Source organism: Malus domestica, chromosome 15 (genome assembly GCF_042453785.1).
Source record: "Malus domestica chromosome 15, GDT2T_hap1".
NCBI classification, from domain to species: domain Eukaryota; kingdom Viridiplantae; phylum Streptophyta; class Magnoliopsida; order Rosales; family Rosaceae; genus Malus; species Malus domestica.
The window spans coordinates 12,647,312-12,776,918 of NC_091675.1; the positions used below are offsets into that span (position 1 = coordinate 12,647,312).

At 39.1% G+C, this 129,607-nt stretch overlaps 5 protein-coding genes, 3 long non-coding RNA genes and 1 pseudogene across 8 annotated transcripts; 6 read left to right on the forward strand and 3 right to left on the reverse strand.

Annotated features, from left to right (window-relative positions):
• Positions 1-2,213: 2,213 nt before the first annotated feature.
• Positions 2,214-4,406, forward strand: LOC139192459 (uncharacterized). The gene is made up of 4 exons (XR_011576630.1): positions 2,214-2,351; positions 2,487-2,608; positions 3,370-3,428; positions 4,291-4,406. It is a non-coding gene; the product is annotated as an uncharacterized lncRNA (long non-coding RNA).
• Positions 4,407-8,692: 4,286 nt separating this feature from the next.
• LOC139192460 (uncharacterized) lies at positions 8,693-10,885 on the forward strand. Its single transcript, XR_011576631.1, has 4 exons — positions 8,693-8,830; positions 8,966-9,087; positions 9,849-9,907; positions 10,770-10,885. It is a non-coding gene; the product is annotated as an uncharacterized lncRNA (long non-coding RNA).
• A 2,144-nt stretch (positions 10,886-13,029) lies between these two features.
• LOC103400383 (uncharacterized) lies at positions 13,030-15,713 on the forward strand. The gene is made up of 5 exons (XM_070812683.1): positions 13,030-13,057; positions 13,293-13,624; positions 13,758-14,041; positions 14,813-14,999; positions 15,423-15,713. The coding sequence occupies exons 1-5, from the start codon at positions 13,030-13,032 to the stop codon at positions 15,711-15,713; spliced, it is 1,122 nt and encodes a 373-aa protein (XP_070668784.1).
• Positions 15,714-16,254: 541 nt separating this feature from the next.
• LOC114821581 (zinc finger BED domain-containing protein DAYSLEEPER-like) lies at positions 16,255-28,385 on the reverse strand (annotated as a pseudogene).
• An 8,668-nt stretch (positions 28,386-37,053) lies between these two features.
• LOC139192378 (uncharacterized) lies at positions 37,054-38,296 on the reverse strand. The gene is made up of 2 exons (XR_011576518.1): positions 37,878-38,296; positions 37,054-37,711 (listed from the first exon to the last, which is right to left on the reverse strand). It is a non-coding gene; the product is annotated as an uncharacterized lncRNA (long non-coding RNA).
• Positions 38,297-43,929: 5,633 nt separating this feature from the next.
• LOC103431452 (cyclic phosphodiesterase-like) lies at positions 43,930-46,239 on the forward strand. Its single transcript, XM_070812622.1, has 3 exons — positions 43,930-45,606; positions 45,747-45,795; positions 45,884-46,239. The coding sequence occupies exons 1-3, from the start codon at positions 45,121-45,123 to the stop codon at positions 46,078-46,080; spliced, it is 732 nt and encodes a 243-aa protein (XP_070668723.1). The 5' UTR covers positions 43,930-45,120; the 3' UTR covers positions 46,081-46,239.
• A 10,532-nt stretch (positions 46,240-56,771) lies between these two features.
• LOC139191688 (uncharacterized mitochondrial protein AtMg00810-like) lies at positions 56,772-58,019 on the forward strand. The gene has a single exon (XM_070812684.1). The coding sequence runs from the start codon at positions 56,772-56,774 to the stop codon at positions 58,017-58,019; it is 1,248 nt and encodes a 415-aa protein (XP_070668785.1).
• Positions 58,020-62,204: 4,185 nt separating this feature from the next.
• Positions 62,205-62,986, forward strand: LOC139191689 (secreted RxLR effector protein 161-like). The gene is made up of 3 exons (XM_070812685.1): positions 62,205-62,568; positions 62,713-62,730; positions 62,898-62,986. Exons 1-3 carry the CDS (start codon positions 62,205-62,207, stop codon positions 62,984-62,986), a joined length of 471 nt encoding a protein of 156 aa, XP_070668786.1.
• Positions 62,987-79,749: 16,763 nt separating this feature from the next.
• LOC114821679 (ribonuclease S-7-like) lies at positions 79,750-80,843 on the reverse strand. The gene is made up of 2 exons (XM_029094742.2): positions 80,471-80,843; positions 79,750-80,310 (listed from the first exon to the last, which is right to left on the reverse strand). Exons 1-2 carry the CDS (start codon positions 80,720-80,722, stop codon positions 79,810-79,812), a joined length of 753 nt encoding a protein of 250 aa, XP_028950575.2. The 5' UTR covers positions 80,723-80,843; the 3' UTR covers positions 79,750-79,809.
• Between the last annotated feature and the right edge of the window lie 48,764 nt (positions 80,844-129,607).

Here is a 129,607-nt window from a genome sequence, read left to right on the forward strand (position 1 = left end):
GCAAGAAACATAACTTGTAGGTGTATAATTATAATTGAATTAATTATTTGGACTTTGGGCCAAATTAAAAATGTGGGTGAAAAAATATAAAAACCCAAATTATTTAAAGATATTAAATAATAAAATCTCGGGGGCCTAAAGTATGGGCAAAGCCCACGGGTGGCTCATGGGTGAGCTGCAGGCTCGCGGGGAGACATGGCAAGAGAAATGGGCTGCTGTAGGCAGCAAAAAAATTTCTTTGTGTTTTTTTTTCACACACGGGATGCTTCAGGCAGGTCCAAGAAAAATCAAAACAAAAAAAAATTCCTTTTTTTTTTCGGGCTGGGCCGCTACAGGCAAGCCCAGAAAAAACAAAAAAAAATTGTTTTTTTTTTCTTTTTTTTTTCTTGCACGCACGGGCTGAGGAACAGGAGCCCACTAGGGCTAGGGTTGTAGGGAACCAGGACACCCCAATGGCACTGGGTGTCAAAATTGAACCGGGAGGATGCCAGCGTCGCTTCAGGCGACTGTCCTCGGGGCTCTAGAGTTCGGCAAAACTCGTGGGTTCAACGGGTGACCCAAATGAGAATAGAGATTGACGAAATCTCGTCGTGCTATAAAAAACCCTATGAAACAAATCGGGATTTCAAAGAAATTCTGACGAGATTCGAGAAAATCTTCGGCCATAGGACACCGTGGATGATCTGCAGGTCGTTTGAGGAGGCTAGGCACGGCTGCAGGCCGTGCAACACGGTGATGGATTGGTGGCGACACCTGCTGGGTGTCGGGGTTAAGGGTTTGGGCGAGGAGCAGAAGCTCCAGCCGTGGTCTATGGCTCGGAGGATCGATGCAGGTTGTAGGCCTGGTGAGGAAAACGAGCTGAGCCATCGCAGGCTGCGGGCCTGGTGGCATGGGTTCGAATTAACCCTAGAATTCCCGATATGTTTTTTTTTCAATTCAAATATAATTATATGCATATATATTTCAATGAATCACATATTTACTTTGATGCATATGCAAATAATAGTTTCAATGCATGTACATATGTAAGATTCTATTCATGAAAAATATCAAATTCACATAATTGCAGCAATTTTGGTTATGAGGCATACACAATTTATGTAGAATCTAAAATACGTTAAACGTAAAGTTGGGTCATGCATCATGGTGAATGTTCATGCTATCAGGGCTTGCAAAATATCGAGTTAAAAGCCGTTGTTTTGAAAGAACCTGATTGCGTGATGATATGGATGAACTGGTTTGATGCAGAAAAAAAATTCTCCAACGTCAGATTCCTAAGCGTAGCGGTAGGAGCGTGCTGATAACGTGTTGTGATCTATTTTTATCTGACAAAGGGAGAGGGGCCGACAACACAGGAGAGAGGTAAGAGAGATGTGTCTTTGTAGAATTGTAGGGGAATGTGTATTGTTATCCCTCCTACATTGTGCCTTTATTTATAGTAGTAAAGGGAGAGAAGATATTCTTTCTTCTCCAAGTAATACAAGTTGTAATAGGAAAGGATAACTAGAATCAAATCTAATCTAGGATTTACACAATCATACTTAAACTAGGAATGTTCACAACAAAAATAACCGTTAAATTGTGATTTTCCGTTTTATAACCATCGAAAAGTTTTGTCCCGTTACTTGATCTCTGAATGTTTGTTTTTTGCGATTTTTTGCTAATGCGATCTCGAAGCATATACAAACAAATTTGACGGTTGAATCATTGAAATTAGTTTCATAGAATTCGTATCCCATCAAATTCAATGGTATATATATATATATATACATATATATATATATATATATATTTAGTAAGTAGATTTAAATTTATTTATTTTGTACGTATAACACTTAACAAATTGAATTGTATGTATATTTAAGCCGATCCAATGGTCACCAATTTTTAAAATTTAATTTAATATATATATATATAATTATTATAGTTTTTAGGGGTTAAAATTGTTAAATTAATATATATAATTATTATAGTATTTTTAGGGTTATAAAATTATAAAATTAATGTCACAACCCGTCCCGAAGGTACATTTGACGGGAATGTGAATTGACGGGTTTGCCCTTAGTGGGTGCTAAGGTATGTGTGTGACACATTATGGATTATGCATATTTTCCTAAAGTTTGGAAAGTTGTATATGGATTAAAAAATTTGGGTTTTTCATTTTTGTATGGTTAGGATGAAATGGATGGTGGAGATTGAGTGGACCACCCACACCTAAAACTCCCTATTCTCTCTCTTCCTCTTCCCGTATCACTCTCTCTCTCCTCCCTCACGATTCTTCCCCTCTCTCACCCACATCGTACGGACGGCAACCAAAACCACCCAAAACTTCGTGGATCGAAGCAAATAAGGTAAGAATCTTCACCCTCTTGAAGTTCTGAGTTGATTGGTGTTAGTTTTAGGACGTAGAACCTTCGAAAAACCCCTGAACCCGAACCTCCATTTTTGAGTTACTGTTCATGCGCACGTAAAATGTCGTGTTTCAGGGAATTCTAAGCTTGTAGTGAGCTTAGGGAAGTCCTAAGGAGGCTCGGAGTACTTCGTTTGAAGGATTTGGACGTCGGGATCACGTGGTTCCATTTTGGCCGAATTTCTTGGGAATTTTCCGGTGAGATTTCTTGATTTTTAGAGCCTTAAAGTAGTGTATTGTGATTCTACATGTTTGGGGCTTCAATTTGATATATTATACGAAGAAAATGGGTGAAAAACGAAGGAGAATAGGGCATTTGAAGTTTGGCCGGAAACCGGCCACCGGGAAAAAACCAGTCCGGCGACTGGCTGAGGAAGATGATGCGCGTGGGGGCGCGTGTCCCCGTGCTTGCCCTGGCGCGTGGGGGCGCGTGCCACATCAAAAAATTATTTTAAAAATATGTCAACGTCCGTGACGTCGAGTAGATCACTGTGGCATATTCATATACCCAAATTGAGCACCGTATGAGAAAGTTATTAAGGATTGTTGGTTAGGTGTTCGATTAACGTTTTATAGTTTTCGCATTAGGTGAAAATGTGAATTGATGATCCGACCGTTGGATCGTTACCAAACTTTGATACGTTGTAATACGTAATATTTGAGGATTATTGGAACTTACGGATTGGGAATCCGAGTTACGGATCTTCCGGAATTGGAGTTGTAAGTTCATGAAATAAAATGTTAACCGTCACTTAGTTTTGGAAATTGACGGAGATTCGACCGTTGGATGGTAATGAAATTTCAGGATGTTGTCCTAGAGATATATTGTGGGCCTCTGGAAGTTATGGATTTAAAATCTGAGTTGCAGATCTTTCGGATCGAACTGCGTAGTGATGTGTTTTATATAAGTTATATTCTATCGAGATGATTTCTGAGGTTGGATTTGATTATTGTTCTAGGCGGCGATCGTCATGACGCCTTGATGTGTTGTGCTAGGGAGTTGTAGGGCGAACTCCAGGTGAGTGGGCAGTTTTGTTTTCGTATTACCTATATACTATTGAGTTTTCCCAGAAATTGAATTTAAATGAAAGCATGATTTAAAATGCCATGGATAGAATTATATGAAAAGTATGATTTGGAATGCCATGCATAGAAGTATATGAAAAACATGAATTGATATATGATGCATATATATATGTGAATTGGTGCTGTGGACGCACAGGTAAGTATCAGGTGAGTTTTATATTATTCATGTGCATTGTTGATGTGTATATTGTGGATAGCTCATAACCTGCAATCATGGTGTTAGTGCTTATATTATTCACCACACCGCACGCTCGTCTTGGATCCAAGTAGGTGGATGTCGTACAGACCAAGTGAGGGTTCCGACATGCTAGTCGTATAGATTACTAGATGTGATTCCGACTAGTGGGTGACCTTAGATTATGTGCACAGATGATTGATGAGAGAAGCACTAGAGCGTATTATTACACCATCCATGTCGTACAGACTACTTCAGGTAGTTCCGACTTATCTGCAGTGTAGTGCCGTACAGGTCATCGAGGTGACTCCGGTTGGATTGGATGTTGAGCTATGGAATTAACCGTACAGGACCAACTGCAGGGTCTCCGGTTAATTCAACTTTTCACCTGTTACATTGATGCATCATTTATTTTGTTTTCGAAATTAAAACATGGCATACTTTCGAGTTTTAAAGAAAAATTGATGATTCGAGATTTATGAAAAGTATTATGTTATTATATTATTTTCTGGGAAAAGTATACAGGTTTTACAGTGAGGGGTTAGAATTATTTTTGGCGAAATGTTTTTGAAAAGATTTGTTTTACTGACCCACTCAATTTTGTTTTTCGCCCCTCCAGGTTCTTGATAGCAGAGTTTTGGTGGCCACGAGGAATCCAACGGTATTCTGACAGAATTCACAAAAGTAGGACTCACCCTCGAGGGTTTCCATTTTAATAATTGTATTTTAAAAGCTTCCGAACTGTGTAAATGGTTACGTCACTCTCATGTGACGGCCAGCATGCCCTCCTTCGAGATGGGGTGTGTCAGTTGGTATCAGAGCCTAGGTTGCAATCCTGGACATCTTGAGAATTTCCTATTGAATTCTGTCAGAACTATACCGCCTCGTAGCAAGCCACGTAGTTCAGATGAACCTAGTCTCCCTGATATAGCAGTGTAGGGGAAACTATTACTATGGTGATTCAGTCTATTACCTAAATTAACCATTAGAGACTTATTATAAGTTGAATTTGAATCACTTAATGGAAATGATGAACCTGAGGGAGCGCAGTGACGGTTTAACCAATTGGAAAAGATGTTTTAGATTATGCAAGTCAAAGGAATCTTCCTTCTGACAGGTGGGTCGAGACGACTACCTGGTTTTGAGTTATGAACTTGTATCCTGGTGGAAACAGGAGTATTATTTGTTGTCACCGGAGGAAACAACTGATTGAGAATTGTTTAAGGACTTGTTAAAGAAAAGAATTATTCCTCCGGCATATTATGATGGTAGTAAGCAAGAGTTTGCAAATGTGAATCAAGGTGATTTGAATAAAGGAAAGGTACCTTTGTGCAGTAGGTACAATATTTGACACTTTGGAAAGTGTGGGAATCAGTGAATGTGTTCATGTGGACAGATGGGACATAGAGTTATGAATTGTCCCTAGAATCAGTTGTACCCAACAGTTTTCCATGACACCATAGTATCGATTCAGCAGGTTTACAGACTTAGTAGTTTGGTCGGATTGACCGTGGGTACAGAGATATTTGATGAGTTAAATGTTCAGCTGTGCAGGTCAGCTGATATAATCCTTATTATTGAAGATGTACCAAAGAAAGTAGTGGATGAACACGATCGAGGCATGTATATGTATTTTCTAAGAGAGGCAAGATGGTAATATTGTATCCTTGGGAATTGTTGCTTACTTATCGAGACAACAGTGAGTTATCTGTATTGCGGGCTGCAGACCGTAATATTTATAACTTATTTGTTGGATTCGTTAAGCAAGTAAACAGGTAAGTTGCCCTACCTTGGTTTGGTGTTCAGTGATGGTGGAAGAAGTAGTTATGCCAGTGAATCTTATCGTATTAGGCATTGTGGATTTCGATGTGATTTTAAGCACAGATTGGTTAGGTTATAATCTTGCCAATATGGATTATCAGAGGTTACTTTTATGGGTATGCAAAGTGGATTGAGTTAGGCCATTATTGTGCTTTGAGAACAAGATATAAATATCGAAAGACTGCCCAGGGATATTTAGCTCAAGTGGTGCTAAATGATGTTGCTTCTAGTATTTTGGGAAATGTAAAGGTGGTTAGACATTTTCTTGATGTTTTCTCTGAGGAATTACCTGGATTGCCGTCGGGCGGAGATGTAGAGTTCAATGTTGAATTGTCTCCAGGTACAAATTTTATGTTAGAGATTGATTCATGAGGAGTTAAGGGAATTGGAAATTCGGTTACATGAATTAGTTGATAAAGGTTTCATTCAAAGTACATCACGTAGAGGGAGCACCAGCTTATTGTCGAGGAAGGAAATGGACATTAAGGCTATACATTGAATATAGGCAATTGAATCGGGTAATGATCAAGAACCGTTATCCATTGTTGCGTATTGATGATTTATTGATCAACTTAGAGGTCTGCGTATTTCCTAAGATTGACATAAGGTCTGGTTGTTACTGATTGAAGAGTTAATGATAACGTTCCTAAGATTGTGTTCAGGACTCGTTACGGTCATTATGAGTTTTAGTGATGTTATTCGGATTGACGGATTCTCCTGCTGTTTTATGAGTTTGATGGATGAAGTATTCCAGGAATGCCTTAACAAGTTGTTATTATTTTCATTGACGATATTCTGGTATACTCTGAGCCTAGAGCAGAGCAGGTTAGGCATGTTAAATTGGTGTTGCAAGATTGAGAGAACGTCGATGGTATGCTAAGTTTAGCAAATGTCAAGGTTGAATGGATTAAGTAACATTTCTGAGATAAGTATATTGCTAAAGGTATTCAAGTGAATTCTTAAAAGGTAGCAGAAATTGAGAATTTAGAATAACCAGGAACCGTGATTGAGATTGGAAGTTTCGTAGTTCGGCAGACTATTACGGACGGTTTGTGAAAGATTTTCTAGTCCTTACTTTGCCATTGTCGAGATTGACGAGAACATAAGTTAAGTTTGAATGGGATGATAATTGCGAGCAAGGGTTTCAACAGTTGAAGTATTTCCTCACTCGTACGCGTATTCTAGCGCTCACTGGAGATAGCGGTAATTACGAGATCCTTAGTGATGCTTCTTTGATTGGTTTTGGATGAGTGTTAATGTAGTAAGGTAGAGAGATTGCCTATGCTTCTCGGCAATCGAAGCTTCATGAAATGAATTACTCTACTCGTAATTTGGACTTTGCAACTATTATCCTTACTTTGAAATTTTGGAGATATTATCGTTGTGGTGAGAAATACAAAATTGTTATGGATTTTAAGAGTCTCTAATATCTGTTTACTCGAAGGATCTTAATCTTAGGCAACGAAGGTGGTTAGATCTGCTTAGTGATTATGATTGCACGACAAGATGATCATACAAATGTGGTGGCCAATGTTTTTAGTAGGAAGACCCTAGTGAGAATTAATGTTTGGTACAGTTGTCATGTTCATCTTCTTGTGGATTTGAGATCTATTGGAGTAAAGTTGGGAATGGAAGATCGAAAAAGAACTTGCTAATTTTCAAGTTGACCTAATTGGTAGATCGTACTCGAGACTCAAGCATTTGATGAAGAAATTCAAGTATTTATTTAAAGCAAGGAATAGCGAGGAAAAGAAAGACCTCAGAGTCAGAGAATCAGATGGCAAGCTGATGCAAGAGAACAAGGTATTTGTACCTAATGTTATGGAGTTAAGGAAGTAATTTTGGAATTAGCGTACGGTTCAGTTTATGCAATGCATCCTGGGGGTACTGATATGTATTATACCATTCGATCATATTACTATTGATCAAGTATGAAAAGAGAAACTTTGGTATATATTAATAGTGTATCATCGGATAGCAGGTTAAATCAGAAAGAAATAAGTCTTTTGGATTGATGTAGTCACTTCCCATTCCACTGTGGAAATGAGAAAATATTAATATAGATTGTGTGTGCAAGTTCCTCGTTCACGAAACGGTTATAATGAAATTTGAGGTGATAATTGATTTGTTTACTAAAGCAGAGCAGTATTCTTCAATGAAAGAGCAATCACCTTTCCAGAAGTGCAACAGTTATTTATTTGTCTTATGGAAAAGAGATTTGGTCTTACGGATCTGTTGAACTTCTTGGGTATGTTGGTCCTGTCAGCTTGTTCCCGAGAGCAACGCCATAAGGCCGTGGAAAGCTGTGTCTTGTGTTTCAAAACTGTTAGAATTGTGAACGGATGGTATTTTGGGGAGCAAAAAGGTTTAACCACAAAAAGTCAATTTTAAGGCCCTGAGTTAGTAGAGGAGACTACTCAAAATATTCAAGTGATTAAGTTTAACCTGAAAGCAGCCCAGGATCGACAGAAGAGTTTAGCTGATCGACATGCCACTGATCGAGTGTATGATGTGGGTAATTTGGTGTTCTTGAAATTGTCACCTTGGAGAGGTGTGGTATGATTTGGGAAAAGAGGAAAGCTAAGTCCGAGATACATTGGACCCTATGAGATCACTGAAAGAATTGGTGAAGTTGCCTACCGGTTGGAGTTGCCTCCGGAGTTATCTAAGGTCCATAATGTATTTCACGTCTCTATGCTTCGACATTATATTTATGATCATTCGCATGTGATTCCTCCTCAACCGTTGGAGATCAATTCGGATTTGACGTATGATGAGGAACCAGTGACTATCTTGGATTGGAAGGATAAGGTTCTAAGGAACAAAACGGTGAGTTGGGTGAAGGTGTTGTGGATGAACCATTCTGTAAAAGAAGCTATCTGGGAGACAGAAGATCGAATGAGAGAGATGTACCAAGGTTGTTCTATGGGTATTGAGTGGTTTACTTGGTTATGGGAATTTCGGGGACGAAATTCTATAAGGAGGGAAGATTGTCACAACCCGTCCCGAAGGTACATTTGACGGGAATGTGAATTGACGGGTTTGCCCTTAGTGGGTGCTAAGGTATGTGTGTGACACATTATGGATTATGCATATTTTCCTAAAGTTTGGAAAGTTGTATATGGATTAAAAAATTTGGGTTTTTCATTTTTGTATGGTTAGGATGAAATGGATGGTGGAGATTGAGTGGACCACCCACACCTAAAACTCCCTATTCTCTCTCTTCCTCTTCCCGTATCACTCTCTCTCTCCTCCCTCACGATTCTTCCCCTCTCTCACCCACATCGTACGGACGGCAACCAAAACCACCCAAAACTTCGTGGATCGAAGCAAATAAGGTAAGAATCTTCACCCTCTTGAAGTTCTGAGTTGATTGGTGTTAGTTTTAGGACGTAGAACCTTCGAAAAACCCCTGAACCCGAACCTCCATTTTTGAGTTACTGTTCATGCGCACGTAAAATGTCGTGTTTCAGGGAATTCTAAGCTTGTAGTGAGCTTAGGGAAGTCCTAAGGAGGCTCGGAGTACTTCGTTTGAAGGATTTGGACGTCGGGATCACGTGGTTCCATTTTGGCCGAATTTCTTGGGAATTTTCCGGTGAGATTTCTTGATTTTTAGAGCCTTAAAGTAGTGTATTGTGATTCTACATGTTTGGGGCTTCAATTTGATATATTATACGAAGAAAATGGGTGAAAAACGAAGGAGAATAGGGCATTTGAAGTTTGGCCGGAAACCGGCCACCGGGAAAAAACCAGTCCGGCGACTGGCTGAGGAAGATGATGCGCGTGGGGGCGCGTGTCCCCGTGCTTGCCCTGGCGCGTGGGGGCGCGTGCCACATCAAAAAATTATTTTAAAAATATGTCAACGTCCGTGACGTCGAGTAGATCACTGTGGCATATTCATATACCCAAATTGAGCACCGTATGAGAAAGTTATTAAGGATTGTTGGTTAGGTGTTCGATTAACGTTTTATAGTTTTCGCATTAGGTGAAAATGTGAATTGATGATCCGACCGTTGGATCGTTACCAAACTTTGATACGTTGTAATACGTAATATTTGAGGATTATTGGAACTTACGGATTGGGAATCCGAGTTACGGATCTTCCGGAATTGGAGTTGTAAGTTCATGAAATAAAATGTTAACCGTCACTTAGTTTTGGAAATTGACGGAGATTCGACCGTTGGATGGTAATGAAATTTCAGGATGTTGTCCTAGAGATATATTGTGGGCCTCTGGAAGTTATGGATTTAAAATCTGAGTTGCAGATCTTTCGGATCGAACTGCGTAGTGATGTGTTTTATATAAGTTATATTCTATCGAGATGATTTCTGAGGTTGGATTTGATTATTGTTCTAGGCGGCGATCGTCATGACGCCTTGATGTGTTGTGCTAGGGAGTTGTAGGGCGAACTCCAGGTGAGTGGGCAGTTTTGTTTTCGTATTACCTATATACTATTGAGTTTTCCCAGAAATTGAATTTAAATGAAAGCATGATTTAAAATGCCATGGATAGAATTATATGAAAAGTATGATTTGGAATGCCATGCATAGAAGTATATGAAAAACATGAATTGATATATGATGCATATATATATGTGAATTGGTGCTGTGGACGCACAGGTAAGTATCAGGTGAGTTTTATATTATTCATGTGCATTGTTGATGTGTATATTGTGGATAGCTCATAACCTGCAATCATGGTGTTAGTGCTTATATTATTCACCACACCGCACGCTCGTCTTGGATCCAAGTAGGTGGATGTCGTACAGACCAAGTGAGGGTTCCGACATGCTAGTCGTATAGATTACTAGATGTGATTCCGACTAGTGGGTGACCTTAGATTATGTGCACAGATGATTGATGAGAGAAGCACTAGAGCGTATTATTACACCATCCATGTCGTACAGACTACTTCAGGTAGTTCCGACTTATCTGCAGTGTAGTGCCGTACAGGTCATCGAGGTGACTCCGGTTGGATTGGATGTTGAGCTATGGAATTAACCGTACAGGACCAACTGCAGGGTCTCCGGTTAATTCAACTTTTCACCTGTTACATTGATGCATCATTTATTTTGTTTTCGAAATTAAAACATGGCATACTTTCGAGTTTTAAAGAAAAATTGATGATTCGAGATTTATGAAAAGTATTATGTTATTATATTATTTTCTGGGAAAAGTATACAGGTTTTACAGTGAGGGGTTAGAATTATTTTTGGCGAAATGTTTTTGAAAAGATTTGTTTTACTGACCCACTCAATTTTGTTTTTCGCCCCTCCAGGTTCTTGATAGCAGAGTTTTGGTGGCCACGAGGAATCCAACGGTATTCTGACAGAATTCACAAAAGTAGGACTCACCCTCGAGGGTTTCCATTTTAATAATTGTATTTTAAAAGCTTCCGAACTGTGTAAATGGTTACGTCACTCTCATGTGACGGCCAGCATGCCCTCCTTCGAGATGGGGTGTGTCAATTAATATTTTGGATGATCGAATTCTTGATAATGAAAATTTCCATACAATGGTTGGTGTGGAAGAGACTCCTTTTCATGAATCATTACCACTGCCTACTGAGTTCGTTAATTATGCCAATACTGACGACGACCTAACAAATGATGACTTGGAATAAATATATTAATTATTTTATGTATTTTAAGTATTAATTAGACTATGTTTCAATTAGTATGTGATGATATTTTATAATAAAAATATATTTATGTTTTCTATTACATTTTATTCAAGTTAAATTTTATTTATTAAAATCTTAAAATGTTATATGAGATAACACAAAAACAAAGAGCTGGTTATTTTTTTTCTTTGGGTTAAAACATTTTCTTTAAACTAGTCTGCTGTCGGTTTTAGCCGACGACATTGGTCGGATAATTTGAAATATTAGGTGGGAAATTTCCCGCTGGTTTTGCACAAGGAAATGGATGGAGAGACTTAGTGTCGGTTTTAACCGACGCTAGTTTCATTAAAGTGACGCTATGTGAATTTCAAAAAGTGTGTCAGAAGTTGGTGTTGGTTTTAACAGACGCTAGTTTCACTAAAGCGACGCGAGTTTCATTAAAGCGACGTTATGTGAATTTCAAAAAGTCTGTCAGAAGTTGGTGTCGGTTATGACCGACACCAACATAAATTTAAACCGACACCGTATTTTCAATAAAGAGTGTCAGAAAGTGTGTCAGGTTGGCGTCGGTTTTAACCGATGCTATGCACATTTAATTCAACGCCATGTACTTTTAATTTGACGTAAGTTAATCATTGTCAATTTAAACCGACGCAAACTAAGTACCCATATTTAAACCCCTCTCTTTCCCATTTCATCCATGCTTTCATTTCTCCCCCAATTTCAAACTTTCTTCTTCTTCTTCCCCATTTCATATGTGCGTCCCTTTCTTCCTCCTTTTCAATTTTTCCTCTTCTCCTTCCCCATTTGCTATGGATCACCATTTTGAAGATCAACATTTTGAGGAACCCCAATTCCAAGAGGAAGAGCTTGAAGGTGGTTCATTTTTAAATTATTATGATTATTAATTTTAGTTTATGTTTTGTATTCTAACTAGTTTTATGCTTAAATTTAAAATTTATTTTTGTTTCTTGGTTTTTAATTGTTTTTCAGTATTTATAAGGATCAACTCAACGGAGACGCGAACCCTCAATTCCGAATTGGAAAGAACAACCTTGTTCATTTGATTCGTCTGGAAAATGCATTAGTGATAATTCTAGTGAGTTTTCGAAACATGTAGCGGCATAGGTTAGAGATTACAGAAATATTCCAATGGTGGCATACTGAAATAAAGAAAAAACAAAGGTAAACGTTTCATGATTTATTTTATTATACCTTGAAATTTGTCTAATAAATTCTTTTATTTTTCAGGAGATTGCCGAAAAAAAAAAAGCATAATCGGCAGTTGAAACTATGTACCACACAACCGGTTCAAAATGTTTTGCAAGAGTTTGGGAAGAATTTGTATGGGTTGTACATTTTTAAGAATTGTAGTTAATTTTAAATTTAATATATAGTTGGTAGAAATTTTATTTCTAATATGAAGTTTGCTTAAAATTGTTTGTTTTTTCATTGACATATGGTGGGATTTATTTTTATATAATTTTTTTAAATTATTATTAATTAAAAATGGAAAAATATTTTTTTTATTATTAATATATTTGGTGTCGCTTATGGACGACAACAGCTTAATTTTTTTATTTATAGAGATGGTAGGTAATGTCGATTACAACCGATAGTAGCTGGACTATTTTATTTATTTAACTTAGGTGATGTCTATTTGGACCGATAGTAAGTGTGATATTTTAATTGTTTATTTGTTACTTAATGTCGGTTTGGACCGCCATCATATCAGATTTTCATGTCTCTTTTAAGCGACGTAAGCACCGATGTCGCTTTTAAGCGACGCTGTTGTTCTTTTTTATTTTATATTATTTTCCTTCTTAGTGGCGGATTAAGGGGGATAAGCGATGTCAATACCCTTTTGTGACGGTAGTATTGGCGTCGCTTCCACTATCCGAAATTGCACGATTTAATGTCGGATTTTTACCAAAAATCCGACAGTAAGTGGTGTTTTTTGTCGGTTTTATAGCGCCAGTGATATCCCTTTTTGTAGTAGTGGTGTCAAGGCACCTCTCCAACTCCGCGAACAACAATCTCACTACTTTCCACGTCCCTTTTGGAGCGATTAGTAGTGCAGCGGCAGCATGAGGGGGAGGAGGAGGAGGACCCCAAGTGTAACAACTCCACTAAGAAGGAGGAGACTGAAGTAGTATTATCATTTCTTAAGTTTTGCAGAGGATGATAATATTGATGACGAGCATAGCAGTATCTGCTCTCTTGTTGGCGCCCAGGACATCATTATTCCTCAATCTTTGATTCAAAAGATCGGAGTCCCGGAACAACAATTTAGTATCAAGGGCCACTGCAAGGGCATCGTTTTACTAAATAGTGAGAATAGCCTAGTTTTATGCAATCCCGGAATTGAGGAATTCAATCGTATTCCCGATGTGCCATTCCTTCCAATGTGGCCCTTGGACCAGCAGGATGATTACGATGGGCAAGAACATATTGAAACTGGTTTTCATACTGGATTTGGCTATGATCCCAAATCTAATGAGTACAAAGTTGTGAACTTTACTACTTATTTTCAAGAGACAGATGAAAACTGCTGGAGATTTCTTAGTCGGTGATTTTTGGAAAGAGATCAACACCGATTCTTTAGAAACTGAAACTAGTTTGTTTTGGCCTGAGTATTTCCAGATGTTCTCCAAGGGAATGTGTTATTGGCTGGCAATTGAGCAAGATAAGGAATTATTTCCATTCGACCTAATTGGGAGTCGATTCCAAGCGAATGGGACATTGATCATTTCTTTCGATACAAGTCGTGAGGTATCTCACGGTATACCCTTACCATCTGAGCTCCAACAGTTTGTCCGGTCGGATCACCTTTGTTTGAAGCTTACTGTGTGGAATGAATCAGTTGCTTTTCTTGCCCGTGTTGTGAACAGTCCTCATGACAACAGATATCCTGAACCTTATGAAATGTGGGTGATGGATGATGACTTTAAGGGTGCCTATTGAGCGTACAGATCAGATACTAGGGTCTAACCCTGTGGCATTGTGGGGCGATGAGTTTCTTATGGTTGACACTGACGGACACGTTGTTAATTAGTTGAATATCAGAGTGCGGAACAAACAAGGTTACAAAATAATAGGAATTTTATTGAACAAACTGAGAATGCCGAGACGGCTACAAAAACCCTAGAGACTACATTGTGACTAACTTGATTATTCTATAGAGTTACAAAGTACTATATATATAGAAAACTAACCTAACCCTAATAGGCAAGGAAACGAAACCCTAATACTAACGGGTTAAACCCAAAATACCAAACATTAAAATAAATCTAAATAATAATATTTTCCAACACCTCCCGTCAAACTCATGGCGGTACACGACATGGGTTTGCCAAAGTAGATGTGGATGCAAGACTCCAGATTCCAGTGCCAATGCCAATGCCGATGCCGATTGATGTCGATACCGATACTGATGCCGATGCTAATGCCGATACCGATGTCAATACCGATTTCCGAACAAACAAACAAACCAAAAAAAAAAACCAAAATTTTTTTCCCTTTTGCCCGCATGGGCCTCAAACAAAACAAACCAAATATAACTGCTCCAATTTTTTTCTCCTTGTACAAAGCCAAAACCTCAAAAACAAACCAATTTTTTCTATTTTCCTTGTCTTTTTCCTCTTCCTTTTTCTGTTTCGTTTTTTCCTTCCTTTTTTTTTTCTTTGTGGCGGATACAGAAGTGCAGGTTGCTCTCACAGGTTGCAACAGCAGCCTTCAAGGGTGCAGAAGCAGCGTCAGTGGCTGAGGAGGTGCATACCAAAGTTGGGGCAGATGCAGATTGGAGGGATAGAGCAGATACGATGCGGTGTGATGGGTTCAGGTGTGGGTGCAGATCGAGCAGATTGTGGGTGTGGTCAGATGGTGGTGCGATGCAGACCAGGTTGCGTGGGTGCAGGTCAGAGAACGGAGTACGGGACAAAAAACGAACGGACAACAAACAAACTGATATGAATCAATGGCAGATTAAATCCCGAAGGATCAAACCTGCTCTGATACCAAGTTGAATATCAGAGTGCGGAACAAACAAGATTACAAAATAATAGGAATTTTATTGAACAAACTGAGAATGCCGAGACGGCTACAAAAACCCTAGAGACTACATTGTGACTAACTTGATTATTCTATAGAGTTACAAAGTACCATATATATAGAAAACTAACCTAACCCTAATAGGCAAGGAAACGAAACCCTAATACTAACGGGCTAAGCCCAAAATACCAAACATTAAAATAAATCTAAATAATAATATTTTCCAACATAATTTTCTTTTATCTTTGTACCAAAAAGCTGAAGCACATTCCCATTGAAGCAGAAGATAATGATTATGTTGTTGTTTATGTGAATAGCATAGTTTCGGTCATGGGATGCAGCCACAAGCTTGAGAGCATAGAGAATACTTGCTCAGATAAAGATGAAGATGCGATGGTGGTGTTAGACGGGAAGAGGGAAAGCTGCAGGAGGTTGTCCTCATATTCGGTTTGGGCCATTCCACCGGCTGATGTTTGCCATAGAATCAACAAGGTGATGGAGGGCGGGAGATCGAACCTCACATCCCCATCTTGGGATCCATCCAGTTGATGAGTCGTGAAGAAGCCCTTAGAAAAGTTCTCTGAATGCAGGCATGTAGGGAATGTAGTGCTGAGCTTGCAAATTATAATTAATTGTAAATATGCACTCTTCGTGTCAGTGCCTCGATTCTCATTTAATTTGTTCGATTAAAAGTCTAAAAGGAAAAAAGGAAAGAGAGTATTAAATACACTTCATAAATCATTTCCCTATATCAAACTGGCTCGACGACGACAAATAATGATGCGGTGACGACGACAAATAATGATGTGGTGACGCTGACAACCACAATTTGGCGATGAGCAAAAAATGCACAGCTTAGTTTTTTTTATATGTAAGGGTCCTTCTTCCTTAATTTCCAATGACTACGAGAGACGTACCAATCCCATTAATCTATAAATTAAAAAGTTTTTGCACATGCGTCGAAATCCAATTTGTGTGCGCGGAAGAACAGGACATGTAAGGAACCAAGTATTTTCCGAGCAAAATTGAACTCTCTGCAATCGAAACCGAAAGAGGCTAGTCTCCTGTTTGTAAATTTTAAGACCCAAACTTCATTTAAATCATCATAAATTTTAAGACTACCATAAATTAAGGCTAAATATTCACGTCCAAGCACTCAACCTCTTAAAAATAGTACAAAAGATAAACTCATACTGGTTGAAATAAACTAGGTTAAATGATACAAACACCTACCATCATACATCTTCCCGGCGGCCAACTTCCCATTCATCCGCGTGTCGGTGGAAGAGACCTACCATCTAATATTCCATTCTGACAAGTGCTGTGGACGCATCTACTGATCCACACTGCATCCAGTCCTTGGCACATATGAGGGCTTCAACCGTCTCTGGTCGTAGGGAACTCCTGTACTAATCCATCTCCTTGACCGTGGTATCAAAGACAGAGTTGGTAGGAACTGTAGATACCGGAATTGACAAAATGTCTCGAGTCATCTTTGAGAGCGTCAGGTACTTCATCTTGTTCAGTTTCCACCAGCCTAACACATCAAAATCATTAACTCGGGGCAGCAGAGACTCATCCAAATACTGATCCAGCTGACTTCATCTGTTGGCTGGTAGTCTCCATGATGTACATGTCAAAGTCTGTGAGTCCGTTGTCTGTTAGGATAGCTCCACCTTGGGAATCCTCTATCTTAATGTTGTTATTCCCCTTGTCTGCATAAGTTGGTGTGAGAAGCAAAGGCAGTGTCAAATATTCATGAAAGAGCTCATGAATTCCGTCATCGACAACCTTGATATGCATTGGAACTTCTTCGCCAGAAATTTTGTTGAAACTGAACTCAACAAGCTTCATCTTGAACCTGGGATCTATAACTACTGCTGTTGCCAAAGCCAGGCTACAATTCTTCCAGTATTTTTCAATTCTTTCTTGCATTGTCTTAGTTAGGCAGCTAATGAAGGGATCCTCACTTGCGACCGTCTTAGTCAGATCAGTCTGAATCCTCCACACTTCAAGGAAGAAAGTAACTGCAGTTGGGTTAGTGTAGTGGTAAGGATATTGGCCGCATCGAAGATAAGTTTCAAATATGTGCAGATAGTCTCAACTTGCTTCCAGTCTTCCATTGACGGGGTTTGTTTGTAATTAGGATCAGATGTATCCAAGCAAGTAAAAACTTCCTTTTACTCAGAACAGGCCACCAGCATTTGATATGTTGTATTCCATTTAGTTTGGTCGTCAATTGATGGGCTCCTTTCACTTGGGACTTGGAGCTGACTCTAAAGCTCCAGAAACTTTTCTTCATGGGACTCTGATGTCTTCACATACTTTACACACTATCCTGGACTTTTTTTACTACACCGCTTCCTGCTGCCAACACTTCTTTGGCAATGCTGTTCAAAGTACGGGCCATGCAATGCCCAACCAATAGTTGACCATTGAGGATAAGTGGGTTCTTGTTTGAAAGGAGAGGCCTTAAATTTTCAAGAGCAGTCTCACTTAGTGGCTGATCATAAGTGACTGAAAATAACTTGTTTTCCAAACTCCAATCATTAAGGCAAACAGCAACAGCATGACTAAGCGTAGAATCAGAGTCCGGATATGGTTCCATCACTACATTGAGCAGCCGCCTATGCAACTTCCAGTCAGCATCAATGAAGTGCCCAGTAATAAACACATAACCCACGCTTTGAGAGGAACTCCACATGTCCAAAGTAAGGCAGACACGTCCAGGTATGCCCTCAATAAACTTGGTGACACTTTGCTTTTCCGTTAGGTAAGTTGCAACACAATCTCCTTGAACAGTATTGAAGCTCACCATGTTGAACTGTGAGTTAATATTCTGTGCAAAAGCTACAAACCCAGGATGCTCAACCATATGCAGGGGGTAGTCATGCATGATGATCATCCTTGCAATCTCATGGCGACAACGGTCTGGATCAAATATAATTTGGGGTGTGTTAGCAGTCCAGTAACGCCTTTTTGGTGGATTGGAAGAGCTGCCACCCCTTGAAGCTGGGGTATATGGGGAAGACTGATTGTTGTTCTGGTTACGAAGAAGTGCTGGGCAGGTCCCCTTCGCAATGTGGTGTTTGAGGTGGCTGGTACCTGCTACTTTTGAACCCGTACTGTAAGCAAAACTTTGCTTACACTGCTTGCAGCATGCCCTCCTACATCCAGGACCCACGTTTTTTATGGTGAAATGCTCCCAGACAATTGACTTCTTTTTCTTGCGCTTGTTAGGCTGTGTTTCTGTATTTTCCACCTCATTGTTTTCATAGGGAGTTGCAGTCTTATCTTCAAATGGGGTCAGCAGTAGCATCTTTTCTTCATCAGGTGTTTCCATCATGTCTTCATCAGGGGTGGCCCTCTTGTGATTAATAAGAGTGGTCAATGGCTCTTCAAAGTGGGCGGTCATCGGATCTTCAAATTGGGCAGCCATCGCCTCTTCATAATGGGTAGACATGGGCTCTTCAACAGGGGCGGCCATCGACTCTTCAACGGGGGAGGCCATCAGCTCTTCAACGGGGGCAGCCATCGGCTCTTCAATGGGGGCAGCCATCGGCTCTTCAGCGTGTACAGCCATCGGCTCTTCAGCGGGGGCGGCCATCGGCTCTTCAGCGGGCGCGGATATCGGCTCTTCGGCTGGGGCGGATATTGGCTCTTCAACGGGGGCAGACCACGGCTCTTCAACGCGGGCGGACTACGACTCTTCAACGCGGGCGCCCATCGGCTCTTCAATGGGGGAGGCCATTTTGTCTTGAATAGGAGCAGCAATTGTCTCTTCAGTAGGGGTTGCCATGTTGTCTTTGGGAAATAAAATCCTGCATTCAGCAAACAGCCACCACCTTTAAGAAAACGGAAAGTAAATGCTGTAACTAAGAGCATAGTGATAATGGAACACATCGTTAAAGACTTCGCCACAGAATCTGAGCAGCAACAACAACAACAACAACAACATAGCCTTTTCCCACTAAGTGGGGTCGCCTATATGAATCCTAGAACGCCATTGTGCTTGGTTTTGTGTCATGTCCTCCGTTAGATCCAAGTACTCTAAGTCTTTTCTTAGGGTCTCTTCCAAAGTTTTCCTAGGTCTTCCTCTACCCCTTCGGCCCTGAACCTCTGTCCCGTAGTCATATCTTCGAACCGGAGCATCAGTAGGCCTTCTTTGCACATGTCCAAACCACCGTAACCGATTTTCTCTCATCTTTCCTTCAATTTCGGCTACTCCTACTTTACCTCGGATATCCTCATTCCTAATCTTATCCTTTCTCGTGTGCCCACACATCCAACGAAGCATCCTCATCTCCATTACACCCATTTTGTGTACGTGTTGATGCTTCACCGCCCAACATTCTGTGCCATACAGCATCGTCGGCCTTATTGCCGTCCTATAAAATTTTACCTTGAGCTTCAGTGGCCTACGACGGTCACACAACACACCTGATGCACTCTTCCACTTCATCCATCCAACTTGTATTCTATGGTTGAGATCTCCATCTAATTCTCCGTTCTTTTGCAAGATAAATCCTAGGTAGCGAAAACGGTCGCTCTTTGGTATTTCCTGATCTCCGATCCTCACCCCTAACTCATTTTGGCCTCCATTTGCACTGAACTTGCACTCCATATATTCTGTCTTTGATCGGCTTAGGTGAAGACCTTTAGATTCCAACACTTCTCTCTAAAGGTTAAGCTTCGCATTTACCCCCTCCTGAGTTTCATCTATCAACACTATATCGTTTGCGAAAAGCATACACCAAGGAATATCATCTTAAATATGTCCTGTTAATTCATCCATTACCAACGCAAAAAGGTAAGGACTTAAGGATTGTTGATGCACAAAATCAGTGAGGACTTTGGTACAACAGAAAGTATTAAGTTTGTGATCTTCGCTAGATTGCTCCGGTCATTAGTGTGGATAAGTATATAAATGGATTGAGACATGAAAGCAAACACAAGATGTACATGGTTCACCCAGATTGGCTACGTCCACAGAGTAGAGGAGTTCTCATTAATTGTGAAGGGTTTACACAAGTACATAGGTTCAAGCTCTCCTTTAGTGAGTACAAGTGAATGATTTAGTACAAATGACATTAGGAAATATTATGGGAGAATGATCTCGTAATCACGAAACTTCTAAGTACCGAAGTGTGGTATCGTCTTCACTTGCCTTATCTGTCTCATAGGTAGATGTGGCATCTTCTCTGGAAGTACTCTTCCTCCATCCAGGGGTGATATCTTTAATTGGTGGAGATGCACAAGGTAATGTATCAATTTCACTTGAAGCTTACTTATAGTTTCAGGCTTGGTTAAGCACGATACAAACCATATAGTAGGAGCCCCCCAAGTCGCCGAGCTAGGAGATCTGCTGAAAGAGGTGACAGACAAGGTAAGCAATCAGAGCTCCAAGCAATCAGTCCCAGATCAGAAGTTTGATTTCGAGTTTCGGCTGATTGTTCTCATTCTCCCTATCTTGCAGGCAACATGAAGGATAAAGAGAGAAAAAAGAGAAGAGATGATATGAGATACTTTTACTTTTGAAGAAGTAACTTTCCACAGACTTATTCTTGAACTGGGCTGGAGGGTTTTCTGGTTTCCTCCAGAGTATAAGGCCGACTGAAGAATTTGAGGGTCAAAACAAGTCCATCAAATCTAGAGTACGTTCAACCCTGCTGATATGGGATACTTTTGCTGTTGACAAAGTAGTGGATGTATCGGCACGTGTTCTGTTACGCTTGTCTCCACATACTTCCTTGTATTCTTCTCACTTGCCCTATCTGTTCTTCAGACAGATGTGGTATCTTCTCTGGAAACATAAGATGTTGAAGATGAGTACTCGAGAGCAATGCCAGGTAAGTAATCAGGTAAGGGGTCCAGGTAGTCAGTTCCTGACTGGAAGCTTAATTCCAAGTGCTGACTGATTGCTCTCTTTCTCCTTGTCTTGCAGGTAAGAACAAGGCCAAAGGAAAAGACAGGGAAAAAGCATGATATGGGATACTCTTGCTTTTAACCCTGATGATATGAGATATTCTTGCTCTGGTGTAGCTTGTTTGCAGAGGTATTATCAGGGGGAAAGGAAGCTAAGTATTTCGAGAGGCTTCGTTAGGAGTGCCCTCTCAGATATGAGGAAAGGTTGAGCATTTTTGCAGGTCTGCCTGTCCGTTGAGGATGGAGGTCGACATATATAGGAGTCTCCTTAACAACAAGTAGTAATGTTATTCCTTTACCCTGCTTGGTCATAGCACGGTAGTGGGAGCTGCCAGCTTCACGTGTTTTAACTCTGTCAGAGCACTTTGAAAAAGTGGTATGTGGTATCTGGAAAGCTGATGTTGCGTGTGAAGATTACAGACAAGCTTTATCCAAGGAGATTTGGCTCTCGAAGTTGAGAAAGCGGTGCCTCTTCGATTTTCGAACAAGCAATCCTGTCGGGGATTTGGCTCTCGAGATTCAGAGAACAGTACCTTTTCGATTTTTGAGAAAGCAATCCTGCTAGGAGTCTGGCTCTCGAGATTCGGAGAGCGGTGTCTCTTCGATTTTTGAGAAAGTAATCATGTTGGGAGTCTGGCTCTCGAGATTCGAATGGTGGTGCCTCTTCGATTTTGGAGCAAGCAATCTTGTTGGGAGTGTTCTCGAATGTGAGTAAAGGTTGGGCATGTTTGCTAGTCTACCTTGCCACGAAGCACAGAGGTTGACACACAGGGACTTTCCAATTATCCAGCAGTGGTGTTGTTCCTTTACCCTTGTTGGTAATAATATGGTAGCTAAACCTTCAAAATTTATGTGTCTAAACTTTGTTAGTGCTATTTCTTTGCTATTCTTTTACCCTTCTTGGTCATAGCGATGTAGTGAGAGCTGCAAGCTTCACGTGTCTAAACTTTGTCAGAGATCTTTGGCAAAGTTATATGTGGTACCCATGAGCTGATGTTGCGTGTGGAAAGTGGATGATTGAACAGTAAGATTCACGTGCTTTCTACTTCACCAGAAATCTTTAGCAGAATGCCCGTAATTTCTGCAAAGCTGAGTGCATGTGACAGGTGCTGACAAGGTTGAAAAAGCAGGTGCCTCTTCGATTTCTGAGATCGGCCCTCGTAGTCTCTGAGCAGGCCAGCTTTTGAGAAAGCAAGCACCTCTTCGATTATTGAGATCGACCTTCGTGGTCTTTGAGCAGCCAGCTTTTGAGAAAGCAAACACCTCTTCGATTTCTAAGATCGGCCCTCGTGGTCTCTGAGCAGCCCAGCTTTTGAGAAAGCAAACGCCTCTTCGATTTTTGAGCAGACGCCTCTTTGATTTCTGAAGCTCCGTCGAGTGCAGATTTTTATAGAGGCTAGCATTAAGTTCCAAAGCACACTTGAATCTCCACCCGTAGAAGCTCCCTTCTTGCACTTCTAAGATCTTGATTTGTCCGACCTCTTCTCTCTTCAACACCTTTGAAAATGTCTGGCCCCTCCGACCGTCGTTTTGACTTGAACCTTGTTGAAGAGGTAGCCACGCCTTCTCCAGACAACATATGGCGCCTATCCTTTTTATCCCATACTGGTCCTCTTACCGTTGGAGATTCCGGGATGAAGAATGATATGACCGCTGCGGTGGTGACCAGGAACCTTCTCACTCCCAAAGATAACAGACTGCTTTCCAAACGGTCTGATGAGTTGGCTGTTAAGGATTCTCTGGCTCCCAGTATTCAGTGTGCAGGTTCTGTGTCTAATATGGCCCAACGCCTATTTGCTCAAACTTGCCAAGTTGAATCATTGGCGGCTGAAGTGATGAGTCTCAAACAGGAGATTAGAGGGCTCAAGCATGAGAATAAACAGTTGCACCGGCTCGCACATGACTATGCTACAAATATGAAGAGGAAGCTTGACCAGATGAAGGAATCTGATTGTCAGATTTTACTTGATCATCAGAGGTTTGTGGATTTGTTCCAAAGGCATTTATTGCCTTCGTCTTCTGGGGCTGTCCGCGTAATGAAGCTCCAAATGATCAACCTCCGATGCCTCCTCCTTCTAGGGTTCTGTCCAGTACTGAGTCTCCAAATGATCCCCTTCCGGCGCCTTCTCTTTCTAGGGCTCTACCGACTGCTGAGACTTCTCCTAAGCAACCTTTGTGAATGCTCCATCTTGTTTGTTTATTTTGACTCATGTATATGTACATATTTGTAACTTATCGGAGATATCAATAAATAAGTTTTGCTTCATTTCAACGTATTGTGTTAAATACACCAAAGCCTTCTTCACTAAGTTCTTTGAATTTTTCTTTTGTTGAAGCTTGTATGTTGAAGCTTTGTGGGTGAAGCATGTAGGTTGAGGTAGTGTTCCCTTAATTTCCCGAGTGAGGAAAACTTCTCTTTTAGAGACTTGAAAAATCCAAGTCACTGAGTGGGGTCAGCTATATGAATCTTAGAACACCATTGTGCTCGGTCGTGTGTCATGTCCTCCGTTAGATCCAAGTATTCTAAGTCTTTTCTTAAAGTCTCTTCCAAAGTTTTCCTAGGTCTTCCTCTACCCCTTCGGCCCTGAACCTCTGTCCCGTAGTCGCATCTTCTAACCGGAGCGTCAGTAGGCCTTCTTTGCACATGTCCAAACCACCGTAATCGATTTTCTCTCAGTTTTCCTACAATTTCGGCTACTTCTACTTTACCTCGGATATCCTCATTTCTAATCTTATTCTCGTGTGCCCACACATCCAACGAAGCATCCTCATCTCCGCTACACCCATTTTCTGTACGTGTTAATGCTTCACCGCCCAACATTCTGTGCCATACAGCATCGCCGGCCTTATTGCCGTCTTATAAAATTTTCCCTTGAGCTTCAGTAGCATACGACGGTCACACAACACGCCGGATGCACTCTTTCACTTCATCCATCCAGCTTGCATTCTATGGTTGAGATCTCTATCTAATTCTCCGTTCTTTTGCAAGATAGATCCTAGGTAGCGAAAACGGTCGCTCTTTGGTATTTCCTGATCTCCGATCCTCACCCCTAACTCATTTTGGCCTCCATTTACACTGAACTTGCACTCCATATATTCTGTCTTTGATCAGCTTAGGCGAAGACCTTTAGATTCCAACTCTCCAAAGGTTAAGCTTCGCATTTACCCCTTCCCGAGTTTCATCTATCAACACTATATCGTCTGCGAAAAGCATACACCAAGGAATATCATCTTGAATATGTCCTGTTAACTCATCCATTACCAACGCAAAAAGGTAAGGACTTAAGGATGAGCCTTGATGTAATCCTACAGTTATGGGGAAGCTTTCGGTTTGTCCTTCAGGAGTTCTTACAACAGTCTTTGCTGCTTCGTATATATCCTTTATAGCTTGGATATATGCTACTCGTACTCCTTTCTTCTCTAAAATCCTCCAAAGAATGTCTCTTGGGACCCTATCATACGTTTTTTCCAAATCTATAAAGACCATGTGTAAATCCTTTTTCCCATCTCTATATCTTTCCATCAATCTTCGTAAGAGATAGATTGCCTTCATGGTTGAGCGCCCTGGCATGAACCCGAATTGGTTGTCCGAAACCCGTGTCTTTTGCCTCAATCTATGCTCAATGACTCTCTCCCAGAGCTTCATTGTATGACTCATTAGTTTAATACCCCTATAGTTCATGCAATTTTGTACGTCGCCCTTATTCTTGTAAATAGACACCAAAGTGCTCTTTCGCCACTCATTTGGCATCTTCTTCGTTTTCAAAATCCTATTGAAAAAGTCATTGAGCCATGCTATACCTGTCTCTCCCAAGACTTTCCACACTTCGATCGGTATATCGTCTGGACCCACTGCTTTTCTATGCTTCATCTTCTTCAAAGCTACAACCACTTCTTCCTTCCTGATTCGACGATAAAAGAAGTAGTTTCTACATTCTTCTGAGTTACTCAACTCCCCTAAAGAAGTACTCCTTTCATGTCCTTCATTGAAAAGATTATGAAAATAACCTCTCCATCTGTCTTTAACCGCGTTCTCTGTAGCAAGAACCTCTCCATCTGTCTTTAACCGCGTTCTCTGTAGCAAGAACCTTTCCATCCTCATCCTTGATGCACCTCACTTGGTTTAGGTCCCTTGCCTTCTTTTCCCTTACTCTAGCTAGTTTATAGATATCCAACTCTCCTTCTTTGGTATCTAGTCGCTTATACATATCGTCATAAGCCGCTAACTTAGCTTCTCTCACAGCTTTCTTCGCCTCTTGCTTCGCTCTTCTATACCTTTCATCATTTTCATCGGTCTTATCCTTGTATAAGGCTTTACAACATTCTTTCTTAGCCTTCACCTTTGTTTGTACCTCCTCATTCCACCACCAAGATTCCTTTTGGTGTGGAACAAAGCCCTTGGACTCTCCTAATACCTCTTTTGCTACTTTTCGATACAACTAGCCATGGAATCCCACATTTGGCTAGCTTCCCCCTCTCTATCCCACACACATTGGGTGATTACTTTCTCTTTGAAAATGGCTTGTTTTTCTCCTTTTAGATTCCACCATCTAGTCCTTGGGCACTTTGAAGTCTTGTTCTTTTTTCTCACTCTTTTGATATGTACATCCATCACCAACAAGCGATGTTGATTAGCCAAGCTCTCTCCTGGTATAACTTTGCAATCCTTACAAGTTCTACGATCCCCTTTCCTCATTAGAAGAAAATCTATTTGTGTTTTTGACGACCCACTCTTGTAGGTGATCACATGTTCTTCTCTCTTCTTAAAGAAAGTGTTGGCTAAGAAGAGATCATATGCCATTGCAAAATCCAAGATAGCTCCCCCATCCTCGTTTCTCTCCCCAAAACCATGGCCACCATGAAAACCTCTATAGTTGCATGTCTCCCTGCCCACGCGTCCATTTAAATCTCTACATAACTTCTCCATCTGAGCAATTCCTTGCACCAAGTCTCCAAGGTCTTCCCAAAATTTCTCCTTCGAACTCATATCCAACCCTACTTGAGATGCGTACGCAATAATCACATTGATGAGTTCTTGTCCTATTACAATCTTGATTGCCATGATTCTATCTCCTACCCTCTTGACATCTACAACATCTTGTGTCAAGGTCTTGTCCACGATGATGCCAACACCGTATCTCGTTCTATTTGTGCCCGAATACCAAAGTTTAAACCCTGAGTTTTCTAGATCATTTGCCTTAAGACCAAACCACTTAGTTTCTTGTAGGCACATAATATTTATCTTTCTCCTCACCATAACTTCCACTACTTCCATAGATTTTCCCGTTAAGGTTCCTATATTGCACGTTCCTAATCGCATTCTACTCTCTTGAACTCTACCCTTCTGTCCTAACTTCTTCACCTTCCCCCGTCTAATAGGATCAAAGTACTCTTTTGTGTGTCCTGTGTAAAGTTGATAGGAGCATATGCTCCCAAACAACTTTGAGTGGAGTCGTTCGAAAAGAAGTTTCTATGGCCCCCTTGCTCATTTAACACTACATCCGGGTGCCGATGAAGATACAACGACCCTTACTCACTTATCACTGTGCTCGAGCCACACAGCGCGCCACTTACGGGTGACGCCCTAGCTTTAGTGCAATTTCGTTCTGGATTCATTTTCATAAGGATTCGACGTAACCAAGGAGTGCCGGCTGTCGACTACCTGACGCCATCTCCCTCCTCCTTTATCCGGGCTTGGGACCGGCAATGTAAGATAAACTTACACAGGCGGAGTTGCCACAGAATCTGAGCATGAACCAAAAATCATATAAATAAACAGAAGCAACATAACAACAGCTTCTTGCATTCAGAGAAACATGGAATGAATAAACGGAGGAACAAACCCGTATTTCAATGTTACGAGACTACTTCAGAACAGTAAACATACAATATAGCAAACTGTCAAGTACCACGAAAGAGACAAAAAATAGGATCTCATTCTTTCAATTGTATTTAATTACGGAAAGGTCTAATTATGTCGTTGATGCATCCCTTCACCACTGTAATGGTAACGACCGCAATCTTTCATAATACGCATCCCATCATACAGAACCAGCTAAATATTAAGTCAAGAAGTTTCTACGTTTTGTGCATGGCAGGAACAAATTTCATGGTCCAAACACCCTACTATCCCAACAATGAGAAACACAAACTAGCGAAATGCACCAATTATAAATATATTTTTGGACCGGAAGGAGAATTCGATTCTCATTAGGCAAAACTAAACTAACTAAGAAACTGAAATATGAAAACTTGTAAACCAAAAACACGAAAAGAGAAAAAATAATGAGCAATAATCCAAGAATTAATATCTAAGCATGCATGTTATGTAGATTTAATATCTACATAAAGCACCCCATCTCGCAAGGCCAAGCTTATTCAATCACAACTGTTTGTTGGGATTTTTTTTTACTTTTTTCTATTTTTATTTCTTGTGGGAATCGCATCAAACATTTTAAATAAATATATTAGCCTTGATAGAAAAACAGAGAGTGCTCCAAGGCACCAAAATTTCTACCACTGCTCCACCCATAAGCACTTAAGTATACACAAAGAAAGAACCCACCACATCTCCTCAAATCTCCCTCTCAGAAACTTTTTCCAGCATCACCCTAATACATTTAGAGCCCTCAAATGAAAAGTTAAACAATTTTAGAATTAAAACAAAAAATCTCATGACCTTTCCTTTGACAACTCTGATAGTTTGAGTGTATAATGACGTAAAGACGTTGCAAGAATGCCATGTGCAATTCTGTGTATATGTGAGCAGTGTAATACTATTTATATGTGTGTGTGTGTGTGATAATGGCACTGATCGAACTTGCCCGACTGGAATTGCAGCAACGCATCCTGCGCAAAAGCTCGGGTCACGGACATGACAGCTTCGTCCTCGGCAGCTGAAGCAGAACCGTCCCGATTCGCAGCCGTTGATGACGGAGACGAAGACGAAGACGAAGCCATCGGCGAATCGATCAATCAGAGCTAGGAACCAATAAGCCTTATCTGAATACACAAATCCCCAAGAAGAAATGATCCAAAACAACGAACCCTAGAGGGTAAAAGGTGCGTTTTGGGGATTGATATGAAGTCGGAGTTGGGGGGTTTGGGGGTTTTCAAACAATAAGAGGTTTGCAAGAGAGGACACCTGTTCGAGCGTCTTTTGCTCGAATGTGCTGATTGGCAGAGATAGTGGGGAGAGAGAGAGAGAGTAGAAAAGGATACGACCGAGGGGGAGAGAGAGAGAGTAGAAAAGGATACGACTGAGAGAGAGAGGGAGAGGGAGCGAGCCAGCGAGCCAGCGAGAGCAGTTGTTTTGGGGCTTTCTTAGGTTGCTGGGTATGGGAGTTTCGACGGGGGGTGTTTGCTGGGTGCACGCAACAATTGGGCTTATCTTCTGTGCTAATTGGGCCATGGACTGACATTCCTTGTAGGGTGTGATTAGAATTTTGTGATGATCTTGTTTTTAGCTGTGTTTCATGTTTTGTTTGATTTAGTAAAGGGGTGTGTTATTTTATGTCATTTGGCATTCTTTAATTCATTCGATTCGACAACCACAAATTAAGAAGTTGTGTATCAAGAAAAATGGGGTGTGCCTTTGTTAATGGTGGGAGTTACGTTTTCAGATTGTATGAACATTTGGAAAGCTGTTCTTGGACGCACCAGTGTGTGCTTTACATAATGAAATAATGATATTAACATGCTATTTTTAGAATTATAATTACACTTGTCAAGTGGGTACCATGTTCAATTTGGAACTGGATCCTCTCCTGAGCTGAGGATGGGGATCCTCATGAGCAGCCCATCTGGGCCGTTCAAACTTGATCCAACGACTATAATTATTATAACTTTTAGAGGGATCCCCTGTTTAGAGTTGTTGGATCAAATTTCATAGGCTCAGATAGGCTGCTCAGGAGGATCCCCATCCTCAGCTCAGGAAAGATCCAGTTCCGTTCAATTTCACCCATAAGGAAACCAAAATTTAATATTAGTGTGGACTCTAGTCTACAAAGTAATCTTGTACCATAATTAATATAATACAGAAAACATAAGTAATTCAGTTATGTACATAACATATGGCCAGCTCAAACATTTGGGGCTCTACATTCTTTACACAGGAAACTGTCAAAGTAGAAGCTGAGAGTACTGAGACAGCCAAACTATCCCTTTCTCAACAGCTCCAAGATGCACTCTGCATTCCAGATATCTTGGTTGTCTTGCGTATCCTCGTTCCCCTGCGAAAAATCCATACTTGTGAAAGTCTGGATGCCCGGGCCGTGACCGCTACAATCCCTCTCCCTTCCTTGCTGTGCTCGCCTTACTTCCTTCTGATGCTCAGTTACTTCCAACCTTTTCCTTTTCAAACTCGAACATGGAGGCATTGCTTTGAGCTCACCGCCTATCATGTCCTCTTGCAGTTCTACTCTTTTTGAGCATCTGTTATGGGTTGCATTGACCCTGTATCTTGGTGGAGCGGTAGCGGATCCTGGTCTAGATTGACATCTTTGACGTGGTGGGCTTCTCTTATGGGGGCTTATTCTTCCATTTCTCCAGAGCTTCTCTAAGACATGACGTAAGGTCTGGGGGGTAATCCAACTCAGTTTGTTCACCATATGTGGAATTCCAGAAGGTGATGGTTGGATTTGAAATGGACAGGTTTGGGTGATCAAGAGTTTTTGCAAGGATGGGTGCTTGGAGTTTGAGAAATGCAGAGTCAAAGATTATTGGAGGCTGACTCCTCCTTAAACAATTAAGCGTTTCTGCCCACAGGAGTTGAAATTGATCGCTGGTGTTCTCATCTTGTGTTTCCATGAGTACCAGCCACTGAAGCAGTGGATCAAATACTATCTGCAAGTACATGAACGCTTTAAACCAACATTAACAATATTTTAGCTATGCATTTACACAGTGAACAATCAGGAAAGTTGAAATAACAGATGAAACGGCAAGAAATTTCAGTATCTCGATCACCAACTCTGACAGATAAGGACAACGCTCTCGCTTTCCTATGATGGTGTTGAGAGTGTGTATGACAGTATGAGTATATTGTGAAAATGATTAATGTTACTGGAAAACTAAAAACACTAGAGGTACCCATATCTGAAACTTTCCTTGTGCATGTTATTATGAATTCACTCCCTGATACATATACTCAACTCAAAGTGTCTTACAATGCTTTACGTGAGAAATGGGATGTCAATGAGTTAATCTCCATCTGTGTAAGTGAGAAGGTTAGGATGAAAAAGGAGAAAATGGACAAAGAAAAGGGTGAAATGCTTAATTTTGTTCAAAGCAGCAATAAGGATGTCAAGGCATCAAACTCGAATGCCATCAGGAAAGATCATAGTAGAAATGTTCGCTCGTCTTCCAAGGGGGTTTTTAAACCTAACAGACCTTTGGTTTTCAAATGTTACTTTTGTAAAAAGGCCAGCCATATGAAGAGGAGTTGTCCTAAATATAAAGCAAGGCTTGCTAAACAAAAAGCTAAAAAGGTTTTTGCTTGTTTTGAAAGTAATTTGATTGATATACCTAGTAGTGCTTGGTGGCTTGACTCTAGCTCTTCCGTTCATGTTACGAACTTATTACAGGACTTCATAACAAGGAGAATTCCAAATAAAGAAGGTATTCGTTGGCAATGGGAGAAGGGTTGAAGTCAAGGCTCCAGGCACAGTTAGGCTTAATTTGGATTTTGGTTTTCAATTAGATTTGGAAAATGTCGTTTATTTACCTTTGATGAGAATGAAACTTGTTTCAATTTCAAGATTAGTTTTGTTAGGGTTTTATTTTACTATGAATAAGTTTGGCTTCAATATTTTTTATAAATTCTTCCCATATTGGTACTGGATTTTTGGTTGATGGCATGTTTCAGTTTTCACTTAAGAATAATCAAGTTATATTTAATATTGAGAGCAAAGAAACAAAATCACTTTAGTCGTCGAACTTATGGCAGAAAAGGCTTTGTCATATTTCAAAACCAAGGATGGAACTCTTAGTGAAGTGAAATCTTGCCTCCATTAAATTTTAATGATCTTGATATTTGTGTGGAGTGCATCAAAGGAAAATTCACTAAGTCTAGGAAGGAAGGTTCCACACTAAGCAAACAACTTTTGGAACTCATTCATAGGGACAATGGGTGGTAGAAAGAAGAAATAGTACACTTCTTGACATGGTTCGAAGCATGATAAGCAAGGTAAAACTCCTAGATACTGAAGATAACGAGTTACATTCTTAATAGGGTTCATAGCAAAATTGTGGAAGAGACTTCTTTCGAGTTATGAGCTGGGAGAAAGCCTAGTTTAAGACACATTCATGTCTGGGGTTGCCAAGCAGAGGCAAAAATCTACAATCCTAATGGTAAGAAATTAGATTCCAAGACCATCAGTTGTTACTTCGTGGGTTATGCAGACAGATCCAAGAGTTAAAGATTTTATTACCCTAATTACAGCATGAAATTCGTTGAGACTGCAAGGGCAATCTTCTTGGAACACACTAAAGGTAATGATGACTTTACTTCCAATCCAAACAAGTTCGTGTTCGAGGAAAGAGAAGATGCGGTTATCGAGAATGGGGCAGAGATTGAAGATTATAATAAAATGACTATCGTGGTTGATATTCCTAGGCAAATGACTGATATTAATGTTGATGACAACCATGAAGATCAACTACACAATAATTATGAATAAGGTCAAAATGTAGAGGTTCAAAATGAGATTGAAGTGCATGCAGATGTCACCAATGAAGCACAACCAATCATGCAGCATGCACAACTAATCATACAACAAGCATAAACATTAATGCAACAACCTACTATTCCATTGAGAAAATCAACTAGGGTAAGAAAGTCTAACACTCTAGAAGATTTTGTTTATTTTGCTGAAAGTGAATCACACTTGTCAGAATTCGAAGACCCTAATTCATTTAAGGAAGCCATGACTAGTGGCAACTCCGACAAGTGGATTGATGCAATGAAAAATGAATTGAGTTAGATGGAAAACAACAATGTTTGGGAATTAGTAGAACCATTTCAGGGCATCAAACCGATAGGGTGTAAGTGGGTGTTTAAGACAAAAAGAGATTCGAAATGAAGCATCGAAAGGCATAAGGCGAGGCTAGTTACAAAGTGATTTACTCAAAGAGAAGGGGTTGATTATAAAGAAACGTTCAGTCTGATATCGATGAAGGATGCATTCAGAGTTATTATGAAAATGGTGGTGCATTTTGACTTGCTTTTACATCAAATGGATGTAAAAACAGACTTCTTAAATGGTGTTTAGAAGAAGACATATACATGGCTCAACCAGAGGGTTTTATGGAGGAAGGGAAAGAACACTTAGTTTGTAAATTGAAGAAATCCATGTATGGATTAAAGCAAACGTTTATTGAAGAAATCCATTTATGGCTCAACCAGTGGTACTTAAAATTGTAAGAATAAGGTTGAGAATTAGACAGAAAAATGACTTTGAGGCACGTTAATACGTTTTCCTTAAAGTGATATTTGCCCCCACTCTAATATGAGTTTGCTAACGGGTCTAAAGCAAATCACTTCCAGGATACAACAAAGTTTGGAATTTTAGTTTAGCAAGAACTGAAATTCCCTTAAAATCTTCTAAAAGGAAACTGTATGATTTTGATGGAGAGAAAGAGGATAAGAAACTATTGTTTGAAGAATTGTATATGGGAATATGCAGCCAACATGGGCTATATATAGATTATATGGTGCCCGTTGAACTTAGTTCAAAGTGTGCATAGAAAAGTCACTTCCTTTAACTAAAGTGTGTGAAGATCAAATAGATCTTTCCAGCATCCTTTCATTCTTACCGAATGAATGAAAGCCTGCTGCCTTTTCATATAAGTGTCTTTCACCAAAAAAGGCGTAACATTCTGATTGAATGATCCAAGGGACATATCCCTTGTTGTGCTACGGAACTGCAGCCGTGCTTCTTCAATCCAAGGGACACGACATGGCACTGCAGCCATGCTTCTTTAATTTCAGAGACACGCCAATTCAAAGGCACGACCTGCAGCCAAAAGGCATATCACTGCCAGCCTTTCGCCCTTTATCCCACTGTCAACACCATATATATATATATATATATATATTCAATTCCAAGAGACATGGCATTGCAGCCAGTCTCTCACGCAACATCATATATATATATATATATATATTAATGAAATACACCAACAAAAATTTCATCGAGTAATAAGGGAGCATGGTTTTTTTTAGAATCCCTCTTATGCATGCATTTACTTGAAAATTCGTAGGATCAACTTTATTATTTTGGTGTTCTACGTAGATGTCATTTTATTGGCCACGAGCAGCATGAGTCTCTTAGATGACACCAAGTCTTTCATGCAAAACCATTTTGAAATGAAGGATTTGGGTGAGGCTGCATATGTTTTGGGTATCGAGATTAAAAGGGACAGGAAGTGAGGGTTACTAGGGTTGTCGCATGAGGGATTAAAAGAAAAAATGTTGAAGATATTCAATATGTCAATGTGTGGAACTACAGAAATGCCGATATCCAAGGGAGACAAATTGAGTAAAGAACAATGTCCAACAAATAACTTAGAGAAAGAAGCCATGCAAGACAAGTCATATGCATCACTAATTGGGAGCCTAATGTATGCTCAAGTTTGTACAAAGCCTGATCTTGCTTTTACAATTAGTGTTTTGGGGAGGTTTCAGTCCAACGTTGATGAGGCACATTGGAATGCAGATAAGAGAGCATTGAGGTACCTTCAGAGGACTAAATCACACATGTTAGTCTATAAAAGAATTGATGATCAACTGGTTCTAGAAGGATATAGTGATGCAGATTTTGCAGGTTGTCCTGATGATTTGAAGTTAACTTCTGGTTATGTATTCATGATTGGTGGTTGAGCTATCTCTTGGAGGAGTGTTAAACAAGATATAGTGGCATCGTCAACAATAATGGCTGAGTACTTGTCCTGTTGTGAAGCAATTAATCAAGGAGCCTGGTTGAAGAATTTTACCAAAGGTCTCAGAATAGTCGACTTGATCTCAAGGCCAATACAACTTATTGTGACAACAATGTAGCCATATTCTTTACGAAGAATAACAAAAGGTCCAATGCTACCATAATTTGGATATTAAGTTCCTTGTTGTTCGTGAGAAGGTGGTAGAGGGCTTGGTTAAAATAGATTACATGGAAACATCTTCCATGATTGCTGATCCATTAACCAAGCCATTTCTAGTGGTGGTCTTTAAGAAACACATGCAGAAGATGGGGGTTTTAGAGAGCCTTGATATCGTGGACTAATGGGAGCCTATGGTTTGATTACATTATGTTCTTGTTTTCAACCTTAGTTATTTGATACATGCATTAAAGTTTACAGTTTATCTTACCTAATAAAGTAATAAACTGCTGGTTGCAGAAGTTTCCCATGTTTGCAGTTTATAGTTATGATACAATACTTTTTTTTAATGTGTTATTTCGAAAACAATTTATATTTAATTATTATTACAGAAGACAACTTAAAGGTCTCAATGTGAGACAATGAAGAAGACGAGTTTACTAGTTTTATTAAAGGTGGATTATAATACGAGGTGCATTACATAAACATTCAAGCATGCATGTTGTATTAATTTTTCATGTATTGTTGGAGTTTCATGTGTATGATAGTTTCATGATAGTGATTCAGGGAATAGTGTTTATGTTTTAAGGACATGACTCCCTTTAGTTCTTCATGAATGCTGGCATATGACAGAAACTGTTACTGGGATTTTGTTGTTCCTATTCTCATGGCCACTAAAGTATGATTTCTTATATGGTGGCATGTGTGAAAACAAGCGTTGGCTCTAGTGGGAGAATGTAATCTAATTAAAGCTACACACTTGGTTTATCATGTGCTTAAAGGATTGAAGTCATAAGAGATTGGGATAGACTAGACTTGTAAAGCTATTAGGGAATGTTTTTTTATCTAATATAAAGCTGAAAGTAATCCTGGTATCAATAGGTTTAACTATTATGATATGATAACTTTGGTTTGTGGTGATAAGGATATTAGTTTATACAAATTTATTAGGATTACATGATGGGAAGTAACCAAATCAAATACCACCACTAAGGATATATAATATAGGTCCTTGCATTCACACTGATTACGCAAAACAGATAGAACAAGCCTCATTGTTTGTTAATTGCATACAATAGTGTTGAGTGTAAAAGAGCTCTAGTTTTTCTGCTGCAATGGCTACACAAGGTTAGTGGTTAATTATATTTGTGATTTGCTTATTTTCGCTATTAACTATATTACATGGATTGCTGGGGTTATCTTAAAAGGGTTACATCGACAAGGTTTTAAAAAGATTCAACATGGTTTATTGTGGCATTACTGAAATGCCAATTTCAAAGGGTGACAAATTAAGCAAAGAGCAGTGTCCCAAGAGTGAGTTGGAAAGAAGAAACATGGAAGGCAAACCATATGTCTCTCTTGTTGGAAGCTTGATGTATGCACAAGTGTGCACAAAACCTGATCTTGCTTTCAGTATCAGTGTTCTTGGAAGGTTTCAATCTGACGCAGGGGTGCCTCACATGAATGTAGCCAAGAGGGTATTGAGGTACCTTCAAAGAACCAAGGAACATATGCTTATTTACAGGAAAACTGATGAGCTTGTGTTAAAAGGGTATAGTGGTTCAGATTTTGCTAGATGTCCAGATGACCTTGAGTCTACTTCTGGTTATATTTTCACTATGGCATGTGGTGCAGTTTCGTGAAGAAGTGTGAAGCAGGCAACAGTGGCAGCCTCTACCATGGTGGCTGAATATCTCTCATGTTGTGAAACTGTCAATCAAGCTATATGGTTGAAAATTTTCATTGTAGGACTTAGTGCAGTGGATTCTATTTTGAGACTAATTCAAATTTATTGCAATAATAATGCAGCTATTTTCTTCAGCAAGAACAACAAAAGATTATCTGCAACATGGAATTTAGATATCAAATATTTGATTGCTCGAGAGAAGGTTTGGTGTAGATTGATTAGTAGGGGACTAGTTTTATGGTTGTAGATCCTTTAAACAAAGCAGTTCATGTACTGGTTTTCAAGAAGCATGTTGCAAAGATGGGTCTGTTAGCTAGTTTTGATGATGTTAATTAGGGGGAACAAGTAAATCCTCTAACATGTTTTGTTATCAGTCACTAGTTCACATGACTGGTATTTATGAATAAGTATTAATAAAGTTTTCTTCATTGATAAGGTTTCCCCACTAATGAAGTCTTAAAAGCTGTGTGGTTGTTTTGAAGTTTTCCCTCTAGATGCACAACTTTAGTTATGACAGTATGCGTATATTTTATTATGCATAATGGTTTTGACAATATTATGATTGTCAGTAGGACAAACAACCAAGAGTTTCATTATGAAACATTAAGATGAATTGATGTATCGATTCTTAAGGGGACCAAGTGCAGGATGTGAGAAACTATACATCTACAGACACATTTTACACAAATTTTTTGCATCTTGTATGTGTTAGTTTTGTGAATGGAATTATGGGGATATTGTTCGACGAATTGAACATGTTACCCTTTAGTTCTTCATGAATACTAATTAATGACCTAAACTTGTATTTGTGATTCAAGTTGGTGCTGATCTCCTGGCCATTTAAGAATAACTTCACATAAGGCCAGCTACTGTTGAATCAAGCGTTAACTCTTGTGGGAGAATGTAAGTTCTAATGAGAGCTGAACACTTGATCATCTTTAGTTTGGAGACGTGAGGATATAAGAAATTGGAATTAACTTAAGGTTGTAAGCTAATAAGGAATTTGTATAATAGGGGTTTCAGCTAAAACAGTCACGATAGTGTTGAAACACTTATAATGGATGTGAATGATAGGTTTTCTCAGTGACAAGGTTAGATTGATTAGGATTGTATAATGGGAAGAGCCCTTATCAATCATCATCGTATGCAGTATAAAAAAGGGGTCCATGCGCTCTCTCAATCACGCAAACTAAAGAATACTCAGATCCCATTCATTGAGTGTGAGGAGAGCTGCAGAAGATCCCTAGTTTCTAAGAGATGTCTTCTTCAGGTTAGTGGTTACTTTTGGTACTGTGATTATTCTATTCCGCTGACTTTATTTATATTGATCATACAGTTGTTACCAGAGCTTTATGTGGGATATACGCGGTACAGTTTTCGGTTCTGATTTATTAAAGTTGCAGCTGGTTGTTTCGCCTGGATCACAGTTAGTTCTGTTATTGCCAGATCTATTATAGCAGAGGGCGACTTGGACCAAATATATTAATGGTTTACTTTCATTCTTGCTCTTCTTCTGGTATTGTTGATAGCATCTGATATTGACGGAATGTCCGCCGGTTTCGGACTCAATTGCCTTTGTTATCTGATCGATGGAGTACAATTTGTACAACGACATCTTGGGCTGAAGTGGTTGGGGTACAATATTATCCTTCTGCAGGATTTGAGCTATATCAAAATCATGGTACATCGCTAGGGTCTTCCGGAAGTACTCGGTCTTCAGGAACACATTGTCGGAGCACTTTCCGTGCTTATCCTACTCTCGTTGCCAGAATTCGACAGGCTTCCCTTTTCTCCAATCCCACCACGAACTGAGTAGCTCCTTTTTCAGTGCATCATCCATCTACATATATTATTTAATTAAAACATAAGAAGAAAACTAGTTAAGAATACACGTACATACACGGTACACATGCAGGGAGATATATAATGATACATATATACATACACACACACACGTAGGGACACACATGCATATTAACTATGAGAGTTAATTTGTGAATAATTACCCCATTCACATTAAAGGCATCCCCTTTGCAGTCAAGGGATGAAGAGGATGATTTATTCGAAGCCCAGAGACCATGAATAGTGAACTGAAGATGAGATGGTTGCATGATGTGGCATTTATTCACCCCCCCTGTAGCTTGGCATTCAGCAGCTGGCCAGAACTGAACATGCATAAAGTATTGGAATGGTGTGTAAGCGGATGAAACTGTGACAAACAAGAAGAAAAATATGACTTGCACTAACTTTGACTCCATTTCTAATTCTACCTGATGTTTTGAAGACAAAGTTGCATGTATTTATAGTACCTATGGGGTGGAGGTGGAGGTGGTGGAGGGGTTAAAATGAAACCATCGAAACAAATGCGAAATTGTTAAAAACTTAATTAACATTCCTACTCCCACTACAAATGAAAATCAATACAAGTCTGAAATTCAGTATATAACTTGTTACATATCACTATCAAGTTTTCAATTTATAGGCAACAGAAACTGCATGCATGTGTAGACATGCTGTGAGAAATTTGAAACCAACACATGATGTGAGAATTTTGAAACTAACACAGATTATTGTTTTGTTTCCATTTCAAGAAGTCACCAACAAATCACATATATACATTTTTCAAGTACTCCATCACGACCATTACACATGCCACCTTCCCCCGTCTAAATAATAAATTAATTTCCAATCAAGCCAAGGCTGCTCACGTGAGGAACCTTCATTCGACCTGAATGTCATGAATATAAATCAATAACAAACCCACTTAGTATTATGACTATTTTTCCCTTTATGGTAAATATGGAATTAAATTGAAGAATTCCTAATTATATACAAATTATTTACCTATGATATTGATGTTTAAAACACTTCTTTTTTTGTTGAATTGTATAGTCTATATCTATGAAAAATATTTACTTAACATATTCATCTAATTACCTATAAGATAGATAGCTATGGATAAAGATACCAAGACAATTATATACCTAAAGCAAAGATATATAAACACGATTATGAGTTATCACCATAACAAGTTCTAAGACATGTAGAAGCAAAAAGAAAATATACTACATGTAGTTGTTGGCATTTTTGATTGGGTATTTCAATATACAACCCCTCATTGATCATGTTAATACCATTCTTAATGATTTCTTCTAATCTCAATTTCAATTTTGTTTGCAAACCAGAAACTAATGCATTAAAGCGGTTATAATATTGGGGCTTTAAATTAGACTTTCTCTTTAAATATGCCATCTTGATTAACCCGTTAATTGGGCAATTATATAGGCTAACGCTTTTAGATCATGCTTAATCATGTTTACTTTTCTCATATTCTATGTAAAACCAACTCTTCAAGCCGTGAGGATTATGGTTGATCTTTTTACCTAGAATACTCCTAAATTTGGTGGCCCGGAGATCGAACCTCACATCCCCATCTTGGGATCTATCCAGATGATGAGTCGTGAGGATGTCCTTAACAAGTTTAGATTTGCTTCTATGGATGACATCGTTGCTAAAGTTGATCGGGTGATTACTAAGAATTACTATCACTAGTGTGTTTCACTATTGATAGATCGAAAGGTATATATTTTGTCGATCCCTTGTTAATACATATTCATTTTCTTGATGTTTTGTTTCCTTTTCATCTTTCTCGTTTTGGTTTGAGCTTGAATAGACTCATTTATCATTACACCTTATTTTCTTAGTTATTTGAAAATGCCCAACATTGGAGCTACCATTTCGGTTTCTACAACAGTAAGTTGTTGTTTACAGTAATTTAATTTCTTAAAGTGTTGACGGGAATGTACGTATGTAATTGGTCAGATTCAGACTAGGTTCACTAGTTTGTGCCGATTTCCTCTTTCGAGAATGTGAATCCTTTAAACCAAGAGGCCTGCCACGCTATAGGGTAGGAGCAGGTGATTGGCTAGCCGCCAGTGTACCTTGCCATGTGGGAGGTGAGGCCACCCCACCCTCAGGGACGGATTGGCCTTCCACAATAGTGTTACGGCATACGATCGATACGTCCATCCTTGCAAGTACGTTTGCAGCGGGTATATGTGATCTCATCACCTTCGCTAGATCAGTAAAAGCATCCAACATGGTTTGAGCAATGCTCTGAAGATCTAGAATGCATCTCACTTCAGTTTCAGACTGAGGCGTGCGGGGATCTAAATGAGACATAGTGGGAGTAAACCACGATAATTCACAGTGTTCTACAGGAACGTTAGTGATCTTATCTCCCCCTAACGATGGGAAGACTGTCTCATCGAAGTGACAATCACTAAAGCATGTGGTAAAGAGATCTTCTGTCAAGGGCTATAAGTAACGTATAATGGATGGCAAATCATAACCGACATAGATTCTCATTTTTCTCTGAAGACCCATTTTAGTACATAAATTGCGCACCCAAACACACGTAAATGTGAGACGTCAGGCTCGTATCTAGTAACCAATCGTAACGGTGAATGAGGTTGGGTAGCGGTGGGCCTCAGGTGGACCAACATAGATGCGTGCAATATTGCGTAGCCCAGGCAGATATCGGCAAATTGGTTCTCATAACCAAAGTCCGAGCTATCATTTGAAGACGCTTTATGAAAGCTTCTGCCAAGCTGTTTTAGGTATGAATATGGGGTACAAGATGTTCAACTTCAATCCCAACAGACATGCAATAATCGTCAAAGGTCTGTGATGTAAACTCTCCAGCATTATCCAGTCGGATCGACTTGATTGGATAATCAGGGTGGTGAGCCCTTAGCTTAATAATTTATGCTAGGAGTTTCGCAAATGCAGCGTTACGTGTGGACAATAAGCAGACATGTGACCATCATGTCGATGCACCAACCAACACCATAAAGTATCTTAATGGTCTGCACGTTGGTTGGACAGGTCCACAAGTATCCCCTTGAATCCTTTGAAGAAATTTAGGGGGGTCGTAAATAATCTTTGTAAATGTGGGTTGAATGTTCAACTTCCTCATAGAACATGCTTTGAAAAACGGATGGTCGAGATAAGGTTTCAAGTGATGCCCATGAGATGTTTTGAGGATACGGCGCATCATATCTCATATGGGGTATCCCATTCGTTCATGCCAAAGCAAGAGAGAGTCCTAGAACCCAGGACTAGGGTCGGCCACATGGTGTGTCTCTACAGCTCGAATGGTTGTTATGTACAACCCACTCGGGGAGACGTTCCAGCTTCTCATGAATATGCTTTCGGCCATATTCGTAAGAAGTGATACAAAGAAATTCAGAACCATTCTCTTCGGTGGTTTCAACATGATATTGGTTATCTCGAATATCTCTAAAACTCAGCAGCATTCTTCTGGAACGTGGAGAATAAAGTGCCTCTTTAATGATTAATTCAGTACCATTAGACAACATTATACGGGCCTTTCTGTATCCTTTTATCAAGTTGGATGGGTCTGAGAGGGTTGTCAGAGGTGCATTCTTAGGTACGAAGTTAGTGAAATAGTGTTTCTCACGCAATATGGTGTGCGCGGTTGCACTATCAGCCAGACAACTAACTTCCCTACTAGTTTTACCTAGAAATAAATTAATTGAATCGGTCACATGAATAAATATAATTCCATTCATTCAATTAATCAATTTGAGAAATAATATCCATAAAATAATATCCAAAGTTCAAAACAAACCAAAACCAAACAAATAATTCCAAATACTTAGAAACAAAATTTCGAAAATTAAACCATAAACCTTAAAAAAAAAATAGGGAGGGAGGTTCGGCCACTCCTAATGGGTTCGACCACTAGGGGTTAAAATACCCTAAAATATGTCTAAAATTTATTCTTCCATAGGAGCGGATGCTTCCTGAAAATCTGAAACCTCTAGAGTTATAGTAGCAGCTTTCGGGATTGCTCCATGCACAAAGTTGGACTCACGACGTGAATCATACTTGGCAATGGCCTCAGGGGTAGCTCAGCATACACATGACCAATGATCCCTTGATCCACAGGGATAGCACATGTCCAATTCAGTGGAATCCGATTGAACGGTAGCTTTTCCCGTGTTCTTGAAATTTGGGGCCTTCAGGGAAAGGGTTGGCGCTTTTGGATCAAGTTTCCTTCCTTGGATGGGCCTCTGGTCAGTGGACCTTGGGCTCGTGGTGGAGCTTGTCGCCACTTGCCACGGCCACGACGGGATCTTCGTCTGTTTTGGTTGTTCAAAGTTGTTGTGTGCGCTTCAGGCGCGACGTTCAAGCCGGTAAGTCTAGCTTGATGATTTTTCATTAAGAACTGGTTCTTCTTTTTAGCAAGAAGTAGAACATATATCAAATCTGAAATTTTAGTGAACTTTTATGCCCTATATTGTTGCTGCAGGACAATATTGGTGGTATTGAAGGTTAAATAGGTATTCTCCAAGAGATCATGTTTGGCTAAGTCCTCGTTACATAACTTAAGTAGTGATCGGATTCTACAAACTTCAGAGTTGTACTCATTCACAGACTTAAAGTCTTGGAAACATAAATGCTGCCAGCTGTGTCTTGCTTTAGGCAAAAAGATGTCTTTCTAGTGATTGAAACAATTTGCCAGAGCGAGCCAGAGGGTACATGGATGAAATCAAGCTTGTTCAAGTTCGACATGTCCCTAAACAGAGGGTACACCAAAACGTTGTTAGTCATATAGACATATATCTCTTAATAGGTGATCAACTCCTAATGGTAACTACAAGATACTCCTAGATATACTAGGATTTACATAATCATATTCCTAATCTGATACGACTGCAACAAATATGAAGAAAAAAAATGGTATTAATATTGTGTGATTTCCATGCGTTCCTCACAAATGGGAAAAATAGATGAAAAAAAAAATACTCTAACCTAAAAGTTAGCTTACTCATCAATCTAATATGGAATGTAAATTGGGGGTAGCAATGTACTCAATAGGTTTAAAATTGAAGAAATAAAATATTAAACAAATGCTTATGGTTTTGGATCTTTTATCTAACTTTCTATTGAGGGGAAACAACACATGTGAATAAAGCAAATGTTAGTCAATAGTGTTGGGTCTTTTTTTCTAACTTTCTATTGAGGGAAACAACATATGTGATTAAAGCAAGTGATTTAATGATTTATATCTTAGGGACTAGGCTAGTCTTACCATAGTATACTTTAAATAATATCGTTAATAATACTAGTATAGTATGAGTGTAATCGTGTAATAAGACAATCTTAAATTCTTAATAGAAAGCATAGCTGACAGATAAGATGCATATATACCTTCCACCAAATGCAGAAAAAGAAATAGAGATACAATGTATTCATATCTCTATACACTAAAATGGACATGATTCATATCTATTCCATAAAGAATGCAAATATTCCACATTTTTCGAATAACGTATATTCACAATATGACTTGGGCTAAAATGAAGTCCTGTCTAATTCACATTCGCCATGTGGACATGACGTGACAAAATAAAATGAACCTGGGCTAAAATCAAAAAACATGACGCCCACAAATAATGAATGATATCGAGCCAGCCCAACTGTAAGGTTATGGGGTTGAATAACACAAGTCTCACACTTGGTCATATCCATCCAACCTAAAACAATGTTCCATCACAGTTGGAGGTTGTGGGTTTGAATAATGCAACTCTCACACTTGGTCTATAATTTTACAAAATTAAGGCGTTTTTTAAGATGCAAACTTTGTGTGCGACCTTGCACTGTACCATTCACAGTCATAAAGCAGAACAGAAGGCTGGCCGGCACGGCCTCCATCGAATCCTTCTCCTGCGGGAGTCTCTTTCATCTCTGGTAATTTCTACAACAATTAATTAAATCTTTAATTAATAATCTAAATCAGTTTCAATGATGATTATATATATATATATATATATATATATATATATATATATATATATATATATATACACGCATAACCCCATGTATAATTGAACCTTGCTTCCAAAAATTAATCAGAGTTTTGATCTAAAATCTTAATCGGTGTCCTGTATATGATTTTTTTTCTTCTTAGAAATCTTAATTAAAAAGTTTTATAATTTGTTGTGTAAGGGAGAGCGCTAGTAGTGTTGCAGCAACAAAATGAAAATGGGACAAGATATGTTGGTGAAAATCCTGCTAACTCTGCCCCTCAACTCTGATGCGATTCAAATGTGTCTCTAAATGATGGTTTGCTCTCATCAACAATCCGGGTTTCGTGTCAAAGCACCTCTCCAACTCTGCAAACAACAATCTCACCACTCTCCATGTCTTTTTGGCGCGATTAGTAGTGCAGCGGCAACATGAGGAGGAGGAGGAGGAGGAGGAGAACCCCAAGTGTAACAGCACCACTAAGAAGGATGAGACTCTAGAAGTATTATCAATTCTTGGGTTTTGCAAAGACGACGATAATACTGATGACGAGCATAGCAATAGCTGCTCTCTTGTTGGTGTCCAGGACATCATTATTCCTCAATCTTTTATTCAAAAGATCGGAGTCCCGGAACAACCATTTGGTATCCTAGGCCACTGCAATGGCATTGTTTTACTATCTAGTGACAGTAGCCTAGTTTTATGCAATCCCGGAATTGGGGAATTCAATCGTATTCCCAATGAGCCATGCCTTCCAATGTGGCCCTTGGACCAGCCGGATGATCACGATGGGCAAGAACATATGGAAACTGGTTTTCATAATTGATTTGGCTATGATCACGTGTCTAATGAGTGTAAAGTTGTGACCTTTACTACTTATTTTCAAGAGGTAGATGAAGACTGCTGGAGATTTCTTAGTCGGCACAAAGCAGTAGTATACACCACGGGTTGTGATTTTTGGGAAGTGCTCAACACAGATTCTTTAGAAACCGAAACTACTTTGTTTTGGCCTGAGTATTTCCAGATGCCCTTCAAGGGAATGTGTTATTGGCTGGGATAAGAGCAAGATAAGGAATTATTTCCATTTGACGCAGTTGAGCATCGATTCCGTGCGAATGGGGGATTGATAATTTCTTTCGATACAAGTCGTGAGGTATTTCACGGTATACCCTTTCCATCTGAGCTCTAACCGTTAAACCGGTCTGATCACCTTTATATGAAGCTTACTGTTTGGAATGAATCAGTTGCTTTTTTTGCCCTTGGTGTGAACGATCGTCGATATCCTGAACCTTATGAAATGTGGGTGATGGATGATGACTTTAAGGGTGCTTGGACAAAACACTTTACTATTGAGGGCACAGATGATAGATACGTAGGACTAGTCCTGTGGCGTTGTGGGGCGATGAGTGTCTTATGGTTGACAGTGATGGGCACGTAGTTTTCTTTAATCTTTGTACCAAAAAGCTTAAGCATACTCCCATTGAAATAGTAGATAATAATATTGTTGTTTATATGAATAGCATAGTTTCGGTCGTGGGACGCAGCCACAAGCTTAAGAGCATAGAGAATACTTGCTCAGATAAAGATGAAGATGCGATGGTGGTGGTAGACGGGAAGAGGGAAAGCTGCCGGAGGTTGTACTCATATTCGGTTTGGGCCATTCCACCAGCTGATGTTTCCCGTAGAACCAAGAAGCTGATGGAGGGCCTCCAGGCAGAGTTTGGTGGGTCAGAGATCGAACCTCACATCCCCATCTTGGGATCTATCGAGATGATGAGTCGTGATGATGCCCTTAACAAGTTTAGATTTGCTCCTATGGATGACATCGTTGCTAAAGTTGATCGGGTGATTACTAAGAATTACTATCACCAGTGTGTTTCACTATTGATGGATCGAAAGGTATATATTTTGTCGATCCCTTGTTAATACGTATTCATTTTCTTGATGTTTTGTTTTGTTCGGTTTTGTTTCCTTTTCATATTTCTCGTTTTGGTTTGAGCTTGAATAGACTCACTTATCATTACACCTTCTTTTCTTAGTTATTTGAAAATGCCCAACGTTGGAGCTACCATTTCAGTTTCTACAACAGTAAGTTGTTGTTTACAGTAACTTAATTTCTTGAAGTGTTGACGGGAATGTACGTATGTAATCTGCGTGTCTGAAATATTTGATGCAGGTTCTATGCCATATTTGAGTCTCCTCTACGGGAAGTTGATGGAAGAAGAAAGGAAAAAAGCTGGAGAAATTGTTAATATTCTCGACGAGAGCATTACTAGCTTGACCTTCCCCATAACTCACTTTGCATTGTATGAAATTGACAACGATGACAGATCTCTGAAATCTTGGACCAAGATTGCTGAAATTGGTCGTTAGACAAGTTCTCCGGTTGCATATATATGCATAGCACATTAGCACTAGGCACTACAAAAAATATGGGCACTAGGGACTAAATTATTTGTGCCCTTTGAGGCCGAAGAGCACTAACATATGTGCTCATAGAAAAACAGCAACAGTGCAACAACAATAATTCTATGTGTGCCTTTTACGAGTGTGTCCTTTAGTCGAAGGGCACAATATAGTTGTTTGTATTATTAAGGCAAAGCACAATAGAGCCTTATTTATGCCTTCATTCTGACAAGTCTGACGGCCTTCTCAACTGATTGGGCACGTCTGTGTAATCGTGCCCTATACCAAATTTATTTAAAAAGAATTGAATTTTTTTTTTCACATGACTTACATCTGGGTTCCTGCCCACTCACATACTAATTGTATCGATCTATAATTAAAAAAAACCTTAAACTGCATTAGTTGAGAAGCAAATTGAAAAAAAGAAAGAAAAAAAAAACCTTAAACTCAAATTCACGAATTGGGTGAGGTATTAAGATTAGAAACAATATCTGAAGAGAAAATAGAATGAGTTTAACTAGGTAATATTAAGCGAATGAAGTTGTCTAACATTTTACAAGATAACAACATCTAAAATCTACCAAAATTGAGGTCCTCCTATATCAACCTCCATATGAATATCATCCAGTATTAGCGCCAATATATTTCTCTGGACAACCTCCACTGCCATTTTTTTCTGCTAGCATTATACACATTATTGGAAGAAGTATGTCAACTAGGGTTAGGTTGTATATCCACTGTACAAGTTGCTAACCTAGTCTTAGGGTGATGTTTTGATGTACCGTGTAGAATGGCTGTTTTCTGCCATCTTTTGCATTGGTATCACCAATAGTTAGTCTCTTGTTGTCAATCCCCTTAATTCAAGGGATGTGTATCTTGTTGATTTTTAATTTGTTTGTTAGCTTTAAGAGTAAATCAAGGAGGGATATGAGGTCTTGTTCCTACTCTTCACACATATATATTGGTTAGGTCTCTTGTACTTCTCTTTATGATGAATATACAACTTACAAAATACAATATGGTATCAGAACAGTGATCGTAACCGGCCTATCTTTGTATATTTTCTTCATAGTTTTGTGAGCTTCTTCTTTTTCTTCAAACATGGCTGAAGAGAGCTCAGTGAATTTAGAAGGTGACAGCTCCTATGTTGCTCCATCATCACCTCGTTCAGATGTTGATATCAACCCAAATCAACACCTTAGTTATGTCTTACTAAATGAGTATAACTACCTTCCCTGGTAGAAGGCAGTTACTCTTGTTCTGGGAGGATGATCAAAGCTTGGTTATGTCAATGGTGTTATCCCAATGCCCGAGATTACCTCACCAAATTATGATGCTTGGCTATGCAAAGACCAGTTGGTCATGTCGTGGTTACTCAACTCCATGGATCGTAAGATTGCAAAAATTTTCAGCTATGCTGAATCCTCCATGACTCTTTGGAAAAATCTCAAAGAAATGTACGAAAATCAAAATAATGCGGCTCATGTATTTCAATTGAAGAAGGATATTATTGACTTGCAACAGGAAGGAAAGTCATTTGTGCAACACCTTGGAAAGTTGACCACCATGTGGAACGAGTTGAATGTGTATCGGCCACACACCATCGACGCTGCTGTGTTAACTAAGAGAGTTGAGGAAGACAAAATATTCCAACTTCTAGCAAGCCTAAGTCTTGAATTTGAAGATCTTCGAAGCCATATTCTCATGAATCCCGACCTGCCTTCTTTCTTAAGTTTGGGTGCATTGATTCAAAGAGAAGAAGTTTGCAGGAAGGTCATGACCTTGAAAGTAAAGGCAAATATACGTGAAGTTAGGGCTTATTTTTCTAACCACAAACTTGGTGAGGAAAGAGGCTACAAAGGAAGGAAATATGGCTTAAAATGTAGCCATTATGATGCTGGTGGGCATTCAAGAGACCGATGTTGGATTCTTTATTCAGAGCTAAAGCCAAAGTTTCTTAGGGACAACAAGGGATTCTCTAAGGGCTCACACAACCTTTCTTACAAGGAAAATCATGTTGGCACAACTTCTTCCGAGGGACCACTGAAGTTTACCACTAATCTGGCCACACTGATCAACGAATTTGCTATGTTCCTTCACAAGAAACAAGGTCATGGAGATAGTGAAAGACCAACATATCAGTGTGACAACAACCAAATTGCCCTATTAGGACAGTTTGATGGCTTCCTGGCTGAAAATGAAGGTATGGTACAACGAGACATCCCAAGTATCTTACACTCCTTCTCAACTGCTTTCAAAGTTGGTATGTGCATGATTATTGGAGTATAGATTATGGAGCCACTGATTATATGACTAACAGGTCTATAAACTTGCATAATTTTGAAAAACTTTCAACTTCATCTCAAGTGTCAGTTGCCAATGGCAACGGTGCTATGGTTGTAGGAAAAGGGAAAACACATTTGATCTCAAGTGATGTCGAGTCAAAGGCTCTTTATGTTCCATCATTCCCCTTTCAACTTTTATCTATTGGCAAGATCACAAACTCATTAAAATGTCTTGCTATTTTCTCTCTAAAAAATGTTATTTTTCAAGATCTAGTCACCAAGAAGACGATTGTTGAAGGATTTTTCTTAAATGGTCTCTACTACATTTCCAAGCATATTCAAGTTCCCAAGGTTTTTCAAGCCACTTCAAGCTTAGTTCAACAACAACAACAACTTTGGCACTAACGACTAGCATATCCTTCTGAAAAAGTCTTATCCACCTTGTTCCCAAACCTGGATCCCTTCTAAAAATATATGTTTTGATAATAGAAACGCATACATGGTAAAGCATGATTTAACAATTATGTTCTATGAGATGCTTTGAGATAACATGCTTATTGAGGCTATTTTGAATTATTACTATTTTTCCTATAACCCGTGTTCTTATAGAATATTTGATGGATGACGATATGATATTCGAAACATGTTTAGAACACCTCTTTATAGTATAGATGATGGATGACTTTATACTATGAAGTTGTTTTCAATATATATATGCTCAATGGTTTTGTACTGACCTAGTGGTCTTTTCTGTTACGGGACGTAGGGATAGATTTTGGACCTTCCCGGGCGACGGTTTGGTGTTGGCATAGGGTCTGGAGTGTGTTTCCTCTGGCTATTTAGCACATGGACGGGAAGCCGACATGGGGCCTGGGGGTAATTTTCCTCTGACTGTCTGCTTAGAGATGGGGAGCTGGCATGGGGCCTAGGGGTTATCGGACAATTCACTAGTGATTATTATATATAAAAGTTATGATTTGAGACATTGCACAACATACTAGGTTTCGGAAAACCTATGTTTATCATTATATATGTGTTTTCATAAAACCTGAGGGTTAATATATTGATAATTGTTTTATTATATATATATATATATATATATATATATATATATCAACTTGGTCCACTCACGTTTGTTCCCTTCAAGACCTTATAACGAGGAATACGATCTGAGCTATGAGGAATTTCCCTACCAGTGATTTCGTGCTATATCTTCTCTGTTTTGGCACCTATTGTAATAGCACTTCTCTATCTTAAATTCCGCTTGTACTATGTATTAGACGTATGCTCTGAACTTATGGTGTTATCTTAATATTTATTAATTAGCAGTTGAACTTTAGTATTGTGTTATTAGTCCCTATTGCCTGTTTTAGCATATTTCTCAGCTTTTGCTTAAATTAAATGGCTTTTGTCACCCTTTGGGTGTCGGCTAGCACGTGATCATCCCGATGTCCCGAGGACATCAGGATCGGGGCTTGTCAAAAAGCCTTGGAGGTGTTTCAAATTTATAAAACTGAAGTTGAAAATTAGTTGGAAAAGAAAATTAAAATCGTAAGGTCTGATAGAGGTTGAGAATATTATGGCAGATATACACAAAATGGCAAGCATCCAGGACCATTTGCCTTGGTTTTACAAGACAATGGAGTAGTGGGTCAATACACCACCCCAGGCACATCCGAACAAAATGTGGTCGTAAAGAGAAGGAATAGAACCCTAATGGATATGGTAAGAAGCATGATTTATAGGGTTCACTTGCCTAAATATTTATGGGGAGACGCATTAAAAACTGAAAATTATTTGTTGAATAGAGTTCCTTCAAAAGCAGTAGAAAACACGCCATTTGAATTATGGACTGGAATGAGACCGAGCTTGAATCATTTACACGTCTGGGGATGTAAAGCAGAAGCCAAAATTGACAACCCCAGTAGTGTTAAACTTGATCCCAAGACAATTAGTTGTTACTTCATTGGTTATGCCGAGAGATCAAAAGGGTTTAGATTCTACCGTTCTAGCAATCAAGGTCCTAAAATTATTAAGACTAGAAAGCAATATTTATGGAGCACAACCTGGATGATGAGTCTGGGTCAAATGATAATGATTTTGTGTTTGAAGAGGAAAGAGACACTGGCACTACTATAGAACATGCAAAGATTTCTTCTCTCATCAATAATGGCAATTGAATTTCCAAGGTACATGCATGATGACACAGAGGTAATTGAATTTCCAAGGCACATGCATGATGATACAAATGAAGTTGAAGGGAACGTGAATTCTGAGCAAGGAAATAATGTGGGAGCCATACCACCGATTGATAATGATGTTAATATCAATGGTGTCAATGAGCTTATGGACACCAAAGCACTAGACATGCAAACATAGCAAGGGCAAGAGGGTGGCATAGTTGAAAATCAACCAATGGTCATGAGGAAATCAATTAGGGTAAGGAGATTAACCGTTTTAGAAAATTTTAAGTACATGACTGAAGCAGTAGCCAACAACATTGATTTGTTAGAATTTGATGATCCCAAAACTTTTAAAGAAGCAGACGCAAGTATAAATGCTACCAAATGGTTAGAAGCAATGGAAAGTGAAAGAAACAGTCTCAAGTATAAATGCTACCAAATGGATAGAAACAATGGAAAGTGAATTGGGATCGATGGAAAATAACGAAGTCTGGGAGCTTGTAGAGAAAACAGAAAACTTGAAGCTGATAGGCTGCAAATGGGTATTCAAGACCAAAAGAGATTCGAAGGGAAACATAGAGAGGCACAAAGCGAGACTTATAGCTAAAGGGTTTACTTAGAGAGAGTGAGTGGATTATAAAGAGGCCTTCAATCATGTTTCAACAAAAGATGCATTTAGAGTTATGGCTATCATTGCACATTTTGCTCTAATCTTACACCAAATGGACATCAAGATGACATTCTTAAATGGTGACTTTGAAGAATGCATCTACATGAAGCAACTAGAGGGATTCATAGAAGAAGGGAATGAAAATTCAGTTGGGTTAAAACAAGCATCAAGACAATGGTATCTCAAGTTTCATAGAGTTGTTAAAGAGAATGGCTTTGTTGAGAATCTTTCTGATAACTGCATATACTTGAGGATCAATGGGAATAGCTTCATAATATTGGTCCTTTATGTGGATGACATACTACTTGCAACGAACACAGCTAGCTTATTGGATGAAACCAAGAAATTGTTGCAAGAAAACTTTGAAATGAAAGACCTTGGAAAGGCTTTGTATGTTCTTGGTGTTGAAATTAAAAGAGATACGAAGAATGGATCTTAATCTAATTAGAGCTTCACATTTAATTTATCACGTGCTTAAAAGATTGAAGCTAAAAGAGATTGGGATAGACTAGACTTGTAATGCTATCAGGGAATGTTTTTTTATTGAAAATAAAGTTGAAAGTAATGTAATGCTATCAGGGAATGTTTTTGATCGAAAATAAAGCTGAAAGTAATCCTGGTATGAATAGGTTTAACTATTCTGATATGATAACTTTGGTTTGTGGTGATAAGGATATTGGTTTGTACATTTTGATTAGGATTACATGATGGGAAGTAACCTAATCAAATACCACCACTAAGGATATATAATAGAGGTCCCTGCATTCACACTGATTATGCAACACAGAGAGAACAAGCCCGATTGTTTGTTAATTGCATATAGTAGTGTTGAGTGTAGAAGAGCTCTAGTTTTTCTGCTGCAATGGCTTCACAAGGTTAGTGGTTAATTGTATTTGTGATTTGCTTATTTGCTATTAAATGTATTACATTTGGTATCAAAGTCTTTCACATATCTTTTAACCCTATGTGGAAAGCACAAGAAATTATCTTCTTTCTTTTGCAGAATACAGACTGGTTCCAGTCCATAAAAAAAAAAAAAAATTATGGGCATGTATTAGTTAAAGCTCTTCTTGCTCATATGTTGTACAAAGGACTGGAACACCAGTACTTGCATTGAATATTGGAAACATGACCGATAGTTATCTATAGAAAATTATCATTCATATTTTTTTGGTTTTCAAGTGGCATAATATTTTATACGTTCTTGTTAGAATCCAACCATGTTTACTAACCACAAAGGCATGTTGATATAGTTATAGAAATTCAAACAAAACTATGATAGTATTATGATTAACAAAAAGGTTCACGAGTTCTCTTCGATTCGAAAATGTAAAGACTTGTGACATAACGTATTGGGGCATATAGATTAAAGTTTTGTGCATGTTGTGTATTCAGTTATGAACCCTAATTCCATGAGCTTGAATATGGTAGAACCCCTAACTAGAGTTAATTACAAAAAGTGGAAGCAAGATTTGGAGATAGTGCTTGGTGCCCATTGAATGAAGCAGAGCAAGCCAGATATCCAAGCATGAGAAATGGGAAAAGTCCAACAGAATTTGCTTGATGATTATTAAGAGATCAATGACCGAAGTGGTGCGTGGTGGTTTTCCAAAGACATCAAATGCATTTGACTTCTTGAAATCCATGGAAGAAAAGTACAATGAGTCAGACAAGAATGAAACTGGGAACCTTATGAATTTATAGACAACCATGAGGTATGATGGTGTTGAGAGTGTGTACAAGTATATTCTGAAAATGATTTATGTTGCTGGAAAACTAAAAACACTAGAGGTACCCATATCTAAAACTTTCCTTGTGCATGTTATTATGAATTCACTCCCTGATATATATACTCAACTCAAAGTGTCTTACAATGCTTTACGTGAGAAATGGGATGTCAATGAATTAATCTCCATCTGTGTAAGTGAGAAGGTTAGGATGAAAAAGGAGAAAATGGACAAAGAAAAGGGTGAAATGCTTAATTTTGTTCAAAGCAACAATAAGGATGTCAAGGCATCAAACTCGAATGCCATCAGGAAAGTGATAAACCAGTCTCCCACAAGAACAAGGATGTTCTATCCTTCTCCGCTCAGGATGTTCATTCCTACTCCTATACAGCTAATTGAGCAGCAGCCTAGTTCTAGTTGGTTTTGTAGTTTGTTTTCGATACTGCTTGTAATTCCTGTATTCTACTACACGTCTACTTTGTACTGCTATATATATCAATAACAATTGCCTCACTCGATTCATTGAGTTGAGTTTCAGAAATAATATCTTTCATGGTATCACGAGCCAGCGTCTTACGACAACGGTTCATCGTTTAATTTTTTTTTCTTCTACGTTCTCTTCCCAGAATGGCGTCCTCTTCTTCTACCTTTGCTGCTGCTCCCTCTGTTACGAATTTTCTTACCATAAAGCTCGATCGCAACAATTATCCCCTGGCGTGCTCAATTTCTTCCCTTGTTGCGCAGCCGCAATCTTCTCTCCTTTGTTACTGGTGAACATAAATGCCCTTCTGCTTTTCTTCCTGATGACAAAGGTACCATTACCGACACCGTTAATCCGTCGTATCTTGACTGGATCCAAACTAATCAGATGATCCTCTCTTGGATTACTAGTTCTCTTACTCCCAAGGTCCTTGCTACTATTGTCAACAAAACTGATTCGGCCTCATCTTGGTCGTCTCTTCAGGAACGCTATGCCTCTACCTCTCAGAACCGTATTATTCAAATGCGGACAGAATTGATGAATACCTCCCGTGGCGATCTCTCTATTGCCGACTATCTCGACAAGGTAAATGTTCTTGCATACAACCTTGCCCTCTCTGGAGACCTAGTTTCTGAGTCAGACTTGGTTGCCATTATTATGAGTAAGGTTGGTCCTCAGTTTGAGACCACCGTTGCTTCTGCACAAGCCCGTGATACTCCCATCACTTACACTGCCTTGGAATCTCTCATCCTTAGCGCAGAACACCGTCACACTGCTTTATCTCTTCCCTCTGACGTCGGCACTTCTGCGTTTGCTGCTGTGCGAGGTGGCCGTGGTCCATCTCGCGGCCGTGGCGGCTCGTTTCAGGGTGGCCGTGGTGGCGGCTACGCTCGTGGTTACAATGGTAATTTTTCCCAGTCTTCTTCGCCAGCACCCTCATCCCGTGGACAGCCTGCTTCCTCCAATGGCATCATCGACTCTGCTCCTGCTTCCGGTAGCTTTTCTCCTGCACCTGCGTTCTCCCCATCTGGCCGTATTCAGTGCCAGATTTGTCAGCGTTATGGTCACTCCGCTATTGATTGCTACAATCGTCTCAACATGTCATATGAAGGCAGGGTTCCTTCGTCTCGTCTTCAGGCTTATGCGGCTGCACCTCAGTCCCGTGTTGTACCTCCTGCTCCTCCTGCCTCGCCTGCTCAACCATGGCTCTTCGACTCTGGTGCCAATTCCCACATGACCAATGATGTGGGTCAGCTTTCTAATCCTCGTGAGTATCATGGAACTGATCACATTCGTGGTGTTCATGGTGGTTCAGGTTTGCACATCTCCAAAATTGGTGATTCGTTTCTTCACAGTAAACTAGCTTCTTTTCGATTACCCAATACTCTCTACTGCCCTCATGCTTCCACTAATATCATCTCTTTAAATCGTTTTGCTGCTGATAATGACTGTTTCTTCACTATCCATCCTCGTTTTTATCATGTGCAGGATTCACGGACGGGGAAGATCCTTTTCCAAGGCCCGAGTAACAATGGTCTCTATCCTTCTCAATCCTCTCATCAAACTCCTGGTGTTTTTGCTTATGTTGGTGAACGTGTCTCAGATGCCTTGTGGCACTCTAGGCTAGGTCATGTTTCTTTTTCTATTTTACAACATTTAGTGTCTGCCAATAAATTGCCAATTAAAGGCTCAATTTCTAGTAAGTTTTGTCAATTCTGTCCTTTAGGTAAAAGTCATAAATTGCCTTTTTCTCTATCTTCCTCCATGGCGTCTTCCCCTTTAGAATTAATTCACTGTGATGTTTGGATGTCTCCCTCTCTATCCATTTCTGGTTATAAGTATTATGTGATTTTTGTGGACGATTATTCTCGTTATACTTGGTTGTATCCACTACGATTAAAGTCTGATGTTTTCTCTACTTTCGTCACTTTTAAAAACCTCATTGAAAATATGTTCAGTGTTAAGATTAAAGCCTTCCAAACGGATGGTGGAGGTGAATTTGTTAATCATAATTTTTGAACATTCTTAAATCACCATGGCATCTTACATCGTCTTAACTGCCCTCATCATCCTGAACAAAATGGTGTGGCGGAACGTAAACATCGCCATATCGTTGAAACTGGCCTTACTCTCTTAGCTCAATCCGGTCTATCTACTCCCTATTGGACCGAATCTTTTCATACTTCCAATTATATTATTAACCGTTTGCCCACTCGCCTTTTAAACCATATCTCCCCGTTTGAAAAACTGTTTCAAAAACCTCCTCAATATCATTTTTTAAAAGTTTTTGGGTGTGCCTATTTTCCTTATTTACGTCCATATAATACTCACAAACTGCAATTTTGTTCCAAACGCTGTGTTTTCTTGGGTTATTCTTTAAACCATCTTGGTTATCGCTGCTTAGATCCCGCTACCGGTCGTGTCTTTCTGTCTCACCATGTCGTGTTTGATGAGCACACCTTTCCATATCGAGAGTCCATTGTTACATCGCCTTCATCGCTTTCCTCGTCTGCGGATCCAGTCCTCACCATCGGACCCTCACGATCTCCTATTGCCCCCACGCCCTCCATCCCGCAGCATTCCTCTTCCCATCCCTCAACCCTACCATCATCCCCTACCCCACGTCCTCTTCAAGTTTATACTCGTAGGCCCTCTTGCCTTACCCGTTTCCCGCCGCACACCTCTACTTCTCCTTTATCCCCCACCGCCCCTACTATTCTCCCTCCTAGTCCTTCCCTCGACACTACACTCCCCCTCTCTCCTACATCTCCGTCAGCCCCTAGAGCAACCCTACCCCCTGTTGCCCCCGCTGCATCTGTTTCATCTACTCCCGAGGTAAGTGATCCGTCTCACTCCATGGTCACTCGCAGCAAAGTTGGTGTTCGCAAACCTAATCCCAAATATGTTTTTGTTACTACTTTTTCTGATGCTTTGGTTGAGCCTACCTGTTTTAGTTAGGCAAATAAACACTTTGAATGGCGCAAAGCGATGGCTGACGAGTTTACTGCATTACAACACAGTGGTACTTGGACCTTGGTCCCATTCCACCCCACTATGAACGTTCTCCCCAACAAATGGGTCTATAAAATCAAGCGACGCTCTAATGGTTCCATCGAACGTTACAAAGCACGATTAGTAGCCAATGGGTTTCATCAACAAGAAGGTTTAGACTATGGTGAGACGTTCAGCCCCGTCGTCAATCATGCCACCATTCGACTGATTCTCTCCATTGCTATTCACTACAATTGGCCACTTTGACAACTCGATGTCCAAAATGCTTTCCTTCATGGTTCTCTAAACGAAGATGTCTATATGCGCCAACCGTCAGGTTTTGTTGACTCTCACCGTCCCACTCATGTGTACAAGTTACAACGGTCTCTATATGGCCTTAAACAAGCTCCTCGTGCATGGTTCCAATGCTTTTCCCAACACTTGGAACATTTAGGGTTTGTTTCTTCTCATGCCGACTCTTCATTGTTTACGTTCTTTGATGGCTCCGTGGTCCTTTACTTGTTAATATATGTCGATGACATCCTTAATACTGGTAATAGCACGGATCATATTGCTCGTCTAATTCAACAGCTACGCGTCCTCTTTTTCATGAAGGATCTTGGCCCCCTTCATTACTTCTTAGGCATGGAAGTTCATCGTACTGCTACCGGCCTTCATCTTACTCAAGCTAAATATATCACTGATCTTCTTACACGTACTAATATGCTGGACTGCAAGCCTATTTCGGCCCCAGCTATCAGTGGCCGACGCCTAAGCTTATCCGATGGAGAACCATTGTCTGATATTACCGAATTCCGAAGTGTTGTCGGGGCCTTGCAATATCTTCTTTTCACTCGTCCTGATATCGCCTTTACCGTCAATCAGGTTTACCAGTTCATGCACAGGCCAACCACAGTCCATTGGGTTGCGGTTAAACGCATCCTCCATTACCTTAAAGCGACTCCGAATCATGGCATTGTTTACAAACCGAGTTCTTTTCAGCTCACTGCCTATGCTGATGCGGACTATGCCGGGGATCCTGACAACCATCGTTCTACTGGTGGCTACTGTATTTTCCTTGGTGACAACCTTATCTCCTGGAGCTCCAAGAAACAACGAGGTGTCTCTCGCTTCAGCACCGAAGCTGAATACCACCAGCTTGCGTACACTGCTGCGGCGCTCTCTTGGTATCGCACCTTATTTCGAGAGCTTCATCTTCCGCTTGCTCCTCCCCGCATCTGGTGCGACAACATCAGTGCCATTTCTGTAGCCTCTAATCCCGTCTATCAACAACGCATGCGCCATGTGGAGGTGGACTATCATTATGTTCGGGAAAAGGTCACTCGCCATGAACTCACTGTTGGCTATGTCTCTTCTGTTGACCAGCTGGCTGATCTTCTTACCAAAGGTATCTCTGCTGCCTGCTTCACTTTTCTGCTGTCCAAACTACCAGTTCGTGGTCTCCCTGTCAGTTTGCGGGGGAGTGATAAACCAGTCTCCCACAAGAACAAGGATGTTCTATCCTTCTTCGCTCAGGATGTTCATTCCTACTCCTATATAGCTAATTGAGCAGCAGCCTAGTTCTAGTTGGTTTTGTAGTTTGTTTCTGATACTGCTTGTAATTCCTGTATTCTACTACACGTCTACTTTGTACTGCTATATATATCAATAACAATTGCCTCACTCAATTCATTGAGTTGAGTTTCAGAAATAATATCTTTCAGAAAGATCATAGTAGAAATGTTCACTCGTCTTCCAAATGGGTTTTTTAAACCTAATAGACCTTTGGTTTTCAAATGTTACTTTTGTAAAAAGGCTAGCCATATGAAGAGGAGTTGTCCTAAATATAAAGCATGGCTTGCTAAACAAAAAGCTAAAAAGGCTAAAAAGGTTTTTGCTTGTTTTGAAAGTAATTTGATTGATATACCTAGTAGTGCTTGGTGGCTTGACTCTAGCTCTTCCGTTCATGTTACGAACTTATTACAGGACTTCATAACAAGGAGAATTCCAAATAAAGAAGGTATTCGTTGGCAATGGGAGAAGGGTTGAAGTCAAGGCTCCAGGCACAGTTAGGCTTAATTTGGATTTTGGTTTTCAATTAGATTTGGAAAATGTCGTTTATTTACCTTTGATGAGAATGAAACTTGTTTCAATTTTAAGATTGGTTTTGTTAAGGTTTTATTTTACTATGAATAAGTTTGGCTTCAATATTTTTTTTATAAATTCTTCCCTTATTGGTACTGGATTTTTGGTTGATGGCATGTTTCAGTTTTCACTTAAGAATAATCAAGTTATATTTAATATTGAGAGCAAAGAAACAAAATCACTTTAGTCGTCGAACTTATGGCAGAAAAGGCTTTGTCATATTTCAAAACCAAGGATGGAACTCTTAGTGAAAGTGAAATCTTGCCTCCATTAAATTTTAATGATCTTGAAATTTGTGTGGAGTGCATCAAAGGAAAATTCACTAAGTCTAGGAAGGAAGGTTCCACACTAAGCAAACAACTTTTGGAACTCATTCATAGGGACAGTGGGTGGCAGAAAGAAGAAATTGTACACTTCTTGACATGCTTCAAAACATGATAAGCAAGGTAAAACTCCAGATACTGAAGATAACGAGTTACATTCTTAATAGGGTTCATATCAAAACTGTGGAAGAGACTTCTTTCGAGTTATGAGCTAGGAGAAAGCCTAGTTCAAGACACATTCATGTCTGGGGTTGCCAAGCAGAGGCAAAGATCTACAATCCTAATGGTAAGAAATTAGATTCCAAGACCATCAGTTGTTACTTTATGGGTTATGCAGACAGATCCAAGAGTTAAAGATTTTATTACCCTAATTACAGCATGAAATTCGTTAAGACTGCAAAGGCAATCTTCTTGGAACACACTAAAGGTAATGATGACTTTACTTCCAATCCAAACAAGTTCGTGTTCGAGGAAGGAGAAGATGCGGTTATCGAGAATGGGGCAGAGATTGAAGATTATAATAAAATGACTATCGTGGTTGAGAAAATCAACTAGGGTAAGAAAGTCTAACACTCTGGAAGATTTTGTTTATTTTGCTGAAAGTGAATCACACTTGTCAAAATTTGAAGATCCTAATTCATTCAAGGAAGCCATGACTAGTGGCAACTCCGACAAGTGGATTGTTGCAATGAAAAATGAATTGAGTTAGATGGAAAGCAACAATGTTTGGGAATTAGTAGAACCATTTCAGGGTATCAAACCAATAGGGTGTATGTGGGTGTTTAAGACAAAAAGAGATTTCAAATGAAGCATCGAAAGGCATAAGGCGAGGCTAGTTACAAAGTGATTTACTCAAAGAGAAGGGGTTGATTATAAAGACACGTTTAGTTCGGTATCGATGAAGGATGCATTCAGAGTTATTATGAAAATGGTGGTGCATTTTGACTTGCTTTTACATCAAATGGATGTAAAAACAACCTTCTGAAATGGTGTTTAGAAGAAGACATATACATGGCTCAACCAGAGGGTTTTATGGAGGAAGGGAAAGAACACTTAGTTTTTAAATTGAAGAAATCCATTTATGGATTAAAGCAAATGTTTATTGAAGAAATCCATTTATGGCTCAACCAGTGGTACTTAAAATTTCATCGAGTAATAAGGGAGCATGGTTTTTTTGAGAATCCCTTTTATGCATGCATTTACTTGAAAATTAGTAGGATCAACTTTATTATTTTGGTGCTCTACGTAGATGTCATTTTATTCGCCACAAGCAGCATGAGTCTCTTAGATGACACTTGCAAAACCATTTTGAAATGAAGGATTTGGGTGAGGCTGCATATGTTTTGGGTATCAAGATTAAAAGGGACAGGAAGTTAGGGTTACTAGGGTTGTCGCAGAAGGGATTAAAAGAAAAAATGTTGAAGATATTCAATATGTCAATGTGTGGAACTACAGAAATGCCGATATCCAAGGGAGACAAATTGAGTAAAGAATAGAGTCCAACAAATAACTTAGAGAAAGAAGCCATGCAAGATAAGCCATAGGCATTACTAATTGGGAGCCTAATGTATGCACAAGTTTGTGCAAGGCCTGATCTTGCTTTTACAATTAGTGTTTTGGGGAGGTTTCAGTCCAACGTTGATGAGGCACATTGGAATGTAGGTAAGAGAGCATTGAGGTACCTTCGGAGGACTAAATCACACATGTTAGTCTACAAAAGACCTGATGATCAACTGGTTCTAAAAGGATATAGTGATGCAGATTTTGAAGGTTGTCCCGATGATTTGAAGTTAACTTCTGGTTATGTATTCATGATGGGTGGTTAAGCTATCTCTTGGAGGAGTGTTAAACAAGATATAGTGGCATCGTCAACAATAATGGATGAGTACTTGTCCTGTTGTGAAGCAATTAATCAAGGAGCCTGGTTGAAGAATTTTACCAAAGGTCTCAGAATAGTCAACTTGATCTCAAGGCCAATACAACTTTATTGTGACAACAATGCAGCCATATTCTTTGCCAAGAATAACAAAAGGTCCAATGCTACCAGAATTTGGATATTAAGTTCCTTGTTGCTCGTGAGAAGGTGGTAGAGGGCTTGGTTAAAATAGATTACATGGAAACATCTTCCATGATTGCTGATCCATTAACCAAGCCAATTCCAGTGGTGGTATTTAAGAAACACATGCAGAAGATGGGGGTTTTAGAGAGCCTTGATATCGTGGACTAATGGGAGCCTATGGTTTGATTACATTATGTTCTTGTTTTCAACCTTAGTTATTTGATACATGCATTAAAGTTTACAGTTTATCTTACCTAATAAAGTAATAAACTGCTAGTTGCAGAAGTTTCCCATGTTTGCAGTTTATAGTTATGATACAATACTTTTTTTAATGTGTTATTTCGAAAACAATTTATATTTAATTGTTATTACAGAAGGCAACTTAAAGGTCTCAATGTGAGACAATGAAGAAGACGAGTTTACTAGTTTTTATTAAAGGTGGATTATAATACAAGGTGCATTACAGAAACATTCAAGCATGCATGTTGTATTAATTTTTCATGTATTGTTGGAGTTTCATGTATATGATATTTTCATGATAGTGATTCAGGGGAAAGTGATTATGTTTTAAGGACATGACTTCCTTTAGTTCTTCATAAATGCTGGCATATGACAGAAACTGTTACTGGGATTTTGTTGTTCCTATTCTCATGGCCATTGAAGTATGATTTCTTATATGGTGGCATGTGTGAAAACAAGTGTTGGCTTTAGTGGGAGAATGTAATCTAATTAGAGCTACACACTTGGTTTATCACGTGCTTAAAGGATTGAAGTCATAAGAGATTGGGATAGACTAGACTTGTAAAGCTATCAGGGAATGTTTTTTTATCTAATATAAAGCTGAAAGTAATCCTGGTATCAATAGGTTTAACTATTATGATATGATAACTTTGGTTTGTGGTGATAAGGATATTAGTTTATACAAATTGATTAGGATTACATGATGGGAAGTAACCTAATCAAATAGCACCACTAAGGATATATAATAGAGGTCCCTGCATTCACACTAATTACGCAAAAGAGAGAGAGAGAACAAGCCCATTGTTTGTTAATTGCATACAATAGTGTTGAGTGTAAATGAGCTCTAGTTTTTCTGATGCAATGGCTACACAAGGTTAGTGGTTAATTGTAATTGTGATTTGCTTATTTCCGCTATTAACTATATTACATGGATTGTTGGGGTTATCTTAAAAGGGTTACATCGACAAGGTTTTAAAAAGATTCAACATGGCTTCTTGTGGCATTACTGAAATGCCAATTTCAAAGGGTGACAAATTAAGCAAAGAGCAGTGTCGCAAGAGTGAGTTGGAAAGAAGAAACATGGAAGGCAAACCATATGCCTCTCTTGTTGGAAGCTTGATGTATGCACAAGTGTGCGCAAGACCTGATCTTGCTTTCAGTATCAGTGTTCTTGGAAGGTTCCAATCTGACGCAGGGGTGGCTCACATGAATGTAGCCAAGAGGGTATTGAGGTACCTTCAAAGAACCAAGGAACATATGCTTATTTACAGGAAAACTGATGAGCTTGTGTTAAAAGGGTATAGTGATTCAAATTTTGCTGGATGTCCAGATGACCTTAAGTCTACTTCAGGTTATATTTTCACTATGGCATGTGGTGCAATTTCGTGAAGAAGTGTGAAGCAGGCAACAGTGGCAGCCTCTACCATGGTGGCTGAATATCTCTCATTTTGTGAAACTATCAATCAAGCTATATGGTTGAAATTTTTCATTGCAGGACTTAGTGCAGTGGATTGTACTTCGAGACCAATTCAAATTTGTTGGGATAATAATGCAGCTATTTTCTTCAGCAAGAACAACAAAAGATTATCTGCAACATGGAATTTAGATATCAAATATTTGATTGCTCGACAAAAGGTTTGGTGAAGATTGATTACTAGGAGATCGGTTTTATGGTTGTAGATCCTTTAAACAAAGCAGTTCCGATTGTGGTTTTCAAGAACTATGTTGCAAGCATGGGACTGTTTGCTAGTTTTGATGATGTTAATTAGGGGAACAAGTAAATCTTCTAACGTGTTTTGTTGTTAGTCACTAGTTCACATCACTGGTATTTATGAATAAGTATTAATAAAGTTTTCTTCATTGATAAGGTTTCCCCACTAATGAAGTCTTAAAAGTCGTGTGGTTGTTTCGAAGTTTTCCCTCTAGATGTACAACTTTAATTATGACAGTATGCGTATATTTTATTATGCAAATGGTTTTGACAATATTATGATGTTGGAAATTTGAATAGTTTGAGTAGAAATTTCTTTGTCCCACATTGGCCATTTCCAAAAGATTTTATCACTTTATAAGGTTTTGTCCTTTATAGAAAGTGATTGGAGTAATAGGCCTGGAGAATAAAATTGGGTTCATCCTTGGGGTTGGGCTTTGGGGTGCACTAATTAATTGGTAATTAATTGTAATTAATATATAATTAATTATCAAAAGACTCATCCTTTCAGATGAAATCTGAAGAGTTCAGAAAGAACACAGAACAAAGCACCCCTCTGGAGAAGATGTATCCCAACAGACACATCCCATTCTCATACCTGTTGCGAACAAGCATCCTTCTATTATATATACATCCATTTGCATGGCATTTAAGACACAAAAAAATCAATATTCTTCTTCTACAATCTCAAACATCCTTTTTGAGATAACCACACAAAAGTTCACCAGAAGTTAAATTTTCTGGTGCTGGAATCCTAACTTGATCGTTGAATCCTGGTGAAGCAGACGTCTGTAGAACTACAAGCACTGAGTAGGGATGAATTTCTGTTTCAAGGATATTGCGGTACGCAAGCCTCGATCTTCAATCTTTCTATTTTAAATTATTTCGTTGTTCATACTCTATTCAATATTTATTCGTATTTATTATTTATTAGCATATATAAAATTATCACAGATTATTGACATATATCCAACAATCTTGAAACAGAAATTCGATGGATCAACAATCTGTAAATATGAATGGCGCTGTGCCAAAATACTCTGAAAAGCCTGAGAAGTTCAAAGGGTTGGACTTCAAGAGATGGAAACAGAAGATGTTGTTCTTCCTGACAACAATGAATGTCGCTCATGTTGTCAAGGAAGAAGCTCCGAAGTCTAATGAGAATCCAATGACGAAAGAAACTATCATGGTAATCAAAGCTTGGAATCATTATGAGTTTTGTTGCAGGAATTATATTCTGAATAGTTTGGATGACAATCTCTACGACATTTATTCTCCGTGTAAGACAGCGAATGAGTTGTGGGAATCCTTGGAGAAAAAGTATAAGATTGATGATGCCGGTTCAAAGAAATTTGTTATCGGTAAGTTTCTCAAATATACAATGGTGGATTCCAAATCTGTTGTTTCTCAAGTCGAAGAAATCCAGAAATTGATGTATGAACTGCACTCCGAGGGATGCGAGATCAATGAGCATTTCCAAGTTGGGGCGATAATTGAAAAATTTGCCAACTTCGTGGAATGACTTCAAAATTTATCTCAAGCACAAGCGTCGTGAGATGAATATGGAGGATTTGATCATGAGGCTACAAGTGGAAGAAGACCACAGAAAGGCCGATCATTCTGGAGGGTTTACTGCCATTGAAGCCAATGCAAATTATGTTGAGGGAGGAAACTCCAAGGCCAAGCCGAAGAAGAATAAGGCTCTGAAAACCAAGCAGTTTGTACAATCTGCTCTTGCTCCCAAAGGCAAGAAAAGATTAAGGGCGCATGCTATGTGTGTGGCAAATCTGGTCACAAGGCACAAGATTGTTATCATCGCAAGGATGGAAATCATGTCAACGGAAACAACAACAACCATGCTAACATGGCAACCACCAATGGAGAATTGGCTGCTGCTGTGTCCGAGGTCAACATGGTCTCAAATGTCAGTGAATGGCTGTTAGATACTGGTGCTACTAAGCACATCTGCACTGACAAAAATCTATTCACTGAATACCATCCTGCTACCCATGGAGAAAAGCTGTATATGGGCAATTTTGCCTTATCTGCGATGGAGGGCAAAGGCAAAGTGGTACTCAAATTCACATCTGGAAAGAGTCTCACCTTGCTGAATGTGCTGCATGTTCCTGAAATAAGGAGGAACTTGGTTTCTGGACCTATTCTAATTGCTAAGGGCTTTAAACTTGTAATGGAATCCAACAAATTCCTACTTACCAAGGGTGGGATGTTTGTTGGAAAGGGTTATGTGGCTGATAGCCTCGTGAAACTCAATGTAATTGCCATTGATGATGCTAATAAAATAAATGCTTCTACTTATATTGTTGAGTCTTCTAATATTTGGCATGCTAGATTAGGACATGTTAATTTTCGTTCCATACATAGAATGGTTAAATTAGACTTATTACCTAAATTCAAAATTGATTTTAATCATAAGTGTGAAACATGTATTGAATCGAAATTTGCTAAGCAAACGAGAAAGTCAATTCTGGAAAGATCAAATGAATTACTTGGATTAATTCATAGTGATCTTTGTGACTTTAAATCCACACCAACTCGTGGAGGAAAGAATTATTATGTCACTTTTATTGATGATTGCAGTAAGTATTGCTATATTTATTTGATTCATAGCAAGGACGAAGCTTTGAATATGTTTAAGACATATAAAGCAGAAGTTGAAAATCAACTAGAGAGAAAAATCAAAGCACTTAGATCCGATAGAGGATGAGAGTATGAGTCTACTGCCTTCTCAGATTTTTGTGCACAACATGGAATTATACATCAAACAACGGCTCCATACACACCACAACAAAATGGTGTTTCCGAAAGAAAAAATAGAACATTCAAAGATATGATTAATTCCATGTTAAATAGTTCAGGGCTTCCACATAGTTTGTGGGTGAAGCTTTACTTACTGCAAATACCATATTGAATAAGGTTCATTTAAAGAAGATTGACGAGTCACCTTATGAACTATGGAAAGGACATAGACCACTTATAAAACCCTCAAAGTGTGGGGTTGCTTAGCAAAGGTGCAAGTTCCGTTACCAAAAAGAACGAAACTAGGACCTAAAACTATTGATTGTGTATTCATTGGATATGCAAATAATAGTGCTGCTTACAGGTTCCTTGTTGTAAAATCTTCGATTTCTGACATACATGTCAACACTATATTAGAATTAGCGGATGCGGAATTCTTTGAGGATATATTTCCTTACAAAGAAAAGGAATCTGGTTCTAATACAAAGAAGGTTCATGATCATAGTCATGATGAAGCCTCTTCTTCTGGTGTCCAAGGAAATGATGTGGAACCAAGAAGAGGAAAAAGAATCGAAGTTTCTAAAAACTTTGGACCATATTTCATTGCTTTCTTGTCGGAGAATAAACCTAGAACTTTTAAAGAAGCAATGTCTTCTTCTGAGGCTCCTTTATGGAAGGAAGCAATTAAAAGTAAAATGGAATCCATTATGAAAAATAACACATGGGAATTGGTTGATTTACTTCCCGGTAGTAAACAAATTGGCCATAAATGGATTTTCAAGAAGAAACTTAAGGCGGATGGAACCATTGATAAGTTCAAGGCACGTTTAGTAGCCAAAGGTTATCGCCAAAAAGAAGGGTTGGATTATTTCGACACCTATTCTCCAGTTTCTCGCATAACGTCAATTAGGACGTTAATAGCGATTGCGGCTGTATACAACTTTGATATACATCAAATGGATGTAAAAACAGCATTTTTAAATGGAGAACTAGATGAAGAAATATACATGGAACAACCTGAATGGTTTGTGCTTAAAAGACAAGAAAGCAAAGTGTGCAAATTAGTTAACTCATTATATGGACTTAAACAAGCACCAAAACAATGGCACGAGAAATTTGATCATACTTTGTTGACACATGGGTTCAAAATAAATGAATCTGATAAATATGTCTACATTAAGAGTAATGATAAAACTTGTGTTATTGTCTGCTTGTATGTGGATGATATGCTCATAATGGGAAGCGATAAAGATGTAATAAACAAAACAAAGAAAATATTGAATTCAAGTTTTGACATGAAAGACTTAGGTCAAGCCGATGTCATTTTAGGAATTCAAATTAAGAGAAATAGTGAAGGATATGTCCTTACACAATCCCATTATGCAGAAAAAATAGTACAAAGGTTTGGTCAATTTGACTGCAAACCAGCTGCAACTCCTTTTGATGTTGGATGCAAGTTGGAGAAAAATAAAGGCGATGCCATATCTCAACTTGAATATTCTCAAGTAATTGGAAGTCTCATGTACTTGATGAATTCAGTAGGCTTAGTAGATATACAAGTAATCTAGCATAAGAGCATCGGGATGCTTTAGTACGAGTGTTAAGGTATTTGAAAAATACACTTGACTACGGATTACACTACATTACACTACACAAAATATCCACATGTTGTAGAAGGCTTCAGTGATGCCAATTGGATTCTGACACTACAGAATCCAAGTCGACAAGTGGATATGTTTTTACCTTGGGAGGTGCAGCAATATCTTGGAAATCCTCTAAATAGAAATGTATAGCTCGGTCCACCATGGAGTTCAAGTTTATAGCTTTAGACTTGGCTGGCGAAGAAGCCGAATGGCTCAAAAATTTTCTGGAGGATATTCCAATGTGGCCAAAGCCGGTAACGACTATATGTATACATTGTGATGGTATGGCCGTGCAATTAAGGGCCAAAAGTCATGTATACAATGGGAAGTCACGTCACATCAGACGTCGACATAATACTCTTAAAAAGTTGCTCTCCAATGGAATAATATCCATTGATTATGTAAAGTCAAAGGAAAATATAGTTGATCCTTTGACAAAAGGCCTACCAAGAGAGCAAATATTATTTACATCGAGGTGATCGGATCATATTTATATATATTTTTACTTCGAATTCTCTCGTCTTTTCTTAGTTAGTTCCTTATATTTTTGAGCTATTTACGTTATTTTTGTGTTTATAGGATTTGTTATGCAAAGAAAATAAAAATAGAACAAGTGAAATTTTATGTAATAACTTCGTCAAGATTGTATTCCATTAAAATAAGTTGGAAATAAGTACATAGAGTAATTAACGTCTTTCCTATCTAGCCAAAAACATAAACTGAAAAGTAATTTAATGAAAAACTCATTTTCGATATGTTTGTGTGAAATTTGCATGCAGGATCTCTTTATTCAGAGTTTGCAGTCAGTGGGATTATATACTGAAAGTCTTAAAGAGCTACTGGAGGTTATACAGGGACATTATGCTTCATCAAATGAAGTTGATGTAGAAGACTTAAATCTTCCAGGTTTAATTGAGCTGGAGAACGTGACTGACACGGGTAAAGAAGCTGCCTTTGCAGCTGGAACAAAAAAAAGGAATAAAAAATGAAAAAAAAGAGAATCCAAGAAGGTGGGCAGCTGGAGGGAGCGAAGTGGGAGACAGCGTGCAAACAGAGGTGGGGAAAAGAATAAAGAAAAGAAGTTAGGGAGGACAGAAGGAGGCGCGGGGAGCGCTAGGAATAAAGAGAGACGGGAGCACGAGAAGCAGGAGAGAGGTCAGAGGGCAGGTGAGAGGGCAGTTCAGAGGGCAGGACAGGCGGGGTGACAGAAGTGAGCGCAGGAAACCGAGCGGGGATGTGAGCTGAAGGTGCTGGCGGGCAGAGGAGAGCATAGGCGTGAGGAGCAGAGAGAAGACACGGGAAAAGGGGGAGAAGCAGAAAAAAATGGAAAGAAAAATGTAGAGAGAAAGAGAGAAAGAGAGGAGGCGCTAACAGGAGGTCAGGGCGCGGAAAGAAAGAAGGGCTGCCTTCGGCAGCGTGAAGATCAGAGAGCACAGAACCAAGCGTGAGCAACACAGAGAGCAAAGTTTCACTCCATTTTTCTTGGTTTTATCTTCTCAAACCCATGTTTTACTTTTGGTTCAATTTGATAATAATGTGTAATTAAATTTATTTTGGCTAGAGGTTAATTCAAAGCCATGACTATGTTTGTAATATGAATTGATTACCTTCAGTTGTGATTTATGAGTTGTGATTTAATTTGCTTAACTGCTTGATTGATAACTTATTTTTGTATGTCGATTAAGAATGCATACTTAATTTACATGCATGAATTTGATGCTAGAATATAAGTGAATTTCACCTAATCGTTATAAACTTATATTCACAAGTAGTGAAGGTTGCTAGTCACAATCACGTTAAGTAAATTCTTGGCAAGAGTATCATGCTTTTCATAGTTACGAATGCCTCGTCAATGCTTATAGTTTTCACAGAGTTTAATGATCTTTGATTGTATCTCTATTGTGCTTTTCACGTAGAGGACTTTTGAAGAATGTTTTGAATTGTTGTATGCGTTTTTCCGTCCAATTCAATAACTTAGGGAAAACTTGAAGATTAAAAAAGTGCTGTTCACGGTTAATCTGAAGTATTGAGATTCACAATTTATTGAAAGAACAACTGAAAATCAATTTAGGTTGCATATGTGTCATGTGTGGAGAAAAACCCTCTAGCTAGTCCGTCACCTATCATTTCACCTTAATTTCATGTTTTTGTCAATTCTGTAATTTATTTAAGTTTAATTTACTTTTCGTCAAAACCAAACCCCCCATTATTAAATTATTTTATTTAGTTAGTTTTCATTGTTGTTAGTCTTTTAATTCAATTTCCGTCCATTGCAGTTCCTAGTGTCTAATTTGATTGTTTTCATTATTTTGAGTCATCCTAAGTGTGTTTCGAGTTATTAAAGTTTTTAGCCTAGTTTTGTGTCCTTGAGTCTTATTTAATATTTTTAAATTAATTTAGAATAGATTAGCAATCCCTCCTAATCCCCGGCCTACAACGATACCCTACTTATATACTTTACTACATTTGATAAAAAGAGGGTTTAATTTGTGTGTCAAGTAATTTTACGCATCAAATTTTGGCGCCGTTGCCGGGGATTAGCAACTTTGCTAATCCCTTTATTTTTGTTTTTGTTTATGTTTATATTGGTTTTTGTGTATTTTACTTTTGATATTTGATTTATTTTTCTTTCTTTGATTTTAGGTACAAATGGAGCGAGACATGGCACTTGCGACCATTCAAGCTCAATTGGCACAGCTCACTGCTCAATTGACTCATAATGCCGAACGGACCACAATGCCAAGTGTCCCTACATTTGATGTGCCCTATGGGCAAGGATATCAAAGTCCTCAATTTTCTGCAAATGAAGATGTTTGGGGATATCAAGGCCATAACCAATCAAGAGGCAACATGTTTTCCAACGCTTACAATTCGGCTTGGAGAGATAATTCAGATTATATGTGGGATGAACCTCAACAATTTCAACAAGGTGGATATTGGCAGCAAGACGAGTTCTATTCAAGACCTATGCAGCCACCACAGCATCCCCCACAACAATTCCAATCAAATCAAAGTATGCCCGTGAATTATAATGAAATTCTTGAAGGACTAATTTCTGTGGCGCAGGGTTTACGAAAAGAAGAACAATTGCCGCCATCGGAAGAGTTCTATCAGTGGCCATATGAACCGTCACAGCCACCACAACAATCAACCCAATTCAATTCAGGTACATCCTTGGATAATGATACACTTAATAAGTTACTCACCTCTTTGAATCAGAGAATAGAAAATCAAAACCAGGAGATGCAAGACCGAGTCAAAAGAGTGGACGAATTGGAGATGCAAGTTGGGCAGATTGTGGAATTCATGGCACAGATTCGAGATCAAAGCGAACTTTCCAACTCAAACATTGCAAATTCAAAGGCAGAAGTTGAAATCGATGAAGCCATCACTTTGGAAGGTGACATGAAGGATGAAGCTGTCCCATAACCATCCAAACACAGCCCGAACATGGATGAATTGCTGCTGCAAGCAGAAGAGGAGGAGGACGACCTGGGCAGTTTAAAAGAATTCTTGCTGCAAGCTCCTCAAATCCCTATGTCATCCAACTCAGGTGAGGAAGTTCTAAATTCACTTCATTCTAACATTATTCCACCGAATGTCCTTTGTCCTTGCAGGTTTTTTATTCCAAATTTCAAAGAGAGTGAAAAAGACATTGTGGAAGCTCTTCCAAAGGTGCAAAGTGATATCCTAATTCTTGGTGCACCAAAACAAATTCCCGATGGTATTGAAATGTTCAAAGAACCTTGCACACCAAGAAAAGGGATTCAAGAGAATGAAGTGGTTGAAGCATATCAAGAATACATCCAAGAGGCTGTGCATGAGACAATCAAGCCCAAAGTAGTTGAGTTTGATGACACGGGACACGCCACAACCATCATAGTAAACCTGGCCAAGTTCAAAGTCCCAGAAATGTTCACAAATGTGGTGTTTGTCATTGAGTTTGTGTCGGAAAAAGAAAGTAAACCATCTTCTCCAATTTTAATTTTAATTTATACTAACATGTTTTTGATTTTGATGATTCAGGCACCCACTCTTGAATTTAAACCATTGCCGAATCATTTCAAGTATCACCTCCCATTAAAAGATAAATTCCATGCTTTGGAGCCGAGTGGAGTTTAAAGGAAAGATTCGTCCGGCTAAAGACGTTAAATCAAGCGCTTCTTGGGAGGCAACCCAAGCATTCAACGAAGGGAGACTTTGGAATCGCTAACCAAATCAGATTTGCATTCTTACACCCTTATCTTTACTGCTTTCATTTTGTTTTGTTCAGTTAGTTGTGTTATTTGGTTGATTTCTGTGAGTTTGTGTTATTTAGTTTAAGTGTGGGGGAAGGTTAAACAAAGTCTTTTTACATTGATTTACATATTTTACATTGATTTAAAAAAAAAAAAACATAAAAGTAAAAATATTTTACAATGATGTGTAAACTAATATCATTCATTGGTCAGGTGGGGCTTCAGTAGTCGGCGGAGCTTCAGCAGTCGGCGGGGCCACGGAAGGAGGAGGTATCGGAGGTTGATCAGCTGGAGCTTCACTACGCGGTGCCACCCCAGAAGACGAAGGCAGATGCTGTTGGAACAAACCCACAAACCTCCGGTGATCAAGTAAAATCTGACCATCAGTTTCCTGCAGCTGGTCAATTTTCCTCTTCATGTTTGTGGCATAACTGTGTGCAAGCTTATGCAATTGTTTATTTTCATGCTTGAGTCCTCTAATCTCCTCTTTGAGACTCTGTATTTCAGCCGCCAACGATTCAACGTGACGGGTTCGAGCATATAGGCGTTGGGCCATGTTGGACACAGAACCAGCACACTGCACGCTAAGAGCCAGAGACTCCTTAACCGCCAATTCATCAGACCGTCTAGCGAGCAGTCTGTTATCTCTGGGGGTGACAAGGTTCCGGGCCACCACCGCAGCTGTCATATCATTTTTCATCACCGAATCCCCTACGGTAAGGGGACCGGTAGGGGATATGAAGGATGGGCGCCATATGTTGTCTGGTGAAGGCGGAGCTGCCTCTTCACCAAGGTTCAAGTCAAAACGACGATCGGAAGGGCCAGACATTTTCAGAGGTGGTGAAGAAAGAAGAGAGGAGGACTGATCAAGATTAAACAAGTGCAAGAAGGGAGTGTTTACAGGAGGGAGCTCAAGTGTGTTGTGGAACAAAATTAGCGCCTCTATAAAAAGAAGAAATCAAATAGGCGCTCCTCAGAAATTGAAGAGGCGTCATCTCGCAAATCGAAGAGTCGGGGCTCCGTTCTCAAACGCCTGATTCTTTTCTCAAAAGAGGAGTTTCCTTTCTCAAAAGCCGGATTCTTTTCTCAAAAGAGGCGTTTCATTTCTTAAAAGTTGGGCTTGCTCAGAAACCACAAACCGAACCATGGATTTCAAAAGATCAATTTGTCCAGACATGTCGTCACTCGTCACACGCAAATTACTTTGCAAAAATCTCGGGCAGTTTGTCGAAGCACCAATTCAGAAATCGAAGAGGGAAATTCAACAGTCAAAGACACGCTAGCTTTCTCAAAAGCTGGGCTTCAACCCACGGGCAAATCTTCTTTTCCAGATTTATCCGCACGTGTCACATGCTACCTCTACAATCGACGATGCTCAGAGCTCGAAGCGCCGATTCCAGATACCAATGAGGAATCTGCTTTGCAGAAATCACGAATTGTTGGTCGAAAATTTATGGTGAAGTGGGAAAGCACGTTGCACTGTTCTTTTACTCGTGTCGGTAACCCTGGGATAATTGAACAGTACCTCTACCAGCCATTAAGAAAATTCTATAAATGTTAAACTTCATTGCAAAGTAACCTCACTCAAACCTTCTTCATCTCCGAAAATGCATCCCCAAAGAATCCTCCTAAGTTACTCTGTGTTCCTCATTCCTTGGGATACTCCTGCGAACAACACATTCAAAGCAAAAGTATTTCATATCTTAAAGGTTGAAAGCAAGAGTATCTCATATCATGCTTTCTCCCTGTCCTTTCTCCAGCCAGCACTTGCTCTCGAGTACTCATCATCTTGTGTTTCCTCTTCGTCTCTTACTTAAGAGGGAAGTGAAGATGATACCTCGAAGCATGTGGAGACAACGTGCTGATTCATCCTCAACTAAGGACAAGGAGAAAGAGAGCAAGAGGTGGGCACTTGGAAAGATTGAAGAAATAAACAGACCAACACCTCTCCCTCGTGCCTGCCCGTTGTGCAGAAGAAACAAGCAGAGAAGAATGCAGCTCGTACAATCAACCCAACACAAGGAGTCCGAGCTGAAGAACTAGAGAAGCTGCCACATCTGCTTGGAGAACAAATAAGGAACAACAACATCGCCAAAGAGCAAAGCCTCGCCGTACAATATCATCAAATCATCACTTGCAAGTAAAAAGCTAAGTGTCACCCTGTTCAAGAGGAAAGCTGTGGAAAGTCAACAAGCACGACCAATGATCACTTATTAGTTCTATTCATTGTCTTTTATCGTGATTTTCAATTTTTCGTTTGCAATTTTTTTTATATTTTCTTGTGTTACTAAACTGAATTATTTCTTTTCTTTGCAGGAACTTTTGGTTATTTCCACCCTTGAAGTTGATTGCAGAATTTTAGCTTGGGGGTCATCACTTGGTTTTACTGCAAACTAGGGAAGTTTTCAGTCCAATTGCTTTATGTTGTTTCTTATTATTTATTTATTTTATTTTATTTTTAATTGCATTATAGTGTTTTCTGACATTGGGGACAATGTCCAGTTTAAGTGTGGGGGTAGACATCTCTAGAATTTCATTTGTTTCCGTGTTGTTGCTTTTTGTTTTCTTAATTAGTTTTGTTTTCTTTAAAAAAAAAACTCGGAAAATTTAAAAATCCAAAAATATTATCTTGTTTCCCTTATTGTTTTTAATTAGATTTTTGTTAGTTTCCCGACCCAATGATATAATTGGATCAAATTTGAACCATGATCATCAAGAACTTAGTTAACATGTGTTTTGTGAAATTCCTAATTCTCTTGTTAGTTTTGTACATGTTTGATCATCTTTGAAAAACCAAATTCACATAGCCTTGTTGATGTGAAACTAAAGTATGAATTAAAGCTTCATATGTGAATTTAGTGACCATATATATCCTATGTGAGTTTTTGAGCCTATTGAAAGTGTGTGCATTTTTCATACACTCCTATTCTTTCATGTGTGATGAACTTATGTGAGATACATCTCTAGAACTTGCGTAACGATCTTTCGAAATGTTTGTCATTGATTGCATGAACTTGGAAATGATAGAGGCATTAGGTTTACCACTATGGCCCAAATAACCATGTTTCCCAAATGAAAATGATATCATTAGATTGCCAATTTGAGCCGTGTATGTTGAGCCTTTTATTTCTTATCACCAGATATGTCTACCCTTATACCTGAAACAGTTTTCCTTCCCTTTCCAAGCAAGCTTGTGAGCAATGTGAGATTGTCTTATGAGAAATGTTTGTGAAGTACTTTGAAGGTGTTTGGCAAAAGAATAAGTGTGGGGGTATTTCATGTTTGTTTTTAAAATAAAAAAAAAGAAAAAGAAAAAAGAAAAAGAGAGATTGTATACAAAGAAAATATAAAGTTTTTAAAGTTTCAGTTTAAGGGTGTGGTTGGAGGTGCTAGAAGAATCGCTGGAAAAATTGAGTTCTTATAAATCTAAACAAAAGAATTGCTTGCAATGTAACTTGGAACTTGTGTTTACCTATTCTTTCATTTCAATAACCCTCTCCCTAAACCTCATTACATCCAATAAAAGTCCTCTTGATTTAAGTTTTGCAATTATGATTGTGGAGATGAGATCTTTATGCAAGCTTATGGTAGAAATTTCACATTTGATTCTTTGAGCGAAACACATTTAAACTAAACACATGTGTGATTGAGTGCATATCCCGTGAGAAGGTCGCTAGTTTGCATATGATGATTTTAAAAATAAAAACTTGAAATTGCATTAGCATGGCTATCTCACACACTACACTTCAAGGATGATTTAAAGATTACTGCTAATATTTGAATAAGGAAGATGAACTTGGATTAGTTCCTTGATGCTAGCTATGGTTCTTGATGATTTGTTTTCTTAAATGAAATTCTATGAGGGTCACATAGGGGGAAGCTAATGTTTTTCTTGTTACTTCATGTTCTTGTTTTCTTTGTTTTGCTCGAGGACTAGCAAAAGTTAAGTGTGGGGGTATTTGATCGGATCATATTTATATATATTTTTACTTCGAATTCTCTCGTCTTTTCTTAGTTAGTTCCTTATATTTTTGAGCTATTTACATTATTTTTGTGTTTATAGGATTTGTTATGCAAAGAAAATAAAAATAGAACAAGTGAAATTTTATGTAATAACTTCGTCAAGATTGTATTCCATTAAAATAAGTTGGAAATAAGTACATAGAGTAATTAACGTCTTTCCTATCTAGCCAAAAACATAAACTGAAAAGTAATTTAATGAAAAACTCATTTTCGATATGTTTGTGTGAAATTTGCATGCAGGATCTCTTTATTCAGAGTTTGCAGTCAGTGGGATTATATACTGAAAGTCTTAAAGAGCTACTGGAGGTTATACAGGGACATTATGCTTCATCAAATGAAGTTGATGTAGAAGACTTAAATCTTCCAGGTTTAACTGAGCTGGAGAACGTGACTGACACGGGTAAAGAAGCAGCCTTTGCAGCTGGAACAAAAAAAAAGGAATAAAAAATGAAAAAAAAGAGAATCTAAGAAGGTGGGCAGCTGGAGGGAGCGAAGTGGGAGACAGCGTGCAAACAGAGGTGGGGAAAAGAATAAAGAAAAGAAGTTAGGGAGGACAGAAGGAGGCGCGGGGAGCGCTAGGAATAAAGAGAGACGAGAGCATGAGAAGCAGGAGAGAGGTCAGAGGGCAGGTGAGAGGGCAGTTCAGAGGGCAGGACAGGCGGGGTGACAGAAGTGAGCGCAGGAAACCGAGCGGGGATGTGAGCTGAAGGTGCAGGCGGGCAGAGGAGAGCATAGGCGTGAGGAGCAGAGAGAAGACACGGGAAAAGGGGGAGAAGCAGAAAAAAATGGAAAGAAAAATGTAGAGAGAAAGAGAGAAAGAGAGGAGGCGCTGATAGGAGGTCAGGGCGCGGAAAGAAAGAAGGGCTGCCTTCGGCAGCGTGAAGATCAGAGAGCACAGAACCAAGCGTGAGCAACACAGAGAGCAAAGTTTCACTCCATTTTTCTTGGTTTTATCTTCTCAAACCCATGTTTTACTTTTGGTTCAATTTGATAATAATGTGTAATTAAATTTATTTTGGCTAGAGGTTAATTCAAAGCCATGACTATGTTTGTAATATGAATTGATTACCTTCAGTTGTGATTTATGAGTTGTGATTTAATTTGCTTAACTGCTTGATTGATAACTTATTTTTGTATGTCGATTAAGAATGCATACTTAATTTACATGCATGAATTTGATGCTAGAATATAAGTGAATTTCACCTAATCGTTATAAACTTATATTCACAAGTAGTGAAGGTTGCTAGTCACAATCACGTTAAGTAAATTCTTGGCAAGAGTATCATGCTTTTCATAGTTACGAATGCCTCGTCAATGCTTATAGTTTTCACAGAGTTTAATGATCTTTGATTGTATCTCTATTGTGCTTTTCACGTAGAGGACTTTTGAAGAATGTTTTGAATTGTTGTATGCGTTTTTCCGTCCAATTCAATAACTTAGGGAAAACTTGAAGATTAAAAAAGTGTTGTTCACGGTTAATCTGAAGTATTGAGATTCACAATTTATTGAAAGAACAACTGAAAATCAATTTAGGTTGCATATGTGTCATGTGTGGAGAAAAACCCTCTAGCTAGTCCGTCACCTATCCTTTCACCTTAATTTCATGTTTTTGTCAATTCTGTAATTTATTTAAGTTTAATTTACTTTTCGTCAAAACCAAACCCCCCATTATTAAATTATTTTATTTAGTTAGTTTTCATTGTTGTTAGTCTTTTAATTCAATTTCCGTCCATTGCAGTTCCTAGTGTCTAATTTGATTGTTTTCATTATTTTGAGTCATCCTAAGTGTGTTTCGAGTTATTAAAGTTTTTAGCCTAGTTTTGTGTCCTTGAGTCTTATTTAATATTTTTAAATTAATTTAAAATAGATTAGCAATCCCTCCTAATCCCCGGCCTAGAACGATACCCTACTTACATACTTTACTACATTTGATAAAAAGAGGGTTTAATTTGTGTGTCAAGTAATTTTACGCATCACGAGGGGAATGGGTCTTAAGCCAATTCAATGAATCGAACTGGACGGAAACCTAACCTAGCTGATTGGAGATCTCATGGTCTAGGTTCAATAGGCAAACTGGTTGAGTTTGATTCAAAAGTTGAACACACAACTTACCCATTCTTATGATAAAATGTGTGTTGTCTGTTGACGTTTGAGGGGTTATGTTTTATACATTTAATGACATTAATATCTTGTTATCAAGAGGAATATGACAGACTATGCTTAATTAATGTCACCTATATAGGAGTAAATGGGGCCACATTTATGAGAATTGACATGGCTAAATTCTCTAAAACTCCTACGAAATCTAGGATCTGTTCAGGGCCAAAATGAACACAACCGTATGAATTTACGTGTGGCAGACATGATATGTGTGTAGTATATTGTCTCGGTTTACTACTGTGGTGGACAGTTCAAGATCTTCCACATCCACTGCGTCACCAAGTAAACCCGATATGTTTGCACTAGGGTAAGTTCAAGTCCAAAAAACGCTTCTCTCGATGCAAATCATGTCTATTCTCTCTCAGTTTTAGGCAGACTAGTCATCCATTTGCATTTACATTTGCATTCAAATGTGGGGTAATTGTTGGAGTTTGAATGAAATTTCAACTCAAATGTGGGGTATTGTTGGAAATTTGAATAATTTGAGTAGAAATTTCTTTGTCCCACATTGACCATTCCCAAAAGATTTTATCACTTTATAAGGCTTTGTCTTTTATAGAAAGTGATTGGAGTAATAGGCCTGGAGAATAAAATTTGGCTCATCCTTGGGGTTGGGCTTTGGGGTGCACTAATTAATTGGTAATTAATTATAATTAATATATAATTAATTATCAAAAGATGGGCCTTGGGACTTAGGGCTTGGGCTCTAATAATTTAATTAATTAATTATTTATTTTCGGATTTAATTAATTATTTTTAATTAATTTTGAATTTAATTAATTATTTGTTTTTTTACCAACAGACTCATCCTTTCAGATGAAGTCTGAAGAGTTTAGAAAGAACACAGAACAAAGCACCACCCTGGAGAAGATGTCTCCTAACAGACACATCCCATTCTCATACCTATTGTGAACAGGCATCCTTTTATTATATATACATCTATTTGCATGGCATTTAAGACACAAAAAAAATCAATATTCTTCTTCTACAATCTCAAACATCCTTTCTGAGAGAACCACACAGAAGTTCGCCAGAAGTTAAGTTTTTCGGTGCTGGAATTCTAACTTGATCGTTGAATCCTGGTGAAGCAGACTTCCGTAGAACTACAAGCACTGAGTAGGGACGAATTTATGTTTCAAGGACATTGTGGTATGCAAGTCTAGATCTTCAATCTTTCTGTTTTAAATTATTTCGTTGTTCATACTCTGTTCAATATTTATTCGTATTTATTATTTATTAGCATATATAAAATTATCACAGATTGTTGACATATATCCAACATATGATTGTTAGTAGGACAAACAACCAAGAGTTTCAATATGAAACATTAAGATGAATTGATGTACCGATTCTTAAGGGGACCAAGTGCAGGATATGAGAAATTATACATCTACAGACACATTTTACACAAAAAATTTGCATCTTGTATGTGTTAGTTTTGTGAATGGAATTATGGGGATATTGTTCGACAAATTGAACATGTTACCATTTAGTTCTTCATGAATACTAATTAATGACCTGAACTTGTATTCGTGATTCAAGTTGGTGTTGATCTCCTGGCCATGTAAGAATAACTTCACATAAGGCTAGCTACTGTTGAATCAAGCGTTAACTCTAGTGGGAGAATGTAAGTTCTAATGAGAGCTGAACACTTGATCATCTTTAGTTTGGAGATGTGAGGATATAAGAGATTGGAATTAACTGAGGTTGTAAGCTAATAAGAATTCGTATAATAGGGGTTTCAGCTAAAACAGTCATGATAGTGTTGAAACACTTATAATGGATGTGAATGATAGGTTTTCTCGGTGATAAGGTTAGATTGATTAGGATTGTATAATGGGAAGAGCCTTTATCAATCATCATCGTATGCAGTATAAAAAAGGGGTCCATGCGCTCTCTCAATCACGCAAACTAAAGAATACTCAGATCTCATTCATTGAGCGTGAGGAGAGCTGCAGAAGATCCCTAGTTTCCAAGAGATGTCTTCTTCAGGTTAGTGGTTACTTTTGTACTGTGATTATTCTATTCCGCTGACTTTGTTTATATTGATCTTACAGTTGTTACCAGAGCTTTATGTGGGCTATTCTTGGTACAGTTTTCGGTTCTGATTCATTAAAGTTGCAGCTGGTTGTTTCGCCTGGATCACAATTAGTTCTGCTATTGCCAGATCTATTATAGCAGAGGGCGACTTGGGCCAAATATATTAATGGTTTACTTCCATTGTTGCTCTTCTTCTGGTTTTGTTGATAGCATCTGATATTGACGGAATGTCCGCCGGTTTTGGACTCAATGGCCTTTGTTATCTGATCGATGGAGTACAATTTGTACAACGACGTCTTGGGCTGAAGTGGTTGGGCTACAATATTAGCCTTCTGCAGGATTTGAGCTATATCAAAATCATGGTACATCGCTAGGGTCTTCCGGAAGTACTCGGTCTTCAGGAACACATTGTCGGAGCACTTTCCGTGCTTATCATACTCTCGTTGCCAGAATTCGACATGCTCCCCTTTTCTCCAATCCCACCACGAACTGAGTAGCTCCTTTTTCAGTGTATCATTCATCTACATTTATTATTTAATTAAAACATAAGAACAGAACTAGTTAAGAATACACGTACATAAACGGTACACATGCAGGGAGATATATAATGATACATATATACATACACACACGTAGGACACATGCATATTAACTATTGAGAGTTAATTTGTGAATAATTACCCCATTCACATTATAGGCATCCCCCTTGCAGTCAAGGGATGAAGAGGATGATTTATTCGCAGGCCAGAGACCATGAATAGTGAACTGAAGATGAGATGGTTGCATGATGTGGCATTTATTCACCCCCCCTGTAGCTTGGCATTCAGCAGCTGGCCAGAACTGAACATGCATAAAGTATTGGAATGGTGTGTAAGCAGATGAAACTGTGACAAACAAGAAGAAAAATATGACTTGCACTAACTTTGACTCCATTTCTAATTCTACCTGATGTTTTGAAGACAAAGTTGCATGTATTTATAGTACCTATGGGGTGGAGGTGGAGGTGGTGGAGGGGTTAAAATGAAACCATCGAAACAAATGCGAAATTGTTAAAAACTTAATTAACATTCCTACTCCCACTACAAATGAAAATCAATACAAGTCTGCAATTCGGTATATAACTTGTTACATGTCACTATCAAGTTTTCAATTTATAGGCAAAAGAAACTGCATGCATGTGTAGACATGCTGTGAGAAATTTGAAACCAACACATGCTGTGAGAAATTTGAAACCAACACATGCTGTGAGAAATTTGAAACTAACACAGATTATTGTTTTGTTTCCATTTCAAGAAGTCACCAACAAATCACATATATACATTTTCAAGTACTCCATCACGACCATTACACATGCCACCTTCCCCCGTCTAAATAATAAATTAATTTCCAATCAAGCCAAGGTTGCTCACGTGAGGAACCCTTCATTCGACCTGAATGTCATGAATATCAATCAATAAGAAACCCACTTAGTATTATGACTATTTTTCCCTTTATGGTAAATATTGAATTAAATTGAAGAATTCCTAATTATATACAAATTATTTACCTATGATATTGATGTTTAAAACACGTTTTTTTTTGTTGAATTGTATAGTCTATTGATGCGAAATATATAAGCACACAAATTAAACCCTCTTTTTGACAATTGTAGTATAGATGTAAGTAGGGTATCGTTCTAGGCCGGGGATTAGGAGGGATTGCTAATCTATTCTAAATTAATTTAAAAATATTAAATAAGACTCAAGGACACAAAATTAGGCTAAAAACTCTAATAACTCGAAACACACTTAAAATGACTCAAAATAATGAAAACAATTAAATTAAACACTAGGAACTGAAATGGACGGAAATTAAATTAAAAGACTAACAATAAAGAAAACTAACTAAATAATATAATTTAATAATGGATGGGTGTTTGGTTTTGATGAAAAGTAAATTAAACTTAATTAAATTACAGAATTGATAAAAACATAAAATTAAGGTAAAATGATAAATGACGGACTAGCTAGAGGGTTCTTCTCCACACATGACACATATGCAACCTAAATTGATTTTCAGTTGTTCTTTCAATAAATTGTGAATCTCAACACTTCAGATTAACCGTGAACAGCACTTTTTTTAATCTTCAAGTCTTCCTTAAGTTATTGAATTGGACGGGAAAACGCATACAACAATTCAAAACATTCTTCAAAAGTCCCCTACGTGAAAAGCACAATAGAGATACAATCAAAGATCATTAGACTTTGTGAAAACTATAAGCATTGACGAGGCATTCGTAACTATGAAAAGCATGATACTCTTGCCAAGAATTCACTTAACACGATTGTGGATAACAACCTTCACTACTTGTGAATATAAGTTCATAACGATTAGGTGAAATTCACTTATATTCTAGCATCAAATTCATGCATGTAAATTAAGTATGCATCCTTAATCGACATACAAAAATAAGTTATCAATCAAGCAGTTAAGCAAATTAAATCACAACTCAGAAATCACAACTGAAGGTAATCAATTCATATTACAAATATATTCATGGCTTTGAATTAACCTCTAGCCAAACTAAAATTAGTTACACATTATTAAAACACAAATAAACCAAAAGTAAAATATAAGTGGGAAAGATTTAACCGAGAGAGAACAGGCTTGCAGCTTCTGTTTCTGTCCACGTGCTGCCAAGTGGCAGATTTGTTTCTTCTGTGCTGATTTCTCTTCTCTGACCTGCGCTCTCTCTCTGCAGCCCTCTATTTCTTCTTTTTCCATGCCTCTGCGCAGTTCTTATATTTCTGCTTTTTTTTTCTTTTTCACGCTGCCACAACAGCTTTTCTACTTCCCTCCGTTTCTCACGCTGCCAAAGCAGCTCTTCTGCTTCTCTCCGTTTGTGCCCCTGTGCCTTTGTGAGCTGCCCAAAGGGCAGCCCCTTTTCTCCTTCCCCCCGTGTCTCTGTCCTTTCTCTCTGACTTCCCTTTTCTTTTTATATTTTTCTTCTTCTCCTTTCTCTTTGCGTCCGTTCTCCTCTCTAATTATCCTGCTTTCTTCTTTGGATTCCCTTTGTCGCAGTCTTCTCATTTCCTCTTTCTCTCGCCAGCTGCAAAGGTTTTCTTTGTCTGCCTAATCTCCCGCTGCCCTCCTTGGATTCCTCTTTCAATTCTCCCCTTAGCTGTCTTGGGCAGCTTCTTTTTATTATTTTTTTTTCTTGTCTTTCAACATATAGACATAGAGAGGGACAAACCTTGTTTATAAAATGTAAATTAATATTATCATGTGACAATAAAAGGTAATATTGCATAACAGATCCTATAAACACAAAAATAACGTAAATAGCTCAAAAATATAAGGAACTAACCAAGAAAAGACGAGTGAATTCGAAGTAAAAATATATATAAATATGATCCGATCAAATACCCCCACACTTAACTTTTGCTAGTCCTCGAGCAAAACAAAGAAAACATGAAAAAGTACTAACATGAAAAACATTAGTTTCCCTCTATGTGACCCTCATAGAATTTCATTCGAGAAAACAAATCATCAAGAACCATAGCTAGCACCAACAAACTAATCCAAGTTCATCTTCCTTATTCAAATATTAGCAGTAATCTTTGAATCATCCTTGAAGTGTAGTGTGTGAGATAGCCATGCTAATGCAATTTCAAGTTTCTATTTTTAAAATCATCATATGCAAACTAGCGACCTTCTCACGAGATATGCACTCAATCACACCTGTGTTTAGTTTTAATGTGTTTCGCTCAAAGAATCAAATGTGAAATTTCTACCATAAGCTTGCATAAAGATCACTTCTCCACAGTCATAATTGCAAAACTTAAATCAAGAGGACTTTTATTGGATGTAATGAGGCTTAGGGATAGGGTTATTGAAACGAAAGAATAGGAAAACACAAGTTCCAAGCTACATTTCAAGCAATTCTTTTCTTTAGATTTATAAGAACTCAAGCTCTCCAGCAATTCTTCTAGCACCTCCAACCATACTCTTAAACTGAACTTTAAAAACTTTTTATTTTCTTTTTATACAATCTTTCTTTTTTTTTTTTTTTTTTTTTTTTTTTTTTTTTTTTAATCACAAACATGAAATACCCCCACACTTATTCTTTTGCCAAACATCTTCACAGTACTTCACAAACGTTTCTCATAAGACAATTTCGCATTGCTCACTTGGAAAGGGTAAGGAAAAATGTTTCAGGCATAAGGGTAGACATATCTGGTGATAAGAAATAAAAGGCTCAACATACACGGCTCAAATTGGCAATCTAATGATATCATTTTTCTTTGGGAAACATAGTTATTTGGGCCATAGTGGTAAACCTAATGCCTCTATCATTTCCAAGTTCATGCAATCAATGACAAACATTTCGAAAGATCGTTACGCAAGTTCTAGAGATGTATCTCACATAAGTTCATCACACATGAAAGAATAGGAGTGTATGAAAAATGCACACTTTCAATAGGCTCAAAAACTCACATAGGATGTATATGGTCACTAAATTCACATATGAAGCTTTAAGTCATACTTTAGTTTCACATTAACAAGGCTATGTGCATTTGGTTTTTCAAAGATGGTCAAACATGTACAAAACTAACAAGAGAATTAGGAATTTCACCAAACACATCTTAACTAAGTTCTTGATGATCATGGTTCAAATTTTTGATCCAATTATATCATTGGGTCGGGAAACTAACAAAAATCTGATTCAGAACAATAAGGGAAACAAGACAATATTTTTGGATTTTTAAATTTTCCGATTTTTTTTTATTTTTTTTATTTTTATTTTATTTTTTTTTTTAAGAAAACAAAAACTAACAACACAGAAACAAATGAAATTCTAGAGATTTCTACCCCCACACTTAAACTTGACATTGTCCCCAATGTCAGAAAACACTATAACGCAAAATAAAAATAAAATAAAATAAATAAATAATAAGAAACAAAATAAAGCAATTGGACTGAAAACTTCCCTAGTTTGCAGTAAAATCAAGCGATGACCCCCAAGCTAAAATTCTGCAATCAACTTCAAGGGTGGAAATAACCAAAAGTTCCTGCAAAGAAAAGAAATAATTCAGTTAAGTACGCAAGAAAATTAATTAAAAAAAAATTGCAAACGAAAAATTGAAAATTACGATAAAAGATAATGAATAAAACTAATAAGTAATCATTGGTCGTGCTTGTTGACTTTCCACAGCTTTCCTCTTGAACAGGGTGACACTTAGCTTTTTACTTGCAAGTGATGATTTGATGATATTGTACGGCGAAGCTTTGCTCTTTGGTTATGTTGCAGTTCCTTATTTGTTCTCCAAGCAGATGTAGCAGCTTCTCTAGTTCCTCAGTTCGGACTCCTTCCGCTGGGATGATTGTGCAAGCTGCATTCTTCTCTGCTTGTTTCTTCTGCACAACGGGCAGGCACGAGGGAAAGGTGTTGGTCCTTATTTCTTTCTTCAATCTTTCCAAGTGCCCACCTCTTGCTTTCTTTCTCCTTGTCCCTAGCTGAATTGTCTCCACATGCTTCGAGGTATCATTTTCACTTCCCTTACTGTCCCCCAGGCAGATGTGGTAGACGAAGAGAAAGCATAAAATGATGAAGATGAGTACTCGAGAGCAAGGCTAGGTAAGCAATCAGGAAGGGGTTCCAGGCAGTTGGCTCCAGATCGGAAGATTGATACCAAATGCTGGCTGATTGCTCTCTTTCTCCTTGTCGGAAAACAAAGACAAGGAGAAGGACATGGAGAAAGCATGATATGAGATACTCTTGCTTTCAACCTTTATGATATGAAATACTTTTGCTTTGAATGGGTTGTTCGCAGGAGTATCCCAAGGAATGAGGAACACAGAGTGACTCGAGAGGATTCTTTGGGAATGCATTTTCGGAGATGAAGAGGTGTTGAGAGGGTGTGCTGAGAGAGTGTGCTTTTGCTGTGGAAGGCGAAGGTAGAAACTTATAGGACTTGTCTTCACAACCGGAACTGTTCTCTCACTTAGTGTCGGCAGCCGGTGGATGGGTGAAGAATACAAATTACGCGCTTTCTGACAAAGCTGCCCGTAATTTCCGCAAAGCTGCCAGTTGCATGTGACAAGTGCTGACTAGGCTGAGAGAGACAGATGGTTGGAATCGGCACTTCGACAGACTGCCCGTGATTTTCGCAGAGCTGAGTTTGCGTGTGACGGGTGACAACACGTCTGGACGAATTGATCTTGCGAAATCCGGGGTTCGGCTCGTGGTTTCTGAGCAAGCCCAACTTTTAAGAAATGAACGCCTCTTTTGAGAAAAGAATCCGGCTTTTGAGAACGGAAACTCCTCTTTTGAGAAAAGAATCCGGCTTTTGAGAAAGAAGCCCCGACTCTTCGATTTGCGAGAGGACGCTTCTCTGAGGAGCGCCTCTTTGATTTCTTCTTTTTATAGAGGCGTTAATTTTGTTCCACAACACACTTGAGTACCCTCCTGTAAACACTCCCATCTTGCACTTGTTTAATCTTGATCAGTCCAACTCTCTTCTTTCTTTACCACCTCTGAAAAATGTCTGGCCCTTCTGATCGTCGTTTTGACTTGAACATTGGTGAAGAGGCAGCTCCGCCTTCACCAGACAACATATGGCGGCCATCCTTCATATCCCTTACCGGTCCCCTTACCGTGGGGGATTCGATGATGAAAAATGACATGACCGCTGCGGTGGTGGCCCGAAACCTTGTCACTCCCAGAGATAACAGACTGCTCGCAAGGCGGTCTGATGAATTGGCGGTCAAGGAGTCTCTGGCTCTCAGTGTGCAGTGTGCGGGTTCCGTATCCAACATGGCCCAACGCCTATATGCCCGAACCCGTCACGTTGAATCCTTGGTGGCTGAAATACAGAGTCTCAAGCAAGAGATTAAAGGGCTCAAGCATGAGAATAAGGAATTGCACAAGCTCGCACACAGCTATGCCACCAGCATGAAGAGGAAGATTGACCAGATGCAGGACACCGATGGTCAAATTTTACTTGATCATCGGAGGTTTGTGGGTTTGTTCCAACCGCATCTGCCTTCGTCTTCTGGGGCGGCACCGCGTAGTGAAGCTCCAACTGATCAACCTCTGCCGCCTCCTCCTTCTGTGGCCCCGCCGACTGCTGAAGCCCCGCCTACTACTGAAGCACCACCCGACCAATGAATACTATTAGTTTACATCATTGTAAAATATTTGTACTTTTTTTTTTTTTTTTTTTTTTTTGTAAATTAAATTTTTTTTTTTTTATGTAATTTTTTTTTTTTTTTTTTTTTTTTATGTTTATTTTTTTTTTTCATTAATTTTAAATTTTATCTTTTTTTTTTTTTTTTTTTTTTAAATGTAAATTAATGTAAAGAGACTTTGGTTAACCTTCCCCCACACTTAAACTAAATAACACAAACACAAACTCACAGAAATCAACCAAATAACACAACTAACTAAACAAAACAAAATGAAAGCAGTAAAGATAAGGGTGGAAGAATGCAAAGCTGATTGGGTTAGTGATTCCAAAGTCTCCCTTCGTTGAATGCTTGGGTTGCCTCCCAAGAAGCGCTTGATTTAACGTCTTTAGCCGGACGCATCTTTCCTTTAAATTTCCCTCAGCTCCATTTGTGCCTAAAATCAAAGAAAGAAAAATAAATCAAATATCAAAAGTAAAATACACAAACACCAATATAAACATAAACAAAAACAAAAATAAAAGGATTAGCAAAGTTACTAATCCCCGGCAACGGCGCCAAAATTTGATGCGAAATATATAAGCACACAAATTAAACCCTCTTTTTGACAATTGTAGTATAGATGTAAGTAGGGTATCGTTCTAGGCCGGGGATTAGGAGGGATTGCTAATCTATTCTAAATTAATTTAAAAATATTAAATAAGACTCAAGGACACAAAATTAGGTTAAAAACTCTAATAACTCGAAACACACTTAAAATGACTCAAAATAATGAAAACAATTAAATTAAACACTAGGAACTGAAATGGACGGAAATTAAATTAAAAGACTAACAATAAAGAAAACTAACTAAATAATATAATTTAATAATGGATGGGTGTTTGGTTTTGATGAAAAGTAAATTAAACTTAATTAAATTACAGAATTGATAAAAACATAAAATTAAGGTAAAATGATAAATGACGGACTAGCTAGAGGGTTCTTCTCCACACATGACACATATGCAACCTAAATTGATTTTCAGTTGTTCTTTCAATAAATTGTGAATCTCAACACTTCAGATTAACCGTGAACAGCACTTTTTTTAATCTTCAAGTCTTCCTTAAGTTATTGAATTGGACGGGAAAACGCATACAACAATTCAAAACATTCTTCAAAAGTCCCCTACGTGAAAAGCACAATAGAGATACAATCAAAGATCATTAGACTTTGTGAAAACTATAAGCATTGACGAGGCATTCGTAACTATGAAAAGCATGATACTCTTGCCAAGAATTCACTTAACACGATTGTGGATAACAACCTTCACTACTTGTGAATATAAGTTCATAACGATTAGGTGAAATTCACTTATATTCTAGCATCAAATTCATGCATGTAAATTAAGTATGCATCCTTAATCGACATACAAAAATAAGTTATCAATCAAGCAGTTAAGCAAATTAAATCACAACTCAGAAATCACAACTGAAGGTAATCAATTCATATTACAAATATATTCATGGCTTTGAATTAACCTCTAGCCAAACTAAAATTAGTTACACATTATTAAAACACAAATAAACCAAAAGTAAAATATAAGTGGGAAAGATTTAACCGAGAGAGAACAGGCTTGCAGCTTCTGTTTCTGTCCACGTGCTGCCAAGTGGCAGATTTGTTTCTTCTGTGCTGATTTCTCTTCTCTGACCTGCGCTCTCTCTCTGCAGCCCTCTATTTCTTCTTTTTCCATGCCTCTGCGCAGTTCTTATATTTCTGCTTTTTTTTTCTTTTTCACGCTGCCACAACAGCTTTTCTACTTCCCTCCGTTTCTCACGCTGCCAAAGCAGCTCTTCTGCTTCTCTCCGTTTGTGCCCCTGTGCCTTTGTGAGCTGCCCAAAGGGCAGCCCCTTTTCTCCTTCCCCCCGTGTCTCTGTCCTTTCTCTCTGACTTCCCTTTTCTTTTTATATTTTTCTTCTTCTCCTTTCTCTTTGCGTCCGTTCTCCTCTCTAATTATCCTGCTTTCTTCTTTGGATTCCCTTTGTCGCAGTCTTCTCATTTCCTCTTTCTCTCGCCAGCTGCAAAGGTTTTCTTTGTCTGCCTAATCTCCCGCTGCCCTCCTTGGATTCCTCTTTCAATTCTCCCCTTAGCTGTCTTGGGCAGCTTCTTTTTATTATTTTTTTTTCTTGTCTTTCAACATATAGACATAGAGAGGGACAAACCTTGTTTATAAAATGTAAATTAATATTATCATGTGACAATAAAAGGTAATCCACGACAATTCGGTTTCAGATTGAGGCGTGCGGGGATCTAAATGAGACATAGTGGGAGTAATCCACGACAATTCGCACCATTCTACAAAATTGTTAGTGATCTTATCTCCCCCTAACGATGGGAAGACTGTCTCATCGAAGTGACAATCTGCAAAGAGTGTGGTAAAGAGATCTCCTGTCAAGGGCTCTAAGTAACGTATAATGGATGGCAAATCATAACCGACATAGATTCCCAGTTTTCTTTGAGGATCCATTTTGGTACGTAGTGGCGGCGCTATTGGCATATAAAATGCGCACCCAAATACACATAAATGCGAGACATCAGGCTCACATCCAGTAACCAACTATAATGGTGAATGAGGTTGGGTAGTGGTGGGCCTCAGGCGAACCAATATAGATGCGTGCAATATTGTGTGGCCCAGGCAGATATCGGCAAATTGGTTCTCATAACCAAAGTTCGAGCTATCATTTGAAGGTGCTTTATGAAAGCTTCTATCAAGCCGTTTTAAGTATGAACATGGGGTACAGAATGTTCAACTTCAATCCTAACAGACATGCAATAATCGTCAAATGTATGTGACGTAAACTCTCCAACATTATCCAATCAGATCAACTTGATGGGATACTCAGGGTGGTGAGCCCTTAGCTTAATAATTTGTGCTAGGAGTTTCACAAATGCAGCGTTACGTGTGGACAATAAGCAGACATGTGACCATCATGTTGATGCACCAACCAACACCATAAATTATCTTAATGGTCTGCATGTTGGTTGGACAGGTCCACAAATATCCCCTTGAATCATTTGAAGAAATTTAAGGGGGTCGTAAATAATCTTTGTAAATGAGGGTTGAATGTTCAACTTAGTCATGGAACATGCTTTGAAAAGCGGATGGCTTGGATAAGATTTCAAGTAATGCACATGATATGCTTTGAGGATACGACGCATCATATCTCGTCTAGGGTGTCCCATTCGATCATGCCAAAGCAGGAGAGTGTCCTGGAACCCAGCATTAGGGTTGGCCACATGGTGTGTCTTTACAACTCGAATGGTTGTTATGTACAACCCACTCGGGAGACTTTCCAGCTTCTCGTGAATATGCTTTCGGCCATATTCGTATGAAGTGATACAAAGAAATTCAGAACTATTCTCTTCAGTGGTTTCAACATGATATTGGTTATCTCGAATATTTCTAAAACTCAGCAGTGTTCTTCCGGAACGTGGAGAATAGAGTGCCTCTTTAATGTTTAATTCAGTACCATTAGACAACATTATACGGGCCTTTCTGTATCATTCTATCAGGTTGGATGGGTCTGAGAGGGTTGTCAAATGTGCATTCTTAGGTACGAAATTAGTGAGATAGTGTTTCTCACGCAATATGGTGTGCGTGGTCGCACCATCAGTCAGACAACTAACTTCCCCACTAGTCATACCTAGAAATAAATTAATTGAATTGGTCACATGCATAAATATAATTCCATTCATTCAATTAATCAATTCGAGAAATAATATCCATAAAATAATATCCAAAGTTCAAAACAAACCAAAACCAAACAAATAATTCCAAATACTTAGAAAAATTGTCTGAAAATTAAATCATAAACCTTAAAAAAAAAAATAGGGAGGGAGGCTTGGCCACTCCTAATGGGTTCAACCACTAGGGGTTAAAACGCCTTAAAATATGTCTAAAATTTATTCTTCCATATGAGTGGATGCTTCCTGAAAATCTGAAACCTCCAGAGTTACAGTAATAGCTTCGGGGATTGCTCCATGCTCAAAGTTGGACTCACGACGTGAATCATACTTGACAATGGCCTCGGGGGTAGCTCGACATACACATGACCAATGATCCCTTGATCCATAGCGATAGCACATGTCCAGTTCAGTGGAATCCAATTGAACTGTAGCTTTTCCCTTGTTCTTGAATTTTGGGGCCATCAGGGCAAAGGGTTGGCACTTCTGGATCAAGTTTTCTCATTTGGATGGGCCTTTGTTTGGTGGATCTTGGGCTCGTGGTGGAGCTTGATGTCCCTTGCCATGGCCACAACAGGATCTTCGTCGGTTTTGGTTGTTCGAAGTTGTCGCATGTCCTTAAGCACGACGTTCGAGCCGGTAAGTCTAGCTTGATGATTTTTCATCAAAAGATGGTTCTGTTTTTCAGCGAGAAGTAGAACATATATCAAATCCCAAAATTTGGTGAACTTCTGTGCCTTATATTGTTACTGCAGGACAATATTGGTGGTATTGAAGGTCTAGGTCTTTTCCAGGAGATCCTGTTCGGTTAAGTCCTTATTACAAAACTTAAGTAGTGATCGGATTTTACAAACTTCAGAGTTGTACTCATTCAAAGAATCATAGTAACAGCTTTCTGAGCTTCGTCGACGGGTGCATCGTCAGCTGGTGATAGGAGCATATTTATGCGACTTAGTTGGCTTGTTCTTGTGCATTTATGTCGTGTCTCTTTAGTTATTTTAGTGTTTAAAGTCATTTTCGTGTATTTTCAGATTTTAAGGACAAAGTAGGCAAGAAGATGCATTTTGGAGCAAAATGGAGCTTGGAATGCATGTCACATATTTGGAACCAAGGTTTGGACGAAATTGAAGAATTAAAGAGGCTAAGAATGTGAAGAATTAATGTATAAAGGATCAAGAATTCAGCCACACAAGAACACCCACTCCTTGCCGTGTAACCACATAGCATTCCCTTTGGATTCCCATGCATGCTTAATCATCCTTGTCCCAAAAAATATTTCTGATTTCATGCCTCAATTCACTCAATTATCACACTCAATTGCTGCATACCTCTTGTTCCCTTCACCCATCAGATTTCACACAACTTTCACAACCATTCCATGCACCAATTGATGCTCCATCATCCACATTTGGGATCCAATGCTGTGTGCAACACATGTTGCTGCACCTTTGACTAATTTCTGAAACATTTCACCTCCCCTTTTCATTTCCATGCAATGAACACAATCATTCATGCTCCCTAGCTGAAATACCACTCCATTTTACCCTTCATACTTTGCATCATTGCTCCATTTTCATCCTTGGACCATTGCACACCACAAATTCACCCCCCTTGCTGTGCATTTTCCCCACTGCCCAATCTGATTCTCTAGGGTTTTTGGGGCCTATATATACATGTTTACACCCCTTGGCAAAGGGTTCACACTCTCATATTCACCATTCATCACAGAAATTTGTCCATACTCACCCTAGGCAGCAAAACACCCCAAAAACACCATTCTAGTGCCCAGAAAATATCACAGCCATTCCACCTTCTTCCACCCTCTTTGCCGAAGTTCTCCACCACCCTTCCACCATCAAACACTCCTCTACACTCACCATAAACCTTTCTACACCATAGAACTACCCAAAACTTGACCACAAACCAATCTGCCACAAGCAAGGGAAAGGAGGAATCTTGGATGCACTTGCTGCCAAGTTGGAGCATTCTAGGTGTTTTCTTTCTTTGATTTTAATGTCTAATTCATGTAATCTTTGTTTTGCTTTAAGTATGATTGGCTAATTTCGTTTTGGCTAAGGGTGGATTCAAAACCATGATTATATATGTGAAATAAGTTGATTACTTTCAGTTATCGTTGTATAAGTCGTGAATACAATTTGCTTAACCGTTTGATTTAGAACTTATTCTTGTATGTTGGTTGAGAGTGCACGCTTAATTTGCATGCTTGAATTTGATGCTAGGATATAAGTTTGTTTCACCTAATCGTTATGAATTTATATTCGTAAGTAGTGAAGGTCGCTAGTCACGATCGTGTTAAGTAGATTCCTGGCAAGAGTATCATGCTTTTCATAGTTACGAATACCTTGTCGATGCTTATGATTTCCAAAGAACGTAATGATTCTAACTTGTGTCTTTATCACGCTGTTCATATAAAGAACTTGTTGGGAATAATTTGTTTGCGATGCATATTCATCCAATTCAATGATTCTAGGGAAATCGGAAGGTTAATTTAAGCGGACCTAATTAACTTGGAGTGTCGAGATTCATAACTTATTAAATTGATAACTGAAAATTGATTTAGGTTGCATATATTTCATGTGTGGAGAAGAACCCCTTAGCCATTCCATCATCCATTGATTATTTATAACTTTGTGTTACAATCTGTTTCTATTACAATCTGTTTTCCTTGCAATCTGTCCATTTAGTTCATTTTCGTCCAAATCAATTCCCCATTTATTTTGAAGTCCTAGATTAGTTAGAAAGTGTGTTGGTTTATGTTTTTAAGTGTTTTGGTACAAGTTAAAACCCAAATTCGTCCAAATTGGTGCTTTGTGTTCAAAACTGCCCAGAAAGTGTTTTTAAGGCAGTTTTGAGTCTTTTAGTTGCTGTTTTGAGTTATTGGTTTATTTTAGTATTTTAAACGTGAGTTTTGCATTCTTTGAGTCTAATCTAGTGTTTTAAACTTTGTTTTTACATTTCTAAGTCAGTTTTCAAGTGTTTAGCAATCCCTCCTAATCCCCGGTTTAGAACGATCTCTACTTACATACTTTGCTACAATTGATAAAAATAGGGTTTAATTTTGTGTGTTAACTTATTTTTCACATCAAATTTTTGGCGCCGTTGCCGGGGAGTAGCAACTTTGCTAATCTCTTGGATTGTTTTCTTTCGAATTATTGTATTTTGTTTAAGTTTCTGTTTAAGTTGCTGATTTGTTTTGTTTTCTTTGTTTTTAGGTACTAGTGCATGACTCGAAGTTCCCGACCTGTTCATGAGCATATCTTAGACTTTGACGATGACTTCGAGATAACTTTGAGAAGAAGGAGGAAACAACAGCACAAGGAGGATCCCACGGCACAAGTGGGTGGAGAAGAGCAAGGTATAGCCATGGACAACCTACGCTCAAGGAGCTTGCCGCCTCGGGTTTGGATAATGCCGCACCATTGTGTATCCAATATCCCATGGCTGCTCAAGGTAAAACCGAAGAGTTTGAGTTAAAGTCAAGTTTGCTCCACCACATTCCAAAGTTCCATGGGCTGTCCATGGAGGATCCGAAAAAACATTTGAAAGAATTTGAAGTGGTGTGCTCAAGTATGACTCCGGTTACCGTTGACGGAAGTATTTTAAAGATGAAGGCTTTTCCATTCTCTTTAATGGACAAAGCCAAGGATTGGTTATACGAGTTGGCTCCCGGTACAGTTACATCTTGGGAGAGTATGAAGAGGGCGTTTCTGGAGAAGTTTTTCCCAACTTCTCGCATCATTCTTCTTCGTAAAAAAATAAGTGGAATTCAACAAGATGAAGGTGAGTCTTTTCCTACATATTATGAACGATTTAAATCACTTGTTGCTTCTTGTCCATAGCATCAGATGAAGGAGGAATTGCTTTTGCAATACTTCTACGAAGGGCTCCTACCACTAGAACGTCAAATGCTCGATGCCTTGGCGGGTGGAGCATTGGTAGACAAAACACCCATGGCTGCAAAAATCTTGATTGCTAATCGAGCATTGAACGCTCAACAATACGAGGGTGTAGGCCAAAGAGGACCCCCACGGCAACAAGTGCATGAGGTAAGTTCCACTTCCAATATTCAATCTCAGTTAACTAATCTTACTTTTCCTGTTTCACAGATGGCCGAGGGAATGAAGATTCAAGGACCCATGGTGTATGGCGTATGTTCTATCCAAGGACATGCATCGGAAAAGTGTCATCAACTCATTGAGAATGGTGGATGGGAGAACGCTAATGCCATTGGGTTTCAAAGCCAAAATCAGCCAAGACATGATCCATATTCCAACACGTATAATCCGGGGTGGAGAGACCATCCAAACTTCAAATGGAAAGAGCCACAACAAGCCCAACCACAAGGAGGCTTTAGGCAATAACCCCCGGGCTTCTACAACAAACCATATGCACCCCCTCAAGTCCAACCACAATCTGCCCCAAATAATTCAGGTAATGCTTTGGATAATGATACACTTGTTAAGTTACTAACCACTTTGACTAATGGGCAGGAAAATCAAAACAAAAGAGTGGACCAACTAGAGAAACAAATGGGGCAGATTGCCGAGCTTGTTGGGCAGATTAGAGACCAAGGAAGGCTTCCTAGTTCTACCATTCCAAACCCGAAGGGAGGCTTTGAAAGTGCAAAGGCCATACTCTTGAGAAGTGGAAAAGAGATTGGGGCAGGTTCTTCATCAAAAACAGGTCACAAAGAGGATGAAAAACTTCAATTTGAGGAGGAGGAAGCATGCCCACCCACGAAAAAGGTGGACACACCTATGCCTCAAGCCCCTATGGCTTCAAATCTGTCCAATTCATCCAATAAAGGAAAGAATGTGTCAAATTCGGTTTCTACTAATGTTGTGCCTTCGAATGCTCCTTTTCCTAGCAGGTTTGTGCAAACAAAGAAGGAAGAAGCTGAAAAGGACATCCTTGAGACACTTAGGAAAGTTCAAGTCAACATACCCTTGTTGGATGCCATTAAGCAAGTCCCGAGACACGCTAAATTTTTAAAGGAGCTATGCACCACTAGGAAGAGGATTTCAACCAAGGAGGTTGTGAAGGTAGGTGAAAATGTCTCCGCCATCTTGCAACGTAAACTACCCCCCAAATGCAAAGATCCGGGTAGCTTTACAATTCCGTGCGTCATTGGTAACACTCGTTTCAAATCTGCTATGCTAGATTTATGAGCCTCTATAAATGTTATGCCATACTCCATTTATGTATCTATGAACTTAGGTGAGTTGAAACATGATGGTGTAATCATACAATTGGCCGATAGATCTAATGCTTATCCAAAGGGAGTGTTGGAAGATGTTTTGGTGCAGGTTGATCATTTAGTCTTCCCAGCAGATTTTTATGTGCTCGAAATGGATGAATCGGATCATGCTTCTTCATTGCCCATCCTCCTTGGAAGGCCCGAACGAAGATTGACGTGTATAGTGGAACGTTGTCCATGGAATTTGATGGGGAAGTTGTTAATTTTAATCTTTCTGATTCCATTAAGTACCCTAGTGAGGACCATTCATGTTTCTCTATTGATATAATTGACTCTTTGGGGCAGGGATATCTTGAAGATTTGAATGACGATGCGCTTGAAAAAGTCATTACACGAGGAATGGAACTCACAACCAAGGGGGCAGATTCTAGTGTAACCCACGACATACATGGACTAGGCCATGTCGTGCCTCCTAGTGATGAAATTTTTGAGTTGGTTGCTGCCCTTGAGTCACTACCTAAGCATGGTGGTAAGTCTCCTAACTTTAATTTCATTCCAATTTCGACTAACAAGTTGCTTCCATCCATCGTTCAGGCACCCATACTTGATCTCAAACCCCTACCAAGCCATTTGAAGTACATCTTTTTGGGGAAAAATGAGACACTACCTGCCATCATCTCCTCATCCCTCACGGCACAAGAGGAGGAGAAGCTAGTGGGTGTGTTGAAGGAATTCAAATCTGCCCTAGGATGGACATTGGCCGATATTAAAGGTATAAGCCCTACGACTTGTATGCATCACATATTTCTTGAGGAGGGGGCCAAACCAACTAGAGAAGCTCAACGCCGTCTTAACCCTCCGATGATGGAAGTTGTGAAAAAGGAGATAATCAAACTTCTAGATTGTGGGGTGATTTATCCCATCTCCGATAACCGTTGGGTTTCACCTATCCAATGTGTGCCCAAGAAATCTGGAGTGACGGTTGTCGAGAATGCGGAGAATGAGCTTGTGCCCACCCGAATTCAAACCGGTTGGCGAGTGTGTATTGATTATAGGAAGCTAAATGCAACCACAAGGAAAGATCACTTCCCATTGCCGTTCCTAGATCAAATGCTAGAAAGGTTAGCAGGTCATTCCTTTTATTGCTTTCTTGATGGATACTCCGGTTATAATCAAATTGTTATTGCCCCGGATGATCAAGAAAATACCACTTTTACTTGTCCCTTTGGAACGTTTGCATATCGACGCATGCCATTCGGTTTGTGCAATGCTCCTGCCACATTTCAAAGGTGTATGGTTAGCATCTTTTCTGATTATGTTGAGAGAATTATTGAGATATTCATGGATGATTTTAGTGTATTTGGTAATTCATTTGATAATTGCTTGGATAATCTCACTTTAATCTTGAAACGTTGTGTTGAAACAAACCTTGTGTTAAATTGGGAGAAATGCCATTTTATGGTTAAACAAGGTATTGTTTTGGGTCATATTATCTCTGAACGTGGAATTGAAGTTGATAAGTCTAAAATAGATCTTGTACGCTACTTACCCTCTCCCACTTCGGTGAGAGAGGTTCGTTCTTTCCTTGGTCATGCAGGATTCTACCGACGATTTATCAAGGACTTTTCCAAGATTGCACAACCCCTATGCCGTCTCCTACAAAAGGAAGTGCCTTTCGAGTTCAACGAGGTGTGCGAGCAAGCATTCAAGCATCTCAAGGACCTCCTCACCACGGCACCCATCATAACTCCCCCGGATTGGTCCATTCCCTTTGAATTGATGTGTGATGCATTGGATTATGCACTTGGCGCTGTTTTGGGTCAAAGAAAAAATATTCAGCCACATGTTATTTATTATGTTTCACGCACTTTGAATGATGCTCAGTTGAATTATTCTACAACCGAAAAAGAACTCTTCGCGGTTGTATTTACTTTAGATAAATTTAGATCATATCTAATTGGTACTAAAGTTATTGTTTTCACTGACCATGCAGCCTTGAAGTACTTGTTCACCAAGAAAGAAGCTAAACCTAGACTCATTCGTTGGATGCTTCTACTTCAAGAGTTTGACATCGAAATCAAGGACAAGAAGGGGAGTGATAATGTTGTTGCCGACCACCTAAGCAGGTTGGTGCGTGAAGAAGAGGATCTTCCCATCTCCGAAACATTTCCGGATGAACAACTCTTGTCCGTTCAGGTAAGTGCTCCTTGGTACGCAGATTTGGTGAATTATTTGGTGAATTATTTGGTGACTAAACAAGTTCCTAACGCCCTAAACAAATTCCAACGTGATAAACTTAAAAAGGATGCTAGATTTTATGTTTGGGATGACCCATACTTGTGGAAATATTGTTCAGATCAGGTTATAAGAAGATGTGTGCATGAATCAGATTTTCACTCAATTTTACGTTTTTGTCACACATATGCATGTGGGGGTCACTTTGGCACCCAAAGGATAGCTTTTAAGGTTTTTGAATGTGCTTTTTATTGGCCTACTTTCTTTAAAGATGCTAGAACCTTTTATTTAACATGTGATCGATGCCAAAGGACAAGTAATATTGGCCAAAAAGATCAAATGTCGCAGGTACCCATCTTTGTTGTTGAAATCTTTGATGTTTGGGGTATGGATTTTATGGGTCCTTTTCCTTCATCTTTTGGTTTCACTTACATATTACTTGCCGTTGATTATGTTTCCAAGTGGGTGGAAGCGAAAGCCACTCGAACTAACGATTCTAAAGTTGTGGCAGATTTTGTGAAAACTAATATCTTTTCTAGGTTTGGGATGCCTAGGGTGCTAATCAGTGATGGCGGGTCTCATTTTTGCAACCGTACCATTGAGGCATTACTCAAGAAGTACCATGTGACGCATAAGGTCTCCACACCTTACCACCTCCAAACCAATGGCCAAGCCGAGGTGTCGAATCGTGAGATCAAACAGATTTTGGAGAAGACCGTTGGGCCAAATAGAAAAAATTGGAGCTTACGGTTGGATGATGCATTATGGGCGTATCGAACGGCTTACAAAACCCCTATTGGTATGTCTCCTTTTCGGCTTGTGTATGGCAAGCCATGTCATCTTCCCGTGGAATTAGAACATAGAGCACATTGGGCCATCAAGACCTTCAATTTGAATGTGGACCAAGCCGGAATTCATCGAAAGCTTCAATTGAGTGAACTTGATGAGATAAGGCATGAAGCTTATGAGAATGCTAGAATTTACAAAGAGAAGACCACGGCATTCCATGATAAGATGCTTTGAGGCAAGACTTTCGAAATTGGGCAGAAAGTGTTGTTGTTCAACTCCCGCCTTCGTCTATTCCCTGGTAAGTTATGTTCCAAGTGGGTTGGCCCGTTTGTTGTTACTAATCTTTTTGTGCATGGTGCAGTCCAAATTAAGAGCTTGAGAACCGAGCAAGAATTCAAGGTGAATGGACATCGCTTGAAGCCATACTACGAGCACTTTGTGGAGCATGTTGTGGAGGAGATCCCACTGCATGCCGTGGGTTCCAAGGAGAAGTGAAGGTGTTCATCGTCCGGCTGGAAGACGTTAAAGCAAGCGCTTTAAGGGAGGCTGATAGGAGCATATTTATGCGACTTAGTTGGCTTGTTCTTGTGCATTTATGTCATGTTTCCTTAGTTATTTTAATGTTTAAAGTCATTTTCGTGTGTTTTCAGACTCTAAGTACAAAGTATGCAAGAAGATGCATTTTGGAGGCCTTTGGAGCATGTTTCGGGCTTGGAATGGATAGCAAATGCATGGGCCAAGTGGATGGACGAATTTGAGAACTAAAGAGGCCAAGAATATGAAGAATTATGGTCCAAAAGATGAAGAAAACAGCCCAAAAATCTGTCACCCCAACTTGCATTCCTTGCCATGCAAACCACATACAATTCCCTTTGGATTCCATGCCATGCTTGATCACTCTTGTCCCCTACATAATTTCTAATTTCATGCTTCAATTCATTTAATTATTACACTCAATTGCTTGATACCTCTTGTTCCCTTCACTCATTAGATTTTAGACAACATTTACATCCATTACATGCACCAATTGATGCTCCATCATTCACATTTGGAATCCCATGCCTTGTGTACCACATGTTGCTGCACCTTTGACCCATTTATTGACACATTTTCACCTCCCTTTCCATCTCTATGCAATGTACACAATCATTCATGCTCCCTAGCTTCAAGACCACTCCATTTTACCCTTCACACTTTGCATCATCACTTCATTTTCACCCTTGGACCATTGCACACCACACACACAAATTACCATGCATTTCATCCTTAACCTAACCTGATTTTCTAAGGTTTTTGGGGCCTATAAATACATGTTTACACCCCTTGGCCAAAGAATAATCCCCCATATTCATCATTTTATCACAGAAATTCGTCCATACACACCCTAGGAAGCAAAACACCCCAAAAACACCATTCTAGTGCCTAGAAAACATAACAGCCACTCCACCTTCTTCCACCCTCTTTGCCTAGTTCTCCACCACCTTCCAACCATCAAACACTCTTCCACACTCACCCTAAACCCCTCCATATCATTCCCCATCCATTCTACACCATAAATCCACCCAAAAATCTGTCCACAAGCTTCATGCCGCAACAAGGAAGAAGGGAGATCCATTGATGCACTTGCTTTCCAAGTTGGAGCATTTTAGGTGTTTTCTTTCCTTTGATTTTAATGTCTAATTTTATGTATCTTTGTATTGCAAGAATGAGGAACTAAACCCCCTTAGTTGGGGGGTGATTCGAAACCATGTACATGCTTGCAATATGATTTGATTACATTCAGTTGTTATTTCATAAGTTGCGGATTCAATTCGTTCATCTACTTGATTGATAACTTATTTGTGTATGTTGATTGAGAGTGCACGCTTAGTTTTCATGCATGAATATAATGCTAGATTATGAGGGAGTTTCACCTAATAGTTACAATCTTATAATCACAAGTAGTGAAGGTCGCTTGAAAACGATCGCGTTGAATGAATTCTTGGCACTAGTTTCATGCTCATCATAGTAACGAATGTCTCGTCAACACTTATAGTTCTCATTGTGCTTCATGATTCTTGATTGTATCTTTATTGTGCTCATCACGTAAGGAACCTTTGAGGAATGCTTTGAATTGTTGTATGCGCTTTTCCATCCAATTCATTAACTTAAGGAGAACTTGAAGGTTAATTTAAGCGTATCTAATTAACTTGGGGTGTTGAGTTTCATAATTTATTGAAAGAACAACTGAAAATCATTTTGTTTGCAAGTGTGTCATGTGTGGAGAAGAACCTCCTAACTAGCCTCTTATCCATCATTTTCATCCAAAAACGTTTTACAATCTGTTTTGTTTTAAAGTTTCTGTTTTGTTTTCAATTTTCGTCCAAAACAAATCCCCCTTTATTTTGAAGTCTTAGATTAGTTAGAAAGTGTTTTGATTTGTGTTTCTAAGTGTTTTGATTCAAGTTTTCATCCAACTTCGTCCAAGTTCTTGTTAGGTTCTCAAAACTGCCCAGAAAGTGGTTTTTAGGCAGTTTTGAATCATTAGGTTGCTGTTTTGAGTTTTATGTTTGTTTAAGTATTTTAAAGTATAGTTTTGCATTCTTTGAGTCTAGTTTAGTGTTTTAAATTTTGTTTTTATGTTTTTAAGTCAGTTTTCAAGTGTTTAGCAATCCCTCCTAATCCCCGGCCTAGAACGATCCCTACTTACATACTTTACTACATTTGATAAAAAGAGGGTTTAATTTTGTGTGTTAACTTATTTTACGCATCAAATTTTGGCGCCGTTGCCGGGGATTAGCAACTTTGCTAATCTCTTGGATTGTTTTCTTTCGAATTATTGTATTTTGTTTAAGTTTCTGTTTAAGTTGCTGATTTGTTTTGTTTTCTTTGTTTTTAGGTACTAGTTTATGACCCGTAGCTCACAACCTGTTCGTGAGCATATCTCCGACTTTGACGGTGATTTTGAGAGGACTTTGAGAAGGAAAAAGAAATTGCAAGAGTCTAATCCTCCTAGTCCCGAGCCGGAATTAGAAGAGCAAGAAGTTGAGGTTGAAGAGAAGGCCACGGCACAAGTGGGTGGAGAAGAGCAAGGTATAGCCATGGACAACCGTACGCTCAAGGAGCTTGCCGCCTCGGGTTTGGATAATGCCGCACCATTGTGTATCCAATATCCCATGGCTGCTCAAGGTAAAACTGAAGAGTTCGAGTTAAAGTCAAGTTTGCTCCACCACATTCCAAAGTTCCATGGGCTGTCCATGGAGGATCCAAACAAACATTTGAAGGAATTTGAAGTGGTATGCTTAAGTATGACTCCAGTTACCGTTGACGGAAGTATTTTAAAGATGAAGGCTTTTCCATTCTCTTTAATGGACAAAGCCAAGGATTGGTTATACGAGTTGGCTCCCGGTACAGTTACATCTTGGGAGAGTATGAAGAGGGCGTTTCTGGAGAAGTTTTTCCCAACTTCTCGCATCATTCTTCTTCGTAAAAAAATAAGTGGAATTCAGCAAAGCCAAGGTGAATCTTTTCCATCTTATTATGAACGATTTAAATCACTTGTTGCTTCTTGTCCACAGCATCAGATGAAGGAGGAGTTACTTCTTCAATACTTTTACGAAGGTCTTTTACTACTTGAACGGCAAATGTTGGATGCTTCCGCGGGAGGAGCTCTAGTGGATAAGACACCTAGGGATGCCAAAACTCTCATTGCGAATCGAGCACTCAATGCACAACAATATGAAGGTGTTGGGCAAAGAGACACCCCACGGCCACATCATGTCAATGAGGTAAGTTCTATTTCTGAGTTACAATCCCAAATGGCTAACCTTACGTCTATGTTATCGCAGTTGGTTGAAGGCCCCAAAACGCAAGGAACTACAATTTGTGGTGTATGCTCCATTCAAGGACACCAATGTGATCAATGCCCTCAATTAATTGAGAATGGAGGATGGGAATCGGCCAATGCTGTGGGTTATGAGAATCAAAACCAACCAAGGAATGATCCTTTCTCCAATACATACAACCCGGGATGGCGTGACCACCCAATTTCAGATGGAGAGATGCACCACAATATGGCCAACAAAGTGGATTCCGACAACCCCCGGGTTTCTTTCCAAGGCCAATGGAACCACAACCACTTCCTCAGGCACAATCTTCCCAAACTAACCCAGGTACGTCTATGAATGATGATAAAACATATCAGTTACTAACCACCATGGCACAGGGAATGCAGAACCAAGCAAATGAGGTTAATGAGCTGAAGAAGCAAATAGGCCAAATGGCCGAATTTTTTGGGCAATTCCGTGAAAATGGTAAGTTACCAAGCACTACGGTGGTCAATCCAAATGGTGGCTTCGAATCTGCAAAGGCTATCACATTACGAAGTGGAAAAGAGGTGAGAAACAAGGAAGATGAGAAGATACAACTCGAAGAAGATGAGAACACCTACCCCACGGCAAGGGTACCATCACCCATGCCGCAGCCATCTAAGACATCCCATCCGTCCACCTCAGGTAAGAATGTTCCAAATGTTGTGATTTCAAACACTAATCTGCCCAATGTCCCCTTTCCTAGCAGATTTTTGCAATCAAAGAACGAAGAGGAGGAAAAAGATGTTCTAGAGACATTTAGAAAGATGCATGTCAACATTCCCCTCCTTGATGCCATAAAGCAAATCCCGAAGTATGCCAAGTGTTTAAAGAAGCTTTGTACAACAAAGAAACGTGTCCGGGAGAAAGAGGTGGTACATGTAAGTGAGAATGTCTCCGCCATCTTGCAACATAAACTACCCCCCAAATGCAAAGACCCGGGAAGTTTTACAATTCCATGTGTCATTGGTAATACCCGTTTCAAATCTGCCATGCTAGATTTAGGAGCATCTATTAATGTTATGCCATAATCTGTGTATGCATCTATGAATCTAGGAGCACTTAAACATGATGGTGTAATCATACAATTGGCCGATAGATCTAACGCTTATCCAAAGGAAGTTTTGGAAGACGTTTTAGTGCAGGTTGATCATTTAGTCTTCCCAGCGGATTTCTATGTCCTCGAAATGGATGAATCGGACCATGCCCCTTCATTGCCCATCCTCCTTGGAAGGCCATTCATGAAAACGGCTCAAACGAAGATTGACGTGGCCAAAGGATTAGTCACTATGGCATTTGGTGGTGACATGATTAGTTTTAAAATTTCTGAATCCATTGAGACTCCTAATATTGTTCATTCTTGTTGTGCCATTGGTAAAATTGAAAAGATAAGATCGGACCATTCAGCACTAAGCACGAAGGATGCATCAAGAACCATGCAAGACGAGGGAATTGGAGTGGAGTACAAGGACCATACGGCCACTGCCCTCAAAATGCTCAAAGTGGCCGAAAGCACCATGGGGAAGAATGTTCACATTACTGCCACTTCATCACATCACATAGGTAAGCCACCTAATCCAAATCCAATGCCATTTAAAGTTGATAGGTGGTTCCCTTCTTTGGTGCAGGTACCCAAGCAAATCCCCGATGGTGGGCGTATGAACATGAACCTTAGGCAACACAACGCACCCATTAACAAACATCACTATCCATTTCCGTTCAAGGATGTAATCTACGAGAACTTTGTGGAGCATGTTATGGAGGAGATCCCACTGCATGTCGTGGGTTCCAAGGAGAAGTGAAGGTGTTCATCGTCCGGCTGGAAGACGTTAAAGCAAGCGCTTTAAGGGAGGCAACCCATTTATTCTGCTTGATTGTCAATTTTATTACTTGTTTAATTATTTTTGGTTATGATTTTCTATTTTGAAATATTAACAAATATGCAAGGGATTTTTGACATTAAACTTCATGAAATGAACAGGAATCTGGGAAATAAAGAAACATAACATAATACAAGAGGAAGAGCCTTCACAAAGGCTGCTTGGGAGAGGTCGCAGTAGTCGGCGGAGTTGCAGTAGTCGGCGGAGTCTCAGCAGTCGGTGGGGCCACGGAAAGATGAGGTATCGGAGGTTGATCAGTTGGAGCTTCACTACCCAGTGCCGCCCCAGAAGACGAAGGCAGATGCGGTTGGAACAAACCCACAAACCTCCGGTGATCAAGTAAAATCTGACCATCAGTTTCCTGCAGCTGGTCAATTTTCCTCTTCATGGTTGTGGCATAGTTGTGTGCAAGCTTATGCAATTGTTTATTTTCATGCTTGAGTCCTCTAATCTCCTCTTTGAGACTCTGTATTTCAGCCACCAACGATTCAACGTGACGGGTTCGAGCAAATAGGCGTTGGGCCATGTTGGACACAGAACCCGCACACTGCAAGCTAAGAGCCAGAGACTCCTTAACCGCCAATTCATCAGACCGTCTAGCGAGCAGTCTGTTATCTCTTGGGGTGACAAGGTTCCGGGCCACTACCGCAGCGGTCATGTCATTTTTCATCACCGAATCCCCAACGGTGAGAGGACCAGTAGGGGATATGAAAGATGGGCGCCATATGTTGTCTGGTGAAGGCGGAGCTGCCTCTTCACCAATGTTCAAGTCAAAACGACGATCGGAAGGGCCAGACATTTTCTGAAGGTGGTGAAGAAAAAAGAGAGTTGGACTGATTAAGATTTTGGAAGTTTATAGGAGGGAGCTCAAGTGTGTTGTGGAACAAAATTAACGCCTCTATAAAAAGAAGAAATCAAAGAGGCGCTCCTCAGAAATCAAAGAAGCGTCCTCTCGCAAATCGAAGAGTCGGGGCTCCTTTCTCAAAAGCCGGATTCTTTTCTCAAAAGAGGCGTTGCATTTCTCAAAAGCTGGGCTTGCTCAGAAACCACGAGCCGAACCCCGGATTTCAAAAGATCAATTTGTCCAGACGTGTCGTCACTCGTCACATGCAACTGCCAGCTTTGCGGAAATTACGGGCAGCTTTGTCAAAAAGCGCGTAATTTGTACTATTCATCCATCCACCGGCTGCCGACAATGAGTGAGAGAATAGTTCCGGTTGTGAAGAAAAGTCCTATAAGTATTTACCTTTGCCTTCCACAGCAAAGGCACACCCTCTCAGCACTTTTTCATCTCCGAGAATGCATTCCCAAAGAACCCTCTCGAGTCACACTGTATTCCTCATTCCCTGGGATACCTCTGCAAACAACCCATCCAGAGCAAAAGTATTTCATATCATAAAGGTTGAAAGCAAGAGTATCTCATATCATGCATTCTCCATGTCCTTTTCCTTGTCTTTGTTCTAACCTGCAGGACATGGAGAAATTGCTCTCGAGTACTCGTCTTCCACTGCTGATGTACTTCCAAAGAAGCTGCCACATCTACCTGAAGAACAGATAAGGCAAGCGAAAATGATACCAGCAGCATGTGGAGACAACGTACAGAAGAAACAAGCAGAGAAGAATGCAGCTCGTACAATCAACCCAGCACAAGGAGTCCGAGCTGAAGAACTAGAGAAGCTGCCACATCTGCTTGGAGAACAAATAAGGAATTGCAACATCGCCAAAGAGAAAAGCTTCGCCGTACAATTCCAATCCAGTTCAAGATCAAAGCTGTGGAAAGTCAACAAGATCAACTATCTCCAAAACCAGATTTGCGTTCTTAAACTCTACTCTATCTGGTTTTTACTTTGCCATATTTGTCATGTTTATTTGTCGTTTATTATTTGCTTGTTTTTTGTGTAAGTATATGCTTGAAACATTGAGGACAATGTTTGATTTAAGTGTGGGGGGGTAACCATTGTTTTGCATGAAATTCGTAGAAATTTATCACCCATTACTTCTAGTGTTGTTCCTTGTTGTTTTAAGTATTTTTTTAAGCTGTTTTGGAGTGTTTCAGTGTGTTTTGACATAAAAAATCCGAAAATTCATAAAAATTTAAAAAATTGTTTTTGAAAATCCAAAAAAAGAGTTGTTTTTGTGCGCTTATTTGTGTCTTAGGATACCTTCCAACACAATGATGAGGATTCGGTTTGTAATTGCATGACTGTTAAAGAGAGTTATAAACATGGATGAAAGTTTGATTTACTCTTTATTTATGCGTGGTTGTGGTTATAACTTATGAAATCACATGTAATCATAAAAGAAAAAAATTAGTTTTTGTAACATGCTTGAAGGAAAGAACTCAAACTAACGCTACAACCTTGTGAGACTTGAGCTTAAACGTTTATTTGGAGAGTTAAAATCTGTGCATTCTTGTTTTCTAAAGTCGTTGCATGATTTCATTATTCTTTGCTTGGCTATTACTTAGAAGGCGTTTCATCATTTAGTTCCAAATGCTAGAACTCATGCCTATTTCATTCAAAGCATGCTATTGATTTGCATAAAACTTATTCAAGATGAAGTTGTGTAGTTACCACCACCAAAGCCAAACTGCCATGTATCCCATATCGTTATATGTTTAAGTTAACCCCATTGAGCCTTGATAGCCTACATTCTTTGTTAAACCACATTATCCTTACCTAGCCTAGTTTAGGACCATCCATACCCTTGTTCTTGAAGCATAGTAAAACATGATTCAAATTGAATTTCTTTTGATTAATGTATGGCAGAAAACAAGTGTGGGGGAAGTGTGAGTTATTATGCTTGTTGAAAAGAAAAGAAGAGTTGAAAAAAAAAAAAAAAAAAGAGTTTTAAAGTGCTGCTTGTTGAAGAAATGGTCCAAAACATAGAATTCGGCCCTAATTATTGCTTGAATTTTCCTTTCGTGTCTAAAAGCTGATTTCTGCAATCTAAGTGAATTCTAAGTTTCAATTTCATTACTTTACTTGCTATTGCTTTAAGAACGATTGTTATCATTATCCTTCATTTGTTAGCCATCACCCCAAGCCCCGTTACAACCCTTAACTTCATCTTGAGTGTCATGCGTTTCAATATGTGGAGTTTGAATTTGGTATGAGCATATGGTGTCATTGGTTCTCGCATCTAAGTAGTAGCATTCCATTCATGAGATCATATCTAAACATGCTTATTAACTCCAGAAATTGCTTTCTTTGTGATACATATATGTGAGCGTTCGTTTTCATATCTACATCAATCTTCTCACATATAACTAGTATAGGGTGTGTAGTTAGAAAATCTGAGTGAAAATTCAGTGCATATCTTGTAAGGAATTGAGTGATTTCTCTAAGGCATGTTACTACATCAAAAACATTGTTTTAATTGATTAATTGTGAACTAGTAAGTGGTGACTATGATTAAGTATGTGCTTAAATGTAAAGATGACTCAAATCTGTGGGGTAATGATTTTTAACATGTCATGTGCATTGGAAATCCCTGAGGCAAATGTTGGAAGGTTTAGGTTGTGTTTTATTTGTTTTGTTTCGTTTTATCTCTTTGTTTTGCTCGAGGACTAGCAAAAGCTAAGTGTGGGGGAATTTGATAGGAGCATATTTATGCGACTTAGTTGGCTTGTTCTTGTGCATTTATGTCATGTTTCCTTAGTTATTTTAATGTTTAAAGTCATTTTCGTGTGTTTTCAGACTCTAAGTACAAAGTATGCAAGAAGATGCATTTTGGAGGCCTTTGGAGCATGTTTCGGGCTTGGAATGGATAGCAAATGCATGGGCCAAGTGGATGGACGAATTTGAGAACTAAAGAGGCCAAGAATATGAAGAATTATGGTCCAAAAGATGAAGAAAACAGCCCAAAAATCTGTCACCCCAACTTGCATTCCTTGCCATGCAAACCACATACAATTCCCTTTGGATTCCATGCCATGCTTGATCACTCTTGTCCCCTACATAATTTCTAATTTCATGCTTCAATTCATTTAATTATTACACTCAATTGCTTGATACCTCTTGTTCCCTTCACTCATTAGATTTTAGACAACATTTACATCCATTACATGCACCAATTGATGCTCCATCATTCACATTTGGAATCCCATGCCTTGTGTACCACATGTTGCTGCACCTTTGACCCATTTATTGACACATTTTCACCTCCCTTTTCATCTCTATGCAATGTACACAATCATTCATGCTCCCTAGCTTCAAGACCACTCCATTTTACCCTTCACACTTTGCATCATCACTTCATTTTCACCCTTGGACCATTGCACACCACACACACACAAATTACCATGCATTTCATCCTTAACCTAACCTGATTTTCTAAGGTTTTTGGGGCCTATAAATACATGTTTACACCCCTTGGCCAAAGAATAATCCCCCATATTCATCATTTTATCACAGAAATTCGTCCATACACACCCTAGGAAGCAAAACACCCCAAAAACACCATTCTAGTGCCTAGAAAACATAACAGCCACTCCACCTTCTTCCACCCTCTTTGCCTAGTTCTCCACCACCTTCCAACCATCAAACACTCTTCCACACTCACCCTAAACCCCTCCATATCATTCCCCATCCATTCTACACCATAAATCCACCCAAAAATCTGTCCACAAGCTTCATGCCGCAACAAGGAGGAAGGGAGATCCATTGATGCACTTGCTTTCCAAGTTGGAGCATTTTAGGTGTTTTCTTTCCTTTGATTTTAATGTCTAATTTTATGTATCTTTGTATTGCAAGAATGAGGAACTAAACCCCCTTAGTTGGGGGGTGATTCGAAACCATGTACATGCTTGCAATATGATTTGATTACATTCAGTTGTTATTTCATAAGTTGCGGATTCAATTCGTTCATCTACTTGATTGATAACTTATTTGTGTATGTTGATTGAGAGTGCACGCTTAGTTTTCATGCATGAATATAATGCTAGATTATGAGGGAGTTTCACCTAATAGTTACAATCTTATAATCACAAGTAGTGAAGGTCGCTTGAAAACGATCGCGTTGAATGAATTCTTGGCACTAGTTTCATGCTCATCATAGTAACGAATGTCTCGTCAACACTTATAGTTCTCATTGTGCTTCATGATTCTTGATTGTATCTTTATTGTGCTCATCACGTAAGGAACCTTTGAGGAATGCTTTGAATTGTTGTATGCGCTTTTCCATCCAATTCATTAACTTAAGGAGAACTTGAAGGTTAATTTAAGCGTATCTAATTAACTTGGGGTGTTGAGTTTCATAATTTATTGAAAGAACAACTGAAAATCATTTTGTTTGCAAGTGTGTCATGTGTGGAGAAGAACCTCCTAACTAGCCTTTTATCCATCCTTTTCATCCAAAAACGTTTTACAATCTGTTTTGTTTTAAAGTTTCTGTTTTGTTTTCAATTTTCGTCCAAAACAAATCCCCCTTTATTTTGAAGTCTTAGATTAGTTAGAAAGTGTTTTGATTTGTGTTTCTAAGTGTTTTGATTCAAGTTTTCATCCAACTTCGTCCAAGTTCTTGTTAGGTTCTCAAAACTGCCCAGAAAGTGGTTTTTAGGCAGTTTTGAATCATTAGGTTGCTGTTTTGAGTTTTATGTTTGTTTAAGTATTTTAAAGTATAGTTTTGCATTCTTTGAGTCTAGTTTAGTGTTTTAAATTTTGTTTTTATGTTTTTAAGTCAGTTTTCAAGTGTTTAGCAATCCCTCCTAATCCCCGGCCTAGAACGATCCCTACTTACATACTTTACTACATTTGATAAAAAGAGGGTTTAATTTTGTGTGTTAACTTATTTTACGCATCAGAGGCAACCCATTTATTCTGCTTGATCGTCAATTTTATTACTTGTTTAATTATTTTTGGTTGTGACTTTCTATTTTGAAACATTAACAAATATGTAAAGGATTTTAACATTAAACTTCATGGAAATGAACATGAAACTGGGAAATAAAGAAACATAGCATAATACAAGAGGGAGCCTTCACAAAGGCTGCTTGGGAGAGGTCACAGTAGTCGGCGGAGTTGCAGTAGTCGGCGGAGTCTCAGTAGTCGGTGGGGCCACAGAATGAGGAGGTATCGGAGGTTGATCAGTTGGAGCTTCACTACGCGGTGCCGTCCCAGAAGACGAAGGCAGATGTTGTTGGAACAAACCCACAAACCTCCGGTGATCAAGTAAAATCTGACCATCAGTTTCCTGCAGCTGGTCAATTTTCCTTTTCATGTTTGTGGCATAATTGTGTGCAAGCTTGTGCAATTGTTTATTTTCATGCTTGAGTCCTCTAATCTCCTCTTTGAGACTCAATATTTCAGCCGGCAACGATTCAACGTGACAGGTTCGAGCAAATAGGCGTTGGGCCATGTTGGACACAGAACCCGCACACTGCACGCTAAGAGCCAGAGACTCCTTAACCGCCAATTCATCAGACCGTCTAGCGAGCAGTCTGTTATCTCTAGGGGTGACAAGGTTCCGGGCCACCACCGCATCGGTCATGTCATTTTTCATCACCGAATCCCCAACGGTGAGAGGACCAGTAGGGGAAATGAAGGACGGACGCCATATGTTGTCTGGAGAATGAGGGGCTGCTCATTCACCAAGGTTCAAGTCAAAACGACGGTCGGAAGGGCCAGACATTTTTCAGAGGTGTTAAAGAAAAAGGAGATCGGACAAGTCAAGATCGTAAAAGTGCAAAACGGGAGTTTTTACAGACAAAAATTCAAGAATGCTTTGAACGTCCTGCATACCTCTATAAAAATCAGCACGCGATGGGATTTCAAAAATCGAAGAGGAGAGCTCAGAAATCGAATAAGCCATTCAAAAATCGAAGAGGCACCAGCATTCTCAAAAGTTGGGCTTGCTCACAAACCACCAATTCCAGATATCGAAGAGTGTCAGCTTTCTCAGCCTCGTTGATATGAGCATATTTATGCGACTTAGTTGGCTTGTTCTTGTGCATTTATGTCGTGTTTCCTTAGTTATTTTAATGTTTAAAGTCATTTTCGTGTGTTTTCAGATTTTATGGACAGAGTACGCAAGAAGATGCATTTTGGAGCATTTTGGAGCAAAATGGAGCTTGGAATGCATGTCACATATTTGGGCCAAAGTGGATGGACGAATTTGAGAACTAAAGAGGCCAAGAATCTGAAGAATTATGGTCCAAAAGATGAAGAACTCAGCCCAAAAATTTGTCACCCCAACTTGCCTTCATTGCCATGCAAAACAACATAGAATTCCCTTTGGATTCCCATGCCATGCTTGATCACTCTTGTCCCCTACATAATTTCTGATTTCATGCTTCAATTCATTTAATTATTACACTTAATTGCTTGATACCTCTTGTTCCTTTCACCCACAAAATTTTATACAACTTTCACAACCATAACATGCACCAATTGATGCTCCATAATTCACATTTGGAATCCCATGCCTTGTGTACCACATGTTGCTGCACCTTTGACCCATTTATTGACACATTTTCACCTCCCTTTCCATCTCTATGCAATGTACACAATCATTCATGCCCCCTAGCTACAAGACCACTACATTTTACCCTTCACACTTTGCATCATCACTTCATTTTCACCCTTGGACCATTGCACACCACATACACTCTTTGCCGTGCATTCTCCCTAGCCTAACCTGATTCTCTAAGGTTTTTGGGGCCTATATATACATGTTTACACCCCTTGGCAAAGGGTTCACACTCTCATATTCACCATTCATCACAGAAATTCGTCCATACTCACCCTAGGTAGCAAAACACCCCAAAAACACCATTCTAGTGCCTAGAAAACATAACAGCCACTCCACCTTCTTCCACCCTCTTTGCCTAGTTCTCCACCACCCTCCAACCCTCAAATACTCCTCCACACTTACCCTAAACCTTTCCATACCATTCCCCATCCATTCTACATCATAAAACTACCCAAAAATCCATCCACAAAGCAATCTGCCGCAAGCAAGCAAAGGAGAATTCTTGGATGCACTTGCTACCCAAGTTGGAGCATTTTAGGTGTTTTCTTTCCTTTGATTTTAATGTCTAATTTTATGTATCTTTGCTTTGTGAGTATGAGGAACTAAACCCCTCTTAGTTAGGGGGTGATTCGAAACCATGTTCATACTTGCAATATGATTTGATTACATCCAGTTGTGAATTCAATTTACTTATCCGATCGTATAAAAAATGATTTGTGTATGTTGGTTGAGAGTGCACGCTTAATTTTCATGCATGAATTTAACGCTAGAATATAAGGGAGTTTCACCTAATCGTTATGAACTTATATTCACAAGTAGTGAAGGTTGCTAGTCACAATCACGTTAAGTAAATTCTTGGCATAAGTTTCATGCAAATCATAGTAACGAATGCCTCGTCAATGCTTATGTTTTTCATAGAACTTAATGATTCGTGCTTGTATCTCTATTATGCAATTCATGTAGGGAACTTGTAGGGAATGTTTTGGGTTGTCGTATGCAATCATCCAATCCAATAACTTGTGGAAAAACTGAGGGTTAATTAGTGCAATTCACGGTTAATTTGGGGCGTTGATTATACATAGCTTATCGAAAAGCAACTGGAAATCGTTTTGTATGCAAGTGTGACATGTGTGGAGAAGAACCTCCTAGCTAGCCTTCCATCCATAAGTTTCATTCAAATTCATTTTACAATCTGTTTTGATTCACTTAAATTTGTCTAAGAATTTGTTTACTTTGTTCTTGTCTTAATTTAATTATTTTCGTCCAAAATCAACCCCATCTTATTTCTTTGAGTCATATTAATTAGAACTTGTCTTAGATTATGTTTTTAAGTGTTTTAGTTCATTAGAAAACCAAAATTCGTCCAAGTTTGTGTTAGAGTCCCAAAACTGCCCAGATTGTGTGTTTAAGGTAGTTTTGAGTGTTTAGGGGCTGTTTTGAGTCTTTTGGTTTGTTTTAGTGTTTTAAAGTATAGTTTTGCATTCTTTGAGTCTAGTTAGTGTTTTAAACTTTGTTTTTACGTTTTCAAGTCAGTTTCCAAGTGATTTAGCAATCCCTCCTAATCCCCGGCCTAGAACGATCCCTACTTACATACTTTACTACAATTGATAAAAAGAAGGTTTAATTTGTGTGCTTATATATTTCGCATCAAATTTTTGGCGCCGTTGCCGGGGATTAGCAACTTTGCTAATCTCTTGGATTGTTTTCTTTCGAATTATTGTATTTTGTTTAAATTTCTGTTTAAGTTGCTGGTTTGTTTTGTTTTCTTTGTTTTTAGGTACTAGTTTATGACCCGTAGCTCACAACCTGTTCGTGAGCATATCTCCGACTTTGACGGTGATTTTGAGAGGACTTTGAGAAGGAAAAAGAATTTGCAAGAGTCTAATCCTCCTAGTCCCGAGCCTGAATTAGAAAAGCAAGAAGTTGAGGTTGAAGAGAAGGCCACGGCACAAGTGGGTGGAGAAGAGCAAGGTATAGCCATGGACAACCGTACGCTCAAGGAGCTTGCCGCCTCGGGTTTGGATAATGCCGCACCATTGTGTATCCAATATCCCATGGCTGCTCAAGGTAAAACCGAAGAGTTCGAGTTAAAGTCAAGTTTGCTCCACCACATTCCAAAGTTCCATGGGCTGTCCATGGAGGATCCGAACAAACATTTGAAAGAATTTGAAGTGGTGTGCTCAAGTATGACTCTGGTTACCGTTGACGGAAGTATTTTAAAGATGAAGGCTTTTCCATTCTCTTTAATGGACAAAGCCAAGGATTGGTTATACGAGTTAGCTCCCAGTACAGTTACATCTTGGGAGAGTATGAAGAGGGCGTTTCTGGAGAAGTTTTTCCCAACTTCTCGCATCATTCTTCTTCGTAAAAAAATAAGTGGAATTCAACAAGATGAAGGTGAGTATTTTCCTACATATTATGAACGATTTAAATCACTTGTTGCTTCTTTTCCACAGCATCAGATGAAGGAGGAATTGCTTTTGCAATACTTCTACGAAGGGCTCCTACCACTAGAACGTCAAATGCTCGATGCCTCGGCGGGTTGAGCATTGGTAGACAAAACGCCCATGGCTGCAAAAATCTTGATTGCTAATCGAGCATTGAACGCTCAACAATACGAGGGTGTTGGCCAAAGAGGACCCCCACGGCAACAAGTGCATGAGGTAAGTTCCACTTCCAATATTCAATCTCAGTTAGCTAATCTTACTTTTCCTGTTTCACAGATGGCCGAGGGAATGAAGATTCAAGGACCCATGGTGTGTGGCGTATGTTCTATCCAAGGACATGCATCGGAAAAGTGTCCTCAACTCATTGAGAATGGTGGATGGGAGAGCGCTAATGCCATTGGGTTTCAAAGCCAAAATCAGCCAAGACATGATCCATATTCCAACACGTATAATCCGGGGTGGAGAGACCATCCAAACTTCAAATGGAGAGAGCCACAACAAGCCCAACCACAAGGAGGCTTTAGGCAACAACCCCCGGGCTTCTATAACAAACCATACGCACCCCCTCAAGTCCAACCACAATCTGCCCCAAATACTTCAGGTAATGCTTTGGATAATGATATACTTGTTAAGTTACTAACCACTTTGACTAATGGGCAGGAAAATCAAAACAAAAGAGTGGACCAACTAGAGAAACAAATGGGGCAGATTGCCGAGCTTGTTGGGCAGATTAGAGACCAAGGAAGGCTTCCTAGTTCTACCATTCCAAACCCGAAGGGAGGCTTTGAAAGTGCAAAGGCCATACTCTTGAGAAGTGGAAAAGAGATTGGGGCAGGTTCTTCATCAAAAACAAGTCACAAAGAGGATGAAAAACTTCAATTTGAGGAGGAGGAAGCATGCCCACCCACGAAAAAGGTGGACACACCTATGCCGCAAGCCCCCATGGCTCCAAATTTGTCCAATTCATCCAATAAAGGTAAGAATGTGTCAAATTCGGTTTCTACTAATGTTGTGCCTTCGAATGCTCCTTTTCCTAGCAGGTTTGTGCAAACAAAGAAGGAAAAAGCTGAAAATGACATCCTTGAGACACTTAGGAAAGTTCAAGTCAACATACCCTTGTTGGATGCCATTAAGCAAGTCCCGAGATACGCTAAATTTTTAAAGGAGCTATGCACCACTAGGAAGAGGATTTCAACCAAGGAGGTTGTGAAGGTAGGTGAAAATGTCTCCGCCATCTTGCAACGTAAACTACCCCCCAAATGCAAAGATCCGGGTAGCTTTACAATTCCGTGCGTCATTGGTAACACTCGTTTCAAATCTGCTATGCTAGATTTAGGAACCTCTATAAATGTTATGCCATACTCCATTTATGTATCTATGAACTTAGGTGAGTTGAAACATGATGGTGTAATCATACAATTGGCCGATAGATCTAACGCTTATCCAAAGGGAGTGTTGGAAGACGTTTTGGTGCAGGTTGATCATTTAGTCTTCCCAGCAGATTTTTATGTGCTCGAAATGGATGAATCGGATCATGCTTCTTCATTGCCCATCCTCCTTGGAAGGCCATTCATGAAGACGGCCCGAACGAAGATTGACGTGTATAGTGGAACGTTGTCCATGAAATTTGATAGGGAAGTTGTTAATTTTAATCTTTCTGATTCCATTAAGTACCCTAGTGAGGACCATTCATGTTTCTCTATTGATATAATTGACTCTTTGGCACAGGGATATCTTGAGGATTTGAATGACGATGCGCTTGAAAAAGTCATTACACGAGGAATGGAACTCATAACCAAGGGGGCATATTCTAGTGTAACCCACGGCATACATGGACTAGGCCATGTCGTGCCTCCTAGTGATGAAATTTTTGAGTTGGTTGCTGCCCTTGAGTCACTACCTAAGCATGGTGGTAAGTCTCCTAACTTTAATTCCATTCCAATTTCAACTAACAAGTTGCTTCCATCCATCGTTCAGGCACCCATACTTGATCTCAAACCCCTAACAAGCCATTTGAAGTACATCTTTTTGGGGGAAAACGAGACACTACCTGCCATCATCTCCTCATCCCTCACGGCACAAAAGGAGGAGAAACTAGTGCGTGTCTTGAAGGAATTCAAATCTGCCCTAGGTTGGACATTGGCCGATATTAAAGGTATAAGCCCTACGACTTGTATGCATCACATATTTCTTAAGGAGGGGGCCAAACCAACTAGAGAGGCTCAACGCCGTCTTAACCCTCCGATGATGGAAGTTGTGAAAAATGAGATAATCAAACTTCTAGATTGTGGGGTGATTTATCCCATCTCCGATAGCCGTTGGGTTTCACCTATCCATTGTGTGCCCAATAAATCTGGAGTGACGGTTGTCAAGAATGCAGAGAATGAGCTTGTGCCCACCCGAATTCAAACCGGTTGGCGAGTGTGCATTGATTATAAGAAGCTAAATGCAACCACAAGGAAAGGTCACTTCCCATTGCCGTTCCTAGATCAAATGCTAGAAAGGTTAGCCAGTCATTCCTTTTATTGCTTTCTTGATGGATACTCCGGTTATAATCAAATTGTTATTGCCCCGGATGATCAAGAAAATACCACTTTTACTTGTCCCTTTGGAACGTTTGCATATCGACGCATGCCATTCGGTTTGTGCAATGCTCCTGCCACGTTTCAAAGGTGTATGGTTAGCATCTTTTCTGATTATGTTGAGAGGATTATTGAGATATTCATGGATAATTTTAGTGTGTTTGGTAATTCCTTTGATAATTGCTTGGATAATCTCACTTTAATCTTGAAACGTTGTGTTGAAACAAACCTTGTGTTAAATTGGGAGAAATGTCATTTTATGGTTAAACAAGGTATTGTTTTGGGTCATATTATCTCTGAACGTGGAATTGAAGTTGATAAGTCTAAAATAGATCTTGTACGCTACTTACCTTCTCCCACTTTGGTGAGAGAGGTTCGTTCTTTCCTTGGTCATGCAGGATTCTATAGACGATTTATCAAGAATTTTTCCAAGATTGCACAACCCGTATGCCGTCTCCTACAAAAGGAAGTGCCTTTCGAGTTCAACGAGGCGTGTGAGCAAGCATTCAAGCATCTTAAGGACCTCCTCACCACGGCACCCATCATAACTCCCCCTGATTGGTCCATTCCCTTTGAATTGATGTGTGATGCATCGGATTATGCACTTGGAGCTGTTTTGGGTCAAAGAAAGAATAAACAGCCACATGTTATTTATTATGCTTCACGCACTTTGAATGATGCTCAGTTGAATTATTCTACAACCGAAAAAGAACTCTTGGCGGTTGTATTTGCTTTAGATAAATTTAGATCATATCTAATTGGTACTAAAGTTATTGTTTTCACTGACCATGCAGCCTTGAAGTACTTGTTCACCAAGAAAGAAGCTAAACCTAGACTCATTCGTTGGATGCTTCTACTTCAAGAGTTTGACATCGAAATCAAGGACAAGAAAGGGAGTGATAATGTTGTTGCCGACCACCTAAGCAGGTTGGTGCGTGAAGAAGAGGATCTTCCCATCTCCGAAACATTTCCGGATGAACAACTCTTGTCCGTTCAGGTAAGTGCTCCTTGGTACGCAGATTTGGTGAATTATTTGGTGACTAAACAAGTTCCTAGCACCCTAAACAAATTCCAACGTGATAAACTTAAAAAGGATGCTAGATTTTATGTTTGGGATGACCCATACTTGTGGAAATATTGTTCAGATCAGGTTATAAGAAGATGTGTGCATGAATCAGATTTTCACTCAATTTTAAGTTTTTGTCACACATATGCATGTGGGGGTCACTTTGGCACCCAAAGGACAGCTTTTAAGGTTCTTGAATGTGGTTTTTGTTTAAAGATGCTAGAACCTTTTGTTTAACATGTGATCGCTGCCAAAGGACAGGTAATATTAGCTAAAGAGATCAAATGCCACAGGTACCCATCTTTGTTGTTGAAATCTTTGATGTTTGGGGTATCGATTTTATGGGTCCTTTTCCTTCATCTTTTGGTATCGATTTTATCGATCAAATGCCACAGGTACCCATATTACTTGCCGTTGATTATGTTTCAAAGTGGGTGGAAGCGAAAGCCACTCGAACTAACGATTCTAAAGTTGTGGCAGATTTTGTGAAAACTAATATCTTTTCTAGATTTGGGATGCCTAGGGTGCTAATCAATGATGGAGGGTCTCATTTTTGCGACCGTACCATTGGGGCATTACTCAAGAAGTACCATGTGACGCATAAGGTTTCCACACCTTACCACCCCCAAACCAATGGCCAAGCCGAGGTGTCTAATCGTGATATCAAACAGATTTTGGAGAAGACCGTTAGGCCAAATAGAAAAGATTGGAGCTTACGGTTGGATGATGCACTATGGGCGTATCGAACGGCTTACAAGACCTTCATTGGTATGTCTCCTTTTCGACTTGTGTATGGCAAGCCTTGCCATCTTCCCGTGGAATTAGAACATAGAGCACATTGGGCCATCAAGACCTTCAATTTGAATGTGGACCAAGCTGGAATTCATCGAAAGCTTCAATTGAGTGAACTTGATGAGATAAGGCATGAAGCTCATGAGAATGCTAGAATTTACAAAGAGAAGACCACGGCATTCCATGATAAGATGCTTCGAGGCAAGACTTTCGAAATTCGGCAGAAAATGTTGTTGTTCAACTCCCGTCTTCGTCTATTCCCTGGTAAGTTACGTTCCAAGTGGGTTGGCCCGTTTGTTGTTACTAATCTTTTTGTACATGGTGCAGTCCAAATTAAGAGCTTGAGAACCGAGCAAGAATTCAAGGTGAATGGACATCGCTTGAAGCCGTACTACGAGCACTTTGTGGAGCATGTTGTGGAGGATATCCCACTTTGCCGTGGGTTCCCATGAAGGTTGATCAAGGTGTTCATCGTCCGGCTGGAAGACGTTAAAGCAAGCGCTTTAAGGGAGGCAACCCATTTATTCTGCTTGATTGTCAATTTTATTACTTGTTTAATTATTTTTGGTTGTGACTTTCTATTTTGAAACATTAACAAATATGCAAAGGATTTTAACATTAAACTTCGTGGAAATGAACAGCAAACTGGGAAATAAAGAAACATAGCATAATACAAGAGGGAGCCTTCACAAAGGCTGCTTGGGAGAGGTCACAGTAGTCAGCGGAGTTGCAGTAGTCGGCGGAGTCTCAGCAGTCGGTGGGGCCACAGAAGGAGGAGGTATCGGAGGTTGATCAGTTGGAGCTTCACTACGCGGTGCCGCCCAGAAGACGAAGACAGATGCTGTTGGAACAAACCCACAAACCTCCGGTGATCAAGTAAAATCTGACCATCAGTTTCCTGCAGCTGGTCAATTTTCCTCTTCATGTTTGTGGCATAATTGTGTGCAAGCTTGTGCAATTGTTTATTTTCATGCTTGAGTCCTCTAATCTCCTCTTTGAGACTCTGTATTTCAGCCACCAACGATTCAACGTGACGGGTTCGAGCAAATAGGCGTTAGGCCATGTTGGACACAGAACCCGCACACTGCACGCTAAGAGCCAGAGACTCCTTAACCGCCAATTCATCAGACCGTCTAGCGAGCAGTCTGTTATCTCTGGGGGTGACAAGGTTCCGGGCCACCACCGCAGCGGTCATGTCATTTTTCATCACCGAATCCCCAACGGTCAGAGGACCAGTAGGGGATATGAGGGACGGGCGCCATATGTTGTCTGGAGAAGGAGGGGCTGCTCCTTCACCAAGGTTCAAGTCAAAACGACGATCGGAAGGGCCAGACATTTTTCAGAGGTGTTAAAGAAAGAGGAGATCGGACAATTCAAGATCGTAGAAGTGCAAAACGGGAGTTTTTATAGGCAGAAATTCAAGAGTGCTTTGAACGTCCTGCATACCTCTATAAAAATCAGCACGCGATGGGATTTCAGAGATCGAAGAGGTGAGCTCAGAAATCGAAGAAGCCATTCGGAGATCGTAGAGGCGCCAGCTTTCTCAAAAGTTGGGCTTGCTCACAAACCACCAATTCCAGATACCGAAGAGTGTCAACTATCTCAACCTCGTCAGCACCCATCACACGCAACTCAGCTTTGCGAAAATTGCAGGCAGTCTGTCGAAGCACCGATTCCAACCATCTGTCTCTCTCAGCCTCGTCAGCACTTGTCACATGCAATCTCTGCCCTCAACGAAGCTCAGAACTCAAAGCGTAAATTCTGGATATTAAAGAGGCCTCTGCTTTATCGAGACATGTCAGCATCTGTCAATTTGCACATCTGCGTTGCGTAAATCACGCGCAATCTGTCAAAAATTTTTGGAGAAGCAGAATGCACGTGAAAACTACTGTTAAATTATCCCAGGCTTGCCCACATGAGTAATGGAACAATGCCTTCCCAGCCATTAAGAAAATTCTATAAATGCTGAACTTCAAAGTGAAGCAGTCTCACCCAACTTTCAGCCTCACTTAACCATTCATCCTCTCTGAAATGGCTTTCCAACAAACCCTCTCAAGTCACTCTGTATTTTTCATCCCCTGGGATACCCCTGCAAACAACCCATCCAGAGCACAAGTATTTCATATCATAAAGGTTGAGAGCACGAGTATCTCATATCATGCTTTCTCCATGTCCTTTCTCCAGCCAGCACCTGCTTTCGAGTACTCATCATCTTATGCTTCCGCTTCGTCTCTCACGTATAAGGGAAGTGAAGATGATACCTCGAAGCATGTGGAGACAACGTGCTGATTCATCCTCAACTAGGGACAAGGAGAAAGAAAGCAAGAGGTGGGCACTTGGAAAGATTGAAGAAAGAAACAGACCACCACCTTTACCTCGTGCCTGCCCGTCGTGCAGAAGAAATAAGCAGAGAAGAATGCAGCTTGCACAATCAACCCAGCAGAAGGAGTCTGAGATGAAGAACTAGAGAAGCTGCCACATCTGCTTGGAGAACAAATAAGGAATTGCAACATTGCCAAGGAGCAAAGCTTCGCCGTCCAATTCCAATCCAGTTCAAGATCAAAGCTGTGGAAAGTCAATAAGATCAACTATCTCCAAAACCAGATTTGCGTTCTTAAACTCTACTCTGTCTGGTTTTTACTTTGCCATATTTGTCATGTTTATTTGTCGTTTGTTATTTGCTTGTTTTTGGTGTGAGTATATGCTTGAAACATTGAGGACAATGTTCGATTTAAGTGTGGGGGAATTGGTAACTATTGTTTTGCATGAAAATTCATAGAAAATTATCACCCATTACTTCTAGTGTTGTTCCTTGCTGTTTAAGTGTTTTTAAGCTGTTTTGGAGTGTTTCAGTATGTTTTGACATAAAAATCCGAAAATTTCATAAAAATTTGAAAAAATTGTTTTGAAAAACCCAAAAAGAGTTGTTTTTGTGTGCTTATTTGTGTCTTAGGGTACCTTCCAACACAATGATGAGGATTCGGTTTGTAATTGCATGACTGTTAAAGAGAGTTATAAACATGGATGAAAGTTTGATTTACTCTTTATTTATGCGTGGTTGTGGTTATAACTTATGAAATCACATGTAATCATAAAAGAAAAAATTAGTTTTTGTAACATGCTTGAAGGAAAGAACTCAAACTAACGCTACAACCCTGTGAGACTTGAGCTTAAACGTTTATTTAGAGAGTTAAAATCTGTGCATTCTTGTTTTCTAAAGTCGTTGCATGATCTCATTATTCTTTGCTTGGTTATTACTTAGAAGGCGTTTCATCATTTAGTTCCAAATGCTAGAACTCATGCCTATTTCATTCAAAGCATGCTATTGATTTGCATAAAACATATTCAAGATGAAGTTGTGTAGTTACCACCACCAAAGCCAAACTGCCATGTATCTCATATCGTTATATGTTTAAGTTAACCCCATTGAGCCTTGATAGCCTACATTCTTTGTTAAACCACATTATCCTTACCTAGCCTAGTTTAGGACCATCCATACCCTTATTCTTGAAGCATAGTAAAGCATGATTCAAATTGAATTTCTTTTGATTAATGTATGGCAGAAAACAAGTGTGGGGGAAGTGTGAGTTATTATGCTTGTTGAAAAGAAAAGAAGAGTTGAGAAAAAAAAAAAAAGGAGTTGAAAAATATGCGAAAAAGAGTTTTAAAGTGCTGCTTGTTGAAGAAAGGGTCCAAAACATAGAATTCGGCCCTAAATATTGCTTGAATTTTCCCTTCGTGTCTAAAAGCTGATTTCTGCAATCTAAGTGAATTCTAAGTTTCAATTTCATTACTTTACTTGCTATTGCTTTAAGAACGATTGTTATCCTTATCCTTCATTTGTTAGCCATCACCCCAAGCCCCGTTACAACCCTTAACTTCATCTTGAGTGTCATGCATTTCAATATGTGGAGTTTGAAATTGATATGAGCATATGGTGTCACTGGTTCTCGCATCTAAGTAGTAGCATTCCATTCATGAGATCATAACATGCTTATTAACTCCAGAAATTGCTTTCTTTGTGATACATATATGTGAGCGTTCGTTTTCATATCTACATCAATCTTCTCACATATAACCAGTATAGGGTGTGTAGTTAGAAAATCTGAGTAAAAATTGAGTGCATATCTTGTAAGGAATTGAGTGATTTCTCTAAGGCATGTTACTACATCAAAAACATTATTTTAATCGATTAATTGTGAACAAGTAAGTGGTGACTATGATTAAGTACGTGCTTAAGTGTGAAGATGACTCAAATCTGTGGGGATAATAATTTTTAACATGTCATGTGCATTGGAAATCCCTGAGGCAAATGTTGGAAGGTTTAGGTTGTGTTTTTTTTTTACTTTGTTTCGTTTTATCTCTTTGTTTTGCTCGAGGACTAGCAAAAGCTAAGTGTGGGGGAATTTGATAGGAGCATATTTATGCGACTTAGTTGGCTTGTTCTTGTGCATTTATGTCGTGTTTCCTTAGTTATTTTAATGTTTAAAGTCATTTTCGTGTGTTTTCAGATTTTATGGACAAAGTAGGCAAGACGATGCATTTTGGAGCATTTTGGAGGAAAATGGAGCTTGGAATGCATGTCACATATTTGGGCCAAAGTGGATGGACGAATTTGAGAACTAAAGAGGCCAAGAATGTGAATAATTATGGTCCAAAAGATGAAGAACTCAGCCCAAAAATTTGTCACCCCAACTTGCCTTCATTGCCATGCAAAACAACATAGAATTCCCTTTGGATTCCCATGCCATGCTTGATCACTCTTGTCCCCTACATAATTTCTGATTTCATGCTTCAATTCATTTAATTATTACACTTAATTGCTTGATACCTCTTGTTCCCTTCACCCACAAAATTTTATACAACTTTCACAACCATAACATGCACCAATTGATGCTCCATCATTCATATTTGGAATCCCATGCCTTGTGTACCACATGTTGCTGCACCTTTGACCCATTTATTGACACATTTTCACCTCCCTTTCCATCTCTATGCAATGTACACAATCATTCATGCCCCCTAGCTACAAGACCACTCCATTTTACCCTTCACACTTTGCATCATCACTTCATTTTCACCCTTGGACCATTGCACACCACATACACTCTTTGCCGTGCATTCTCCCTAGCCTAACCTGATTCTCTAAGGTTTTTGGGGCCTATATATACATGTTTACACCCCTTGGCAAAGGGTTCACACTCTCATATTCACCATTCATCACAGAAATTCGTCCATACTCACCCTAGGTAGCAAAACACCCCAAAAACACCATTCTAGTGCCTAGAAAACATAACAGCCACTCCACCTTCTTCCACCCTCTTTGCCTAGTTCTCCACCACCCTCCAACCCTCAAACACTCCTCCACACTTACCCTAAACCTTTCCATACCATTCCTCATCCATTCTACATCATAAAACTACCCAAAAATCCATCCACAAAGCAATCTGCCGCAAGCAAGCAAAGGAGAATTCTTGGATGCACTTGCTACCCAAGTTGGAGCATTTTAGGTGTTTTGTTTCCTTTGATTTTAATGTCTAATTTTATGTATCTTTGCTTTGTGAGTATGAGGAACTAAACCCCTCTTAGTTAGGGGGTGATTCGAAACCATGTTCATACTTGCAATATGATTTGATTACATCCAGTTGTGATTCATAAGTTGTGAATTCAATTTACTTATCCGATCGTATAAAAAATTATTTGTGTATGTTGGTTGAGAGTGCACGCTTAATTTTCATGCATGAATTTAACGCTAGAATATAAGGGAGTTTCACCTAATCGTTATGAACTTATATTCACAAGTAGTGAAGGTTGCTAGTCACAATTGATGCGAATATTATAAGCACACAAATTAAACCCTCTTTTTGACAATTGTAGCAAAGTATGTAAGTAGGGATCGTTCTAAACCGGGGATTAGGAGGGCTTGCTAAAACCTCTAAACTGACTCAAAAACAAAAAGAAACAAAGTTAAAAATGTAAACAAAAGATTTTAAAACAAGAAAGTAAAAGGGGGATTTGAGTTTGGTGAAGTTGAAAGTAAAAACGAATAAACTAAAAACTTAAATAGATTTTAAACAAATTTGGGTTGAATGGATAATGGAAGGCTAGCTAAGGGGTTCTTCTCCACACATGTCTTGCTTGCCTACAAAATGATTTCCAATTGCTCTTCGATAAGTTATGAATACTCAACGCCCTAAATTAACCGTGAATTGCATTAATTAACTCTCAGTTTTTCAACAAGTTATTAGATTGGATGATTGCATACGACAACCCAAAACATTCCCTACAAGTTCCCTACATGAATTGCATAATAGAGATACAAGCAAGAATCATTAAGTTCTATGAAAAACATAAGCATTGGCGAGGCACTCGTTACGATGATTTGCATGAAACTTATGCCAAGAATTTACTTAACGTGATTGTGACTAGCAACCTTCACTACTTGTGAATATAAGTTCATAACGATTAGGTGAAACTCCCTTATATTCTAGCGTCAAATTCATGCATGAAAATTAAGCGTGCACTCTCAACCAACATACACAAATTAGTTTTTATACGAACGGATAAGTAAATTGAATTCACAATTCAAGAAACGCAATTGGAAGTAATCAAATCATATAGCAAGCATAAACATGGTTTTTGAATCCCCCCCTAGCCAAGGGGGGTTTAGTTCCTCATTATTACAAAACAAAGATAAACAAATTTAACCATTGAAAAACAAAGGGAAGAAAGCACCTAAACGTTCCAACGATCCATGTTGGATAGCAAGCGCGTCCAAGGACTTTTCTCCTTCTCCTTGCCGCCACAACAAGGTTGGAATGATGTTGAAGGGTTGGTTATTTGGAGGAATGGATGGGAAGGGGTTTAGATATGTAGGAGAGGCAAGGAAAGGCTTGGAGAATGGTTAATTTCTGGATGCTTTGAATGAGGTTGATGCCATGGTATTTATAGGAAGAGGATGGACTTGTTTAACACAAAATGTTGGTGGAATTGAGTAGGTGAGCATGGCAAAGAGTGGGAATTGTTGGTGGGTTAGGTATTGAGTCATCCACTCACATGTCATGGTTAGCTAAGCATTGCATCATCCACTCACATGTCATGGTGAGCTAAGCATTGCATCATCCACTCACATGTCATGGTGAGTTAAGCATTGCATCATTACTCAAATTTCTGGTGGAGGTGGAAGTAAAAGCCACGGCATTGATGTGTTTTGAGTGAAGTTTTGGCCAATCCTTCTAGAAATTTATCCCTTCTTGCAACTTGTATTTGTTTCACCAGATTTTTAGCATGTTCTTAGCCTCTTTTGTCTTCAAATTCGTCCATCCATCTTGCTCATATCATATGTAATCCATTCCAAGCTCAAAACTGCTCCAAAATGCACCAAAATGCACTTTCTTGCTACCTTAGCCCTTTGGTTGTACACACGAAAATGGCTTAAAGTACTAAAATAACTAAGAACTAATAACGTAAATGCAAGAAAACTAGTTAACTAAGTCGCATAAATATGCGTCTATCAACAATCACGTTAAGTAAATTCTTGGCATAAGTTTCATGCAAATCATAGTAACGAGTGCCTCGTCAATGCTTATGTTTTTCATAGAACTTAATGATTCGTGCTTGTATCTCTATTATGCAATTCATGTAGGGAACTTGTAGGGAATGTTTTGGGTTGTCGTATGCAATCATCCAATCCAATAACTTGTGGAAAAACTGAGGGTTAATTAGTGCAATTCACGGTTAATTTGGGGCGTTGAGTATTCATAGCTTATCGAAAAGCAACTGGAAATCGTTTTGTATGCAAGTGTGACATGTGTGGAGAAGAACCTCCTAGCTAGCCTTCCATCCATAAGTTTCATTCAAATTCATTTTACAATCTGTTTTGATTCACTTAAATTTGTCTAAGAATTTGTTTACTTTGTTCTTGTCTTAATTTAATTATTTTCGTCCAAAATCAACCCCATCTTATTTCTTTGAGTCATATTAATTAGAACTTGTCTTAGATTATGTTTTTAAGTGTTTTAGTTCATTAGAAAACCAAAATTCGTCCAAGTTTGTGTTAGAGTCCCAAAACTGCCCAGATTGTGTGTTTAAGGTAGTTTTGAGTGTTTAGGGGCTGTTTTGAGCCTTTTGGTTTATTTTAGTGTTTTAAAGTATAGTTTTGCATTCTTTGAGTCTAGTTAATGTTTTAAACTTTGTTTTTACGTTTTCAAGTCAATTTCCGAGTGATTTAGCAATCTCTCCTAATCCCCGGCCTAGAACGATCCTTACTTACATACTTTACTACAATTGATAAAAAGAGGGTTTAATTTGTGTGCTTATATATTTCGCATCACTCGTCAGCACCCATCACACGCAACTCAGCTTTGCGAAAATCACGGGCAATCTGTCGAAGCGCCGATTCCAACCATCTGTCTCTCTCAGCCTCGTCAGCACTTGTCACATGCAATCTCTGCCCTCAACGAAGCTCAGAACTCGAAGCGTAAATTCCAGACATTAATGAGGCCTCTGCTTTATCGAGACATGTCAGCATCTGTCAATTTGCACATCTGCGTTGCGTAAATCACGCGCAATCTGTCGAAATTTTTTGGAGAAGCGGAATGCACGTGAAAACTACTGTTAAATTATCCCAGGCTTGCCGATACGAGTAATGGAACAATGCCTTCCCAGCCATTAAGAAAATTCTATAAATGTTGAACTTCAAAGTGAAGCAGCCTCACCCAACTTTCAGCCTCACTTAACCCTTCGTCCTCTCTGAAATGGCTTTCCAACAAACCCTCTCGAGTCACTCTGTATTTCTCATCCCCTGGGATACCCCTGCAAACAACCCATCCAAAGCACAAGTATTTCATATCATAAAGGTTGAGAGCACGAGTATCTCATATCATGCTTTCTTTCTGTCCTTTCTCCAGCCAGCACCTGTTCTCGAGTACTCATCATCTTGTGTTTCCTCTTCGTCTCTCACGTATAAGGGAAGTGAAGATGATACCTCGAAACATGTGGAGACAACGTGCTGATTCATCCTCAACTAGGGACAAGGAGAAAGAAAGCAAGAGGTGGGCACTTGGAAAGATTGAAGAAAGAAACAGACCAACACCTCTCCCTCGTGCCTGCCCGTCGTGCAGAAGAAACAAGCAGAGAAGAATGCAGCTTGCACAATCAACCCAGCAGAAGGAGTCTGAGATGAAGAACTAGAGAAGCTGCCACATCTGCTTGGAGAACAAATAAGGAATTGCAACATCACCAAAGAGCAATGCTTCGCCATACAATTCCAATCCAGTTCAAGATCAAAGCTGTGGAAAGTCAACAAGATCAACTATCTCCAAAACCAGATTTGCGTTCTTAAACTCTACTCTGTCTGGTTTTTACTTTGCCATATTTGTCATGTTTATTTGTCGTTTGTTATTTGCTTGTTTTTGGTGTGAGTATATGCTTGAAACATTGAGGACAATGTTCGATTTAAGTGTGGGGGAATTGGTAAGTACTGTTTTGCATGAAAATTCGTAGAAAACTATCACCCATTACTTCTAGTGTTGTTCCTTGCTGTTTAAGTGTTTTTAAGCTGTTTTGGAGTGTTTCAGTATGTTTTGACATAAAAATCCGAAAATTTCATAAAAATTTGAAAAAATTGTTTTGAAAAACCCAAAAAGAGTTGTTTTTGTTTGTTTATTTTGTGTCTTAGGGTACCTTCCAACACAATGATGAGGATTTGGTTTTTAATTACATGACTGTTAAAGAGAGTTATAAAGATGGATGAAAGTTTGATTTACTCTTTATTTATGCTTGGTTGTGGTTATAACTTATGAAATCACATGTAATCACAAAAGAAAAAAAAAATTAGTTTTTGTAACATGCTTGAAGGAAGGAACTCAAACTAACGCTACAACCTTGTGAGACTTGAGCCTAAATGTTTATTTGGAGAGTTAAAATCTGTGCATTATTGTTTTCTAAAGTCGTTGCATGATCTCATTATTCTTTGCTTGGTTATTACTTAGAAGGCGTTTCATCATTTAGTTCCAAATGCTAGAACTCATGCATATTTCATTCAAAGCATGCTATTGATTTGCATAACACATATTCAAGATGAAGTTGTGTAGTTACCACCACCAAAGCTAAACTGCCATGTATCCCATATCGTTATATGTTTAAGTTAACCCCATTGAGCCTTGATAGCCTACATTCTTTGTTAAACCATATTATCCTTACCTAGCCCAGTTTAGGACTATCCACACCCTTGTTCTTGAAGCATAGTAAAGCATGATTCAAATTGAATTTCTTTTGATTAATGTATGGCAGAAAACAAGTGTGGGGGAAGTGTGAGTTATTATGCTTGTTGAAAAGAAAAGAAGAGTTGAAAAAAAAAAAAAAAAAAAAGGGAGTTGAAAAATATGTGAAAAAGAGTTTTAAAGTGCTGCTTGTTGAAGAAAGGGTCCAAAACATAGAATTCAGCCCTAAATATTGCTTGAATTTTCCCTTCGTGTCTAAAACCTGATTTCTGCAATCTGAGTGAATTCTAAGTTTCAATTTCATTACTTTGCTTGCTATTGCTTTAAGAACGATTGTTATCCTTATCCTTCATTTGTTAGCCATCACCCCAAGCCCCGTTA

Bases quoted from the DNA above. Each gene is read 5' to 3' on its own strand.
- LOC139191689 (XM_070812685.1), top strand. From the start codon at position 62,205: ATGGCTTCTTGTGGCATTACTGAAATGCCAATTTCAAAGGGTGACAAA.
- LOC103400383 (XM_070812683.1), top strand. From the start codon at position 13,030: ATGTCGGATTTTTACCAAAAATCCGACA. The intron at 13,058-13,292 runs GTAAGTGGTGTT...TAAGTTTTGCAG, and splicing joins TTTTTACCAAAAATCCGACA to AGGATGATAATATTGATGAC. The intron at 14,042-14,812 runs GTGGGTGATGGA...TGGCGGATACAG, and splicing joins TATCCTGAACCTTATGAAAT to AAGTGCAGGTTGCTCTCACA.
- LOC103431452 (XM_070812622.1), top strand. From the start codon at position 45,121: ATGGTTGACAGTGATGGGCACGTAGTTTTCTTTAATCTTTGTACCAAA. The intron at 45,607-45,746 runs GTATATATTTTG...TTCTTTTCTTAG, and splicing joins CACTATTGATGGATCGAAAG to TTATTTGAAAATGCCCAACG. The intron at 45,796-45,883 runs GTAAGTTGTTGT...TATTTGATGCAG, and splicing joins CCATTTCAGTTTCTACAACA to GTTCTATGCCATATTTGAGT.
- LOC114821679 (XM_029094742.2), bottom strand. From the start codon at position 80,722: ATGGAGTCAAAGTTAGTGCAAGTCATATTTTTCTTCTTGTTTGTCACA. The intron at 80,311-80,470 runs GTAATTATTCAC...TAATAAATGTAG, and splicing joins ATGCCTATAATGTGAATGGG to ATGAATGATACACTGAAAAA.
- LOC139191688 (XM_070812684.1), top strand. From the start codon at position 56,772: ATGCGCCAACCGTCAGGTTTTGTTGACTCTCACCGTCCCACTCATGTG.